Raw genomic sequence first — 143,496 nt, 5'->3', positions numbered from 1 at the left:
CACACGCAAAACCTACCTTTAGTTATGAGGGAGGAGTAGTACATTGCATGTAAGTAATAATGTCTCATATCTCACACAAGGGACGAATGCATGTACTGAATTGTTTTGGAATGTAAATGTTGCTTTAGCATGTGTGTTTCTCATCTTTCCATATCATGTATCTGTTTTTATCCCATGTCCAAAGATAGAACTATTTCCTTCTCTCTCTCTCTCTTACGCATTCGTTTTTCTTCTACCCATCACATGACTGAAAAACCAGTCAAATCTAACTTTGATCATGAGATGAAAATGAAACGCAATTGAGGAATAACGAATTAGTCAGGAGCGAACGTGATTGTAAGTCTGTATTGGTGTAGGGTCCAATTGTAAAAACTAAAAACCTACCCCCACGGTTATCTTGCTTTGTGAGGTGCAACCGACGTAACTTTTTTCGCAACAAATTTCACAATTGTCGAGTTGATCGATCGTGAGTGATGAAGAAAAATTGATTAGCTTATGAAATATTAGTTGTGTCCATCACTCTTCACTTATAGTCGATTAATTTAATAATTGTGAAATTTATTGTGAAAAAAGTCACATCTAGATTTATCAAAAAGACTTGCTTGTACAAGTTGTAAGGATCTTTGTGTCATTTGCTACCCCCGCAATCTCATTCCCAATTTCCCATCCATTCCAAGTGAAATGGTACATTGGTAATTTGGAGCACAAAAAGGCACATATGGCTCACCCGCTACCAAAAAGATTTGCAAATGGGCGATCAAGTTGCTAGAGAAGCATTAAGATAAGGATTTACACTCATTTTATTATGGTTAGACTGAATTGAAGGAAGAAAAATTGGACCAATTCCCTTTCTTTTCTATACATTTTATTTAATTAATTTGTTCTTTTGAAAGTTAGCCAGCGTTTACTCTTACTTCCATGCCCCGCCAAATCAGCCGTGTTTCTATAACAATTTGCTTTCTTTAATTTATAACCTTTCGCTAGCTTTAACGTGACTCACTTTTTCCTGGTCCAAGCACTGAGGGTCAGGGCTAAAAAACTTGGACCCTCAAACCCTGTAGCACATGATGCACAACATGGGCATAGTTCATGCTTGCAGTCTGAGGTCTGGGTCCTACTGATGTATACCTGGATGATATGGACGTTGATGGAGCCATCAAAATGTTCATGCATGACTTCCTTGATCTATGAGTACTCCTTCAAATTCACATTTGTAGTGGACTCAAATGAAAATGATACTATTCTAATTACAATAATTCATAATTGTAAATAGGAAAAAGAATAATGAAAAAAAAAATTACATAATTAACGATACTTTTAAAACTTTTGAAAGTTTAAGATAAGACTTCCGTCCAATGCTATAATGCACTTAGAAGATATCTTATCCATAAAAAATATGCATCCTCCTTTTAACTGAACGTGAGTTTCACACAATTGTAATGGTAAAGCCAATAGACTGTACAAGAACGGACATTTGAGACCAAAAGGTAATAATCTTTAGACATTTATCCTGTCTATGTCACGTATTCCCAAAGTTTTACCCACTCGATAATTTTTTTCTATTTCTTTTCTTTATTTTTTTACCTTGAAACTTCACCCACTTCTTTCAGCTAGATTTGATTCTCTTTTTTTTTTAAAAAACTCCTTATTGTCACCGGCTTCCTTCCACTTGACATTTTAAAAATCTATGACCATAGTGGGGAATTAACAAAACCAATTCAAGGTCTTCCATAGAGCAAACCTTAAATAATCAAGTTGTACTTCAAAAAAACCTTAAACAATCATGCAACTTGCCCGCCGCTTTTGGATTGTTAGCAATATTTTATAATGTCTTTCTTGTTAATTAACAATTAGGATTTCTTATACCCAAAGGTAATCTCCAATAGTAAGCTACTTTTCCTCTCAAAAAAAAAAAAAAAAAAAATAGTAAGCTACTTTTAGCAAGAGTTTAGATCATTTTCATGATTTTCTGTTTCTTTGTTTGTGTTTCAACTCGTGGGGTTGGTATCAAATTTATGGATAGCTATTGTGTTTTCAATATATAAGATGAGAAACAACGTGGGAATCATTTCAGTTTCATCAGACAACAACATAAGGTGAAATTCAAAAGACGTGCATCTATATATGAACACGATGCTAAGCTTTCTAGCTCTGGGTTGTGACGGCAGGGTGTCATTTTCATAAATCGTATAATGGAAAATTACGAGGTAAAAATCTTAACGAAATTGCCTATTGCCCTAGGAGAAAAGCTCGTACAAAGGTTTGATGCAGTTAAAATTAAAGGACAAGAAAGTATTAAGATAGTATCTGCTTATGTGAAAAGGATAAAAAAGGTAGTAAAAGATACATTTTTTTTTTTCGTTTTATGTGAATGCTTGTGTAAATTTCACATCCATTACAAAATGTAAAGAAAGTGAGTAGTTGGTTCAATTCATGTGTTTCGTAATGAATAAATATGATTATAAGTATTTCATGATAGAGTTAGTTGGAAACTCTAAAAAAAATATTAAACCTTGATATGATATATAGTTTTTAAAAAAAAATTGTAAACGATAGTTTTATTAAAATTACTGAATATCAGAAAGTACATGAGTAACAATATCATTAGGGAATATTTTATCTAACCAAACATAGACCTTAACCTATTATTAGAGACATAGCTAAAGCATAAGTAGATAAATTACAATAGTGAGGTACGCTATATAGTGAAAGTGAATTTAGAACCCAATTGATTTATTTTAAGTCCATTAACCAACTTGATTAGTAAATTTAATTATGCAATGGGTTCCAATTCAATTAATCATGCGCACAACTATATAAAAAATAATAAAATATTGCGAAGTGAAAACTCTATTATTGCGTCGTTGCACGGCTGGTGACGTGTAGCACATTAGATGGTAAAAGATATGGCCTGGGTAATGTACTTGGTGGCTTACAGATTTGACATTTGGCATAAACTATGTGGTGAGGCGTTATCCCTCCAATTCCCTCTAATTTTAATAATGTGTCAGTACCTTCGTCTAAATATAGGAAGAAATTGGATGAGATCATTTCCCGGGTTATTGGAATGGGAAAACTTGTGAGGCATGCATGTGGAGACGATAAGAGGGGCCGGCATGGCTCGTGAGTGCTCCTAATCCTATAGCTAGCTAGCGACAAGTGGTAGCGTACTAGCATGTGGGCTAGTTTGTCAGAACACTTTGGCTGCACATGTGAAGGAATTTTAGGATAAGTTTCACAACATTTTGTAGCTCGGACCTCAGATCTTTCAAGTTATGTGATTAATAAGTAGTCTCACGAAGAGATTCGGAAGGTTAACATCTAATACATACAAACCATAGCTCTCGGTTTAGAGGAGAGTTCTTAAACACCACTTTATTTCTATGCAGGGAGATTTGGGTTGTGGCAAGTGAGTTTATGTTCTGTACCGCTCGAACTAGACTGATTAAAGGTGGAATAAACCTGAAATTAGATGGGTTAAAGTTGAATACGGATGGGTCCTCTTTAGGCAATTTGGGTTTGGCTAGTGGAGGGGGCCTTATCCGAGACCATAATAGGGCTTGGATAAAAGACTTCACTTGATCTATTGGGATCTCTATCAGTGTTGATGCAAAGCTATAGGCTCTAAGGGAAGGGTTTATAATGTATACAAATTTGAATTTAGAGGTAGTGGAAATTGAATTAGATGTTAAAATTGTGTTTGGTTGGGTAGCTGAGGAGTATAGTAGCAGTTTATATCATGTTTCTTTTATCTTGGATTGCAGGACTCTCATTAATTAGATTCCTTAAGTGAAAATGAGTCATTACTTCTATGAAGCAAACAAGTGTGCTGATGCCTCGGCCAGAAAAGGTCCAGCTCTAGATCAAGATATTATATATTTTGATAGTCCGTCTGTAGATTTATATTTGCTTTTGTTTTATAACAATATAGGTCTATATTATGAAAGGCGTAGTCATCCAATTTTATTGTTGTTGATTTTGTTCGTTAATGCTATTCTGATTTACCAACCAAAAAAAAAAAAAAAAACATACAAACCATGCTAAACCAGTAGTAAATGCATTGTTATTGGAGGAAGACGCTATTAAAGTAGAACACTAGAAAAGATAAAAGGAATGCAAAAGAGAGCAGGGTCTCATTCATAATCTTAACTCTGATATCATGTAATCAAAAATCAATATTTTATTCTGTATTGCACTCTTAAACTGTACAAAAGGGGTATTTATATACTATAGTACAATAATACGGAAAGTACAATAATATAGATACGTTGTAGACACTAACATTGATATTTCGGATAGACGTTATCTTTGCTATATTCAAGCATTGAAGTACATAACCCAATCAAATGCATTAAGCTAGCTAGCTAGAAAGGCATATATGCTTTCGTGGCTCAAGAGAAACTCAAAAAAGTAAAAAAGAGAGTAAAATATATATGCTGATGCTCCTGTACCAACTACCTAGTGATTCAGCGAACACTATACATTACGTTATCCAATGACTGTGGCAATGTGCAGATATATATGCATGCCTTTGATTCAATGGACTCAGATGCTTCCCCAGATATTACTGGACAGTGTCGTATTCTTGGACCATAGAAACTGATCTTAGAGTCCTCTCCTCTAGTCGATACAGTTGTATATAGGTTGTTTGGTATATATGGCTAAGATTCCAAAACCGTACTGGTTGTTTTCTTTAATTTCTTTCCCATATATGATTATGAATATATGGACACTGACCAATGAAATGACCTCTCATGCAAGCACGGGAAGGCTGTTTAAGCAAAGAATGGACTTATGTTTGCTTTTGTTTTATGACACTGTAGGTTTGTATTATCGGAAGTGTAGGTAAGTAGTTTTCTGAATGTTGTTGTTGTTGATTCTGTTAATATTATCCGGATTTACTAAAAAAAAAGAAAGAATGGATGGCTTAAATAAAAGGATAGATTTTTTCTCAAAATAATAATCCATGTGTGTTAACTGTTAACTATTATATAAACCACATGATTTATTAAATTATTTAACATATCACATGATTATGTGCATAATATAATTTATTGAGTTGTCACTTAATGGATAAGAGGAAACATTGATGTCCTAAAAAAAAATGTTCTTCCCCTATTTCTCTCTCTTCTTTGTTCTACTTTCTAAAACACACGCGTGTTGTTAAGCTTTATTAGAACCACAACATACATTGGATTACATAAATTAATAAGGCATTTTACCTACTAATTAAAATCTCAATCCTGTGGAAGAGAACTCAGGCCTGGAATTCACAAACTATGAAAGAAATAACTCTCTTCTTCTTTTTTTTGTTTTTTTTGTTTTGTTTTGAGAATATAGATAGGAATTCTAGGAAGAATCTAATACCAAACAACTGTGCTTTTTTCAGACCAATACATATAATAGGGAATAGAAAAAAAAAACGTGACATTTTCTTCTAGGAACCTTCTTTTAGTTCCATCACAAAAATACTGTTTGTTTGAAACTTTCAATGTCTTTCGCATTTGATAATGGACGATTCTCTCTTTTTCAAAGCTGTGTTTGAACGTCTTTCATTACAAACCAATAGCTTTTAACCAAACCAAAGTTTTTGTTAATATATATATATATATATATATATAAACTAAAAAAGAAAAGCCTTATAAGATACCTGTGGGGTCCAATAATTGATGGGCCAGGCCCACTTACTGATGGAGAGTTCAAAGGCCTAAGCCGAAAAAGGTCATGGCCCGAGCTCAAGAATAATAAGGCCCAATTGGTCCGGAGAAGCAGCCGAGGACAGTGCAGTCCTCGGCTGACCCAAAGATCCACCAAGAAGAGGGGCAAAACGGTAAAGAGACATGCTTAAAGGGAAATCTAAAATATCTAGGAAAGGCTGTCTTTACCATCTTCCTCATGCATATCTCTGCGCCTAACAGAGCCTTATCCTTTAACTTTATTAACCACTCCCAACAACTTTGGGTTGGGATTGACAGGACAAGTATCAGTCTTGAAAATGTCGACCCTACACGTGGACGAAGGAAAATGAATGCAGACTAGTATAAAAGAAAAAATAAATAATATAGAGGGGGGGGCTGGGACGACTGGCCAAGGAAGAAAAGGCTCCCAGTCTACTTCCAGAGAAAAGGCTCCAAGGGTGAAAGCGCTTAAATCACATATGAACACCACCAGAACCACCACTGGGTAACTAAGGCCTAGCCTTTCGAATCCATTCTCTACAAATGATATTGTTTGGGCCCTTTCACGTGCGAACCCAACTCTACTGCGGTTCGTCGCGAAACGTGTCCCTACAATACCAATACAAAAATTGAAATGCTCCTTTTGGATGGTTTTGAATATTGTTTATAGAGCTTATCATCCTCTACTTTTTCTCTAGTTAATTAAATTAAGAGAGAGAAGCAAAATTAATCTTAAGAACACCACTTTTTCACTACTTATTAAAATGTTAAAGGTGTTTTTTTTTGGTAAATAAGTAAAGGGAGGAAGCGGGGTTCGAAACTTTGAATCTCAAACATCACACACCATAGAGGGCGTTGAAGCCTCTAGACTAATGCTTGAACTCCTTATTGAGATAGAACAAGATTCCTTTCAATTTCACTGGAAAAATAAGTGAGTTCATTTTATAATTAAGATTTTATTTATTAGATGTCCACGAAAATGAGAGAATTAATATCATAATTAAGATTTTATTTATCGAGTTTTCATGTCATTTAAAATTATAAATGATGTGCTATGAATATCACATTTTTTTATTCGTAATAATTGATCTAAACTATGAAATGCATCAATATCAAAAGGAGAAGAGCATTTTTTTTTCAATAGATGTGTTAATTAAATTTTTTTTTAATACATATGATATAAATTGAACCTATGACATTAATTTCATATGATTGCTTCATCTTCAAACCAAGACACTTAAATCGTTTGTTTTTTTTTTTTTAAAGAAATTATAAATGGATTTTTTTAATATAAATAAGATATGAACTTAGATATTTTATTTGAGGACAATAGACTTTAGGTTGAGATACTTAAAAATCTACATTATAAGGCTAAGTTGCTGTTAAGTTGCTTTTATACCGACTTGTCATTTAACTATTTTTATTATTCCCTAATTACAACGTATCATATTAATTCAACCATTATAAAAATAAAATAAAAATTGTATCTGTGGGGCCCAATAATTTATGGGCCAGGCCCACTTATTCATGGGGAGCCCTAAGGCCCAAGCCGAAGAAGGCTATAGTCCAAACTCAATAATGTAAAGCACAAAATGGCCCAGAGAAGCAGCCGAGGACAGTCCAGTCCTCGGCTGACCCAAAGCTCCACCGAGAAGAGGGGCAAAAACGATATAGGGACAAGCTTGAAAGAAAATCTAAAATATTTAGGAAAGACTGCCCTTACTATCTTCCCCATACACGGCTCTGCACCTAACAGAGCCGTATTCTTTAGCTTTATCAACCACTCCCAACGACTTTGGTCTTGGACTGACGGGACAAGTATCAGTCTTGGAAAGGTCGACCCTACACGTGGACAAAGGAAAGCGAATGCAGGCTAGTATAAAAGAAAAAATAAGTAATCTAGAGAAGAGATCGGAAAAAATGGCCAAAAAAGGAGAGCCTCCCAATCTAACTCTTGGAGACCGACTCCAAGGGCGAAGACACCCTAACCATGCATGAACACCATAAAGAACCCACCGCAGGGTACCCAAGGCCTAGCCTTTCAAACCCACTCTCTACAAATGATATTGTCTGGGCCCTTTCACGTGCGAGCCCAACACTGTTGTGGTTCGTTGCGGATCGTGTCCTAACAGTATCCTAAAATTTATTTAAGACAACAATAAAAACAAAACAAAACATCATCATCATAAAATTATTATTATTATTATTATTATTATTATTATTATTATCATTAAGTAGATAAGAGTTGCACCAAAAATTATATCCTCTTTCTCTCCCTTGTTGTAATAATTGAGTTAGTATTATTATGGAAAAAAAAAAAATTCGTGTTGGATAAATAGAAAAAAATGACAATTTCGACGTGGCATTATATGATTGGCCAAGACATTCATCATTTGGAAGAGAAAAACAAGCGGTGATAATTTCTGACCAGTCCGCGCAGAAAATACAACGACACGACCTCTCTCTCTCTCTCTCTCTAGAAATTTTCCTTCCCTCTTAAGCAAAAAAAAAAAGAGGAGAGAGAGAGAGATCAGAAAAATCGAGCAGCTCAAATCAACGCCATGGATCAGATATTGAACAAGGTCGGCTCGTACTGGTTCAGCCAGAGAGCTAACAAGGAGATCAACTCCGTCGGTGATGATATCAACGTGAGCTCTCTCTCTCTCTCTCTCTCTCTCTCTCTCTATGAATTGAATTTGTGATTTTGTTTTAAATTTCTGTTATAATATCGATCTGCTTGAAGAAATGTTAATTAAATTAGGGTTTTTAATGATTTCTGTATAGGGAAATGGTTTGGTAGTTTGAATTTGATACTTAACACTAGATTTTAATTTATGGGATAGTAATTCAAATAACCTAAATTTGTAGATCAATGTGATTTATCACATTTTTGGTAACCTCTATGCACAAATTGTTCAGTCTAGCTACATGTTTCTAACATTTAGGTCAATTTTTATACTAATGTAATATTGCTGGAAGATGGGTATTTTTTTTTTAATAATAAAAAAATTATAATTTTTATGTATTAAATTTTTAAATAAATAAGGAAATAAAAATTGGATTAAGATTCCATTCCATTCATTGTGAAATGAGTTGATTGGATTTTGCCACGTTGGCTGTAATAGATACCGAGGCAGTGTTAGTCAATGTTTGTTTAAATGCTGATGATGGGGCAAAATCTGATCCACTCGTTTCACGACGGAGATGGATAGGATTTCAAGAACGTCATGTTCTCGAGTTACCCTAAGAATGCTAGAGGATTTTAATCTGATGTCTACAGGTGTTTACTTGTAGCAATGGGATGTTGGATGAGGCATTAGTTGTGGGGTTTTTGTAAATGAGTGTTTACATTTACATAGTAGTTAAGATCCTGGGGTTTCTTTCCTTGTTTTGTTGTGCAATGTGCTTCGCCTTCGTGTACCACTTGGCAAAAGTTTCGAAATTAGGTGTGGGACTGAAATGAAGTGAATGAATCACTCTAATTTTATCGTTTCCTTTCATATTATATTGTTTTACGAGCAGTGCTCTGGTGATCTTCTTGGTGCACCATTGGCTGATGAAGGTCCCAGTCAGATGCATCCATGTGCTTAGGAATGCAATGTGCTTAATTCTTTTTCATTTTCATATAGACAAATACAGCTTTGTTTCTATATATGAAATTCATTCTGGATATGATCATTGCTTGTTTTCTTGAGAAATTAAAAAATAAATCAGTTTGTGAAAATAATAGAGAATGACTATAATGCACCAAACATGAGAAGTAAAAGATACAGAAGTTTCCATGAGCCAAGGTTGAGCTTCAATCTTTCTGTGTCTCTCTCGGTTCAATCTAAGCTTTTATTTCTAAGTTTCAATTAAACATACTGATGAAAAAAAGTTTCAGTTAAACAAAATTTCATATCCATGGGCGATGCCAGCATCAACTTTGGTAAAATGTTTAACTGGATTAGCTTGAAAAAAGATTTGTTTACATGCACCAATGATGCATGTTAAGACATGGCCAAGCACATACAGCTTCTTATTTTGCACCCTACTGTTGTTGCTTGATTTATTTGAGGTATACTTCTTACTGACATTTTTTCTACTGCCATCAGTCTCTGTCGACCAGTATTGAAGGAGGTACAAAATGGTTGGTTAATAAACTCAAAGGTTTGTGCTCTGTACATCATTTGCACTCTTTTATTCCTTTGTATGTAAAAGATATATACTTTTCTTATTCTATAAATTTACTCTATGAATATTGTTGATTTTGCTACAACATGAAGATTGGTGTTTCAGTTGTCACTTACAACATGATTTATTTTGTGTCTAAGCCAAGGCTTTCATATTCTCTAATTCTTTTAAAGTCTCCGTAGACAAACTAGATTCCCTTTCTTGGTAATTCTTAATGTTTTTAGAACATCAAAGAAGAGCAGTGTGATATCAGATTTGATGTTGATGAAATTCAGGAGGTAAGATTAGGATTTAGGATATACGAGAATGCATTCTTCACTGCTGTGCTAGGGACTTTATAAAACAGAATTTTTACTTCCTAAAACCCACTCTGCATTTAACATTGCCATACATTCCTCTAATCTGTTGTCAATATTTTCTGTGCAGGAAAAATGCAAAAGCCATTGCCAGAACTGTTAAAGGAGTATGACATGGCTGTAGGGATCTTCCCTCGTGATGCTACAAACTATGAGTTCACTGAAGCAACAGGGAAGCTTATAGTCTACATACCTGCGGTCTGTGAAGTGGGCTACAAAGACTCATCTGTGTTACGTTTTTCCACCATCGTTTCCGGGTATCTGGAAAAAGGAAAGCTAACAGACATAGATGGGATTAAGACAAAGGTGATGATATGGGTAAAAGTGACCGCTATTTCATCTGATGGATCAAAGCTACATTTCACAGCCGGTATGAAGAAAAGCAGGAGTAGAGAGGCTTATGAGGTTCTTAGAGATGGTGTAACTATAGATAAGTTCTAAAGCAGAACATGCTTGTGTGTAATATGTTCATATGCTGTGGCTGTATTTCATGCCTCTCTCATTGTAAGGACGAAGACCTGTTGAATCAAACCATAAATGTTTCCTCCTGTGGTAGTTGAATGGCTGTGATGCAGTGGATATTTTATTTATTGTGTAAAATGTAGTGTGCGTTTGGATACCGTTTATTTTACTGAAAACTGAAAACTGAAAACAATAAAAAATCATTTTTTGGTTACTATTCACTTTTAAAATTACTGTTCACATGCCTATTTGTACTGTTCATGGTGCAATAGACGCTGGTTTAAAAAAAAAAAAAAATGCCTGAAAAGCGGACGCGCAAAATAAACAAACACAAATTTTATGTTTTCTTTGTGCGTTTTTATTCTGTGAGACAAGGCTAATTCAGAATAGGTCAAGGCAGTGAGGGGGTAGCATTTCTTTTAAGCACTAGGTGAAAGGTGATGGTCTTTTCAACCCCTGCAAGACTGCCACCAATATGAACTTGAACCCGATGAACAGCACGAGCTACATTTGACAAACATTTTTTGGTTTGGGTAGTGATTATTACACACTTGTTAATGCATATTCATTATACACACATGGTCACGGCTGAAATCGTGTATTGAAAACATGATTTCAAAGAGTGTATACATAGTGTGTAATATCGAGTGTGTAACAAGATTTTCTCATATTATTTTTTTTTGTGACTTGTGACGATTTTAATTGTAATTTGGACTTTTTATTTATTCTTTATATTCTTTTTCTTCTAGTTTTCCTTTTGGGTCCATTGGTGGACTAGCATTAAAAATTCATATAATCTATATCTATATATATATATATATATATATATCTAAAAGTTGAGATATAAAATTTAATGTTGTTGTACTCCTATTGAGCCACCTCATCAGCCACCTCATACTTAAAAAAAAAATTCTTTATGATTTTCCTTTATGATTTTTCTATTTTATTTTATATAAAATAATTGGATATAGTTAATGGAAAAACCTGTTAATGCACTCCCTTACTATTCAACATGTTACTATTCATTTGTTTTAAATGCAAATATTTGATTATTCAGCTACTCAAATTGATTTCAACTTTTTATTTTCTTCTTTCTAATTTTAAGTAATTGTTAAAATTGAATAATTCATTATCATTTTAGTGGATATATGCACATGTTTAATATTCATTACAAATGTTAATACATAATTTTTTTTTTTAAAAAAAATAGAAATTTGAGTTTATATTAAAACAAAATATATGTGGCTACGAATTTGAATGTGCCTACCAATGGCCTTTTACTGAACAGAGATGTATTTATAATGTTTTTAGCTTCATATACTTCTTTGGTAATGTGAATTTGAGAAATAGGAAATGGTAGACAAAGGATGTATGGTCTTTCATAATCCCCTATGTCTTGAAGAAACTTGGGGGCCTATTAGTCTCCCTTCTACTAAAATTTTGTATAGAAAGCCTTTTGCTATAAATTCCTTGACTTTTTTTGCTATAAGTTTCTTGACTTTTTGTTATTTTGTAATCGCTCTATAGTCTATACTGTGTCAAAAAGTGAATAATTTTTTTTATTTTATTTGTAGAGTATCAAAAAAGTAAAAAAAATTAAGTGTAGTAATTTTGTATTGTTTCAGCCCATGTGTTTGGTAAAATTTCTTTTAGGAATCTTATGTGTTTTTCTCAAATTTATTTGTTATTTGTTATTTTGGTAATTTTATTACAAATAATTAGCATCTCCACCATCAAATTTTTAGTTAATCTGAACTTTTTTTGGTAAGCTTATACTTTGCTTAGTTGATCATTTTTATCGAAAATGACAAAAATAAAATAGGATAAAATATAATTTACTTTATAGCATCATTATGCTATTAATGTTTTTATGTATAGATACTTAAGGAACTTTTTCTTTTTGCATTTTATTTTATTTTATATTTCCACTTTATGATATATGATTTATTGATAATGATCTATTGCATAGTTATCTTTATTTACTTTTTCACTTAGTTTCAATTGTGAGGAAGATAGAGACGTGGATCTATGTTTTGAAGAAAAATAGGGTAAAATGCAAAATTGACCCTCTAAATTTCTTCAAATTTTATTTCAGTCCTCTAATTTTGCCTTTGTTCATTTCAGTCCTAGAACTTTTAAGTTTATTCAATTAAGGCTTTTCCATCAACTTTTGTTATATATTGTGGTTAATTTTTCAATTTTATAAATTTTTCTTCAAATTTTTTAAATTAAAAAAATTCAATTAATGATTGAAAAATATCTTCTAGATTTTTTTTTTTCAAAAAATTTTAACAAAAGTTAAAGAAAATTGTAAGGACTAGATTTGGTTCCTTAGCCCAAAAGGTGAATGGATTTTGGCCCAAAAAGCCCAAAACAATGAATTTGTAGAGAATGAGTTAGAAAACTGGTTTTTAATGAATCAGACAAATGTTGTGAAATTTTAAAATACTCGCAAGTGTACGAACTGTACCAAAGTATAGTTGGACAAGAACGAGGGCAAACCCACAAGGACTTGTATGAATGTAGGAAAATTGATTAAACCTTTACCAAACTAATCCTAATCTAGTTTAATAAAAACTGTTTTTTTTTTTTTTGCAATTAAATATACTAAACAAATAATAAAGTTAAGCAAATAGTTAAACTAAGCAAAAGATATAAAACAAGAAAAAGATGTAAACAATCAAGAGAAAGGAATTAAGGTTTTGGAATCCGCCTTGTAAATCATATCAGCATATATTTATGATCATTAATTTTTCCCAACCACTGCATGATAATCTAGAAATCAATCTTGTTATCATGGAAAATATCATCATTAAAATCCTTATTTTTAAAAATCAAAAGCATGTTCTTCTTCGCTTCTTAAGTAGAAAATCAAATCATCAATTGTATCTGTAGCCAAACAAATCACAAGATATATCAAATTCTAAAAATCAAATCATAAATTGTATCCATTGACAGACAAATCACAAGTGATATCCAATTTTATAATCAAGAATTAATAAACCAAGCATTCAATTAATTAAGAAAAATCCTAAATCATGAGAAAAACATGATTGAACTCATATCTGGAATTCCATCTTAGTCAATTGATATAAAGCAAGAACAATTTAAATCATTAAAGAACAACTATTGTGGGAAAAATCAAATCACATAAATATTATTGATAATCGTTAACAAGGTTTCATCCTCAACCCTAATTATAAATTTAGCTACTCATAGTAATTGAAAGAAAACACAAAAATAAAATACTAAACATTAAATTAGACAAATAAAATAAAACTAACTGTTATAGAAGAAAACCAAAGAAGTAGCCGCACTCTCTATACATTCAGCCTCCCTGAATTTTGCCCTAAAGAGCCCTTAAATAGGTCAAGTAATCCTATTATAAGTTGAATTCCCGTTTGGAGAAAATCCCAGATTTTTAGGCTTCACTTAACCGACAGTTTTGGCCCATTTAACGTCATAATTTGGACTTTTGGTAAACTACAAAGTTATAGCCCTTTAAGTTATCGTTCCAGCCCAACTTTAATCATCTCGATTGGACATCTGAGCCGAAAGTTATGCCAAAAATACTAACTGATGTGCAGTCTGGAATCCTAATCCGAATTGGACTTGGATTTGGCGCAAATTTCCTTTGATTCCTTACTCCAATTGGACTTAAATTTAATTGGGTTGGTCTTTTCTTGAATTCATGCATGGCTGGATGTAAGTTGGCTTGATTCAATTGGCCTAGCCCCACTTTGCATGTAAAACCCTTGTTACCTACAACACAAACATATTATATAATCAGTCACAAAATAACATAAAAGTAAGGCTAAATATGTAGATATGTGAGTACTTTATTGTATATATTTCATGCACATCAACAAACATTAAAGTAGATCCAGATGACAAGTGAATGAAATTAGACAGATTTATGCTGAAAAAAATCGTCATCGGCACAGTCCGAGGAGATCAGTTCTTATATATTTCTTTTAGGTTTGATTACAAAGTTAGTTCTTGATTGCTATAGTGTTTCTCTCTTGATTTCTCGATCTGCTTTTTTGTTTGCTCCCCCTTCTTTTATACCCTTTTCCCTTTTCATCTCTACCCTCCACATGCAGGCCAGATTAGTTGATCTTGATACTTATCCCATTAGCCCCTTCCCAAAGTTTTTAAGTAGTAACTGTAAGGCTGAAGGCTACTGTTCAGGTATCACCTCCACATAAATGCGGCCAGAGAGTTAGTTACAGAGCATTTAATGCGGTGGTAGCAGCTTTCTCCTTAAATATTTTATGACTACTTCTTGTCTGATGTCTCTGCAATGCTTATCCGTCCCAACAGAATTTCCTGGAAAATTACCCTAGTCGATAGACTACCTCTTAGGACCTTGGCTTTGTCTAGCCAAGGATGCATTTATCCTCAGCCCACCTTCTTAAGCCATTATGACCAAAACTAACCTTTTTATTTAGTAACACAGTCTCTTCTGACAAAGATTTCTCCTCCTCGGACAAACCCTTGTCCTTGACTTGGGCCCTGGGCCCAATATAAAAATAGATAATGAACTCTTGAGCCAAAGATCCCTACAATAGTCCCTCGAGATTCTCCTATCTGGCTCCTCTGGAAGAAAGGAGGATTTCAATGTCACTATATTAGCTTTGTGCTCATTTTGTCCTACCTTTGCTTATGAAGACGCCTTTTTAACTGCCCAAGACACGCCTTTGGTGCTGCAGCATTTGAGACGCGTCTTCATTAAATTCTTACGACTCCCTGTCTCCCACGTTCTACGGCGTGATGCAAATCTAACGATTGAGGGCTTCGTTAGGAATCGAGCGAGAATTTTCCTGCTCTCAACTCTTTCCTTGGTATAAATACCTCTCAAATCAATCATTCACCTTATTTTAACATTCATTTCGTTCTTACGCACATACACTGAATTTGCAGACCTTCCCAACTTACTCGTGCCTCTACAAATACCAAAAAGTCTGTCTGAGGACACTTTCCTTATTTCTGTAAGTCTTCATAAGTCTTTACGCTTTTCTTTTCCATATATTTTTTCTATTCTTGGTACTTGTGCTCTCCTCGGCTCTATTTTCTCCTCTCAATCCTTTTAGTTTTCTTCAAACACCTCTAGAAATGGGTAGATTTAAGAGTTTGTAGACTCTGAGGAGAGGATAGAGAACATTAGGGCTCAGTATAGGATCCCTCCAAGAGTAGGCATTAGGTACTGTAAGGAGGGATAGTGGCATGAAGATAGACAAGAGGGAAAGGTAGTGATCCCAATGATTGCCTTTATAGAAAAAGGGATGAAAATCCCCATGGGTGGAGTCACTAAAGACTACCTTAGAGCTCATAGGTTGGCTCCTACTCAATGTGCCCCTAATATGTTTAGGATCTTAGGTTCTATAGATGCCTTTAATGAAAAAATGGGTTTAGGTTTAACCCACCACGATGTCAACTGGGTCTATAACCTTCACAAGTTAAAAGGGCATGGGTACTACTTGAAATCAAGGCACCCTGAGGTTAGGCTTATCCAATGCCATCCCGAATCCAACAAGGGGCTGAAAAAAGATTTTTTGATTATGTCAGGGGAGTGGCATGATGGCCTCCCCTGCCCGACGAAAGAGGGGCAACCAGGTGGGGCTTTAGGCGTAGGAAGATTATTTTAATTAACTTGTTCCCTTTCATTTGTACCGTTCTTGATTCTAACAGCTTTTTATTTCTTTGATGATTTTGCAAATAGACATGCTACCGAGCCGAACTTCAACCCGGTTAACAAGGATAACCTAGACAAAATCCTTAAAGCTGAGGTGTTTGTGAACAAAGACGGTCAATTACGAGCGGCTCACTTGATCCTAGGATACACGCCGATCTCGTCCAGTTTTTAGGCACCTAAATGCGTCATAAAGGCTAAAGACTCTCGTCTTTATCGAATAAGTGTAGTTGTCCTTGGTTTTCTCCTCCCTGAAGGTGTTCCTGTTCCAGAAGGCACCCTCACCACTCAACACATGTCTGGTGAAGTTGCTTCCTCTCAACCTTCCAGTAAGGAAGAAGACGAGGAAGAAGACGAGGAAGAAGAAAGGCAGAAGGAGGTAGTGGACATCTCAGACTTAGACGACCTTTACGAGTTTTTTAACCAGCCCTTGTCCCTTGAGACATCAACTGGTGACCTCGGCCAGTTTTTTCAGCCTCAATCTAGTCACCTCAAAGGAGTTACACTCTTATCAAATGAGATGGGGATCTAAAGGAAGCAGAGGTCAACTTTCCAAGAGTTATTAGTGTCTCAGCCAGGGAGAGATGCTCCTGGGAAAGCTCCTCAGACTAGGCTCCCCATTCCTCCATCCGTTTAACCCTTCCAAGTTGATCCAACCGACCACAAAAGGAAAAGGGAGGAGAAAGGGAAAGAGGTGGTAGAGGTTGGGAAGAACTAACCTCCCCAGGAGACTGAGCCCCAAAGGGGGGCCAAGCAGCCTAGGGTGATGCAGACAAGGTCAACCACTGAGGGAGACAAAAGGGTTGACCACTGAGATGCAGTCCCTGTCTGGGCCCCACATATGGAGTTGGATGGAGCTCCCCTTCTTAATAATGCCTCCATCCAAGATTTCCAGCGGGGCACAGCTGGGTACGTAGCAAATGCGGTGGAACAATCCCTGCTACTGCCCAGAGATATGGCTGATCTCAGATCAATGAGGCAGCACGAAGTCTTTCTCGGACTGAAGAGGGATTTGGCCATGGTAAGCTTTTTAAGTTAAGTCTTTTTCTTTTTTCTTTTTGTAATTTTTTTTTATCTAACTATACTCTTCTTCCTTTCCAGGCCATCCAAGCCACCTTCAAGGCCGAGGAGATAGTGAACTACTCCCATCCTAAAATGAAAGAGAAAGAAGGGAGGAGGATAGCAACCGTGGATGCCTTCCACGTGGCTGAAAAAAGCAGCAAAGAGCTGAAGAGCAAGCTACTGGAAGAGGAGAAAGAAAGAAAAAGTGCCACTGCTGCTCTAGATAATGTGGAACGGCAAGCCGAGGGCCAAAGGGTACTTCTTCGAAACATTGAGGACTAGCTGGCTGCCTTCAAGGAGCAAATCATTGCCCTGAAGAAAAAACTGGAGGAGGTCGAAAAGGCCAAGGATGAAGTTGAGAAGGCCAAAGAGGAGGCAGAGAAGGCTCGAGAGGAGGCAGAGCAGCACAAATATGACGTTGGAGTGGCTGACACTGAGGAAGCCCTTAGGGCTGAGGTCCTAGGGGTATGTAGGATTTACTGTGCTTAGGTATGGGATGAAGCCCTCAACCAAGTTGGGGTTGAGGCTTCTTTTGTACTTAGGAAGGCAGAAAGTATCTACTACCCCCCAGCCATACGCCCTTCAGGCTCTTCGGGTTCTAAGGCTGACTTGGTGTGCCCAGATGCAGGTGAAAGTTAAGGTAACCCACCCAAAGCCCCTCTTGCTATCAATACTTCTTCCAAGGAGGCAGAGCAGGCCGAGGACACTGCAAAGTTAGGGGATATCAATGAAGGAGTAGTCCAAGGTGCTGACCTACCTCCAGTTGCCCCAAAAGACCTCTCCAAGGAAAAAGAAGCTTCTCAAGGCATGGAATTAGTGTTGGTCACTCTCCCCATACCCTAGAAAGAGGACCCCAAAGCCAAGACCCAAGTGTCCACCACGGCAACAACTGCCCAACCTCTCAAGAATCCAAAAGATAAACTTATAATAAAAATGAAGTAATAGGTTGTCTCTTTTTTTTTTCTTTTTCTTTTTTTTTTTGAGTTTTGTACTTATGTCAAGCTTTTGTAGTCTCCTTGCCTTTTTCAGAGGCCCAATATTAATGAAAATTGCAAATCTTTCCTTTATGATTTTGATGTTGATACTGACCCAAGTTTAACCTTTGCTTGCTTTAACATTTGAGAAAAAAGGTAATAATAAGGCATATCTTGAATTACTGATCTGCATAAGTGGCAGTATAATTCTCATATACCGCACGATTAGTAGCCAAACATGTTCAATTTACAAAGTTCTCCATCTCAGTAAAGTATGATTTTAACTTCGAGGAAACACACAGTAATATAATCTGCATTCAGGTTTAAACTTACTTTACTCCCTACATATTAGTAAGTTTTAAAATAGCAAAGGGACAATAAATTCTTAAACAAATACAGGTAAGCCTGTAAATGCTTTAAGTGATGCTCGTAAACATCCACTTAAATTTGTTGCTACAATAGAGATCTTTGCTGTTGGGAGTAGCTGATCATATTTGACATTTAAGTAATCAATAAGAAGTACTTATTTTACTTTAAGTATGTAATACACAAAGTCTGAGATAAACTAAGGTTTTGCCTTGTCACTAGTAAAAAATGATAGGAAGTGTCAATGATTAAAGGACATCAATTTACCCAAGATATGTGGTCCGAGGATCCAGGCATGACCAAGGTTCTATTTGATACTTAGATAGATGTCAGGGTGTATTAATTTATCCAAAGTATGTGGTCCAAGGAGCCAAGCATAGCTAAGGTTCTGTTTAATACTTAGAACAATGATTAAAAGATATCAATTTATCCAAAGTATGTGGTCCGAGGAGCCAGACATGACCAATGTTCTGTTTGATACTTAAATAGATGTCAAGGAGTATTAATTTCCCCAAAGTATGTGGCCCGAGGAGCCAGGCATAGCTGAGATTCTGTTTAATACTTAATACAATGATTAAAAGATATCAATTTACCTAAGGTATGTGGTTCGAGGAGTCAGGCATGACCAAGATTCTGTTCGATACTTAGATAGACGTGAAGGAGTATTAATTTTCCCAAAGTATGTGGCCCGAGGAGCCAAGCATAACTGAGGTTCTATTTAATACTTAATACAATGATTAAAATATATCAATTTATCCAAAGTATGTGGCCCAAGGAGTCAAACATGACCAAGATTTTGTTTGATACTTAGATAGATGTCAAGGAATATTAATTTTCCCAAAGCATATGGTCCAAGAAGCCAGGCATAGCTAAGGTTCTGTTTAATACTTAGTACTATGATTAAAATATATCAATTTACCCAAGGTATGTGGTCCAAGGAGCCAGGCATGACCAAGAATCTATTTGATACTTAGATAGATGTCAAAGAGTATTAATTTCCCCAAAGCATGTAATTCAAGGAGTCAGACATAGTTGAGGTTCTATTTGATACTCAGTACAATGATAGTAAAAACTCATGACACGCAATATAACAAACCCAAATAGGGTGAAGAAAGCCTTCATTAATAATAATATCTTCTAAGGTTATGTACATTCTAGGGGCGTGGTACAGCCCTTTCCTCTAGATCTTCCAGATAATATGCACCTATTTCAGCTACCGATGTTATACGATATAGTCCTTCCCAGTTGGGTCTCAATTTTCCCTATGTTAGGTTCTTAGCAGTTCCTAAAACCTTTCTTAAGACCAAGTTTCCAAGTACCAGTGGCCTTAGCTTTATGTTGGCATCATACCCTTACTTGAGCTTATGTTGATAGTAAGCCAATTGGACCATGACATTTTCTCTCCGTTCTTCAATTAAGTCTAAGCTCTTCTCTAATAGCCCATCGTTGCTGCTTGAAGTGAAGGAACTCGTTTTCAGCGTGGGGAACCCAGTCTCTAGAGGAACGACAGCCTTGGCCCCATAAGTCATTGAAAATGGGGTCTCCCCAGTGGATTTACGAGGAGTAATCCGATAAGTCCAAAGGACATATGTCAACTCTTCCACCCATTTTCCCTTTGCGGCGTCCAATCTCTTTTTAAGTCCACTCACTATGACCTTATTAATGGCCTTGGTCTGTCTGTTCCCTTGTGGATAAACCGGGGTAGAATATCTATTTGTTATGCCCAGGTCACAGCAATACCTCCTGAAGGTCTTGCCATCGAATTGTAATTCGTTATCCAAGATGAAGGTATGAGAGATTCCAAATTGAGTGACAATATTCTTCCAAACAAACTTTTTAGCATCCACATCCCTGATATTTGCCAATGGTTCTGCTTCAACCCACTTGATAAAGTAATCTGTGCCGACCAATAAATATCTTTTATTCCCTGCTGCCCTAGGAAAAGACCCTACAATATCCAAGACCCATTGAGCAAAAGGCCAGGGACTGGACAAGGGATTAAGAACCCCTCCAAGTTGGTGAATGTTTGGGGCAAATCTCTAGCATTGGTCACATTTTTTCACTTGGTCTTGTGCTTCTTTTTGCATATTTGGCCACCAATAGCCTTATGTGAGGGCCCTGTGAGATAAAGATCCACCCCCCGTGTGGCTTCCACAGATTCCTTCATGTAATTCTTCAAGGAGTAGTTCAACTGCTTCAGGGTGTATGCATAGCAGGTATGGGCCAGAAAAGAACCTCTTATACAACTTTTGGTCCTCGGACAACCAAAATTGAGGAGCCTTCCTTTGTACCTTGTCAGCCTCGGACTTATTCTTAGGCAAAACATCTTCCTTAAGGAATAATACAATAGAGTCTATCTAGCTAGGACCCACCCTTATTTGATGAACATGAACCATATTTGCTTTTACCTCAATAGGTTTACATAAGTCCTCCACTAGAATTACTTGAGGTAAACTTTGTGCTGAGGAGGTTGCTAGTATGGCAAGGGAGTCCGCATATGTATTTCTATTTCTAGGAACTTGTGATAATTTAAAAGACTTAAACCCAGACTGTAAATGTATAACCTGGCTTAAGTATTCCTGCATCCTGGGATCTTTAGCTTCTAACTCTCCCTGAACTTGGCTCATAACTAGCCTCGAATTAGAGAATACTTCCACTGCTTTTCCACCCATTTTCTGAACCATGGTCATCCCTACCAACAGAGCTTTATACTCAGCTTCATTGTTTATGGCCGAGAAGCCTAATCTCAAGGATTTCTCAATTGTGATCCTCTCCGGGGATACCATCACTAGCCCCACTCTGGATCCTTTATGATTTGCTACACTATCAACATAGACCTTCCAGGACAGAGGTTCTTGTGGGGAGATTGCACCAACCGATTTTTCATCCATGTTTTGTTCCTCTATTTTCTCTTCTAATGGAGTTTCAGCAAACTCGGTTACCAGGTCAGCGAGGACCTGACCCTTGACAAAGGTGCGAGGCATGTATTTAATATCAAAGGCCCCTAGGATCGTACCCAACTTTGCAATTCTCCCTGTATAGTCAGTGCTCCGAAGTAGAGATTTGAGTGGGAGCTAGGTTAGAACAACAATCGTGTGTGATTGGAAATAGTGGGGGAGTTTACGTGTAGCATGCACCATTGTCAGAATGGCCTTTTCCAATGGTAAGTAACGAACCTTGGCCTCATGTAGTGACTTGCTCACATAATAAATCGACATTTGCACACCGCTGTCAACCCTTATCAGCATTAAGCTTACTGCATGGGGAGCCACGGTAATATAGGCAAACAAAACCTCGTCCATCTCGGGTCTGGACATAATGAGTGGCCAAGATAAATACTCCTTCAATTGCTAGAATGCCAAAACACACTCCTCGGTCCACTCAAATCCTTTCCACTTGTTCAACAATTGAAAGAAAGGTCTACACCTGTCTGCTGATCGAGAGATGAATCGGTTTAGAGCAGCGATCATCCTTGTTAGCCTCTGGACCTCTTTGGGATTCCGAAGTGGTTGCAAATTGTTAATTAATTTGATTTGGTCAAGGTTAACTTCAATTCTGTGGTGTGTAACCATGTACCCTAAGAACTTTCCTAATCCAACACCAAAGGAGCACTTCGAAGCATTAAGGTGCAGCTTGTGTTTCTTCAAGATCTCGAAGATGTTCCCAAGATCATTAATGTGCTCGAACTATACCTTACTTTTTACCACCATATCGTCTATATAAATCTCAATATTTTTCCCCAATTAAGGCTCGAACATCCTGGTCATCATCCTCTAGTAGGTAGTCCCTGCGTTCTTCAAACCAAAGGGCATCACTTTGTAATGGTAATTTCTAAAAGGAGAGAAAAAATTTGTCCTCTCTTGATTGTCCAAAGCTAAAGGTATCTGATGATACCCTTGAAAGGCATTCAAGAAGCTCATTTAAGGGAGACCCACAGTTGCGTCCACCAGTTGATCAATCCGAGGCATGGGGAAAGGGTCCTTTGGGTAGGCTTTGTTCAAGTCTATAAAATATACACAAACATGCCACTTCCCAGTCTTCTTCTTTACCACCACTATATTAGCCAGCCATTCAAGGTAGAACACCTCCTTAATAGCCCCAACTTGCTTAAGCTTCATCACCTTATCTTTGACAGCGTCAGAATGATCCTTGGATGAGCGCCGAGGTGGTTGTTTCCTGGGAGTGACAGATGGATTAACGTTTAAACGATGACAAATGATGCTTAGATCAACCTCTTGAGCCTCGTAGGCATTCCAAGCGAACACATCAACGTTCCTCTTGAGAAACTCCACCAGTTCTTCCTTCTCTCAAGGTGGTTGTTTCCTGGGAGTGACAGATGGATTAACGTTTAAACGATGACAAATGATGCTTAGATCGACCCCCTGAGCCTCGTAGACATTCCAAGCGAACACATTGATGTTCCTCTTAAGAAACTCCACCAGTTCTTCCTTCTCTCAAGGTGGTAGCTAAACCCTAACCTGAAAAAACTTTTCAGGGTCATCACCCACAATAAATTTCTCCAAATCCTCACATTTCACATCCTTGGCTTGCTTATCCACAGGTGCAGCAAAGATGACATTGATCGTGCCTATTGGGGGCCTTGAAGAAGCATTCCCCTGAGTCCCAGACCTCAATTGGTCTCCCTGCTCGTTGTGTCACTACAAAAACTGCTATAACCTTCATTCCCTAATCAGTTGCTCTAGATGGTTCCAAAGAATCCTGCAGTTTTCAGTGGTATGCCCCCGCTTCTGATAGTACTGGTAATGAAGACTTTGGTTGCGCCTCAAAGGGTCTCCACTTATCTTGTTCGGTCATTTAAAGTATGGATCATTCTTGATCTTCTCCAAAACTTGATACACCGGTTCTTGGAACATGGTGTTAACCACTTGAGGAACTACGGGCCTAGAATGCCTAGAAAAATCCCTCTGAGGTCTGTTATTGTTATAGCGATCCGACCTGAAATCTCTCCTCTCTTAGGAGATGAATTTACCCTTTCCCTTGCTTTTTTGTTGGTTCTCCTCGACCCTCTTATACTTATCAATCTGATCCATGAGCTGACGTACACTGGTAATGGGCTTCCCAGTCAAAGATTTCCTCAAGCCATACTCAGCAGGTAGGCTGACCTTGAAAGTCCTGATGGCTACATCATCAAAGTCACCATCTATCTCATTGAACATCTCCCAATATCTGTTCGAATATGTTTTTAGGGTCTCATCCTCTCTCATGGACAGGGATAGAAAGGAATCTAACGGCTGAGGAACCCTGCTGCACGTGATGAAGCAGGATCCAAACGCTTGAGTGAGTTCCTTATAGGAACCAATGGAACCTGCACCCAGACCATCATACCACCTCATCGCCACAGGTCCTAAGCTGGATGGGAATACCTTGCACATCAAGGCTTCGTCCTTGGAGTGCACAACCATTCTTTGATTGAAATGGCTAACATGCTTCACAGGGTCCGTTTGACTATTGTACATGGTGAACATGGGTTGAGTGAACTGCCGAGGAAGTCTTCCTCCCTCAATCTTGCGTGTGAAAGGTGATTTGGAAATTTGGTTGAATGCTCTACTCATAGCATCATTTCTCAGGCCTTTCGAAAATGAATTTCTATTTCTTCACTTGTGATGGTAGTCCTCATCATAAGAGAAAGACTCACAGGGGGGAGTCCTTGATCTGCATCTATAGCTACCATCCTCTTCACCATCAAAAGAGAAGTCAAAAATGGAGGGAACTCTCTTTCGCCGTTCATGACGTGGGCTTCTCCTTTAGGGATCAATCTCTAGCTACATGACTTTGGTATTTTTCTTATGAGAGAGATGGCTACCACCTCGAGAATAGCTCCTACTAATATGGCTAGTATGCACACTCCCCTCCCGGTCTCTCCTTTGCTCAAAATCACGGAAGTGATCTCGACATTGAGACCCCATGAATTCTGCCTAATTTGAACCTGAACCTACCATTGCTAAAATTCAGACTCACTATCACACCAATATTCCCCACAAACAGCGCCAATTGTAAGGACTAGATTTGTTTCCTTAGCCCAAAAGGTGAACGGACTTCGGCCCCAAAAAGCCCAAAATAATGAATTTATAGAGAATGAGTTAGAAAACTGGATTTTAATGAATCAAACAAACATTAAAGTAGATCCAGATGACAAGTGAATGAAATTAGACAGGTTTATGCTGAAGGAAATCGTCCTTGGCACAGTCTAAGGAGATCAGTTCTTGTATATTTCTTTCAGGTTTGATTACAAAGTTAGTTCTTGATTACTACAGTGTTTCTCTCTTGATTTCTCGATTTGCTTTTCTATTTGCTCTCCCTTCTTTTATACCCTTTTCCCTTTTCATCTCTACCCTCCACATGCAGGCCAGATTAGTTGATCTTGATACTTGTCCCATCAGCCGCTTCCCAAAGTCTTTAAGTAGTAGCTATAAAGCTGAAAGCTACTGTTTAGGTATTGTCTTCACATTAATGCGGTCAAAAAGTTAGTTGCAGAGCATTTAATGCGGTGGTAGTAGCTTTCTCCTTAGATATTTTAGGACTCCTCCTTGTCTGATGTCTTTGCAATGCTTATCCACCTCAACAAAATTTTCTAGAACATTACCCTAGTCGACAGACTACCTCTTAGGACCTCGGCTTTGTCTAGCCGAGGATGCATTTATCCTCGGCCCACCCTGTTGAGGCATTATGACCAAAACTAACCTCTTTATTCACTAACACAGTTTCTTCTGACAAAGATTTCTCCTCCTCGGACAAAACCTTGTCCTCGGCTTGGGCCCCAAGCCCAATATACAAATAGATAATGAACTCCTGGGCCCAAGACCCCTACAGGCTTTAGTTGAATAAATATGAAATTTAGAGGACTGAAATGAATGAAAACAAAGTTAAAGGACTGAAATGAAATTTGAAGAAAGTTAAAGGGTCAGTTTTGCATTTTAGCCAAAAATATATCTATAAGAGTTAAATTGCATACATTTGTATACTAAAAAACAAAGTATACATAGTTACAACTTGGTCTGATAGTTCTCACACTGTCATTTTTTTTTAAAGATAAAATAAAATTATTACATTGTGTTTTCATACATATCTCACTATATATAATATTTGACTACAAAATATATTTTGTTACACTACAAAAAACATCTAATTTAAAACATAATTTCAAATGACACATATTGAATTTTTAAAAATATACAAGCTAATATATTAATTCAATAATTATCCAATAAAAAATAATCATATCATATTTGCGCGGGTTTGCGATTAGTAATAACTTAAAATTAATGTATAACATTTATTGTATTGTTGTTGAATGTAAAACATATTGCAAGACATATTATATGTTCCATTACATAAAACTTATAAAAATAAAAAAAGGTGAAAAGCACATTTTAGTCCCTACATTTTCAAGCGATTCCCATTTTAGTCTCTACATTTTATTTTTACTGCTTTTAGTCCCTATCTTGAAAAACGCTTTCCGTTTTGGTTCCTGCCGTTACATCAGAGACGAAAAATGCACACGTGGCAAACGGCAGAATTAAAAAATATTAAAAAAATATTATTTTATTTTAAAATAAAATAAAATTTTAGTTATCAATAATTTTAAAATAAAAATATTAAAAATTTTAGTTAAAAATATTTGTCCTTCCCCCAAGAACATGATTGCCCAGAAATTCAAGATATTCTTCTCTTTTATTTCATTTTATTAGCATCCAAACAAGCAAAAACATATACAAAACCAGATCAAACTCAGATGCTATGACACAATCAACTAACAAAACCCAAAACACTTAAGCAGTCCCACATATTATTATCGACCCGTTAGCGAAATGAGGACATTGAGACAGACATCGGTGAGGACTAGAGCAACGATGGTGATGATGGAGAGCAATTCAATAAAATACACCAAAACACAATTATGAGAAATCGGCTATCTCGGCGGTGCAGATCTGATCGCAGAGAGAGGGAGAGTGAGTGACTGACTGAAAAAGACACGAAACGATGCCGTCGCACGCGGATGATCTGGACTGTCGGATCAAGCTTCTGATGGAGTGCAAGCCGTTGCAGGAGGAGAAGGTGAAAACGCTTTGCGATCAGGCGAGGGCGATTCAGATCCGCTTCAGATCCGGCGAGGGTGATTTAGATCCGGAGGTGAAAACGCTTTGTGACAGTGAATGAACCCACAAGCAGCTCCTCATTTCTGTGTGTCATCGGTGAATGAACCCAGATCGAGCTATCTCGGTGTGATGTTTCAAATCTGGCCACCAACGAAACAGATAGTTGAACTGGGTGTGGATTTGGTGAATCGGGATGGGTTTGTGTCTGAATTTGGCCCAAGTACCGTTTGGATTTGGATGTTCATGGTTGAAGTGGATCTGTTTTTGAGTTTGGTGGGTGGGTGATATAGAAGGAGGCTTGTGTCATTCAAATGAATTGGGTTTCTGGAATTTTTTGTGTTCATGGTTTAGTGTGAAGTGATTTGGGAGTTTATGGTGTGGATTTTGGAAGCTAATTTTTTTTTTTTTTCGTTGAGCAATATTGATATGCATTTGGCTGATGGCGTTGTCAGTTGTTCTTCTTTTTTTTTTTTTTCTTTTTTTTTGGATCGTTGTTAGTTGATTGTGTCAGAGTATCTAAGTTTGATCATGGTTTTGTATATGTTTTTGCTTGTTTGGATGCTAAGAAAATGAAATAAAAGGAAAGAAAATCTTGAATTTCTGGGCAATCATGTTCTTGGGGAAGAACATGAAGAACAAATATTTTTAACTAAAATTTTTAATATTTTTATTTTAAAATTATTGATAACTAAAATTTTATTTTATTTTAAAATAAAATAAAATATTTTTAATATTTTTTAATTCTGCCGTTTGTCATGTGTGCATTTTCCGTCTCTAATGTAATGGCAGGGACCAAAACAGGAAGCGTTTTTCAGAATAGGGACTAAAAGCGGTAAAAATAAAATGTAGGGACTAAAATAAGAATCGCCTAAAAATGTAGGAACTAAAATATGCTTTTCGCCAATAAAAAATTATTTCTAAATAACATATACGCAATTTAATTTACAAATTTTATAATATATTATTATATAAGTATATTGCAAAAGAAAATAAAGGTTACACCATAGGAGTTAATCCTATCCATTTGGAAATATTGACTAAAATTATCTTATTCATTTAACTTGTAGAGTAGCTCAGTCTGGAATCAAGATTTACAGATATATGTCTAGCTCAAAACTCTTTACTCTTATTAAAAACAAAACAAAAACAAATGAATCCTGTGGACATAGATGGTCGAGGATAGCCCATATTCCAAATTGCAGTTGATCGTTAAAATTTGCCAAAAAAGTAAAAAATACGTTGCACCAGCCGGGAATCGAACCCGGGTCTGTACCGTGGCAGGGTACTATTCTACCACTAGACCACTGGTGCTTCGTGAGAGAGATATTGAACTAGAATATACTGGATAGATTGGTAGATTCTCTTCGAATTATGCTGTTCTTGATTCTTTTACTCTCTACTGATGCTTGACCCATATTGAACGTTACCTATTGGGAATTGCTTCAATAGCTACAGCATATTATCAGAAACTCACAATATAACAAAAATTTAGGGACAACATTATGTAAATTTGGCCATTCTTTTTCCTCTAAGACTATAAATTCCGTTGAATTTGTATACAGTTTGGAGGATTTTCAATTGGAAAAAAATGAGAAAAGAAAGTGGTAGTTTCCTACATTCCAGAAATAGAATTTAGAACTAACATCTATTCGAGGGAAATATCATTTTACCCACTAATTTGGAAAACAAAGAACCGTGCTTATGAGTTCGAATCAATGTATGCTAATTCTAGAAACAATGCGTTTCATTCTACTTTGCTGAATAGACACCAATAGGCTTCTCTTTTGTTACAAGGGAGACTTGAAACTAAATTTGTTATTCAATAATAAAAACTTTTAAGATTCCTTAAGCAGTCCAAATTTTATCTTGATGACAATTGTTTCTTCTACTTCTCCTAACATATTTCAATAAAAATATTGTGATTAGTGGGATTACCGTATCTTAACAATAATTATCTTATGCATTCGACATGTGTAACATTTCTCTCATAACAAGTGAACCCCACAATTATAAAGAACTTACAAGCTTCGAGAGAGACGCTATATATACTGGATGCATGAGATACTTTCTCGTGTCATATGCAAAAAAATTTCTTTTCCATGAAAAATGTTTAAGAAGGAAAGACTAGCAATAATATCATAATCAATTGAAAAAGTAAAGTAGAATTAAAAACAGTGGAACTTTCTACATTCATAAAATTCCAGGTAGAATTAAAAAGTACATGATAAAATTCTACACCCAGTATGACCCAACAACATGTCAACCTCCAAAATTAACGGCATCACTGGGGCAATATGGTTTAGAAGTTCCACATCTGATGGCAAAGAGCCAAATACACAATTGGAAAATACAGTAAAAAGTGTTTGATCTGGGCTCAACCATCTGTAGCATATATATTCATATGTAACCAATCCCTTTTGTGAATACCAGCACCACCAATATGAACAGTAGCTGGGTTTGAGGAATTGATGATGTGTAACTCAATCGCCTCTTGAGACCCGTAAAAGTGGGAGTTCTATGCACCAGTATACTTTTATGCTTATGTGCAAGTCAAAATACAGTAGCTATATACAGGTGGAGCAATTTCTTTCAGGTAATCACCTAATAGAGCTGTCTGCAGATATTACAGTGATTTTGCCCCCCCACCCACATAATTAGTACTTATTGGGTTGTTGAAAAAAGCTTTTTGATGCTTCATAAGTAGACCAGCAGATTGCAGCAGCAGGTGCATGGAAGAGCATCCTGGGGACCCAACCTCTCATAAGCCCATGATATCCATCCTTTCTAACAATGCTGTTTATAACATCCCTAATCGAACAATTAGAAAATCTATCACAACCACAGACGCCCTGTGCAATCAGAAGAGGACCTCGAGAATCAATAACGGTATGATATGCATATCAAATCTTATCCACCCCCAAGAAAAAGTCAAGTAAAATGCTCGTGAATGAACAAGACAAGAACTACTACAGCCAGCACAGATTAATTAGAACATGCAAGGTGCAACAAGACATATTTAGAAAAGTGAAAATGTAAGTTGAGACTTGAGATTTGGGAAAGAAATTTATATTGGCAAAGACAGCATGTCACAGAGCCTTGTTTAATGCAATGGGAGAGAGCCTAATTCACCTGACTAAAAATTTATCTATGTATGCTGCCTGAGCTAAGTTTGCTCCAGGGATCTAACCTTGCATTTGAAAACCTGAACACAAGCTCTCTCTCTCTCTCTCTCTTCTCTTAGGGCCTGTTTGGATTGAGGGGAGGAAACAGGAGTAGAGTAGAATTGGCTGAAAATAAACTAATTTTGAACCAACTCTACTGTACTCTCTCTCGATCCAAACGGACTATTAGTATTTGATAATTTTTTTTATTGATAAACAATACATGCATCTAGTGAGTCTTGAATTTATAAACTCTCCACCCCTTTACCATGAAAGAAAAGTGTCAGTTGTTTGGCAGTACTTGATAATGCATTTTTTTTATAGGTATACTTGATAATGCATTTTAGTTTAAGAACTTGGACATATCGGTATTGATGGACAAAATCTTATCGAAAAACCAATGGATAAGTTATCATGAGACAATTATTTGAACATTGTTGGCCACCCCATCACCTTTCTCGCTTTTAAAAAAGTGGTAACTTGTTGGAAAGGGATCTACAAACCCACTAACTAGAATATAAGTCGGTCAGTGCTCTATAATTACTGCAACATCATCTAGGGGTGAATACAACACCAACTTGACATAAAATTCCACTCTTATCTCACATGAGTCATGACTCACATCTATATCATAGCCTTTTTTATTATTATTATTATTTTTTGAGATAGTTAACTTTTCAATTCAAACTCATTTCTCCCTAGATCCTCAAACATTTAGTGCATGGAGATGTGCCAATTAAACTATAAGAGATTAATAACAATTGAAATATGATATTATAACTAATATTTGGGATTTGGGGCATGTGTATCGTTTTTGCAGTCTATATTCACATAATCAAGGTAACATTAAGGGAACAATTGGACCATTAGATTAGGCTTTGAAGCCAAGAAAATGAGAACCAAAATAAAAATAATAGTTAGCTTATACAAAAAAACAAGTACATATTACGTGGAACCTTAAGGGGTTAGTTTAGTGGTTTTAAGGTTTAATTGTCATTTATAACATAAGGTCCTAAATTTTCCTATGTAATTATTCGAAGATACGGAACATGATATTACACTTAACCAATGATTAGTCAATTACTCTAAAAAGTTTTCAATACGTAAGTTTAGGAGAAAAAAACATAAGATGCATGTCGGAACAAATTATCTATAGGGTATTGATTCTCACATCGTCCGTGCATATTACTTATTTCACTTTTTAAAATATAGATATCAATTAAAAAAAAAAAAAAAAAAGTGAATATCATGCTTGAAATGATGAACGTTGTGTGTACAAACTACAAAGTGCATACTAATGGTTATAAATATACCTGGCACTGCAACTGAGTTTTGACAACATCAAGTGGGGTTGTAACAGCAGCAGCCAAAGCTCCAGCAGCAGCACCTGCCGTGGCATGAACTACCAACCTCTCATCTTCAGCACTTTCCGGCGAAATCTCCACCAACCCTTTTTTCGCCGCCTCATACGTCGCGAAATGAACCGCCGTAAACGGCGCGTTCATCACCACCGTAGTCCGGTACGACGCGTAGAAAGCTCCAAAACCTTCCTCCGTCAACACCCTCTTCACACAATCAACCACACCCTTATAAGGACTACTCTTTAGCTGTAACCTCTGCTTCACCACATCCATTGGTGTGATCACAGCATCACTAGCAACAGTGGCGAAAACACCCGAAACTGCATGTGCAGCCGAGTTATTCCGATTCTCATCCGATAACACCTCTTTGCACCACTCGTAAACCGAAAAATACACTGCGTGTGCCGGTCCTGCACCGAGACCCATTGCCCCGATACCCCGGTAGAGTCCGGCAAGGCCTTCGAGCTTCAAAATGGAGCCGAGAGCTTGTCGGACTCCGATATGTTGAACCGGAAATGACCCACCGGCACCAATGGCTTGCATCCGAGTTTTTAGTGTGTCAACTGGGAACATAGCCATGTGCTCGACCATGCCGGCGATGGAACCGGCGATCATGAATTGCCAGAACTCGAGGCCGTCGTGGGTTGGTGGTGAAACCGATATTTCGGTGTGGAATTCTGGGGATTTCGGGACGGTCCGAAATTTCGGGGAGGCGTCTGTGGCCATAGTATCGGGCTTGTGGTGGTGATGATGCGAATGGAGAGTGGTGTATTTAGAGAGAGTGAATGATTGAGGTTTGGGAATCGCTTTCGGGTTGAATAGAATAGAATTGTCGCCATTTATTTGTGAAAAGAGTTTTAGAGATATGGGCAAGGAGCCTTCATGGTTTTTGTTTTTGTTTTTATTTTTATTTTATCAATTTTTTATTTATTTAAAGAAAGATTAAAAAAAAAAAAAAAGAATTATAGGAAGGTTTATAACATGTTAGGAAGTTAAGAAATGAATGGAATACATAAAATGAGCAAACGAATGTGTCATTTTATTATTTTGTCTATCATATATTATTTTTGTGTTTCAATAAAAGTGTAATCTCACACAATTAATGAGGAATGAATCGTTTTACAAAGTTTTGAAGAATATTATATACTTACTAGTTAGGAACCGTGTAAAGCATTAAAAAAAATTTATTTTATCTTTGAAAAATGATTTTTTTTTCTTCTAGTCTTTTATATGGTATATACATATAAAATTTGATAATTATGATAATTTTTTTTTGATAGACATGTATTATAATTATGTTTGTATATTTATAAATAAATAAAAAATGATTGTGTTTGTATAGAAAATGTGGGGACACGTTTTGAAACCCAAATCCAAAATGTAAAGGGATATTGGTCCAGTAAGCCAAGTACAATAAATTTGTAGAAAATGGGTTAGAAAACTAGGCCCTAATGAGTTGGACAACGGATCGAATGGGTTTGAAAGATAATCAAACAAAAGTAAGAAGGATTGATCCAAATAAATTCACTCTCAACACGGTCCGAGGAGGTAAGTTCTAATATAAATCAATTGAACAGATTACTAATACAATTTTGATTGCTACAGTTTTTTTTCTCCTTCTTTTCCCTCCCCTTTCCTTTGGGGTCTCCACTCTCCTTTATACTACGTCTCTTCTTTCATCTTTATCCTACACGTGGACAGCTGATGGCTTATACTGATCCTTGTCCCATCAGCCTCCTCCAAAAGTCTTTGGGGGTGGTTGTAAGGTTGAAAAAGTACTGTTCAGAGATCACTTCCTCATTAATGCGGCCAGAAAGTTAGTTACAGAGCATTCAATGCGGTAGTAGCAACTTTCCCTTAGATATTTTTGAGTTCCTATCCTTCTTATACATTTATGAGGCACGTCCCTATCATTGGAACTTCCTGGAAGGTCACCTTATTTATTAGGATACACACTTGAGCTGTATTTAGCTTATCTGAGGAGATATTCCTCCTTAGACCACCTTTCCATTCGTACCTCACTCATGAGATTCTAAGCTTGACCCAGCCACTACCATTTATTTGTCCTCAGATCACCACGCTCTTGGCCAAAGCCTAAGGTCCAATATATGAGTTGGGCCCTTAACCCTACAGAAAATATTAAATGTCAAATTTGATAATTATAGTAATTATTAATAGTATTTATAAGAATATTAACGTTTAAAATTGTGAGTACTGAAAAGTTTATATGGCAAAATATCATGAAGTCAATCAAAAGTCAAACATTGTAGATTATGGATTTAAACATTTTATGTTTTCTTACTAATCTCTCAAACAATATAATATACAAAATATTTCCTAAAATTTCATTCCAATCAAATCCTTTCATCAAGTCGGAACAATGTTGTCTAACAAAACTGGAATTTTTTTTAATGAATGACATTAAGCAATCGATTAGTAGATAAAATCGTACAAACACTTTTGGTTTTTGTTTCTCTTTTTCACATTTAAGTTGTAATAGTTTGTCAAGAGTCTTGTAGTTTAATTGACTTCACTTTGTATTTCTAACTTAGACATCTAAGTTTCAAATTCTCCCACCCCAACTATCAAATTATGGGGAAAAAAAAGTTGTTATGGTTCAACCCAAGCATGAGCAAGGTTTGTTAAAGGGAAAGAGACTCTTGTCTAATTAAAAAGTGTCATCTCTTTTTTCTTTCCCATTGAATATAAAGGTATTCAATAAAATTTATTTATCGATTTGCCCATAAGAAAATGTTAGCTTGAAACACATCTTTTTGGTATATTTTGGTTTGTAATTTTTATTTAAGTCATTATATTTTTAAATATGTTGTCATTTTGGCTCTGTTGTTATTTCTTTTCTTTTTTTTTTATGGAAAACTCTTACGTGAATAATGGATTGATTGCACTGCTAGTTTAAAAATAGTATTTTGGTAACTTGGCTATAAGAAGGAAGAAAAGGAAAGTAAGTATATGCTATAAAAAGAACCAGAATTGACCATTTGAGGGTCCATATTTTTTATTTTTCTGTTGTTGTGCATTTGTGATACCTTAGGATTAAATTTTGAGGCTAGAATAGGACTTTAAGACTTTAAGATCTTTTAGGTGAGCTTAATTACCTTTAAGAAAGAAAGAAAAAAGCGTGCACACAACACTTGGTTGACATCGCATCAAGGGTTCTACATGAAGCCAAAGAATCCTCAACCATATTATCGTTCACAGCCACTACAATTGGTTGACACGGTGATGATCCTGAATATAGCAAATTATCTGGATGTGGCACACTTTTTAATATTCCAATGCTTACGATATTTTTCAAGATTGGCGATGGGAATATTGGTAAGAACTAAGATAATAAACCATATCAAAAGCAATTAAATTAAATTCAACAAAAAAAAAAAAAAAAGCAATTAAATTAAAGACGGCTGCTTTTACATTCCTAAATGAGTTATCTTGAACACCATGAGTTTTGGTTTAGTGGTAGGAGTTCTCGTATTACTTTACTTAATGCTCGGTAGAAATTAATTGGTTCGAGTAGTGGTTCTTCAATGAATATGTTGTGTCCACGATGATAGCATCAAGACCCCAGTAATACACTAGATAAGTCTACACTTAAGAGTTAAGACCCCATTTAAAAAAAAAAAGAGTTAGCTTGAATTTTTCTCCATAGATCTTACAGAACAAACTCTTTCATAGCAAAAGACATTTCCAATATGCTCAACTATTCATGGTTTGAAAGGCCGTGTGCTATCCACAAGTCTTATAGCGCATGCGGTGTCGATATGATGAGGTTAATTCCCAATGTTCCATCACTATCACAATCTCAACTCTTCAATTCAACACAAAAGCAAAATAATATCTGAGTTGATGAGGATGCCTACTCAATCTCATGTGGACACATGGAAGCATGGTGACCACAAGTCCCATACAGATACAGGAGCATCTAATTGGTTTTTTTTGCTTTTATTGTTTCGACATCATAGAAAGAGAGGCTTGGTTCATTGCTTATCAGCAAGTAATTGATAATGAGAGCACTGTCTTGATGTATAAAATGAAGGGTCCTCCATCAACTTTGTTTGATATCAAGACAAAATAAGATCGACTTCAAGCACACACTACCCTCGTAATGCGTTAGATTCCTTGCGTAATGGGTTTTACAGTCCTGCTAGTGATATATCTTCTTCTTCTTCTTCTTTTTTTTTTTTTGGTAAACGATATATCTTCTTCACTTGCTTTCTGATGTTGCCGTAAGGTCAGGCCTTTTTAATTGCATTCTGGACCAAAGTTATTAGTCACTAATACTATGAAAGAATACCTTCATATATGGTTCAAAACACATTACCCTTTGCATATGGAAAAATATCTTATAAATAGAACACGAATGTAAAATATCATGTGAAAGGAAAAAGATGGAATTTAAAGTGGTTCGACAATGTGCCTACGTCCACAGAGTTCAAAGGCTATATGAGACTCCTCTTCAATTCTCTTCACTATAGTTTTTATACATATACAATGTTTTGGGTCTCCTTGTAAATAAGAGATAAAAGGGAGAAAAAGGTGAGAGTTTGTAGATATTAGAGACAATTCGGAATATTTAATTGAGTACTATTATATGAAAAAAATAACAATAATAACGTTACTTTGGGAATTTGAACCCTAGATGTTTTTATTAGAGATACTAAGGATGAGTTTGGTTCAGTTTTTTCAAATTATGCTTGTACGGATCGGATTTGAGTTCCTAGCCCAAAAGATGGATGGACTCAGGTCCAAAAAGCCCAAAACAATGAATTTGTAGAGAGTGAGTGGGAAAACTGGGCCAAAATGAGTTGGACAACAAATAAAATGGGTTCAAATGACAAGAAAATGAAGATAGACAAGTTTAAACTAAAGAAAATCGTCCTCGGCACAGTTCGAGGAGATTAGTTTTTATATATTTCTCTCAAGTTTGATTACAAATTTGGTTCCTGATTGCTACAATGTTTCTCTCTTGATTTCTCGATCCCTTTTTCTCAGAGTCCCTTTTCCATTTTATACTATCTTCCCCTTTCATTTCCACCTTCCACGTGTAGATCATATTGTAGGTGTTAATTCTTGTCCCATTAGCACCTTCCTAAAGTCTTTAGGTAGTAGCTGTAAGGCTGAAAGTTACTGTTCAGGTATCACTTCCTCGTCAATGTAGTTGGAAAGTTAGCTGCAGAGCATTTAATATGGTGGTAGCAGCCTTCCCTTGAGATATTTCATGACCATTCTCTATTATGTTCCTTCCTAATACTTATCCTCACTCATGGAACGATCCAGAATGTTACTCTTGATGGCAGACCATATCCTCTGACCTCGACTCTGCTCAGTTAAGGAGGAATTCTCCCTCAGACCACCCTCTAGACGATCGTAACCATATTTCACCTCTTCACTTACTAACACAGTTCCTCATGAAAGTTTTTACCCATCCTCGGATCATTTAATGTCCTCGAATTGGGCCCTTGACCTAATATATGCATAAATATGGGCTCCAGGCCCTAACACCCCTACAATGCTTTTTGAAAAAATAGTAGTTTCAAAAAGTGTGGTATGAAATTGGGTTTTTTTTATAATGATAAAAAAAAGCATAGTGTTTGGTAAAATTATCAAAAAGTGCTTTTGAAAAAAGCTGAGTGTTTGGCTAATACTTATAAAAGTGGCAATTTGAGTTGTAAATTATCAAAAAGGACAAAATATATATAAAGATAATTTTTTGTTTTAATTTCTCTCTTAATGCAAGTTATGGACACAATATTTTCACAAATATTTCACAATAAAGTCTATATGACAAGTTGTTAATGGTAGGAAAAAAAAATAATGTCACTAATAGGTCTAGATGAGAACCAATAACAACTTACTATGTAAACTTTATTATAAAATTGTTATAAAAATATTCTGTCAATAGCACTGTAAGGACCAGATTTGAGTCCCTAGCCCTAACGATGGATGGACCTAGGTCCAAAAAGCCCAAAATAATGAATTTGTAGAGAGTGGGTTGGAAAACTGAGTTAAAATGAGTTGGACAACAAATAAAGTGAACTCAATTGACAAGAACAGGAAAGTAGATTGAATTAATCCAAAGAAAATCGTCATCGGTACGGTCCGAGAAAGTCAGTTCTTATGTATTTCTTACAAGTTTGATTACAAAGTTGGTTCTTGATTGCTACAGTGTTCCTCTCTTGTAATCAAACTTGTAAGAAATACATAAGAACTAACTTTTTCGGACCGTGTCGAAGACGATTTTCTTTGGATTAATTCAATCTACTTTCCTGTTCTTGTCAATTGAGTTCACTTTATTTGTTGTCCAACTCATTTTAACCTAGTTTTCCAACCCACTCTCTACAAATTCATTATTTTGGGCTTTTTGGACCTAGGTCCATCCATCGTTAGGGCTAGGGACTCAAATCTGGTCCTTACAAGCACTATTTTTTTTCTAAAGAAAAATAGTACTAATTTAAAAAGTTTAGAAATATAACAAAATGTCACAATATTTTCACAACACTCTTTGTTTTTAGTTGTGGTCAATCCTAGTCTAATATTTTATTAATTTATTTAATTTATTTTGACATATGAAAAATTTGGTACCTTAACTATTGTGAAAATTTGTTGTGTTTTAACACAATTGTAATTTTTATTTAGTAAATTTCTTTACATGATATACACGTGTCCCACTCATACCTTTATTTATTTATTTTTTCCTTCACTTTTTTTCTCATCCACCCGTTTCTTCCCCTATTCCTGTCATATCTTTTCTTTTCCTCCACTCACCATCTTGTCTCTTCATTAGGTCTTCTTCCTCACCCAAAATACAATTCTTCTTCTTCACCCAAAAGGCAAGAAGAAAGAAATATATTACAAAAAAAAATAATAATAATGATGAGAGAAGAAGAAGCCGCAATTGCAGAAGAAGAATCACGTAGTAGAAGAAGACGTCTGCAGCAATAGTGGGTTTATGGGTTTATGTTGGAATTGAAGAAGAATCAAGCAGTAGAAGAAGAAGCCTGCAACAGTTCTTCTTCTTCATGACGGTTTTTTTTTTTTTTTTTTTAATAGAGATCTTGGTAAATTTGGGATTTCAAAATAAAAATAAGGGTAGTTTAGGGATAATGCTAAAAATGACCAACAATAACATTTCAAACTTATTTGCGTTTTTGGCAAAGCAGCTCCAAGATCCATTTTCAAAATGCGATAGTCCTTCGTATTTGGAAAAGCTACTTTTTGATAACGCGCAATGCCAATAATTTACCAAACACACATTTTAGATTTTGGGGTTGGAAATGCGCGTTTTGGGCTCTAAAAGTGTAAACAAAGGCACACTAAGAGGTGTTAACTAAATAATTGAGTTACAAAACTTTTGACAAATTAAAAAGAGATATTCTATGAGTCTCCCAATAACATAGGAAGCACATTTGAATATTACAATTCATTTTTAATTTTCACAATTACACTACTGGTGGCTAACTCCTCCTCAAGATGAACTTCAACATATGTTGGACAACCCTCAAACCACATATAGCAAGAGAAATAAGATGTAAAATAAAGTTTCAACCAAAATCTATACATTCATTTCTATTGTATTATACACAGTGTCTTCCTAACCAATACAAGTAAATTATTGTAGATTTGTAGGTTTCATAGCTATGCAGACTCTTTAAATTTAGAAATTGATAAGAAGTAGGTTTCATCACTATAAGGGACTCGTAAATTTAGAAATTGATAAGAAATCATTTCTTTTTATTGATGGGGAAGAATCACATGGTTGTTTTCCCATAAGAGTGAATAATTTGTCAGTTTAATAACACGAGAACAGGTCCAAATTCCAATTGACTTCAAATTGGGACAAATCAAGTTAGCCATCTTGTTTCTCTTATTTCTCTTTGGGCTAGCTTAACCTGGCCCGGACTGGGCCCAATCGTTTCAAATTTTGGGTGGATGGACAAATAAAGAGCCCATTTGTTTGGAATTCTCTAGAAAGGAGGACTAGCAAAACTTCTAGTCAACTAAGGCGGCAGGGAGAATGTGGACCTAAACGAAAGTGTAATTTTCAGTGTGTTTAGTCTCATTAAAGACAAAAATTAATGTTCTAATTCAAGCTTATCTGGCAGATAGTGATATAGGAAGACAAAAAGACTTGGCCTTTATTCAAATTTACATGCAGAGTGTGTGATTTAGAAACCTACTCGCCCAAATATACTCGGTGATAAATCATAAAGCATATGCCTTTGAGAAGAATATCCTTTTTCTTTTTTTTGAGAAAAAGTCTTACACTTATAAAGCCTATATGAATGTAATTGATTTGATATACATTAAAATTAAATGAATCCTATTAATATTGTTATGACACAAAATTTTTATCCTATAATTCTAAGCATTACATTAGAATTGTAGGAAATTAAGTAAATTCAATTTATGCTAATAGATATGAATGCCGAGTGCCTACCTTAACGTACGTCAAAAACAATTTGTATTTTATATTCATGTAAACATAATTAAGCTATCTGAATAAGTAATAATTTTTTTTTTTTTTATATAGATAATGAAACAGAAGAACTTCCTAAGAAATCTTCCATTTTAATATTTCTCTCATCAAATCAAGTTTTTTTTTTCTTTGGTTATTGTGGATATTGGGAACTTTTCAAACACCCAACTACTCTCATCTAGACAATCTTAATGATGAAACAAATAACCATATCATAATATAGAAAGTAGAAGTAAGATTTAAGAAAAAAGAACAATATTTCTTGATCTTTTTATCATATGGTTTTTTTTTTTTTTTTTTGGGTTGAAAATTTATCATATGGTTTTCCTAAATACTGCAAGACAAAAAGGCTTTATTTAAAAGTTATGAAGTTGGATTCTATCTTTTACCAAAAATTAAATATAAAAAATAAAAAATAAAAAATTGGTTGTAAATCATCAACAAACTAATTAACTTAGTTTACATTGTTTATGAAAAAAATAAATAAATAAAGTTTGTTACATTATTTTTCCAAGCATGCTCTATGAGAAAGAAAAAAAAAAGACTTTTTCTCCCTAAATAACAAAGCCAGCCAGACTTTGATTTGATAAGTTAGAAGATTTTACAACGTGGACCGGATATTTTGCAAGAGTTTCAGACTTTAACGGATAGACCACGAGTTAACCACACGCCCTTATGCGTGTTCATCCTCTGACCACCCACGTGTCATTGATCCGACGGTCCACAAGAAGCCCCCATCCAACTGGAACTCCTTTTAAGTCTCATCCCACACAAACAAATCCTCACACACTCAATTCTTGATTCATCTTATTGTTCTTCATTTTCTTCTCAGTTCTTAAGCTTTGTGTTTGGTGTTAACAATGTCTGTGACACCCATTTCAGCCATTTTTCTCTCACCCATGAGAGGGAATTTCCATAGTCATAGTCATAATAATAAAAGCCCATTTACGTGTACTACTACAACTGCCTTATCATCATATTCTTCTACCTTGAACCAATCTTTCTCTTCTCAAAGAAAGGGTGACCAAAAATTCACTGTTTTTGCATCCAATGAGATAGTTAATGCACCTAAAAGTGGAGTGGTGTTTGAGCCATTTGAAGAGCTCAAGAATAATGCTTTTGTTGTCCCAGTTGCCCCTCACGTCTCTCTCGCTCGCCAGAGGTATTCAGATGAGTGTGAAACCGCGATCAATGACCAAATCAAGTGCGTATGCTCTTTATTTTTATTCTTTCTTTATGTATCTTTATATGGTTTTTCGTATTGTATGTCTCGTTTTCTTTGTTTCTTTTTATGATTAAATTTCGTTCTATGATGATTGCCCCTCTAGGTACCATATTTTCTTTATAGTTTTCCATACTCTGTGTGCTTTCCTTTTTTCCCTTATAATAATCATGGTTTTGAAACCCAGGTAGTTTATTGAACCGTAAAAGGAAAAAGTTTAAGGTTTTTGAGGTTGAACTAAGGTTAAATCGGAGTCGAACCGTGATGATGTCATAATTAATTTAATAATTAATTAAAGCCTAAATATAGATATTAAATTTATAAAACTAGCAAAATTGACTAATATATCTATATATGTGAGAGAAATTTAATGATTTTCAAGTATATATTTAATAATTAAATAAGAAAGTTAATAAAATAAAATAATAATCATGAAAACATTAAAATTTATGATAATTTTTGAAGTAAAGTTGAATATCTTTGAAGGATTTTAATTATAATTTTTTTTTTATTCCTTGTAAGAGATGGATAATTTAATTAAGTGGAATAAAATTGTGTTAAATTGTTTTTATAAATTAAAAAAAATTGCTTAGGGGTTGGACCGCACGATTCTTACCACCGGTTTTGCATGAACTGTGCGGTCCAACCCCGGTTTTAGGGGTTCATAGAATTTCCACATATGCCCAGTTCTCTATGCTTAAAAAACCGGATTTCAATCTGATTCCCGGTTTTCACGGTTCGATCTCCCGGTCCAGTCCGAGTCTGAAAACAATGATAATAATATCTGTTCTATGATAATTGCTCTTCTCGTACTTTATGTTTTTCTTTTTTGCTTTCTTTCTCTCTTTCTTTAAAGATATGATAAGATTTGTATTATTGTAGTGACTCTATGATAATTACTCTTTTAGATGTTATAGCAAGAAACACTTATACGGATACAGGATAGGTATAGGTTACAAGATTAATAGAGCAACACGCTTTTTTGTATTGAAAATTTATGATATGATATGATATGGATACTTTAATAAGGGAAGATTATTTAAAAAAGATTCCATATTTTAGATTAGAATTATTAGATCCTAAGTTTCTAATTTGTCAAATAAAGTTCTAAGTTTAAGAGTGTATTTGGATACCGTTTATTTGCTGAAAAACACTGTAGCAAAATAATTTTTAAACGTGTGAATAGTGTTGTGAAACCCAAATTTACCTATTTTGCTGAGTTTGGTGGTTCGTGAACAATACCCATAGGACCCACTAAAAAAAGCAAAACGCATGTATTGAGCAAAATGCCCCATCCAAACTCACGCTAAATAATTATTCCAATTTGATACCTTTGTCCATTTCTATTGTTGTTTCTATTTTTGTGGTCAGTAATGAAACAGAGAAAATGTATAAATAATTAAACTGAACATTTCTTGTTTTTCTCTACTTTGTTCAGTAGAAAATAAATGTGTAAAAATAAAAACAATAATAAAAGGGTATAAAATATGTAAAATTAATTAATCCAATTATGAAGCTATTAAATTTATAGAGGAATGTGAGAAAAATGTTTAAAAATCAAAATAAAAATGTGGTATTTAATAGTGAGAATCCCGTATGAGTTTGTGATATCTGTGTTTCCCAATTTCGTTATCATTAGTAGTTTCTTTTCTTCCTTATTCTTTAATGAAATTCATTTTTCAAATTACTCATTTTCTCACATCCTTTGTGTTCCTTTGTCTTGCAGTGTGGAATACAATGTGTCTTATGTGTACCATGCCATGTTTGCGTACTTCGACAGGGACAACATTGCTCTCAAAGGCCTTGCCAAGTAACCAAACAAAAACCTATGTCCTACCTGAACTTAATTAAGATTTATTGTTACCATTAGTAATACTAATTAACGTATGGTTATGTTGCAATCAGGTTTTTCAAGGAGTCTAGTGAAGAAGAAAGAGAGCATGCTGAAAAACTGATGAAATTTCAGGTTTTTCCCAAATGTCTTTTAGTTCTCATCAAAAAGAAATACTTTTAATTTTCTATGTGATTTTGTATTTGGTTGAAATGTTTCTAATAGTACTCCAATTATAATTAGAACATACGAGGAGGACATGTAAAACTACACTCCATAATTTTTCCCCCATCAGAGTTTGAACATGCACAGAAGGGAGATGCATTGTATGGTAAGTTTCTTCTCATCTCTATGTTGTTTTAGTCCTAGAGAATGAAGGCATTATGGCAATCTCATGAGTGTAGTGATCACATATATATTGATTGTTTGAAGATGGAATTGAATGGCTTTATCATCCCACGTTGATCTTATATAGATAAATAAGTATACACGCCTTCATGTTGTCTCGGACCACAACACATCACCAAAAAATAGAACCATATTATGAAGCAAACCTTTCTTTATAGGGGGAAATGATGTACATGAGGGTGCACTAAGTTATGGTGTGATCACTCTCGTTTACTTAAATGATGTCCTGCCAACATCTCTATAATTTTGACAAGTTATGACTTTTGCAGTATAGGTAGATTAATACGAAGATAGATGTGTAAGAAATAAGGTTTTAGCAATGCAATTTGGTGCAGTATCTTGTTTACATTATAGGGCTTCAGTATCTTGGTTGAATAAAATAAATGTATGTGGCTGCCCAATCTTTTGTGTACTTTCTTCGGCCAATTCCTGAAGAACTTTCCAAACCAGCTTCTTCTTTTTTAGCTTTCATTTGTTTGTTCAACTTTGTGTTGCATAGAGGTGTAAAGCTGTGTTTATATTCCAAGCAATACATAACTTATTCGTGGCTTCTTGGTTCTTGGTTCAGCTATGGAATTAGCATTGTCTTTAGAGAAGCTAACGAACGAGAAACTGCTAAGCTTGCACAGTGTAAATACATCTTTTCCTTCAAACTTCTGAGTCATGTTAATACCCCTGCTTAATGTTAACTCGGGGTTGTTTACACTTGTGATTTGGTCTTTCTAGTTCCTATGCAATATACTCACTCTGTTCTTTGATGAACAACAGGTGGCAGAACATAACAATGATCCTCAAATGGCAGACTTCATTGAGAGCGAGTTTTTAACAGAACAGGTGAACCTCAACTTCATGTTTTTAATCCTTTACATACATGTAATTTCCATTTTAATTATTAGCATGGGGAGGTTTGTATTAAGAAGCAAATAGACTTTTTTTAAATGGTGACTTTTAGGAACATGCATGTCCAATAGAACAGGAAAACACAAACTCCTTTATCTTTGATTTATATTTTCTGTTTTTGGAAAAATTTAGATACAGTTCCTTAGATGTTGCATCCTAGGTTTCCCCAATTAAATTCAACCGATGTTATCATTTCCAAGGACAATTAAATTCAATTATGTGACTTATTGGCCAATGTAAACTCATTGTTGAATCTAATTAGAGAATCTACCTACAGAATGATACCTAAAGTTTTGCCGCTTTTTTGTTTTGATTTCCTTTTCTTTTTCGGCCAAAAAAAGATTTGTATGATTGTATCTTGTCTTGTACAATTAAAACAACAATACACAAACAAATAAAAAACAAAAAGGAGGAAGAAAAGCATCTTTATATACACTTGGAACAAGTACTTGCTGGTGGGATTTTTTTAAATGTAGCTTAATTAATTACTAATTGACTAAGTTACTCTTACAGGTTGAAGCCATTAAGAAGATTGCAGAATATGTTGCTCAATTAAGGATGGTCGGTAAAGGCCACGGTATGATTCAGATTTCAGAAATTGACTATCATTGTCAAGTTGTTGTTGTTGTTTTTAACCTTTACCGCTACCTTTTGGGCTTAAGTGTTGCTTGTTAATTGGTGGCTTGCAGGAGTGTGGCACTTTGATCAGATGCTCCTCCATGAAGGTGATGCTGCTTTATGAAGAATTGTGGTGTTGTTTTAGTTCTAGGTTCTAGTCTGCTCTTTGCTGTTGAAGTTCTGGGGTGGTTTTATTTGCAGAAAAAATGTTTGGCTACTTAGGTTAAGATGATTAGAGTTCCAAAACAGAGAGAATAAGAATTTGTTACATGTACAAGACTTGAAACTTACTAAGATATAGAAGAATGTGACCTGTCTTATATTCACATAATGGAATAAATTTCTTCTCAGCCCAATATTTTTTAATTTTTTTACTTTGGTATAAGAAAAAAAATTCCCACCATAACTATGAAGCCTAAATTGCCTTTTCCTATTGCAACAGTGTCCTTGTTGGACTTGACTTCTGAATCCTGATCTCCTCATGGTGGGACATAGGAAATGCCATTAAACCTATATATATGTCATTGGCGTTTTGCCTAATGATTAAACTTTTAATAATGACATACAAGGATGTCAATTCCAAAATGGCATTTATAATTTTTTAAGTCTTTGTTACCCTTTGGATCATATTTAATATTGTATACTAATGTATTAGTTGCAAACTGTGTAATCTTTTGAACTAGATATTTTAACAGGGTCATATTTCATATTTAGGAATTGTATTTCACTTTCTTTAATCTAAGGCATTTTAGAAGACTTGGAATGTACATGATGGAGAATTAAGCAGTTTGTTCTAACAATGTAAGCCGAGAGAAAATTATAGTCTATACTCAAATGCTGGTATTTACATAAGTCACATAATAATGGGATGGATTTTCTTGTCCTGTAATTTTCAATTTCCTTCAAAGAGAGAAAGCTTAACCTCTAGGATCTAGATGAAGCGGTAATGAAACAAAAGGACTTTTCAATCAAATTCACCTCAAGACTAGTTTTCTAAAAAATAATGACATAGTTCAAGTTGGCCGAAAACAGAAGCTCCAATAAGACCTCTTGCTTCTCTTGGTCTTGCAAGCATTTGCAGGACAAGAAGAGTGAAGCATCTCCCACATCACTTGTATATCTTCATACCCCCCACAAGACTCCATGTCTTTGTAGAGACTTACAAGCCCTTGCCTATTCACTGCCATTATTACCATGCGAGACACAGTTTAATTGGGGAAAAAAAAAAACACACGACATATTGCAGTTTGTGAAACATAAAATAGAACACTTAAAAGTGGGACATATGACTTTTCTAGTATACGAGATGACAAACTTTTTGTACTTAAGCTTCAATGAAGCACTCAAAACTAAATAGATTTTAATTCCTTTCAAGAAATGTAGTATTTGTTAGGTAGCTTTTATAAACATCAACAACAACAGCATAAAGTGAGATCACCTTGAAGATCTCACATAACCCAACTTGTTCTTTTTAATTATCTTGTATGTGTGTGTTCTAGTTAACTCAATCAAAAAAGTTATTGTTATGTGTGAGTGTGTAACTCTAATAAGGGATTTGAGATCAAATCCCGCAACAAACCTATTGATGTCTTGAATTAATGGAAACTAATGATTGAATAAGTTCAAATCCTATCGTTTATTAAAATAAAAAAGTTATCTTGTATGTGTCTTACCTCTGGCTTTGTGTCTAAGGAGTGAAGTGACTTTCAGAAGTATACACTTAGTTGGGAAGAGAAGTGAGCACTTGGAACATAGCCACTCCCTCCAGTTTGCCATCTTTACAAAGTTGCTTCTCTTTTTCTTCCACTTTTCCATTATATATCTTCATTTTTTTACTAGTATACTTCAACTTCCCCAACCAATAAACTAATGCTAAAAGCAAAACAACAAAATGAATCCTCCATGGAGCAAAGCAACATTTGTAAGGACAGTGAGCCTCGTGTAGTCAAATGATAGGACAAAATAAACTAAGTTTATAGTAGAATTAAAAGAGCTTATTAGTTAGAAATGGACATTGAGTAGGAAAGGTCATTTGGACTTAGTCTCTTAGCCTTTCCCAATTATCCCCTTCAACAAAAGATTCTCATTTTTTAAGCATTAAGGGTAGGAGTTATGGGGCCCCTAGTCAAACGGTTGGTTGCTTTTTCTTTCAATACCTTCTTGATTGTCTGTACCTCTTTCCCTTTGTCCATTGGTAATAGTATAAATTCAAATTGAATTAAATTGGTAATGTTTACTCAAAATCATTAATCTAAGGATACAATTTTTTTTCAAGAATCTTGTTGAGGTGGCATATTTTGATTGGTGCTAATAAAAATGGTGGTGTCACTAATGAGCTAATACAAAAGTTATGTTACTTCAATAACAACATAAACCTCAGCTCAATGATTATGAAAATGATTATTAAAAATTTTGTGTTTCTAACATTACTTTATATAAAATTGTATTTTCATCAAATCAAAAAGAAAGACATAGATAGTAACTGGATTCTCTTGGTATCATTTTCAATTCCAAAGCATGCTTAATAATCATTTGACCACCACATCTAAACAAGGAGCATTGAAGCATGCGCTAACACAACTGCTTCTGGTGAAATCGTCAACTGCTTCCAATGACATCTCACCAGCTCTAAGTTCTTCCAACCCCAACTCGTTATTTTGTATGTTATACACAACAGTGCACTTACTGCTGCTAGTTATATTACTGTGATTTCACATGTTAGTTTCCATTATTGAACTTGAATAAACAACATGTGTGGTTAACTATGACCCAAATTTGGGAATTCTGGTTGGATTTTCTCATCTTTGCCAGTGTACCATATAATATATGACTAAAATATTTTTAAGGACATAATGACATGTAAGAGTTGGAGACAGCTACTGGATATTTATAAAGGAAAATAACAAATGCTACTTACTTTTTATAGATTATGGATAAATACATTGTTTCCAAAACTACCATATTCTCCAAAAGATTTAACAAAATAGCCCATTTAATGGTATATCATGTCATGTCTCGCAACCCACTATCGCCACATTTTACTGACACTCTTAACTCCATTTCATCGTTCAAAATAAAATATTATAAATCTAAAGATGTATTATGGATAAATACATTGTTTCCAAGACTACCAGATTCTCCAAAAGATTCAGCAAAATAGCCTATTTAATTTGATATCACGTCATGTCTTGCAACCCACTAGGGCCACATTTTACTGACACTCTTAACTCCATTTCATCGTTCAAAATAAAATATTATAAATCTAAAGATGTATTAAGTACTATATTATTTGAATTGTATGTACATATATAGTCACATATTGGATATAAAATCTTAATTGTGTCCTAGGAAACTAGGATATTTGAACTAGCAATCCTCACTTCATGAGGCTTGGTCCTTAAGATAATTGTGTTATCCTATATTATCTATTGGTCTAAATTCGTTTAAAATACTCATCCCATTGAAGTTTCCCAGCTATGGGTACTAATACCTTCAAGCAGAGATGCCCAAAAACATCACACAAATTTACAATATATAGGAATCAATGAATCGCCTAATTGTAACAAAACTTCCATTCTCTAGAACTAATCCTATTGCATCTGAATGATTACCAACTAATATTTTTCCAACATAAGAAAATCTAATAGTAAAATTGTACGGTACCAAGATTCCAAAGCCCATACTGGCCTTGGGCCCAGACCCATCTAGGCCCCGGGCCCAAGCCCATACCGGCTTTGGGCGCAGGCCCAGCAGAAAGGTCCAGTACCTTATGCCCTTCTTGAAACTGTCTTATAGTAAAAACAAGTTTCGGGCATTGAGTTCCCAAAGTTGACCGGTCAAGCTTTCCCGGTCGAGCGTATGAGTCATGCCCGGGAAAATCATGATATGCACGGGAAATTGAGTTGCCGAACATAATCAGTCAAAATGGAACCAAGTTCCAAGATCATAAATGCTGCACCGCCCTTTCACCTAAACACCCACTTTAACCAGATAATACTGGACCTTCAGTAGCACTAACGGTGACTGTAATCATAATCTCCCCACTAACCTTGGCTATAAATAGAAGAAAGTTGGGAGAAGAAGGGGTTCAGAAAAATTGAGAGAAAACAGTCAAGGAGAGAGTATCAACTGAGTGTTGTTTTGAGTCTCTCTGTCGAGAACGACCCATTGTAGGAAATCCTTAAACCCACTACAAATAAATAGTGAGCCCAAGTGATCTAAGGCCCAGAAGGCTTATACTTGGTTCTTACAATTGGCGCCCACCGTGGGGCTCTCCTACGAAGCCGTGGTTCGACTGAGACTCAAACGATAGGAATGTCTGAGGAGCGTTCAGGAGGGCATGTTCCGAGCAATTCCATAGGATCTTCTCGGGGATCGACGTAGAGGGAGAGAAGGCAGAAACGGCGGGAGGATAGGGAGCATCCAAGAGGAGAGGAAAGGTCCGGATTGGGAGAAGGATCGGCCCAGACACACCGGACGATTTCAGGCGTCTCAGCACATCGGCAATATGATGATAGAGACCGAGAGCTGGAGCGGTTACGCAGATTGGTAATGGACTTGGAGCTGGAAGCAAGGGATCGGCGCCACGAAAGGAACCGCAACCCCCAACCAAGGAGAAACCGGGGCGAGGAGGGTTCCAACCGATCTGTTACGCAACAATACCGAGACTGATCACGCTCTCAAGAGTCACATCGACACTCCCGGGAGACACGTCATAGGCGGGACCGTTCCCGATCGCATGGGTATGATGACCAAGGATCAAAGTCGCCAGATGAGCGGCGGCACCACAACGCCGCAATGGACGCCATGAGCAGAGCCTTGCAGATGGCAGCCCGGTCTCCATTCTCCGATGAGATTGAACGGGCACCCATGCCGAGCAGATTCACGCGGCCACCATTCAATTCCTATGAGAGGAGGACAACCCCGTGGAGCATGTCAGTCATTACATCCACATGATGTCTTTGCATGCGCACAACGATGCATTGATGTGTAAAGTATTCCCCTCTAGTCTCGGCTCTACCGCACTGAGATGGTTCAATGGGTTGCGGAAAGGTTCTATACACAGCTTCGCCGAGCTGATTCAGGAATTCGGCAGCAGGTTCGTAACATGCAGCCGAGTGCAACAGCCGGTCGACGCATTGCTTTCCATGAAAATGAGGGTCGGGGAAACCCTTCGGAGTTATGCCAGCCGATACTGGGAACTCTACAACGAAATTGGTGGAGGAAACGAGAAAATTACGGCAAGCACCTTCAGGATGGGGCTCCCCGAAGATTCTGAATTGCGGGAGTCGCTGACGAGAAGACCCCCGGAGGACATGAGGCAACTGATGAAACGTATAGAGGAGTACAAACGCCTGGAGGATGACCGGCTACAAAGCAGAGGGAAAGCTCCTTTTGCGGGGAGATCTCGGCAAAGCATTTTGCCGCCAAAGCCGAAAAGAGACTTCAGAATGCAGGAACCAGAGGTGCAAATCGAAGGGGTTAATGTGGTGTTTAAAGAGCCCGTGCACAAAATCTTGGAATGGATTAGGAACGAGCCATTCTTCAGATGGCCGAACAAAATGGGGGGCGACCCACCTCGGAGGAACCAAAGCCTATACTGCACCTATCACAGAGACAAGGGGCACACCACCGAGCAGTGTAGGGTATTGAAAAACCATCTCGGACAGCTAGTGAAGGCAGGGCACCTGAAAGAGTTTGTAGCAGATTCCATTGACCGAGAACCCGGGCAGGGGGCCCAACAGAAAAGGAACCCCCTTCCACCACCCTTGGGGGTAATCGACGTCATTCATGCCGCACCAAGAAGAGCAGCAGCGGAAAAAAAGGGTAATGACAGTGGCTTGCGCGGAGGGAGAATCATCCAAGAAGAAAAAGAAAGTTGGACGGCTGGCCATCTCGTTCGGAGAAGATGATTTGGAAGGGACGATCCAACCTCACGACGATGCTTTAGTGGTGACAGCCCGGATAGGCGGATTCTTGGTGAAGAGGGTGATGATTGATCAAGGTAGCGGGGCTGACGTCATGTACCCGGACCTCTTCGAAGGGCTCGGGTTAAAGACCTAGGATTTGGCGAAGTATGACACGCCATTAGTCTCGTTTGACGGGAGAGTTGTGATTCCCGAGGGACAAATCTCTCTCCCAGTGGACATGGAAGGCAAGGGAGTTGTAGTTACATTCATAATAGTCCGATCATTCGCACCTTACACCGCAATCCTGGGAAGGCCGTGGATTCACGCCATGGGGGCTGTTCCGTCCACCCTTCACGTGAAAGTAAAATTTCCTACTGAGTATGGAGTTGCAGAGGTAAGGGGGAACCAACAGGTGGCGAAGCAATGCCTTGTAGCCGCGATCAGGTGGGAAAAGGAACAGCTCGGTCAAGCTGAGCACGCCGAGAAAGAGACTGCATAGCAATTATAGAAACCCCGGGAAACTGGGGCGGACGTTGCCGAGGAGGTACTGAAGGTAAGAATTCTTCCAGATAGTGACAGATATTTCCAGATAGGTACAAGCATGAATGACCGGGAAAAGGTAGAGATGTTGTTGTTCCTGTTGCAGAACATAGATGTCTTCGCATGGAACCCGTATGAAGTGCCCGGAGTAGACCCCGAGTTCATCGTTCACAAACTCAACGTGGACCCATCATTTCCCCCGAAGAAGCAGAAACCGAGAAGAGCATCAAAGGAACACGTCGATGCAGTAAACCTAGAGGTCCAGCGACTGAAGGAAGCCGGGGTCATAAAAGAAATATTCTTCCCGAGATGGCTAGCAAACACTGTCGTAGTGAAGAAGAAGAACAGTAAATGGAGAGTTTGTGTGGACTTCACAGATTTGAACAGAGCGTGTCCCAAGGACCCATTCCCGATGCCCAAGATTGATCAGCTAGTGGATGCCACGTACGGGCACCCGAGGATGAGCTTCCTTGACGCCTTCCAAGGCTACCACCAGATTGCCTTGGCGCCCGAGGACCGAGAAAAGACAGCATTTATATCCCCGAACGCAAACTATCACTACGAGGTCATGCCGTTCGGATTGAAGAATGCCGGGGCCACCTACCAGCGTATGATGACAAGGATGTTCCGAGAAAAAATTGGATGCACGGTTGAAGTTTATATCGACGACATAGTGGTAAAAAGCAGAAAAGAGTCGCGGCATACTGAAGACCTTCGGGGAGTATTCGAGATACTACGCCGGCACAAATTGCGCCTGAATGCCGAGAAGTGCACTTTCGGAGTGGGGGCTGGCAAGTTTCTGGGTTATCTGATCTCCACTCGGGGGATAGAGGCTAACCCCGACCAAATAGAAGCCGTCAATCGCCTCAAACCACCGAGCAATCCTAAGGAGGTGCAAGTGCTCACTGGGATGTTAGCCGCCCTGAACCGATTCATTTCCAAGTTTGCCGATCGCTGCCGGCCATTCTATCAACTTCTGAAGAAGTGGAAGGGGTTTCGTTGGGACGAAGGATGTGACGAGGCTTTCCGAGAGCTGAAGGAATACTTGGCAAAGGCGCCGAGGTTGACAGCCCCAGAGCCCGGGGAGGATTTGTTTATGTACCTCTCAGTTACCGAACATGCCGTAAGTGCTGTGTTACTAAGGGACCGGGGAGTGCAAATGCCGGTGTATTACGTGAGCAAAACCTTGGTCGATGCTGAGACAAGGTACCTGCCTCTTGAAAAGTTAGTTTTTGCCCTGGTGCACGCCACGAGGAAGTTACCACATTACTTCCAGGCACACACAGTTTCGTCCTCACCGAGTATCTATTGCAGTCACTGTTGAAGAGATCCGACTTCACAGGACGGATTGCCAAATGGGGGACACGGTTGGGATCGTTTGACATAAGATACCGACCTAGAAGCTCGGTGAAGGGACAGGTTCTCGTCGATTTCATCGCAGAATTTACACCCAAGAATGAAGGCAAGGTAATCTGTAGTGCGGAGATTCGCCCGTGGAGGTTATTTGTGGACGGCGCATCAAATGCTATGGGGGCCGGGGCTGGTATTGTCATAATCACCCCTGAGGGTATACGACTGGAACACTCCTTCAGATTGGGGTTCAAAGCCTCGAACAACGAAGCCGAATATGAAGCCCTACTGGCCGGGTTGAGGGCAATATTGCATCTGGGCACAAAGGACGTGGAGATCTACTCGGACTCTCGGCTGTTGTTTATCAGATCACTGGGGACTTCGAGGCTCGGGACCCCCGAATGAAAGCTTATCTAAGTACGGCAAAGCAGATTATCGGTCACTTTGGAACGGTAAAGATATCCCAGGTAGCCCGGTCACAAAACAAGCACGCTGACTCTCTTGTCACGTTAGCCTCATCGGCTACCGAGGACACGCCAAGGCTTATCACGATAGAACTTATAAGGGAGCCAAACATCTGTGTGAAGAGTGTTCTCGACGAAGCCGGAGTAGAGGTTGCGCAGGTGGCGGTGGCCGGTCCATGTTGGATGAACCCGATCATAGACTTCCTTTCCGAAGATAAAGTTCCAGAGGATGAGGCCGAGGCCAACAAGATTCGACGAATGGCTCCCAGGTACTGGCTGTCTTCGGACCGAAAGTTGTACCGAAGGTCCTTCGCGGGCCCTTACCTCTTGTGCCTGCATCCCGAAAGAGTCAAGGAGCTTCTGACCGAGTTGCATGAGGGAGTGTGCGGCGGGCATGCTGGGGGACGATCTTTAGCCCACAGAGCAATGACACAGGGGTTTTGGTGGCCACAGATGCAGAAGGATGCCGCCGAATACGTTCGGAGTTGCGAACAATGTCAAAAGCACGCCCCAATGATCCATCAGCCGGCAGGACGTCTAAATCCTGTCAGCAGCCCGTGGCCATTTGCACAATGGGGGCTTGACATCCTCAGGCCATTCCCCCGAGCAACGGGGAACCGCCGTTTTGTATTGGTGGCTGTAGATTACTTCACAAAGTGGGCTGAAGCTGAAGTCTTGGCCAATATCCGGGATACTGACGTGAAAAAATTTGTATGGAAAAACATAGTTACAAGGTTTGGGGTGTCAAATTCGCTAGTGACAGACAATGGGCTACAGTTCGACAGCAACACTTTTCGGACCTTTTGCAGCGAGCTCGGCATCAAGAACAAGTATTCAACCCCGGCATACCCACAAAGCAACGGCCAAGCTGAAGCAGTAAACAAGACTATTTTGAACGGGCTCAAGAGGAGGTTGGATGGAGCGAAAGGAAGATGGGCAGAAGAGCTACCCGGTGTTTTATGAGCCTACCGCACGACCCCCAGGAGATCCACGGGGGAAACCCCGTTTTCTCTAACATACGGAGCAGAGGCAGTGATACCAACCGAGGTGAGCTTATGCAGTGCACGGGTCGCCGGGTTTGACCCCGTACAGAACGCCGACCTGATGATGGAGCATTTGGATTGGCTAGAAGAATGCAGGGAGGCCGCGACCGTACGTCTTGCCGAGTATCAGCAGAAGCTGGCCCAAAGGTACAACCGAAATGTAAAGGCCAGGGAATTCCGTGCCGGGGAACTAGTGTTAAGAAGGGTAGTGGGGAACATGCGGGACATGGCTGCAGGGAAGCTTGCTCAGAGTTGGGAGGGACCATACAGAGTCACAGCCATCGCGGGTGCAGGGGCCTACTACTTGGAAGACCTTGACGAGAGGCCGCTCCCCCGACCATGGAACGCCAACAATTTGAAGAAATTCTACGCATAATCATCACTGTAAGCCAGAACTTGTATTCCATTAAAATTAAGAGCATGATGAACTTTTTTGTATATGCTGTTTTTGACTCCGTAACCGCACACCAAGAGAATCGCCAATAAATCTCTAAGGACAGAAACCTGACCCTCGGCTCGATCAATATCGCCGAGCAGGTGGAAACCTTACAAATAAATCTCTAAGGACAGAAACCTGACCCTCGGCTCGATCAATATCGCCGAGCAGGTGGAAACCTTACAAATAAGTCTCTAAGGACAGAAGCCTGACCCTCGGCTCGATCAATATCGCCGAGCAGGTGGAAACCTTACAAACAAATCTCTAAGGACAGAAACCTGACCCTCGGCTCGATCAATATCGCCAAGCAGGTGGAAACCTTACAAACAAATCTCTAAGGACAGAAACCTGACCCTCGGCTCGACCACAATCGCCGAGCAGGTGGAAACCTTACAAACAAATCTCTAAGGACAGAAACTTGATTCTCGGTTAAACCCAAATCTCCGAACAAGTGGAAACCTTACAAGCGAATACTCTAAGGACAAAAAAAAGATTCTCGGTTAAACCAAAGCCTGATGAAAACCTAACCCTTTTACAAATACTAAGTCCATTAGCGCTCTCAAATTACCCACAGCGCCGCACAACAGGTTTTCGGGGGTACCATTCTATTAAGCGGCCATAGCACTGGCATGATTCAAGCAAAATACATAAATAGATATAAATTCATTCAACAAATTGAAACGGAAAAAGAAAACGGACTACTAATTAAACAAATAAAGGCAATTGTTTAATCACCACACCCCGATGACATGGGCAAATAAAACCAATAAAATTAAGGCAATTGTTCAGTCACCACATCCCGGTGACATAGGCAAATAAAACCAACAAAATAAAAATAAGCTAGTAAATAAAAGTAAAATCAGCTGGGAGGTTGGGTTGGCGGTGTCACTTCCTGCTGGACGGTCAGGGGAAAAGGCGGGTCCTCACCGAGAAGCTCCTGCACAATCGGGATACTGGTGGCTTCCATTTCCTCGGGCTCGGCGTGAGCATCGATTTGTTCAACCAGCTCCCTCATACTGGCCGTCTCCTCCTCGTCAATAGCAACCGGGGCATCTTGGGCGGCAGGTGCAGGGCTCGGGAATGGAATTTGGTCGGGGTCTCTCAGAGGCGAATCCTCGGGAACTCCCATTGCTTGGAGAGCGGCAAACCACCCGGCCTCAAAACCCATATTCCGGGCCCGAGCCACTACCGGTTCTGCGGAATTTTCGGCATCGGCAAAACCGACATCGTACCATTTCTGCTCCGCGGCCGCCAAGCCTGCCCTGAGATCAGCAATCTCCTCGGCGTTGGAGGTATTAAGGCTGATGGCTTGGGCTAGCTTGACCTCCATCTCATTCTGCTGAGTCAGGAGCTCCACGTAACTCTTCTCGGCCAATGCTCGGTTCTTCTCCGCAACAGCAGCCTTTTTCTCAGCAGACTCAGCAGCCTTCAGCTTTTCCTTAGCCGTTTTCACCGCTGACTCCTGCGCCTCCTTCGCGCGCTCGTTTTCCTCGGCAAGCTCCCGGGCCCGGGCAGCCACAATGTGAGCCATTTGAGCGGCCTAGCAAGCACAAAGGTTAGAAAGGAAGCAAAAGGAAATCTATATGAAGGAGTAGATAGACAAAAGAGTTACCACAATGGCGTGCCACTCTAACCGGCGCCCCACAGACTCCTCCGATCCATCCTCAAAAGCGTGCACGTCCTCGAAAAGTTGGAGAGCTTCGGCCAAAGTTTGGGCAATACGGCCGCCCTCGCCCTTATCCCACATCCGAACACAGGCGGTTGAGGGCAATGGCTTGCCGTCCAGAAGGAAATTTGGCTCCCACGCTGCAGCCACTTGGGAGAAGGACGCTCCCCCCGTGCCAGCCTCGGTTGGCGGCTCGCGGATAACGATTCCACCTGTTGGTCGGGGAGGAGTCTGGATAGCGGCATCCCCCGGGCCCGTGGAAGGTTGCTCGGTTACTTTCTGCTTCTTACGGGCCCGTCCGGACTGCGAAGGGGGTGGAGGCTGAGACGCTTGACCCCGACCCTGAGTAGGCGGGGGCTGATTGGGCTGCCGGGCACCGGGCACAAACCGGTCGATGGTCATAACTCTCCTTGCCACCATTCTTGCACCGGGTTGGATCGCTTCAGCTAGCAAGGCAGCCGCTTCTATCACTTGCTGTTGAGGTTCGGCGGGTGGATTCTCGGGATTGGGCTGCTCTTGGGCTTGGTCTCCTTGCTGTATGGCTTCGTGGGCTCTCTCTCTAAGGCGCTGAGATACCCATTCCGCGGACTCGTCTCGCAGGGGAGCTAGTTCGTCCGAGGCAGTGAACCGCCGACCAAATTCCCTTGCCTCCCCGGTTGTAAGTTTCGGAGGCAAAAAGTTTGCTTACCGGACGTCTATATACGATAGTAGGGGGCTGTCAACTAGTAGTGCCTGCTTGAAGGTTTGCCAAGTAGAGTAGACTGGCTCTACCCCAAGGATTAAGTGCGAGGCCCGGAGTTGTCCGTCCCAATGCACGTATATCTCGGAACGGAGGACGAAGTTCAGATCCTTGACGTGGACGGGTCTGAGGTCCGGAACGAACACCTTGCCGTCTGCAAAAGATCAAGTATCGCATTAGTATCTAGCAATAAGAAGAAAAAGAGAAGCAGAGGAAAGCAATTAAATTAAGGGAATAATACGAACCCACTTCACGCCGTGAAAGGGGGCAAGGGACGTCCCCGGCAAACCAATTGCCGCGCACCCTTACAAACTCCCCGGCGGAGTTCCTGTTCGAATCAGGTAGGCATGATATCAACCGTACCCGATTGTCTCTCGTCTTTAAGTAATAGTTGGTGGATTTGTTCCCACAGAGGCTATACATGTGGTTAATGTCATGATGGTTTAACTGTAAGTTAAAGGTATGGTTCAACTTACTGACACAGCTAACTACCCGGTAAAAGTTGGGGGGAAGCTGGTCGGGACACAGCCCATAGTATGTGAGTGCGTTTATCAACAGAGGATCCACGGGGAACCTAACCCCTCCTTCTAAAATGGACATCAAAGGGAAAAAGGCTGTGCCCCGCCCTCGGTGGAGTTCAATATCACTCTCATGGCAGTAGGCCACATCCACGTCATCGGGAACATTAAATTTACTCCTAAAGGTGGCTAAAGCCGGGGATTCTAGAAGGTAAGAGTAACCCATCTACAGTGACTAAAACTACAAAAGGGGAACTTGAAGAAATAAAGCTGAAGGAACAGGAAGGGGAAGAAAAACTTACTTTGGGTTCTAAGGAGGAAAGGAACACTGGGCAAGCGAGTAAGCGCACAGTGATTTGGTCGGCAGAAAGTAAACGCAAGAAATCAGAGGCAAAGGAAAAATGAAAGGGTGTTCAGAGGGGGACTATTTATAGAGCCACAAGGAAAGGCGGGAGAAGAAACGCTTAATCAAGCAATAAATATACACAGTTTACGAGCGACCCAGCGAATACCAAGCGTAACCGATTCGCGCGCCGCTTCGGTTCACGAACCGTCAGGCAATAATGACGACTGCGCCTGACGCCGCGAAACGGCGCATCTTTTGAGATGAATATTAATAAGAAGTGACAGTCAGAAGTCCCAGGCTAGAAGATTCCCGAGGTCAAAAAGCCCGGGCAGCTCCTTAATTCTTCTCAGCGACCGAGTATGAATCAAGGGGGGGCTATTGTACGGTACCGAGATTCCAAAGCCCATACTGGCCTTGGGCCCAGACCCATCTAGGCCCCGGGCCCAAGCCCATACCGGCTTTGGGCGCAGGCCCAGTAGAAAGGTCCAGTACCTTATGCCCTTCTTGAAACTGTCTTATAGTAAAAACAAGTTTCGGGCATTGAGTTCCCAAAGTTAACCGGTCAAGCTTTCCCGGTCGAGCGTATGAGTCATGCCCAGGAAAATCATGATATGCACGGGAAATTGAGTTGCCGAACATAATCGGTCAAAATGGAACCAAGTTCCAAGATCATAAATGCTGCACCGCCCTTTCACCTAAACACCCACTTTTACCAGATAATACTGGACCTTCAGTAGCACTAACGGTGACTGTAATCATAATCTCCCCACTAACCTTGGCTATAAATAGAAGAAAGTTGGGAGAAGAAGGGGTTTAGAAAAATTGAGAGAAAACAGTCAAGGAGATAGTATCAACTGAGTGTTGCTTTGAGTCTCTCTGCCGAGAACGACCCATTGTAGGAAATCCTTAAACCCACTACAAATAAAAAGTGAGCCCAAGTGATCTAAGGCCCAGAAGGCTTATACTTGGTTCTTACAAAAATAAATTCAGAATGTTCATCACAAGGTTTACACAGTTGCAGCAGCTTGGGTTGCAAGCCTTTTCTTTGCCTTGTTGATGATAAACAACTTGATTCTACCCTAGGAATAAACCCACTGCTTTGTCCCTTTTCCAGTGGTGGAGACATTTCTAAGGCCAGTTAAAAACTCATGACCATTCTATCATTTCGGTCAAAAAAAAAAAAAAAAAAAAAACTCATGACCAAAGGGCATATTGAACGTGGAAAGTCTCAAAGCTTGTGCATCTCCAAGTTCTATCATAAAATTTATGCAGTTGCAGCAGCTTGACCGGCAAGTCTCTTCCTTGCCTCCTTTATAATAGAATAGAGATTACATTAGGGTGGGTTATTAAATTTATTATCCGAGTATAGAGGTACAAAATATTTCAAACAACTGAGATCTCTTTGGTCAACCCAACTTTCCCAAATCAGAGATATTAGAGATATCATGACTCAAAGATGTTCAAATTCATTGTAGGTCATTACCTAATTACTTGTAAAGCAAGCAAAGTAACCATAATCCTATTTGTAGGGTAAGTTGCATAATCTTGGGATTAGCTAATATATATATATATATATCCTACATTGGACCCATTTAAACACAACAGTTTAATATTAAGGACATAATTGCCAAAGGCTCTTTGCTGTAGAAGTAGACCATCAAACTAAGTCACATTTATTCTTACTTATGTTTACTCTCTTTTCTTAATCATTCTCAATCTCACAACAACAAATCTAACAATAGTCATTCAATAAAGTGAAGAACAACTACACCAATTTAGCATCCTATGATAGAGTTTGTCTTTAGGATTTGGCTGAGTCACTTAGATAGAATAAACTAATTCACAAAAAGGTCATAGAGAAATGGTTGAAATGCACATAGTATACCCATGAAACTAGAAGGATATATTTAATCAATCCTAGCCTTCCCATCGACAAGAACTTGTCGCTGCATCAAGATGTCAAATACTTCACAATAAGTGAGAACATATTTTAACCTGTTTCGAAGGATAAGGATCAATGCAACCATTTTCTGGATTTATGGGGCCCGGATGATGGCTTTTGGAGCCTACACATCAAAACATTAACAAGACATAATTAGAGCAAGCACAGACCAAGTTTGTCAACATACAATGTTTGCCAAGCATCCAATGTTTGTCAACATTTATTTTTGGTGGTAAATAATGTTTGTCAACATTAAACTTAGTAGGGATACAAATTGAATTAGCTTAAATTCAAAAGTAATGTGACTGCTTACATGGTTGGGTGTGATTGGTACAACATCACTTTTATGTGGATCTACCATTGATACCACCTTTATTATTTACCAATCACGATAAAGTATGTGATCAGTTGTGAAAAATAATATTTCTAGAATTATTGAAATGCAAAAGCTTGTCAAGTTTATTGAAATACAAAAGCTCATCTAGTGTTTCTTCAATCCTTTATTTATCTGTAGAAAAATATAGAATGTGAATAAACAACAACAATCAAGTTTTAGTCTCAAAACTTTAAGGTTAGCTATGAACCTCAATTGATTAATCAAAATCAGTTACATTCTTTTGATCCATCAAGTCCAACTAATAACATAATAAAACATGAAAAACAACTGGCAACAGTGTCTGCTATCATTATAAGTAACATTAGGGTCTAATATATTGAATTTCATAGACTTTATTGTTCTTCAATCACGCATCACTTTCTTATGAAATGATGGTAAAAATAAATTTATAACGTGACACAAGATAGCATAGTTACATAGGCAAATGCAAAGGATATCCAGTACCCAGAACGATGACAAACAAAAATACCAACATTATGACATTCTCTTTTCACTAATTTAAACAAGTCTATCCAGATTAAAACTTTGGAAGTGACACAAAAAATCAAATATATTACATATTGTTTGATGGGTTTCTCCCATTAAAATTTCTACTCATAGCCTTGCACGATGGGCGGAAAAATTTAACAATTTGTGCTTTTGTTAAATGAAAAATGAAAATAGTATATGAGACTTAGAAGAGTTAGTTTCAAACCATTCATATAATATAATATAATATAATATAATATATATTGAAATTATTTTCTAACAAAGTATAGTTGATAAAATATACTAAATTTTCTAAATTAAGCTATCTATATTTGTTATTTGAAAGTGTTTTAAATTTTGTAAGTGTTTTTTTTTAAGAAACATAATACATTATACATTCAATTATTATATAAGGCGAGATACTTTGTAAATAATGTAATGTGTGATTAAAATTTGTTTCTAATGCTTCTTACAAATGTCATCCTCTAAAACAGACTGAATGGACTTAAATGGACTGAAGTAGACTGGAATGGACCGAAATGCACCGAATGGAATGAAGTAGACCTAAATTGACTGCAATAGACCGAAATGCTAAGCTGATGTGGTTGTGCTAGGCTAACCCCTTTTTCTTTTTGATACTAGGGTAGCCCTAATTTTGTAGAGAAATACTGAGGCAAAAAACATATAAGCAAATTAAGTATGATTAAGGAGAAAAGGAAACTCTAGCTAATTGTATACACGGAGTGAGTGAGTGATTAACTTGGCGGTTAGAATAACAATGGGATAGTCCTAGTAGTTATTATTTTTAGAATTAAACACATAAATGGCCCAATTCCAAGCAAGTCCCAGCTAAAGGGCTCGATTTGAACTGTGAGTTTGGTACTCCAATTTATAAGATAGCAACTCTTGCAAGTTGAATTTCAAAATATGCACATTTAAAAGGACAAGTACCAAAGCCATTGCTAAACATAATGCCTCTTTGATGCTGAATATTATAGGTTCTTTTTAAGTTTGTGATTTTCATATGATCATTATGCAAGCGAAATATGTGTGTGGATAGTATTTTAGGATTCATCACTGACTCAATTTGGACAGTAATTTATTTTCAAGCATATGTTACATGTTTATTTTTGGCTAAAATGCAAAATTCACCCTCTAAATCCAATTAAAATTCCCATACCATTGAAGTTCCCCAGCTATGGGTACTAATAGTCTAATACCTTCAAGCAGAGATGCCCAAAAGAATCATCACATAAATTTACTAGTATATAGGGTTATATGAATGTCCTAATTGAAACAAAACTTCCACTCTCTAGAACCAATCCTATTGCATCTGAATGATTACCAACCTCATTCTCAAAAAAAAAAAAAAAAAAAAAAAAGAATGATTACCAACCCATATTTTACCAACAGAATATACATCCAAAATGTTCATCCCAAAAAATAATAATAATAATAAATAAGTAAAATTGGGTATGGACCGCCTCCTACTATGAGCGATTGTTCAAATTGTTGGTAGTTAATTTATCACTAACAGCACACAAAAAAAGGACTTGTTGGAAAATGGTAATTGGACGGACTTAAAAGCACAAATATTGGGGAACCTCCACATTCCCACTTTTACAATTTTGTCTAAGTTTTGCACTTAGCATTAGTGTGAAGCACAAATGTTGGGTTATTATGGCTTCTTGGTTGGTGCATAAAATTGACAATGCAACTCGTGAAAAACAAAAGTTTTTTTTTCTTAAATACCAGTCCATTGGTTGAATTATATTTTCAGAAGTTTACCATTGAAGCATTTGTAAGTCTATAACTGGCTAACTGCCCCCTTCATCTTCTTCTTCTTCTTCTTCATTTAGGAGACTTGAAAAAAAAAAAAGTGCTACATCTTCTTACAATCCATTCATTCCATTCTACACTTTTGGTTGACGAGTGGTAGTATTAGGTCCACTAACACTTTTAACACAGCTTAAAAAGGATCATGTTAATGAGTCTTTCACCATCAACCTACCACTAATTTAAGTAATTTCATTAGTTTTAAAACCCCTTAAAATTCTTTACCATATTAGTATTGTTTCATTTTACAGCCTACAATGAGAATTTCGCTCCTTTCATGGCTTTCCTTGATACCCTTATGCTCACTTTTTCTCAACTTCCTTGTCTTTGCGGTGTCTGGACAATGTCTAGGCAAGCAGCAATCATTGTTGCTTGATTTGAAGAACAGTCTCAAATTCAACAGTACTTTGTCCACAAAACTGGTGTATTGGAATGAAAGTACTGATTGCTGTTCATGGGAAGGTGTAACCTGCAGTGAGGGACATATTGTTCGTCTCAACCTAGACAGTGAATCAATCTATGGCGGCCTTGACAATTCAAGTAGCCTTTTTCGTCTCCAATATCTCCAGAACTTGAGGTTGGCTTCAAAAAACTTCAACCATTCTCAGATTCACCCGAATTTGGAAATCTGACGAATTTGAGTTACTTAAACCTATCAAATTCTAGCTTTTCAGGCTCAGTTCCCACTCAGATTTCACGCCTCACAAGGTTGGTTACTCTTGATTTGTCTACCCTCTTGAGTATTTCTTTGCTGCGCCTTGAGAGCTCAAATTTTGCTACTCTAGTTCAGAACCTTTCAACCTTACAGAACTTTATCTTGATGGTGTATTTATATCAGTGCCAGGGATTGAGTGGTGTAAGGCCTTATCATCTTCATTGCCAAATCTAAGAGTGTTGAGCATGTCATATTGTTTCTTTCAGGGCCTCTTCATTCTTCCTTACAGAAGCTTTGGTCTCTCTCAGTTATTCATCTTAACAATAATCGTTTTTATGCTACGATTCCAGAATTTTTTGCAAATTTCACAAATTTGTCTTCCTTGAAACTCAGTTCTTCCAGATTGATTAAAACATTACCAAGAAAGATCCTCCAAATTCCAACACTACAGTTGCTTGATTTATCAAAGAATGAACTTAACGATTCTCTGCCAGAATTTCATCCAAATAGTGCTCTTCAATTACTACTGCTTACTCATTTGATTCATTTGGACATGTTGTTCAATAACTTCAGCGGACCAGTTCCATCATTCATCATGGCAAAGAATCTCACAGACATAAACATTTCAAATAATAATTTAACAGGTCAGATCACTTTCAATTACTGGAAAGAGCTTCGAAGTCTAGTGAATCTTGATTTGCGTTACAATTCACTTGAGGGAAGTATTCCAATGTCCCTTTTTTCCCTTCCATTATTGCTAAAATTGTAACTTTCCTACAACCATTTTTCTGGTCAACTCCCTGAATTTTTCAATGTTTCTTTTTACCAACTAGATACTCTTGATTTGAGTAGCAACAACCTTGAAGGGCCAATACCCATGTCTATCTTTGAACTTAGAGGCCTCTAGAATCTCCTACTTTCTTCAAACAATTTTAGCGGTTCCTGGCAGCTTAATGCATTTCAGCAATTGAGAAATCTTTCAAATCTTGGTCTTTCACATAATAGCTTGTTAATTGAATATAATGGAGCTAATTCTTTGTCCTTTCCCAAAATTGAGTCATTGGGCTTGGCTTCTACCAAGTTGAAAACAGTTCCTGATTTCTTAAGAAACCAATCCAATTTAGTCATTCTAGACCTTTCAGATAACCAAATTCATGGAGAGATACCCAACTGGATTTGGAAATTTACTCATCTTCTTTACCTAAATCTCTCTCATAACTATCTAGAAGGACCTTTACTCAATCTGAATTTTTCTACAAAGACTACAATGATAGTCCTAAACCTTTCCTCCAACCAACTCCAGGGACAACTATCTACTCCCTTACCATCTGTTATGCATTTGGATTTGTCAAGGAATAATTTCAACTCTGTTATACCAGCTAGCATTGGTAGCTCCATTATTTCCGCCAGCTTCTTATCCCTTTCAAGCAATAAATTCCATGGGCAAAATCCCTGAATCAATATGCAATGCTAAATCTCTTCAAGTTCTAGATTTGTCTCATAATTCCTTGAGTGGCACACTTCCCCAATGCTTCTCTACACTGAGTAGAACTCTAGGGGTTCTCAATCTAAGAAGAAACAACCTCATTGGCACAATATTTGATAAGTTTTCAAAGTATTGTCGCTTACAAACTCTGAATCTCAACGAAAACCTACTTGAAGGAGTGATACCAATGCCTCTTGCCAATTGCACAAATTTTGAGGTATTTGACATTGGGAACAACCAGATACATGATGCCTTCCCATGTCACTTGAAGAAAATATCCAATTTGCGCATCCTTGTCTTGAGATCTAACAAATTTTATGGATCTATTGGTTGTGAGGGACCAAATGATACTTGGCCAATGCTTCAAATTGTAGACCTAGCTTCAAACAACTTTAGTGGTAGGCTATCAATAAAAACCTTGGCTAACTCAAAGACAATGATGGCTGATAATAAGGTTTATTTAGAGCTCAAATACCTCCATTATAATGCTGGACTAGGTTTTCCTTCTTATTATCAAGATACAATAACTGTTGTCAGCAAAGGTCTGCAGATCGAGTTAGTGAAGATTCTGACTCTTTTCACCTCAATTGATCTTTCATGCAACAATCTTGACGGGCCAATACCAAAAGATTTAGGTGTACTCAAAGCATCGTATATTCTCAACTTATCATTCAATGCTTTCACAGACCCAATCCCACCATCTTTGGGAAAATTGAGTGAACTTAAGTCACTAGACCTATCAAGCAACAAGCTTAACAGTGAGATCCCTATGCAACTTGCAGATGGACTTACTTTCTTGTCAGTGCTAAACCTATCGTTTAATCAATTGGTTGGGCCGATTCCATTTGTCAAGCAATTTGCTACATTTTTGGAAGCTTCTTATAAAGGGAACAAAGGATTATGTGGCCCCCATTTGAAGACAAAATGTAGATCTGTTGAGCCACATTCACCATTTCCAACATTTGAAGATACTCATTCGACTTCTAGGCCTTTGATTGGTTGGAAATTCCTAAGTGCAGAATTGGGATTTGCTTTTGGATTTGGGATGGTGATTATGCCTCTTATGCTTTTCAAGAGGTGGAGGATATGGTATTACAAACACATTGATGAAATATTTTTCAAGATCTTTCCTCAATTGTACCTTGGGGGGAAAAAAATACCGACAAGTCCAAGCACATAGGAATCTGATGCAAAGGCACTAATGGTTGTTATGAAGAGCAATACAACAATTAGATACGAGATTTTTCAGGTAAGATATTCGTAACTATTTCACATTCTTGCTAAACATTATCGTAACTTTGTAAGATTATAAAAAATGAAGTTATTTTTGTACACAATTAGCTTTAAATTTTATTCAGCTAAAAAAAGAAAAGATAAATATATATATATATATATATATATATATATATATATGAGTGGTGTAGTTGTTAAGTAGTGAAGTCGTCCAACATTAGATACCAATAAGAAGACTGAGTAGTTAATATAGCATAATAAACCTCAATTCATTAAATTTATTAACTTTCTCTTAACTTGTTTTTTGATATTGATGTTTCTTTGTAAGTTCACAACTTTTAATATCTTACAAAAGTTTAAATTTTTTTTTTTTTTTGAAGGTTTTATCAGTAATATCATACCTCAAACATGTGGAGAAAATTGAACTTTTTTATTTTTTGATAATATAATCAATATATAAATAAAAGCAGAGATTTCAAAGGAGGCCTATATAAAAGCAAAGATCTCATGGAAGGGCATGAGATCCTGTTGGTGCATTCTATGACATTCTAAGCTTCCACCTCATTAAAGTTTAGCATTTATGTAAAAGTATTAATTAATGACAAATACATTTTATTTCAATGTATTCATAAGGTTCAAAGTATTTGTATCTCTCTATAATTGTAAGGTCTAATTGCAATCTATTACAAGACATCAGCTAGTTGTTACAATAGGGGGAGGAGGGTTTGAATTCTGATTGTCTTTATTGTAAACACCACAATCTCTTTAAAATTTTATCCTTATTTAATCACCGTATGTAATTGCCAATTACTATAAATTTTTCCTTGACAAACGCTAATGAAACTCTTGAATACAACAAAGCGTGTACTTTGCTGAACAATTGAAAAGCAAATGGCACCACTGCACACCCTTAGTGCGATGATCACTCTACAAGTATAAGTGCTTGTGGAGTGTGGGGGGAAAGGACCGGAGTTCAAGTCTCCAGGAGGGAGCTTTACATACATATACACTTAGATTTGGCTAGAGTAGAATTCTATCTTATATCCAAAAAAAAAAAAAAAAAGCAAATGGCAAATGTGATTTTTTTTTTTTAATTGTTTCGTACGTACGCATACTATACACGTGTATATATATGTTACGCGTAAAAAGTAAAAACCAACTTGGTGAATCTTATTAATAGAATTTGAATAATAGTACTGTTAAACTATAATGGATTATAAATTTTTTTTTTTTTTGGGTAAGTTAGCATTACTCTTTTATAATTTGTGGTTTAGTGGTTGTCATATGACCATTTTGTAAGTGAAAGATGCGTAGATATAAGTTTTCCTAGAGAACATATCGATCACAATTCTTCTAGCTAGAAAGTATTGTCAAATTCCACAAGTATTTGTCAAAAACATTAGATATAGAAGAAGTACCATAACTGTCAATAACAGGTATCTCAAACTCTCAAGCGCCATTTACACTAACAAGTAACAACAAATAAAGGGAAAAAGATCCCTCAGAAATTCAAAATGACTTTCAAACAAGTAACATTTAAAATAAGAACTCAACAAACCAAACAATTGAAAAAGAAATCACATCGAATGGCCATACTCTAGCCTCTCTATTTTGCACTTCTTTCTTACAATCAATGACACAAAACACAATGTAATTCTCTTAGTCATGAATGATGGAGTGTATTAGCAAGGAGGCCTCGTCAGCCGTGGGAGCCGCATTATCTGGTCAAGAAGAGTGATATCACAATGTCAATCTATGCGCAAAACCCATTCGATTATGCTTGACGCAAAAATTACATACACCCAAAGAAATTCCCTAATGTACTCATGATTTCTCAAGTCTCAGACAAAGATCAAAACCATTCCCAAGTCTCAGACAAAGGCTAACTGCTATTATCTCCCTGATCAATTTTCATATGTGACAATCCTATAACAGTATTGAAATAGTAAGTCATAAATGGTTACCACTAAAAAGTTTTGGTTCCCTAATTAAACTAAATCATTTAGTTGCATGTGCCATAATTTTAAAAAAAAAAATATATATATATATATATATATATATAAAATAAAAATATAAAAAATAAAAAAAAATAAAATAAAAAAAAAACCCTTTTTTATTATGCAATGGTTGATACTTAAAACACTCACAGTCGAATGAATTTATTGGAGAAACAAATATAGCACTTAAGTTTTGTCTTTTTTATGGTTTCTCAAAAAAAAAAAAAGTTGTCTTTTCTCAAAATAGTAAACTTTGCCTACAATGCTTGAAGGGCTAAAGAAATTTACCTTTTAGTGATGCAGGCAAGTGGGAAACAAGGTTGTCAATGATACCTCCTCCACCATGACCACCACCACCCTCCTCCTCTTCTATCTTCCCTTGCTTAAGCTGGCCACCATTTCTGCCACCACCTACATCTTCCTCCACTTTAGAGCTCCCACCATTTTCAACTTCAAAATCATCCACTCTTTTTCCAGTAAATTTCCCTGCTTTTGGACTTCGGGGAGAGACCAAGTTAGATATATAACGGCTTATAAGCCCAACTCCCTTATCTTCAGATTTATCCTCACCAAAACTACCTCTCCTATCTTCATCATGCTCTTTTTCTTCCTCAGCTTCCCCTCCGGGCACTAAATTAGAGAGAAGATTGTTTATGAATCCAGTTTGCCTTTCTTCTCCTCCTTTAGCTTCGTGATCTTTCTTATCATCTTCTTCTTCTTCATGATCTTCTCTCACTTTGGAACCTCCCTTTGGACTGAGATTCATGGGATGCACCAAGTTTTCAGTTTCTATAACACTATCTTCCATCTCTCTTTTGGATTTCTTTTCCTTTTTTAGCAAGTTCAGTCTCTCTCTTTTGGGTTCTAGAATTTTTTTCTCTTTGCCGCTTGCTTTCTATGCATTTATCTCATTTGTCAAAGCAAATAACACACGTCCTCGTCCAGAGAGATATTTCACAGGGAAGCTGTGATTGTAACACGTATTTCGTAGCTGCTGTCTCATGTCAGTCTTTTTGCCTATTAGAAGGTGACACGTGACACAAATTAAATTAAGTAAGAGTATTCGAGTACAAAGTCGGTCGAAATGTCTCCTAGGAACAGCTTTTGAGTTTCAACTTTCCGGTAACATGGTTCAAATTGGGCACATGATTAGCCAGTTGAAAAAGCTGTTGGCATTTCATTGGTTCTGTAACCAAAAGCAATGACTGGAAAAAGAGAACCCAAGAGATTGGTTTAATGTTTTTCAGGGCTGATATGATTCTTGAGATTTTGGATTAAGTTTTCAACCCAAAACCTTAAAACCACCTTCAAGGATTCCTCTTATAATTACCCAGAAATTTATTAGATATAGGACCCATCCCTCATGTGAAATGAAGGAGCAATGCTGCCGAACTACTCAATAACTACTCTAATTAGCCGATGTGTCTCTAAAACTTTGATGTTACTATTCGTATAATAGACCACCTGAATGGACCATGCTTGGAAATCTTCTGCACCACCAGTTGGCTCCTATGGAACCATAGAAACGAGACATGCGTGGGACTTCAAAGATCGAACTGTGTTCTTCCCTAGATGCTTGGCTTGAAAAGCAATCTATTTTGCATTCCAATTTTTGGAGCTTCATGATAGCAATAGGATTGAGAGGAAAAATTGTGTGAAAAGTATTTATTTTTAGGGCTTCGCATGGTTTGGTAATTGTTGCCACAAGGGTTGCAACTAGTCTATATCGATTGGAGGAAACCTCTCCATGTTTTCTTAGCATTTGCTTGCCCAAGTTATACAAACATTATAGCTATCTTTCCTCAATATATACATATGAAGAGAAGAAGAAGAGACAATGGTCTTTGATTTCTTTAACCCCCCCCCCCCCCCCCTTTTTTTTTTTGAGAAACTCTTTACCTATTATTGATACTCTTGAAACTGTTGAAGGCCATTAATTCGGGCAAGGTATAGCAGTAGATAGCATGAAATATCTATTATTGATACTCCTGGGAGAGCTCATTTTCAGGTGATTTGGATTGTGTGTAATTTTTTAAAAAAATTTCTTTTTAATAGGTGCAACTAATTTTTGTCTAGCTTATTTTTTAAGCCCAATAAATCAATGAAAAAAAAAAAAAAACTCTCCCAAACTAGCATGCAACATAATCATAATCATCAAAAGAAAGCGAATGCACCCACCTCTTTTTCCAAAGCAAATGAAATGCAATCTATTTCATTAACCCTCTTACCTTCTCTTTTCAGCTTTCTTAAAAACAGACAAGAAAATGAAAATTGCGCCCTCATTAAGGTAAAAAAAGGGGGAAAAATCATTTAGCTTTTTCCTTCAGTTTTTAGCTTTTATGTACAGTTTTTCAAAACTTCATTTTTTTTTTCAAAGTACAAATATAATTTAGCACACTTTCAGCAAAAAGCTAAATAAGCTAATACCAAACACACACGTGTGACATAGACATTATCCCATGCAAAACAGAAGTATAACCTTGAATTAACATCATCAGCAGTCCAAGTGTCCCACATGAAGTACATTAAACACATCTATTTTGAAGAGACAAAACATTATTTTTACAGCAAAAAGAAGATTGGTCAGTACGTAAGTTGCCAAATGAAGGGCAGGTGGGATTGTAAGGGCATTACCATAAAATCTGCAGAATTATGAGATCATCATGATGCTATGGGAACCGAGGTCGACTGTACAAGTCCATCTTCTCAGCTTGCTTCTGTGCCTCCCTCCTCTCTTTTCTTTTGGCTTGCCTCGCATCAACATCAGCTTGGACCTTCTCCATTACTTTATCGAAACCAGGAATTGTCTCCTCCAATTTGCTGTACACTTCGTTGCTAAGGTCGGAGAAAATCTTAAACAACCTCTGTAAGAAAGAAACCATAAATGAATATATAGATGATAGAGGAATATGCACTAACTAGACACATAGTTTTATATAGAGAACCTTATGTGAAAGGATTTACTTAAATTCCAAAAAGTTCAGCAACTAACATACAAATATTACATATTGGACAGGACGTTATACAAAACATGTACCCTTTTCTCTTTTCTTCTTGTTTCTCCCTAAGAGAATATTTCGGTTATAACTTATAATTACCATTTACCATGACCTACATTATCGTACATGAATGAAAATTTTGCAAAGGGGAGAAGCCTACAAAGATACAAATCAGGTGGTCCATTAAGCAAGCAGAAATCATCAATGTAATGAACTAAAATTTTGTTTTGTTTCAAGAGTTGAACATAGCCATAGAGCTCAAGGAAGCTAAGAAAAATAATCCAAAACCTGAAGTAGGAAGCAGTATTTACCTTGACGTCCTTATTCCAATGCCTGATGTATGGTGGACCGGTTGTGTATGAACCAAGAGGTTCACGATACCACTCCCCACCATATGTAATCTGATCCATTGCTTGTTCTATGCTTAAAACCTCCCAAGGCCTTAACCCAGGGATAATTTGTTGCAATTGTTTTCTGCTCACATACACAAACAAAATATTAGTTTGACTGCCAGTTCTTGACATGCAATGACATCCCCAATGGACACATGTGATAAAGATGAAAGGGAATTAACAAAACAGTGATCCTCGGCAATGGGAAGACATCATTATCATAATAAAAAATTTTAGTTAAAAAAAAAAAAACATATTTGCAATTTTTTTCTTCTAACTTCAATCCCTAATTAATAAAGCATTAATGCCTATATCTCCAATCTGCCTATCTTTCCTTCTAACAGAAGATGATAGAATCCTTTTCTAGGACAGAATGTGAACCTTGACATATAACCTCCAGAAGTTGCTTCCTCTTTGCAACAATGCATACCATTAAATTTCTATCAATCAGATGTAAAAGAGACAAGAAAGGTAATATACCAGCTGCATAAACATACCTAACATCTTTTGGTATGTATTTGTTTGGCATGTGGTCATCCTCTTCCAAAATTGTAGTCAGTTCAGAGCCACTAGCCCAAAGAAATAGGGCATGACTAGGAATTCTAACCCCTGGCCAAACACCGTCATTAGCTTCCAGTACTGCTAAATCACGTCTCTTGCTCTCTACAGCCTCTTGTTGGAGCTGCTTATAAGTTTTCTTCTCATGCCCTTTTAGTGGAACCCATGGAGGTATCCCTTTCTGTAGTTTGTGAATAAAAGCTGTTGCAGCAGCACCGAGTCTAACTGAAGATCACCAAATAGTAAACCAAGAATCAATTAAGATCAAATAAATACAACATATGATAAATGTTAACAACATCAAGGGTTGGACCATCCAAATAACTTCTAGTAGCCTAATTAGGTGGCACAACTAAAGTAGTTACACTGGTTATGATAAACTTTTTCTCTACCTCCAAAAATGTACCCATCACAGAAAAGAAGCAGGTATCTGCATTTTTCCCTTATGACTCTTAATATAATTTTAATAACATCTCCAAGGAAATCATGGAGTAACTTGATATTAATCAGGAGAGTTTAACAAAAGGTAATTGTCCGCTATAAATTGTATTTGAAAGAATCATTACCTCTTCCTTCCATGACCATTTTCTAATTCTGGACATATAGTCTAAGCATATTTTCATCTAATCAAGATCACAAGATCATTGCCAGTATCAAACCTTGCCAGCCACCATTTCTTAACAAATTGGCAATTATAACATCATTGCCACTACCAAGTGATCAAGAAAGTAAGAAACTACTAAAAGATAACAGACATGGAAAAAGTTTTAAGTTCAACAACAAACCTTCCCAAGTGGCAATTGCACGTTCCAAGCCATAAACCATGTGAATTGGTGCCCACTCATCCATGTCGTCACCCCAAATGAAAGTGTGCTTATCAATAATCCCACCACCCCATGCCGTTTTAAGTTGTATTAACTCACACGGTCCCCGTGTCCGCCCCAAACGATCCTTGTACCACCATCCTCCACTCCTCATGATAACTTCATCAACCAACAACAACAACATAAATGAAAAACATATAGAACCAAAAGATCCAAAATAATTTTGCCATGAATCCATGATCATTCCCCTCTCTTTGATACAAAGAGAGTCCAACAATTCATTTCTTTATAAAGATTTAGTCTTCACATGGGGTACATAATGCCACATCATCTAAAATTCCATTCCACCAAATAAGGAACAGCAAGTCCAGTGCAACAAAAAATTCCACTAGTTTTGTCTACAATAAGAATGAAGCAATACAATATTTACAACATTTTTCACAACTTTTAAGTTGGCAAATTGTTATAGATTCTCATATGTATCCGCCACTACAACCACTTTATTTTCTACTAATAACAATTTGCCACCTTAGATATTATAAAAAGACTTAATGATTAAAAATGGTGTCATTAATAGCGATGTTCCATCACAACTCGTTGTGATCCGTGCATAATAAAAGTGATATCAATAAGTTACAGGTCATGTCGGCAGTTGTGAAAAATATCTTGTGTTGAATTCAATGTATGAACTACAATACTAAATAAAAAATTCAAACACTTACAATCATAGTAACGCTTCTCAAGCCTCTTATACCCAACAGCCTGAGCAACATCAATGGGCCGACCCGGTGGGTAAGGCCTTTGTCTAAAACCCCAAAGCCCAAAAAAGAACTGTCTAGCAAAATCCCAAAACTTGTCATCTGATTCCTTCTTCGTCTTAATAGCTTTCCTCACCATAGGCCTCCCATCCAAACCTATCACGTGCGGTACCGCTTGCCAAAGCTTCTTATCCTCTTTCCTATACGGCGTGTCGTTTTCCTTCAACTCCATCTCGTTTATCTTGTCGGCTATCTCTTCCGCTCGGGCTAAGAATTGGACCACCGGGCTGGCCCGGAACCGAGCCCAGAACTCCTCGTTTTCTCGGATCTCTTCCGGGGTCGGGTTTTCTTTGTGTTCGAAAATCGGGTCGGAGTTTAGGATCTTTTCGACTTCTGGGGTGTGACGGTAATCGGGGATATTTTCGCATTCCCACAAGAATTGGTCCACCATTTGGCGCATTGGGCCGGGTTCGTCCGGGTTTCGGGGTTGGGGTTTGGGTTTTTTGGATTTGAAGGGGTTTGAGATGGAAGCGAAGTTTGGAGGGGTTTGTTTGGGTGAGATTGATTGGGTGAGTGAGAGGAGGTTGATTGGAGAGATTGGGTTTTGGGGTTTGTTGAACCAGTTTTCGAAGGGGTTGTTGAAGTTGATCGATGCCATTTTCAGAGAGAGAAAGAGAGGGTTTTAGGAGAGAAATGAGAGGGTTTAGAATTGAGAGAGAGAGAGAGAGAGAGAGAAATGGAGGAGTGAAGTGAAGAGGACTGAGCTGACTGAGCTGAGCTTACTAGGGAACTCAAAGTGGATAGTATCATAGAGAGTTGTTGGGCCGTATGATGTTTGGACCGATGGAATTCAATTATCGGCCTGTGGACCCATTGGGCTAAAATCGAAAAAGAGAGTGGTTACCGGATAACACTGTCATAAATAATTTAATTAATAATTTTGAAATTATAAAAAGTAAAAAATTGCCTATTAATTACGTGCATACCTTTAATAATATTAACAAGTGTTTATATATTTTTGTTAATGTTAATAATTTTTTACGCATAACTTAAATAACAATTGGTTTTAAATATTCTTCTGAAAAAATAGTATTAAATATAAAAGGGAGTCTACACTTTATATTATCCATTTATATATTCCCAAACAGTATTGTGGGGAATCTACACGAATAGATTGTATACTTGGTCACTCGATGCTATGAAGGGTCCCACTCTGATATCTGCTATATTATTAAAAAAATTAAAGATATAGATTAAGTAAGTTCAAGGGTACAACTAGGACACAATAGGGATACCATTACTTGTGCCCACATTTTATACCAAGCTAGCTAGCTCAAGCCAAATGCCGAAGTAGCTAACAACACAAAGTTGCAAGAGCGGAGACTCGAACCTTTGAGCAAATTGGGCTTTTGAGGGTTTCTTACCGTTAAAGCACACTCGGTGGTGGGTCGCATTAAAGTTTAAACTACATAAATGTTGTGAAACCTAATATAAAATACTCCTTATGTCCTACTTTGTTTGTCCTTTATTCCATATTGAGATGTCCCAAAATATTGTCCTATTTCTAAAAATAAAAGTTATTAGTTTCCTAATGTTCCTTTTATACCCCTAAACCTCATTAAGAATAACTCTTTTTAAAAAAGGCTGATACATTTATTTATGGGTAGTTTTGTAAACTTATACATTTTTATAAGGCAAACAAGACAATAAATGATGTTCCCTTAAAATATTTGACTTTTCAAACAGGACAAACAAAGTGAGACGGAGGGAGTAATTAATTTCCACCATTGTGCACCTTTGCCATGATGGTCACTCCTTGAATTTAAGTACTTATGGGGTGTGAAGGGAACAAAAGTTGGGGTTCAAGTTTTCAGGAGGAAACTTCACACACATACATTTATGGTGTGTTTATTTGAAAGTGAAATAGGGTGGATGAAAAATTTTAGAGAGAAAATAGGTTTGTGTATTGTTTGGTTGGGAAGAGTGGAAAGAAAATTTTAATGTGAGGTCCAGACATTTTTCACCCGAGTCCACACAAAGTTTGTCTCTCCAAAATGAAGAGAAAACTGGGTGAGAGGAGTTTGATGGTGAAATGACAAAATTGCTTACGTGCAGTGCACATGGGAAAAGTCGAGTTCCATTTTTTTTTTTTTTTTTTCCTTATGGTTCCCAATGCAACTAGCCTCCTTTATTTTATTTATTTTTGGTTTCCTAGGGGTGGTGTTTTGTTTTTTTCTGTTTTTTGTTCTTCTTATGGATTCTTGGGCAACATTGCCTCCTTTTTTTTCTTTTTTTCTTTTGACTTCCTAGGCGTGGTGCTTTTTTTTCTTTTTTCTTTTTTTTTTTTAACTAGAAATGAATTTTTTTTTGGAAATGATTTTTTGTAATAAATTTGGGTGATTGTTTTTTTTTTTTGTTGCTTATCACTTTTTTGTTTTAATTGGGCATCATTTTTTAACAAGAGTATATGAGTAAATTTAAACAAATTCATTTTTTCCAATCCTTCCACTTTTTCACTCCCAACCAAACAAAAAGGAGGAAAATTGAAATATTTCTATCCTCCCACTTTTCCACCCCTCCAACCAAACACACCATTAGATTAGACTAAAGTAAAATTTCTATCTTGTATAAAAAAAAAAAAAAAAAATTCCATGAATATAAAATATTTGTGATTTCCTAATAAATAAGTTTGAAGCCTACTTTTTCATTAGTACCTTTGATTGCATTAATGTAATCGTATTAATGAGCCAATTTTCCAAAACTGTAAAGATACTCAATGTTGTCGAGTCATCCCGCATCAGTAAAGTGTGATATTGAAAAGGGGTTTATCACTTACTCCGCGACATTAACTGTTACATGTAGTTTTGGTGTTGGCGTGTGGGTGTATTCCCTTATCTCATCCCCTTCCCCCATATATGTGTGTGTGTTTCTCAAATTTAAAAAATATAAAAAAAAATAAAAACTAAATTTTTTGTATTACACAAAATTATAATAAAAAATCAGTCTAACCTATTTGGCTCCCGGTTTAACCGGTTGAAATAGCAATTTTTTTATTTTTTTCACTTTTTATTTATAGTTTTCAGTTTTTAAAGATAATTGGACTAAATTTAGGCTCAATTCATTATCAAACTAATTGAACCAACCGATCCAATTTTTAAAACCATGCCATTAGGCTAAAATATGGGGTTGCTCATTCAAATTTTTGGGGTTAGGTTTAAATTTTCTTTTTAATTAGCAGAGATAACAAAAAGACTTTACCAGTTAAGTTAAATAAAACCTACGATTAGCTTTAGATTTTTGGTTAAGTTTCTTAACACTACAATTTATAGGGTAACTCCAATATATTGTTTCTAAAATTTGAGAATTATAAAATGCATAATGTAGGGCTATAATTGAGCTGATTTTCTATTTTTTCCAATAATGTATGAGCTCAAGCTCGAATTGGCTCAATTTGATTCATTAGTCAAGTCGAGGTTGAGCTCATTATCAAGCTCTTGAGTTCAAGATTCAACATAAGTACATTATCAAGTCAATTTTAAGCATATCATCAAGCCCATTTGATTTGGATGAGTGGTTCAAACTCCCAATTAATTAAAGGCATAGTATGATATGAATTTATTTTTCAAGCCCATATAAAAGCTTATTACAAAGTTTAAAAACGGGCCCTAGGCTCGATTTTTTTTTTTTTTTTTTTATCAAACCCTATCATTTATGAATTTGTTCATGAACGATTTTTTTTTTTTTTTTACTTGGGTTCAACTCGTTTATTAAACAAACCTAAAACTAAGGTTCAAACTTGGCTTGTTTACAAATAAACCAACATGAATGAGCTTTTTATTGAGCTGGGCCCAAATTGTTTATAAATAACTTAGTTCATTTACAACCTTAGGTGCACTTATAGAGTCCATCGATCCACTCATTCAATTACATAATTTAAGAGGTGCCAAGGCTCTTCAAAATAAAGTTGTATAAACAAATTAAAACCTTAGAAAATTAGACATAAGTTAAATAAGCTAAATAAACAGCTTAATTTCACTCCAATACTCACTTGAGAAAATATTTGTATTAAAAAAAAAAAAAAAAAGTTCTTATACTCCAGGGTAAGGTAACCATGATGATTATAACTAACCATGTTCTTTAGAGCATAAACACAAGTTCTGACAAAGAAAAAGAAGCTGAAAAAGAAAAAGTCCATAACTCAATCAGAGCCTAAAGTTAATAAAGATAAGGAATTGAAGTCACACTGACGCTCACTTGCCCATATTAAAAACTACCAGTTACTCTCACACTTTATTGTAATTTCACTGCAAATAAATAGAGTATTCAGTATTCTAATCGATCCACCGTCACTTTCACAAACAGGTACACACAGTAAAGCCCATAACCAAATATAACCACACAAAATCCACACCGACTGAAGTGAGCTTCATCGTTTTTATTTTTATGTTTTTGCGGCCACAAATGGGATCTCGCCAAATACTCACCATTTTGATTCTCACAAACACATTGCTCTCTTTCATTACCCCGACTCACTGTTCTTCTTCTTCTAAGTCACAGAATGTTACTGTGTCGCTGTACTATGAAACTCTGTGTCCTTACTGTGCGAATTTCATAGTGAACTATCTGGTGAAGATCTTCCAGAACGGTCTTATCTCCATTGTCAATCTCAGGATGGTCCCATGGGGCAACGCTTGGATCAACAAATCGGACGCCTCCTTCATTTGCCAGGTCACTTCTCCAGCTTCTTCAACTTTCTTTCTTTCTTTTTCTTATTTTTTATTTCATAACAATCTTTTTCAAAACTAATGGCACGGAAAATTGTGATGGAAATATCACTTTTACGTAGATCCACCATTAATATCACAATGTATAACATCAGCTCTCTCGCTCCACCTAGAAAACCGGTGATTTTAAGCATGAGAGACAATAGTACTTAAACCAGTGGGTCATGCACGGTGCACCTACTATTCAAACTTGAGTTTCCCATTTGGGTTTTGTTTATTTACGCATTTTTTAGTAGTAGTCTGTAGTCCTATAATTAACTGGTAGAAGAACAAATTAAGATAATTGATAATTGATAATTGATAGAAGTGGGAAATGAAAGTCAACAGATTTTTTTTTCCCCTTGTGTTGAAGAGTAATGAGGATTTAGTTGTTACTTTTAGTTTTTGGTCACCTTTCATTTCCTAGTGTCAAAATCTTTTCAAGTCACTTGTAGGGGTGTGCATCAAACGGACCATCCGACAAAACCAATTCAATCCAACCTGCTTTGCGTTTCCAGTTGATTTTCATGAGTTAGTGGGTTAGGTTGGGTTGGGGTGGGTTCAAATTGATAATTGTTTCAACCCATATAACCTATAACTTAAACCCACCACATATGAAAGTTTATTTATTTTATAATTTTATGAATTAATGTTGATAAGTCTGAAAATTTACAATATAAGTTAAGCATATTATGTGGGTTGTAATAATTTATAAAAAATTAAATAATTAATAAAAGTTCAATTTATATAAGGTATGAGAGATGTAAGCCCAGCCCATTTGGTTAAGTTAGTTTCCACACATATAATAAATAGGGTTTAGTTAGGAATTTCACAACCTGACAAGTTTGAGTTTTTTTTTTTTTTTTTTTTTTTTTTGGAGCAAAAACAAGTTTGAGTTTTGAGTTGAAAATCCCTTTTAAAAATAATAATAATGAAAAATAAGACTAGGGATTGAAAAATAAGCCTATCCAACGAGTTTAATGAAAATTTTCAGTTGTCGACTAACAATAACAATGATAATAAATAATAAATACATGCACTGAGTGCATGGTGGGCCAGTCTATAAAGAGGCCTTAAGCTGTTAGGTCCGTGGGAGCCGATTTTAGTAAATACTCTGGGCCGGGCGGGATCTTTGTTGTGATTTGTCCACGCGTGCAAGAATTTCCAAGTAAGGCCCTGATGATTTAAAATATAAAATATAAAAAATGTATGTAAGCCATGAAATTAGATTTATTGTATATATTATAGAGTAATGCTACAGTTACAAATTATTTTATAATATTTTTACAAACTGCTAATATAGCTTAGCATTTACCAGATAATTTATTGGTAAATAAAAATGTGATATTAATGATGGCCTAGATTAAAACTAGTAAGAATTTGCCACATCAATAATTTGTAAAAATGTTGTAAAATAATTTGTACCTATAGCATTACTCTATATTATAACCCTTAAAGTAGAATTGTTTTAACTAATCTTCATTTTACCATATTTGCAGCATGGGTCAGATGAATGCTTGCTGAACACTATTGAAGCCTGCACTATTATTGTCTACCCTGATGTGGTAAGGCCCCCAATTTCTTTATTATAAAAAAATAAAAATAAAAACACTTGATTATATCATGGTGAGCATATCGGGCTTGTGATACTAATTTTCTTGTTTGCAAAGTGAAGGAATGGGTTAATTGATATATGCAATTGTGAGAGATTGTGTTTTCTTAATTTTTTGTAGTGAACTTTGCTTATTTGCAATTTTGACCTATGTTTAGATTAACTTTTTGCTTGTACACTTTATTATACATAAAAATTGTGAGATTTTAAAAAACTGTATATAGGGTCCATTTGGATTGAGCTTATTGTTGCTGAAACTGAAAACTGAAACTGAAAATACTGTAACAAAATAATTTTTAAATATGTAAATAGTGTCGCGGGACCTATTTTTAATGAAAAAGTTGTTAAAAATTGAAATTTATGGGTACATGAACAGTGCACAAATGCACTGTTCACGGAAGACTGAGTCAAATGTTGCGGCTGAATCAAAAAAAAAAAAAGGGCAAAATGTGAAAGGTAAAACGCGCTGCAACTTTCAGTGCTCTCCAAACGGGCACATAAGCAAATAAGTAAAAAAAAAAAACTTGTGATTATGGTTTAAAATATTATACAAAACATGTTTTTTTCTTAAGAGAGCAAAGTGGAAGAGAATGATTCGAATCTTTTTTTATTTTTTTAAAATCTATGGTGTCCACTCCTGGAATTGTTTTTTTTATCATTAGGATTCGAATATAAATTCTCCTGAAATCATAAGAAAATTAGATAATATTATTGAATTATAAGACTCGTGTCATCGTGTCATGAAAGCATGTTGCTGACCTGAAAATATTGTACAATTTGAGTCTGATTCAGGTCCGGCATTTTAGATTTATCCACTGTGTTGAGCGTCTCACCTTGGAAGGCAAGCATACGGAGTGGATCAATTGCTTTCAAAAGTCAGGATTGGGTACTGTACCCATCGATTGCTACAGTAGTGGTTATGGAAATGTGGTTAGTTTCACTTGCTAGTTCTTTGATTGGTCCAGTACCATGTACACTCTTCTTTATTACTTTTGGTTACTTTATTGTTCAAATTCATGAACTTTCTTCATTAGTTAAATTCCATATTCATATTTGATACACAGATTGAACAAAAATATGCCAAGGAAACAGCTCAGCTCAATCCACCACATAGATTTGTACCATGGGTGGTTGTGAATAATCAACCAATCCAAGAGGTTGGTCCCTTTTTCCTTTTTGATGAATATTCAATCACACAAAAAATGATCTCATCATGCAACATTCTTTTTATGAGAGGTGATGTTGCATGTAACCGTTACATAAGATACCAAACCCTTTGGTCCGACATTAGTCTTTAGGCTTTTCCTTCATTTATTTTCTTAACAAAATCTTTCTTGATGTAGGACTACGGAAATTTTGTGGCCTATATTTGTAAGGCTTACAAAGGTCCTAAACCTGAGGCCTGTAGATCACTTTCACCTATGGTTGACTCAATTGAGAAATCAAATTCTATCCAGCCAGTATGCTATGTGGATGAAGAAAGAACTTGACATCATTAACAACGGCAAATAAGATCCCAAGTTTGGTGAAAGATTCTCTGACAAACCATGGATGAAGGAGGAGCTTTCAGTGTGACTCTGAGACACGATTTATATAATTCTTCATCAATACAAAACTTTACAGCATCATGGTGTATTTCACTAATGTTAATATGATGGTAATTTATTGGCTGATTGGCATGCTATGTAAAACAAGTAACCTGGTTGTAGTACTCTCTTTTTTTCCCTTCTTGATTTAGGTTATTTATGTGTCCTAACATGTATTTTTGTTTATAACTTTGGTTTCTAGAAAACAGCCTAAAGTTATCAAGAGCCTTGTAGCTCATTAGCATTGCTTGGTACTTGGTTATCCCATAGCGTAGAACTTGGCTTTAAAGATTTCCTCTCCTTGTGAGCATTTTAAAAATATAGAAATAAATAAATAAAAAAGCCTAAAGTTTGAATACCAACATAGGACTATTGATGATTAAGCTTTTTGAAGACTGATTCATGACTCTCCAAATTGATATTTAGCAAAGTTGTTTCAAATTGGCATGATCCCTGCATAAAGAATGAGACAAAAAGATGAAGAATGATAAAAAAAGACCTATCTTTTGTCAGCTGTCAGTTGTCATCTTTAGTAAAGGGGCAATGACTGTAAAGGATTAGGTGATGAATTTTTATGCATGTGACTACTAATGAGTGGTCTGCAAGAATCTCGGTCTAAAGACTCATATAAGGTTGAAAACCTTACTTGGCACAGCCTAGAACATAAGTCACACTTGGTTGGAGGCAATTACCAACCCAATTGCAATCAGAAGGATTTGATCTGGCCTCTCTCTTAACTTTTATTATGTGTAATTTGAGAAGGAAATTTTAAATTTTTTTTTAAATATACTAAGATTTTGAGCTATGGTGTCCACTTTATGGTAATTATTCTTTATCATCAAATCAGGATACTAATAGGTTTTTATTTGGTATGTGGGATTCAATCTTAATACTTTATTTGATGACAAGATACTTTACCAATTGGGCTAATTGAAACCCACTATAAAGTTTTATTTTATTTTATTTTTTTACTATTATCTAATAGATAAGAGGCATGGAATATTAATTTCCTCTTGAATTTTCTATGGTATATACCATGACTCTTAGTATGATTATGTCCATTGAACATAAATGCAGAGAATGTTTCATTCATTATGAGGAAAATGAAAAGTTGTGGCATTGATGAATTCTTTGTAATGTTTGTCATCACACATCTTAATTCAGTAAAAATAATATCAAGTTTAGCTAAAAAAAAAAAAAAAAAAAAGGTTTGAACTATCTTCCAAAAAGGTATAACATTAATAGAAAATTTTGATCTAACGTGTCACTCCTGTAAGTTTTGTCTGCAAGGAATTAAAGTCCATACCTAAGCCTGCAAATCTTTTCTTTTTGTTGAAGCATTTAAAAGAAGCACTCACCATCAATCCTTCTGTCATATATGTACATAGGAATAGAAGTTTCCTCAACTCACACTCCTCTTAATTCTTATGTTGGACCACATTGAACGAGTTCACATGAATGGTAATAGATTGTCACTCTAGAATGGCTGCAAAATTCAGTATGACCAAAGTAGTTCATGGCTGAGATCATTTCACATGTGGTGTTGAAACTACAAACTGGACTTAACATTTTAAAGAGACCAATTAATAAGATTTACAAGCTGTACATGTAGAATGTATAGGATAAGTATCATTTAAGGATGTAAACGATAAGGATCATTAAACGCAGAGCTGACTTGAGCTGGAGAATTATAGTGGAAAGGGACAAATCTGCAAAATGAATAGTGTAATTGTTAAAGAAACTGACCAAAAATCAAATTGTTAAGCTATTGCAGTCAGTTTCTGCTGGCCTTTTAGTCGTTGAATATGAAAATAAAGTCATTGATGTCATATTACGCATTCAAAAGCAACAACTTGCGCAAATTATATATACCCACACGTACCCTTCTAGAGACGATATTACTATGGTCTCAAAACAAAATGGCTTCTACCAAATTAATTTTCACGTTTGTAATAGCTTTCTTGTTGTCCTTGTTCATATCCCCTTCTCATTCCTTTTGGTCTTATCCTCCAAATGATGATGGTCTCAAGGTCTCTGCCATTGATTCTCCAAAGGTTAATCTGTCTCTCTATTATGATACTTTGTGTCAAAATTGCTCTACTTTCATCGTGACAAATCTCACAGAAGTCTTCAACAATGATCTCATCACTATCATCAATCTCAGACTAGTCCCTTGGGCCAATGCTTACATTAATAAAACTAACAATGCCATTGTTTGTCAGGTAACATTTTCATCTCCATCTGGTTTTTTGTTATTTTTACAAGCATTTTTGTGATACGTGCAGGGCCATTTTACCACAATGTAGTCATATTTGATTCCATGAACCTAGTAGATTTGACTTGGCATTAGTTGGAGGTTGGAGGTTCAAAATTTTGACTTCCATTTGGTTCTGAAAAGTCTGTAAGAATAAAATTTATAAAAATAGAGACTTGAACCTTTACATGTTATAGTGTTATAATCAGTTGAATGGATTCTCAGCAAATCAAACTGAGAAAACTGGTTCATGAAGCTCCAATCTGAAGTCTCTTACACAAAGTTCCATACTTTATTCATTAGCAATATATGGGCCCTCCTTTTTTTTTTGTTAATTAACCTTTGGAATGTAATTCATTTCTGCTTATGACAAAATTTTGGAATCATATAATTCCAGCCAGGCAGATGCCACCATGCCCCACATAGTGATTGTGGCATGGCGCCTCTATCAATCAAAAATTTCCATTTTACATGGACTAAATCTTGTTCAATTTTTCAACATGATTGTTGTTCGTCTGTCTCGACTTTTAACAAAAAAAATTGCAGCATGGACCTGATGAATGCTTACTAAATACTTTGGAAGCTTGTGCTATCAACGTGTGGCCCAATGTGGTAAGACTGCTTTTTACCCCTAATTACACATAAGTAAATCCTAGTACAACCTTTTGATGAATTGAAAAGACAAATTTTCAAGTGAAACCTAATGTTCATATTAGTACCAATGTGGAGTACAGTTACAAAGTGTCTGTAGAGCATGTAACCAAATTTAAAGATGGTAAATATTGTTTTGCAGAACAAACATTATGCTGTGATTTACTGCTTTCAGTTTCTGGCCATTGAGAGAAAACACAAAGACTGGAAAAGTTGTTTTGACACGCTGGGGTTGAATAAGACATCCGTTTTGGACTGCTATATCAGTGGCAATGGAACAAAGGTAAATTTCATCTCTTTCATTCCTTATGGTTGTTTTTATTATCTATGCTTCTAAATGCTGATTTTACTTATTTGTCAGCATTATTACTATGACCACTACTTGAATTGTATTTATTAGCTTTAGAATAAGAAATCAATGATATGACCCACAGAGTTATTCTCTAAATAGTGAAAGGACCCCCGTGATTCACTTCAATTGTCTCTTTATTAGACTCCAAAAACATGTAAATCGCTGTTCATCTTTAAAGTGCTCTTCTTCTTTTCTTTTCTTTTTTCTTGGCTTCTGGTGCTTGTAACTTGATTTTTGGATATTTGTAAATTTTATCTTTCATTATTGAATAAATATACATTAGGCCATGAGATATACTGCTTTCCAATGCAGCTTCTACAAAAGTATGCTGATGAAACTGGCCATTTAAGTCCACCTCATAGATTTGTGCCATGGGTGGTTGTCAATAATCAACCACTCCAAGAGGTAGTCCTATCTAAATTTGTTAGCATTCCCCATCTCTTTCTCTCCCTCATTGATTTATGGCTGTTCTTAATGCAGGACTATAAAAATTTTGCTACCTATGTCTGCAAGGCATTCAAAGGCAGTGGAGCACCTCAGGCCTGCAAATCACTTGTACATAAGAAGATCAACTAGTTAGATTAGAGGGCATATCCTATTAATTAACTTTGCCTTAAATGTAAAATAAGAATAGCAGTTGTTCTTAACAGTTTCTAAAGGCAACAAAAAATATCATGTGTAAACCTTTGTGATGGACGCTTCAAAATGATTTCCAATATTAATATGCAAGAAAAATCCAGAGGCTGACCAAGAGGAATAACCTAATCATCAAATTATAATTTACTCATATTTCATTTTGATCAGAATAGTTTACTAAGTTCAAATGTTATAATTGACTAGTGACTATACTTCATCAAGAAGAAGTTAGTTGTTTGAGTATCCATCTCTTTTAGTTCTGTGCCACTCCCTCCCTCATCTAACATAGCCACTTAACATAATTCCAATTGAACCTGTTAGTTCCTGTCACACTTTTCTTTTCTTTTACTACACCCACAGTTGTGCCAGACACTTACCTTTCAAGAAAGATGTTAGCTATAAAGTTACAATAGTAATTCCATGGCTAAAGATAAACCTGCTTACTAAAAGATTAAAACTTGATCCCGGAAGTGGTGGCATAAGGGCAAGATTAAGGTAGTAAATTAAAATAACATTGTCATCAAATGGACTTTCACCAAAAAAAAAAGTTTCTGCAAATGGAATTCACAAAAATAAACAAAAGCTATGTCCTCAAATTTTGGTGAAAAAAATAAATACGAAATAAAAGGAAAAAATATGTAAATTACTTTATAGCATCCTTTTTTTGAGGACTTTAAGAGCATGAAATTTTAGCTTTATAAATTTGATCTTACCGTTAAGACTTTATAATTTAATAATTTATAGAGGCAATTTCTTCTACTCTATGAGAGAGAGAGAGAGAGAGAGAGAGAGAGAGGACAAAATGGATTGAAGTGGACCAAACTAGGTTGAATGGACCAAAGTGAACCAAACGGACAGAATTGGATCAAAATTGACTGAAGTGGACTGAAGTCACTGAATGGACTGAAATGGACCGGAATTGACTGAAATGCTACACTATCGTGACTTAACAGAAGCGCACCCTATCAATTGAAATTGCAGAGAGATAATATTTCATGAGAAACAATAGGCGGTCTAAAGCATAACATTCCGGAATAGAATTGCATTAGTGCATTAGTTGTTTGGTAAACTGATTTGGTTAGTGCATTAGTTGTCTGGCAACCTCATAATTAATGAAGGGGTTAATTCATTTTTGACGTGCATTTGCACCCTTTGCTTTAATTAAGGTAGTAGAAGTAGATGGATCATGGACAACTATTCAAATATATGCTACATTATTACCGAGCCCCAACCATAAACTCAAAAATTACCAACTAAAACAATAAATAGAGAGCATCACTATTAGTCATCACTCACAACCACATATTATAATTTTATAAATTTTTTTTATGGATATAATTTTATAACTTGATTAGCTCAATTAAATTGTGAAAAAGTGGTAGGCACTTTCATAATTAAGAGGAATTATAACATAAGTGGGTACTTCAAGCTGCTATATATATGTCCATGACACATGAGAGCTAGGCATAAATGTGCTAGGCTCTCCAAAATGGCTCATCTTAAAATTTTCTCCTTCATTGTTCTAACTTCTCTGCTGTTCATGTCAATTCCTCCATTCTGTTGTGCTGACGCTATCATAGCAACAGAGATCGAGCTCCACTGCAACCTTCAAATGCTAAGTTGTCTCTAAGCAAAACTCCAAAACTCAATCTGACTTTGTACTATGATTCACTGTGTCCATCTAGCAGGGATTTCATCATAAGGGATCTAGTGAAAGTATTTATGGAGGACCTAATCAGCATTGTCAACCTCCGGCTTGTCCAATGGGGCAATGCTCTTATTGTAGAACCCAACGAGAACATAATTTGCCAGGTCACATTTTGATCTTCGTTTTCATTCATTCATTTTTTTTTTTTTCCCTCATGCATTTAATAATGTACTTAAGATTAATGATTAGGACACTTTCTCAAGCATTTAAGCCTATGTGTTTTTGGTATTAATGTTTTGCAGCATGGCCCAGATGATACAACCTGAATGCTATAGAGGCCTGTGCCATTAACATCTGGCCAGATGTGGGAAAACCTGCTCTCTTCCAGTCTTCCTCAAATCTCTTAAAAATACATCATACAATCTATAGTTGCACTGTTATCAAGTTTTAGTTAATAAATTGCTAGCATAACATGTACAACTAGCCTAAACTGTTGCAAATAATATGAACTACTAAGATACAATGAATTGTAACTCTAATGCAGAAGCAACATTTCAAATTTCATCTAGTGTGTTGAGAGTCAAGCCTCTGAAGGAAGGCAAATAGGGGAAAACACATGGAAATCTTGTTGTCAAAAACTGAGTGAGTCCAAGGCCTGTTTCAGATTGCTACAATAGTGGCCTTGGGAGAGAGGTAAAGTATCATCAGGTTATCAGATTATGTTATGGTTTTTTGAATTAGATTCATTAGTGAGAAACCTCTAATCTATTTGTGTAATGAATCGATATGCAGATTTTACTACGTCATACTGATGAAACAAATCATCTTAATCCGCCTCATACATTTGTATCATGGTTGATCTTGGATAACCAACCACTGTACAAGGTTAGCTTTTAATCTCTCTCTGTCACACATGCGTGCACATTCATGCTAATTCTTTACTTCTGGATGCAGGACTTCAAAAACTTTGTCACCTATGTTTGCAAGGCTTACAAAGGCCACCTTCAAATAAAGGCTTGCAAATCACTTCCAAAAGAGATCAACTTAGATGAGAATGCCAATTCAATCCAACCGCTGTGTAATGCTAGTGAAGCAAAGAAAATGCATGGGTCACCAACAGCTTCATGGATGCGACATATGAAGATGGAACCTCCGGTCTATTTCAGATATCGTTCTACATCACCTTCTGCTCTGTCAATCATGGCTGGTCTACTACTATTATAATAATACCTTGCCAGCTTGTTTATGGTGTTTAGATGGATATATAGCAAGCTTATGAGAAGAGGGAACTACTGTTTGTATGTCATAGTGGATATACTTATGGCTCAACTAGAAATTTATGTGGGTTATATGTAACTTTGATAAGCCTTTAGAATCTCCCCGCACTAATTGATAGTTATAATATAATCTTCAGTTACAGAACTCACTAAATTGAAACTATAAATCTAGGAACAATTTTTCACATGACCTATTATAATTGATGCACAATAAATTGATATCAAATATATATCTATGTGAAAATGATATTGCTCTAGTCACAACTTACTACCTTAAAAATTGTAAGAAAGTTGTCACCCTAACATTACTCAAATTTAAATTACATGCCTGACTCCAAATGAGGGGAACACTAATTAATAAATTAAAAGACATACCCTACAAACCAAAGACATCAAACAATAAATGTTTTTTACAAACATTTCATCAAGCCATTTATATCTTTGCTATCTCGCTATGTCATTTGAACACCTTGCTCAGAGAATTCTAGCAAGTTTGCAACAAATCTTGTCAGTCATAGCATATTGAACACATTATTGTCGTAATAAGATCCTTTAAAATTCTTAGGATGACTCCACCATAGAGTTCTTAAAATCCTATCCATTAGTTTGGAAATAAATGTATTAGATGTTATCATGTCTTCAACATTTAAGAAAACATCAACCATCACCATTTTAGTTTCTATTTAAATTATTGATGATGTGACAAAATCCAATCCTATGTTTTCAAGATAAATGGATAAAATTTTAAGAACTCCATAGTAGAGTTGCCCTAATAGTAATAACTCTAGAGAATACTAATTCATTCTCATCCAATCACAATACAATAGAGATGCCAGCAATGTTTATCATGGGATTGTAATGATGTAACTAGACAATGCTTGTTGTTGTGGAAATTATAAGTGACAACCTTAACACCAAAGAATTGTGTATCATAAGTATGGCTAATCTCACTTTATTTTATTCTTAATCAAAATTGTCTGTAGCGCTTAAAACTAGAATGATACATTTCCACAAAACATGACCACGTTTCTTCAACAAAATACAAGTGGAAACTGAAACTAAAATTCCTCCTGCAGGCACCAGAACCATTCTAGAATAAACACTGGAAAATATGGCTCTACAATAACTTATTACAAACACAAACCTAACTAAAGATTAAAGATTTGAAATTTGCAAAATGCAGTCCCTAAAAATACCAGACAAAAAGTTCTAAAGGTAGTTAGCACACTATATTACACATACTGTCTGAAAGGAAGAATGTCCCATATTTATCACGAACTTATCATTTTCCAAATGCCATTACATGCATCAACAGGATCTATCTTTGTCAGGTCAAATTCAAACCTCTCAACCACCTTTTTCTCCCTATCCACAATATCTGCAATTAATAAGGTTTAAGGAGAACACAGTTGTTACAATATTAGGCAGCCTTGAATCTGAAAATAGGCCATGCAAAAGAAAGTCTATCAAATGAAAAAATAATGCCAAACCACAATAGAAGGATACGGCCTGAAATTTTAGACTGATCATCTAAGTTTGGAATAATGTTTGTGACAGAAGCATACAATGAAAGCATCCTCCTGCAAGACAACACAAAAATGTTACATTTTTTGGATTTATGGAACTCAACTGTTAGTCTCTTATTCGCACAGAGAGAGAGAGAGAGAGATCATCAAATAATGCAACAAAAGATTCAGGACAGTATTTTTCATGGGCAATGTGATACAACCCTCAAGTTTGTTTTATAAGAATAATAGCTTGTTGAGTGCTGCAAAAGATCGCAATATTCCTCAACCTGAAAACTTCTAAGGGCATGCCAGTGGTACTAAGTAACACCAGGCCAGCTGTCTTCTAGCATTGTCAAATACTAGAGAACATCTAGGCTGTGCTACATCTTTCATATGAGTTAATTTGAGCAATATTTTGTGAATCTGAAACATCTCCTAGTGGGATAAACTTAGCCTGTCAAGACTCACACAAAAAAAGTTCCTAAAAAGATATTTAAATGAAAAGTGTGCCTTGGAAATTTTCTTTTCTTTTCTTTTTTTTTTCTTTTTTTTTCATGTGAATTGGGTTTTGAAAAAGCCTTTTCTATTCCATCGCAATTGCTCTTTTGCTTGCATTGATCATTCAAGCACCAAAATGTTTTCTAAATATGAACAGATGTCATATCTAAAAATAAACATAAAAAGACAGAACAAAACCATTGGCTTAAACATGAAGATTCATGAAACTAACACAAACATAACTAGTACAGGCTTATAATTATGACTAGAAGTTATCACTTTCTTTCTAAAAGACAATAAAATCCAACTGCACAAAAACCCAATAGCCAACTCCTGTGTGGTCTTGTTGTAAGAGCATGGACTGCCTTGAACCAAATCTATAAAATGCTGGACAAAACTATTATAACATATTTGAAAAATAAAGTTCATGAACCTAAATTATGGCGTACAATAAAAAATTCATAAAGACAAGAATATCCCACAAACTTAATTCACTTTATAAGGTTTTTATATTTGTCAAGCTTACAGTAGTTAAATCAGCCTCGCCGACTTGTTATGTTAGTGTGTTTGGATGAGTTTATCTGTTTATTTTGTTCCGTTTGCAAAAGCACAGTTGTGCATTGAAAAAGGCAATGCTTTAAAAGGCTATGCAGTTTGTTTTAAGAGTGAAAACAAGCTCATCCAAACAAATGCTTACACATAAAGATGTGACGGCAATTGTTAGCGATTCAAAAGGCCATAGCAATGGTGGACTACAGAACTTGACACTGATAAATGAACACAATTTCTTTCTCAAGACATTAATGTTAGATACTTAAACAAATAAGCACTCAAGAATTACTTATTTTAATTTTAATTTTAATTTTTGCTAGATTCTCACTGTTACTCTTACCATTCTGAGTAAGAATACATACATGTATGAAATTCTCATGATGCCATAAACTAAGAAACATATACTTACTCTGCCCTCATCTCATCCTGCTCAAGTTTCTTCAGAGCTTGCCTTCGTTCTTGAAGGGGAATACTTTGGAGTTCCAGATCATTAATCTCATTGTTTATCCTTGTGTTGTATGGAAAACAAAGACTTGACAATCAACACCATCAAAATAAAACCAATTATCTGAAAAAACTCACAGTTAAAATTGACAATATACTTATCTAAGCTCATCCATAAGCAAATGTTCTTTCTCCATTTCCACTTCCAATTCTTTCTGAAGGAGGTCAATTTCTGCATCTGCAGCAACCTCAGATTTTGCCTCCTCTGTCTTCTTATTACATACATCTATCTTTTTCTGATAATCTGCTTCATATAAGAAAAGGTAAACTGTATGATATAGCAACAACAGGATCCAGATTCGAATGAACAAGACTTGTATACAAGCAATTGAGATCCATCCTGTTAGCTAGAGTGAAAACCTATACCTCAGCGCATGATGTTGACTAGCATGGAAACAAAACAATTGTCAAAATGCTTATTGCTTGAAAGCCCATCATATTTTCAACTTATTCATCTTAAAAATAATTTTTAAAGCAAACTAAACTACACACTAACATCTTATACTCAACTACATCTTTACAAAACCCCCGGATCAAAGTTAAAAATATACATGCCCAAGTTGAACCATTCATTACAATTTCCAATTATGTCAAGTCAGAACAAAGGGTATCTTTATCTATATTCTCAAATCCCAATTAATATACTCAAAACAACACCCCCACTCTTAACAATCAAAAATATTTACAAGCTCTAGAGGTTAGGATGAAAACTTTTAAGAGAAAAGATATAGAACATAGTGGAGGGTGTCCCAACAGGTGTGTGTGTGACTCACCGATCGAGAAAAGATAATGAGAAACATATATAATAGAAGATCTTCAATAAAATAAGAAAAGAGTAGCTTAACTAGCAATTGTAGTGTACTAGGCAAGCCCAAATTCCTTCCATTTTTTTGGGCGATAATTCGATATTTACAATTTTTTTTTTTGGGGGGGGGGGGGGGGGAACCATTGACGTCTCCATTGAAATCGCTAAGAGGTGTCAATTAAGCTATAACGCTCTTAGGCCTTGACTAACATTACTTTCATGTGGACCCATTAACACTGCTTTCATTAGCACCAATCCCTTCATGACACCTCAGCATTTATGAAAATTATTGTTTAACCTATACTTATTATCGATTTCTAAAATATAATCACAAAGGAAAAACAGAATACAAAACGACATTTTTCATTTAAAAAAATAATAAAATGAAAATTGAAGAACCGGACCTTGGAGTGAGCTCTGGAGCTGATTGAAATCAGAGTCACAAGAAGAGCGAAGGGACTTGGAATGTTCTAGACACTGCGTGAAGCTGTTGATGTCTCTCTTGTCCTTCAGAACTCGAACGAGGTCGTCACTGAACGCTATCAGCTGCTCCACGTCCACGTTTTTTGAAGAATCACCCATTTTTCCTAAGAATGTGATTGCCTAGGGTTTCAGATTTTTCTTTTTCCGAGTTGTAATTGAATTTCAAAGAAAAAAGAGAGGTAAAGGTTATTGGGTTTTTGTTCGAGTAAAGTGAGAAAAAATGGGTTTGCTTTTTTTTCGGATTTGGATTTCGGGGCGGAAATTGAAATCGTTTTTTTGCGGGAAAGCGAGGAAATGGGAGGGAAGGAATTTTTTTTTTTTTTTGAGTGGAAAATGATTTGAATGAAAAAAATAAAATGGAATATTAATTGCGAACGAAAATGATGATAAGTATGATTTAAAATGAAGCCGTTTTGGTTTGGTTTAAGGTTAGATTATTTAAGTTGTTTACTTTCTTCGCCAGGGTCGATATGTCCGAGTGGTTAAGGAGACAGACTCGAAATCTGTTGGGCTATGCCTGCGCAGGTTCGAATCCTGCTGTCGACGTATCTGCTATTTTTTTGCTTTGCTTCGTTTTATCTGCAAATTTTTAGTGCAACATTGGCATTAATGCTTTTCCTTCTTTTTTTTTTTTGGTAATTTGTAAAAATAAATAAACTATAACCATCATCTGATGTCTAATTGTTTATCCTTCAAGTGTATTTCTCATCTTTCTCATACTTGCATTACATTTTATTCAAATTTATCTCTATGATATATTTGTTGATTGATTGATTTTATCTCTCTTGTTTTACTAATTGGATGAAAGAAACTGTATGGGCTAAAGATTTGAGGCTCAAAAGATAGTTGAGCTTGGGTCAAGGCCCATCACAATTAATTTATAAAGATGAGTGTTCAAACCAACAATTGGATTGCTCTATGATAATCCTAACTTAAATAAGAAAATATGGCAAGAGATTAACATACAAATTGTTTATTAAGGATAAAAATATCCAACTTATAGTCCTAAGAATGGCCGATGAAACCTTTTACACTAAAGAAGATACAAATGTGAGTATTATGTTTTCTAATATCTGGGATCTGATCCCTGTTCACTGGGGATCTCTTCCCTCTTATAGTGCTCTTACTTCAATCTTGACCCTCCACATGTAAGGTTGTTGATTCTCCATCAATAAACTTGTAGCATCCCTCATTTTAAGGCCATGCTGAGTAAGTTATAGGATGTGCTAGCACTATTCAAATGTCATTCAATCATAAATGCAGTTGGCATGGTTGGTGTAGTGTATTCAATGTGGAGGTGATGATTACTTTTCTGAGAAGTTTCCTCTTCTTCTTATCTACATTGGCTAACACTACCTTCCTCAGATCACAGCCTTTGCCCTCGTGTCGATTTTCTCTAACTTTCATATGGCTACTATCGTCCAAGCACCTTCCTCAGGCAAACTACTTCCTTGGCCACATATCTCTTTTTGGGTTTTCTTAGGCCCACTTGGAATTGAGGGGTTGATGGTTGGGTTTTTGAACTCCTCAGATCAAGCCCAATAGGGCTAATCTTTCTAGCCTCCCACATAAATAATAAGAGATTAAATTTAATAAGAATGTGGTGTAAAATATCCTACTTACACTCTTTAATAAAACATTGATATGTTATATTTTTTCAAATGATGACAGCCTAGTGACCAAGACACATAATAACAACCCATTAAAAACTAATAGTCTAAAGCATGATTTTAAAAACTAGACTAGTCAAATAACCAAAAAGAGGCTGGTTCCCAATTTAACCCAGTTCTTGACCAATTTTTCTTGGTTTGTTTTACCAGTTTTCAAGGTTTTGACTGGACCGATTCTCAATCTAGTTCCCAATTGGTCTGGTTCGATTTTACAACAGTGATCTAAGGTATAAACAAATATTGTATTAATGTTATGTTTGTTTCAATATTAACATTTTATAGAAAATGATTTTTTAAAAAAACATTTTCTAAAAAACTACCTTGTTTTCTTATGTCTAGTAGCTACCTTAAAATGAGCTGAAAAACTATTTATTGACTTCCCCTATTTAACTTTACACGAGATAGAATTGTTTTTTTTTTATTTAGCTTAGCATGAGATATAATTGTTTCTCATAAAATTTTAGTTAAAAACAATTTTATCTTATGTCTAACTAAATAAAAGAAGTTAAGAAATAGATAAATAGTTTTTATTTGACTTTTTTTTTGTACTACCAAATATAGGAAAATACAAAAAACTAATTCACATCAGATTTTCTATTGAAACAAGAGTAGGATAAGAAAACAAACAAACCAATAAAATAAAAATACTGCCGAACCCCTGCTCCAAACTCAACCGCTGTAGACTCCACTTTTTCTCATCCACGAGAGCCTCATCAAAACTAGAATCACATTGTTCCTCTCAGTAGCATTCTTCAACACCCCATAACTTCCAAGTTCCCAAGAATCACACTATTCATAATCACGTTTATTTTATTTTATTTATTTTTTCTATCATTTCATTCATTTGCTGCGAATCCCCTTTCTCTCTAGTCAACCTCAACCTCTCATGTCATGTCCCAAGCGACAGTTGTGGCCTTGTGGGGGGTTTTAGGTGGGCAAAAGTAATTCAATCAGCGTGCACAATGGTCGAGACTATTGGGTTTGTTTTATGGTAGGGTATGGTGGAGTGTGGTCAGTGATAGTTGTTGCCTTGTTGGAAACTGGTACAGATTGGGTGAGGTTTTATTTTATTTTGTCGACATCGCTAGTTCGAACACTTTTTCCCTAGCTCCTAAGCACTTGTGTATAAAAAAGTGCTAATTTAGTTGCAATGTATTTGGCGATTGGGTGAGGTTGATAATAGTATTGTGACTGTTACGATGTGGTATGTGACTAATTAAAATTTGATTCGAGGGTTTTAATGAGGTTTGGATTGTTTGTAACGAGGCTTATGCTTGTTACTGCACAAAATGGATGTGGCATCGCTTGATTTTTTTTTTTTTTTTTTTTTTTTGAGAAACAACATTGCTTGATTAGATGGTGTATACTGTATACCATGAATTTTACATAATATCCTTATTAAATTCAAACTCAAATAATAAATAGGGTTTACAAGTATTACTCCAAATTTATCTCAAATTAAATACTCTTGTTCATTCCTATTTGTGACATAGACATTTAAGTGTTTATAATTGTGAATGTATAAATTCATGTTAGATAATCATTTATATATATAATACAATTTAGTGTGCATTTGGATATAAATTATTTCTACACGCGTCCGCGTTTCTAGCATTTCAGTAGTTTCATGCCTCCTTTTTTTTTTTCTTTGTTTTTTTCACTTTTCAGCTTTAGGGGACAACTACCACTATTCATGCATTATTAAGCATTATCCATGTACTGTTCACGGGATCCATAATTACTTTATTTAAAATAAAAAAATTTAAAAATGGGTCCCATAGCACTATTCATACATTTAAAAATTATTTTACTACAGTGTTTTTAGTTTTCAACAAAATAAGCTGTATCCAAGCGGACCCTTAAGCATTATTCATATACTGTTCACGGGATCCACAACTACTTTATTTTAAAAAAAAAATTAAAAATGGGTCCCACAACACTATTCATACATTTAAAAATTATTTTACTACGGTGTTTTTAATTTTCAGCAAAATAAGCTGTATCTAAGCGGACCCTTAAGTGATAAATAATCTTATTTAATTTATAATAAATATGAAGAGTTGTCAATTGACGCAAATGTCATTGGCACTAGCCAATTGTGTTTAGCTGTTTACTTACTTATTTTATTGATTCAGTTCAACTAATTTGAAATATATGCCATTTTATAAGAAGAAGGGGAGGGATGAGGTATTTGGTTCAAAATCCACTGGATGCAAATATTATTTACAAATAACAAAAAAAGCAAAATCTCAATATGTTATGAACATGTACATTACATCTTAATGTACATCAAAATGAGTATCCTTTTCTTTTGTACTCCATAGGTTCTAACTATGATTGATTTCACGAGGAAGAAAGAAATAGAAAATGAAAGAGGAATAGGAAGAAAGAAACTTTTTTTTTTCTTTTAAGATAATTGTTTGGAGGAAATCATAGCCAAAAAAAAAAAAATCTTCATGGTGGGCTTTACAGCATTCAAAAAGTAAAAAACCTAAACACAATTATTACCTCTAATCATTATTCAACTTGCTCTTAGCTTCTGTTTGGGTAAAAATGAAAAATTAAAATTATTTTACTATTCAGCTTATTTTTGTTACTATTTATGAGTCCCACAACACTTTTTGACACTATTCATGGGTCTCACTATACTATTTTAACTAATTTTTACCTTTATTCACAGTACTTTTTGCAATAATTTTTTAGTTTCAACAAAATAAGTGGTATCCAAATACATCCTTAATCTAAGACGAAACAAAACAGTGAACCTAGAGGAAAAATGACTACCACACTCTTCAAGTTTTTATCCAACAAGTAAAAGGAAGATGTCAATTGTCCCTCCTCCTTTTCCTCGGACCCAAACACAATGTTAGGAAAATGTCCCCATCGAATTAAGAAAAAGATAGGTTAATATTGAGCATTGACATCAATTTTTCAAGAAGAAGAAAGTTAAGTTAAATAGTAAGTAACCAAGTTTTTTTTTTTTTTAATAAAAGTATCTTACAAAAAGAAAATTAAATTAAATAGCAAGTAACTCAGTTATCTAATTATACTTTTGTTCAATTGAATTATCTTGATTTCAAATTGATTCAATTTAGACATTTTTTCCAATTCTATAAAAAAAATTATCACTAAGTATATAATTAACTAATAAAAAAATTTGAAAAAAAAATTCTCACATAAGAAAAACTATAAAATATTTATATTAATTTTATAGAGTTTTTTTAACTGAAAAACTATTTTCTTAATAGTAATTTTATAATGAAATTGATTTGAATCAAATAAATTTGAAACCTTTTTTTTAGAAAAAATAGATTTGAAATTTAAAATACTAAATTAAATAAAAGTAAAATTAGAAGGCTGAAATAAATTTCAATTAAAATTAAAATGTGTAATTTGTATTTTAGTCTTAAAAGAAAAAAAAAAACGAAAAATAACACACTAAACCCCATCCACAACTAGACTGAAATGCTCCAAACAACGAATATCATCACTTTCTTTTTTCACGCCCCCACTTAACTCTCTCTCTCTTATATATCTCAAACTTTCTCTTCTCTCACACCAAAGAGAAATGAAAACGGAACTGAACAACATCATCGCATCTTAGCTCAGAATCTAGAGAGCCGTGAAACCCTAACCAAAACCAAAATCCAACACTGCACGCAAAAGAATCCCTCAACGATCGCTTCCTCACAGTCCACTAGGTATCTTCTTTGCTTCCTTCTCTATCTTTTCTTCTTCTATTATTTATTTATTTATTTTTTTCAAAAAAAAAATGTTTATATAGTTTTTAACGTGTTTGGCTATTAGATCAAGGTTCTGTGTTTATTTTCCGAGAAAAATCGACGATTTTCCCGAGAAAATTTGATTTGCTTTTGTTATAATGAATATGAATTTGTGTGCGGGCAGTTCAAACTATATGCTTCCTAGAAAGAGAGGTGTGGGAGGAGAGGTCGAAACGAAGCAAGAAGGAGAAGGAGAAGGAGTTGAAACGACGACGTCGCATCAGATCATTTCCATCGAGACGACCTTGACGAAGAAGCATTGCGCTGTTGCGGCGACCACCACCACCACCACCACCACCACCACAGAGAGGAACAACACTAAGGGAAACGACGACGACAACAACAACAACAACAACAAAGCGATCAACGAAAGCGGCGACACATCGGCATCGGCTCCTGACGAACCTTCCATCATGGCTTTAGGCAATGGAGCTTCGACTGATATCGATGAGGATCTCCACAGTCGGCAGCTCGCGGTTTATGGACGCGAGACGATGCGGCGGCTATTTGCATCTAATGTTCTTGTTTCCGGCATGCAGGGCCTCGGCGCCGAGATTGGTATGTAAAAGTTAACGGATTATAGTTTAATCTCAATGTTTGAATTCAATGGTTGCTAGTGCTTTGTAGTGTTAGTATTAGGCTATGTTATTCATGGTTGCCAGTGCTTATTAGTTGTGTTAATATTAGGCTATGTTAGATTTACATAAACTATCATGAAAACTGAGGTTTATGAATGTTGCAGCAAAGAAACTTGTTCTGGGATGCAGGGTCTCTGTGTCAAGATTGGTACGTAAAATTGACGGAGTTTAGTTTAATATTGATCTTTAAATTCATTGTCGCTGATGCTTTGTGTTAGTGTTAGGCTATTTTACAATGACATAAAGTATATTTGATTGGCATGCAACGACAGTGATGGTTGTGATATTATGTGGTCATCATAAAAACGAAATTTGTTTTTTGGGAGGGATGCAGGGTCTTGATGCTGAGATTGGCATGTAAAATTAACAAATTTTAGTTTAAAATCCATCTTTAAATATGCGGTAGCTGATATTTTTGGTAGTGTTCTATATATTTGAATGACATACAATGATACTAATTCCAAGAGCCTTGTAGCTCAATTGATGGGCATCTCCTTATGTTTTCAATGGTAACATTCAGGGTTCAAATCCCTCTCCCCAAACTATCAAATTATCAAAATGGCATACAATGATAATAACGGTTGTGATATTGCACGTTTGTCATAAAAATGGGGTTTATGAATGTTGCAGCAAAGAACTTTGTTTTCCAGGATGCAGGGTCTCCGTGCTGAGATTGGTATGTAAAAGAACGGGGTTTAGTTTACTCTCAATCTTCGAGTTCACGGTCGAGGATGCTTATTAGTAGTTTTAGTTTTTGACTATGTTACAATGATGTAAAGTTGTAAACTATATATATTTAAATGAAAATAATAGTTATGATATTGCGTGGGCATTATAAAAATTGGGGTTCATGAATGTTGCAGCGAAGAACCTTGTTCTTGCTGGTGTGAAGTCTGTGACGTTGCATGATGATGGCGTTGTGGAGTTGTGGGATTTGTCTGGAAATTTCATTTTTTCTGAGGATGACGTGGGGAAGAATCGTGCCCTTGCTTCTGTCCAGAAATTGCAAGAGTTGAATAACGCAGTGGTCATTTCTACTTTGACAAGTGAATTGACTAAGGAACAACTTTCAGATTTTCAGGTAATGCATTTGAGTTATTTAAACACTTGTTGGTTAAGGAAATTGTGTATGAATGGATGCTTAGCTTTCATTGCTAGTACCTCATGTCTGGAACATTATAAAAAATGGTTTAGTGGTATGCGTTGATGCAGTAAAGAAAATTAAGTTAATATGTTAAGAAACAAGAAAATTATAATTAAAATTGTAGCATTGATTAATAAAAAAATCATGCCAAGAGAATTCACACCACATGATATGCTAACATTACAGAGTATGAAACTTGGTAAGACATTTGATTCATTATGGTCATAGCTTATTTCTCTTAATATTATTCCATCCTTAGAGAGGTTGGACCTAAGTGTGATGGCAAGTGCCCTCTGTTCAATTGATGTATTGTGGGTACCTAAAAGCCACGTTTCCTAGATCCTGCAGAAGCAAGAACATTGAGCACTGGGTACAAATTCTTTTATTGTTCCATCCTTGGGTTGGTAACTTTAAAAAATTAAAGCCATTCCTTACAGAATTATATGTGCATGTAGATGGATGGATGGTAGAAAGAGAGTTCAGCTAACATCGATAGGAATTAACCATTTTTTGACATATCCATCTTTCAGTCTTTGTTGTTTCATTTTTCAATATGTATTATCTGTAACATAAGTCAACATAAAGTGTCTTGAAAATAAGGTCAATGAATTCAAAGAGGATTATAAACAAATAGAGTCAGTGACTTAATAGGCACTACTAAACTTGACCCAGCCCTGGTGAGGAAAATAACTTCTCTTGGACATATCTTTCTAGTTATGAGATGCAAACAGCAAGGGCAGGAGAGTTCAAACCAATTACACAGACATCATATGTATGAAACTACTACCACTAAGCTGCAAGTGGTAATGGCTTCAACAACAACAACAAAGCTTTAGTCCCAAATTTTTAGGGTTGGTTATGGATCCTCAACAAATTAGTTAGGGTTGGGCACGTGGATAAATAGATTTAAAATTCTCCAATAAATAACTTTCATTGAATAAATGTTTAGAATACATGAACCATAGGCCAAACAATTGACTAGAACTGGTCAGGTATTTCCTTGGTCCTTGTCCAAGGTGATGTCTAGTCTGGTTTTAAAAACTATAAGTTAAATGATTCTTGGAGTCAATTACGTTGGAAATGACAGACCACAGTTAAAGAGGGGGAAATGTGGACATGTCAAGTAGTGTTTCAGCTCTTTCTAGATATTTATATCAGCCAGATAAATGTTCTAGCTTGTAAAATTTGCTTGTTATCTGTAGCATCTGAGATTATTCTTTCATCAGGTTAGTGCTACTTGTAATAGTTGTGTTAGTGTGTTTGCTTATGAGTATGTGAAATGAATTTATGTTTGTTCTTTAACTCCTAGATGGACGTAGTAGCTGCATGTTTTTTTTTTTTCAACATTATTTTCACAAAAAGTAATTCGAATCTTAAGAGAGATGTATGTGCTTTGATTCTGACAAATACTATGCCTGTCTTTGGCATTTGAATTTCTACAGGTGGTAGTTTTTACAGATATTAGCTTGAAGAAAGCAATTGAGTTTGATGATTACTGCCGTAATCATCAACCTCCAATTTCCTTTATAAAATCTGAAGTACGAGGCCTTTTTGGTAGCGTGTTTTGTGACTTTGGCCCTGAGTTTACGGTATTTGATGTGGATGGTGAGGATCCACATACAGGCATAATTGCGTCTATTAGCAATGACAACCCCGCTCTTGTATCCTGTGTTGATGATGAGAGGCTTGAGTTTCAGGATGGGGACCTGGTTGTGTTCTCTGAAGTCAATGGAATGACAGAACTAAATGATGGAAAGCCAAGGAAGGTTAAGAATGCAAGACCCTACTCGTTTGCCATTGAGGAGGACACCACACAGTATGCTGCATATGTGAGAGGTGGCATTGTCACACAGGTGAAGCAACCTAAGGTGTTAAACTTTAAGCCGTTGCAAGAAGCACTAAGGGATCCTGGTGATTTCCTTCTAAGTGACTTCTCCAAGTTTGATCGTCCACCCCTCCTTCACCTGGCATTTCAAGCTCTTGATAAATTTATATTGGAGTTTGGACGCTTTCCAGTTGCTGGATCAGAGGATGATGCTCAGAAGTTCATTTCTCTGGTCATTGGCATCAATGATACCTTATCAGATGGGAGGCTTGAGGCAATTGACCAAAACCTTCTTCGTCATTTTGCATCTGGTGCTAGGGCTGTGCTGAATCCCATGGCTGCAATGTTTGGTGGTATTGTTGGACAGGAAGTTGTGAAGGCTTGCTCTGGGAAGTTTCATCCTCTTTTCCAGGTCAGTCACATTAGTTGGGGATTGGTTCTGAGTGGATCTGGAAACTTGATAGATTGATAATTTGGTCTAGTTGAAGCTTAGCTTTGTCTAGACTATGGATTGGGGTGCTCAACTGATTGAGTGAACTCCAGTGTTTTTTCTGCTGTCTTGAGTTTTCCATCAACTCAAATATTATGAAATTTTATCCAATGTTGTTGAAGTTCTGATATTTTATGTTTCTTTTTTGGCACAGTTTTTCTACTTCGACTCAGTTGAGTCCCTTCCCACGGAACCCTTGCATCCTAGTGATCTGAAACCCTTAAACAGTCGTTATGATGCACAAATTTCAGTGTTTGGATCCAAACTCCAGAAGAAACTTGAGGATGCAAAAGTATTTATTGTGGGATCTGGTGCACTGGGGTGTGAGTTCTTGAAGAATTTAGCGCTGATGGGGGTTTCTTGTAATAAACAAGGGAAATTAACAATTACAGATGATGATGTTATTGAGAAAAGTAACCTCAGCAGGCAGTTTCTCTTCAGGGACTGGAACATTGGGCAGGCTAAGTCAACAGTCGCTGCTTCAGCTGCTGGTTTGATAAACCCTCGCCTCAACATTGAAGCACTGCAGAACCGCGCAGCCCCTGAGACAGAGAATGTATTTGATGACACATTCTGGGAAAACCTGAATGTTGTAATCAATGCTCTGGACAATGTGAATGCTAGGCTTTACATTGATCAGAGATGCTTATATTTCCAGAAGCCATTATTGGAATCAGGGACCCTAGGTACCAAGTGCAACACTCAGATGGTTATTCCTCACCTTACCGAAAATTATGGTGCCTCTCGAGATCCACCTGAAAAGCAAGCACCCATGTGCACAGTTCATTCATTCCCTCACAATATTGACCACTGCTTGACATGGGCTCGATCTGAGTTTGAGGGTTTGCTTGAGAAGACACCAGCTGAAGTGAATGCTTATCTAATCAACCCAAATGAATACACATCTGCAATGAAGAATGCTGGCGATGCTCAGGCCAGGGACAACTTGGAACGTGTTCTTGAATGCCTTGACAAGGAGAAATGTGAAGCATTCCAAGATTGCATAGAATGGGCTCGTCTGAAGTACTTATTTTATTTAATAATTACATTTATTTAGTTTACAATATAGGATCACATCTTTAACTCAGTGTCTAATGGCTTGTATTAACGGAACCAGGTTCGAAGATTACTTTGCCAACCGTGTGAAGCAGTTAACATACACTTTTCCCGAGGATGCTACAACCAGTAATGGGACACCATTCTGGTCTGCTCCCAAGCGCTTCCCTCGCCCACTGCAGTTCTCAGTTGATGATCTCAGTCACCTCTATTTTATTATGGCAGCATCGGTACTACGTGCAGAGACATTTGGCATCCCAATTCCTGATTGGGTCAAGTCCCCTAGCAAGATGGCTGATGCTGTTAACAAAGTGATAGTCCCTGATTTCCAGCCCAGGAAAGGTGTTAAAATTGAGACAGATGAAAAAGCTAACACCCTTTCCGCTTCATCAATTGATGATGCTGCTGTTATTGATGAGTTGATCATGAAGTTAGAAGACTGCCAGAATCAGTTGCCCCAAGGTTTCAAGATGAATCCAATTCAGTTTGAGAAGGTTAGTCTCCTGTTTTCTCTTCTTATTCTCTCATCTGTACTCTTTCCCTTTTCCCTCCTGGAGGTGTTTGGAATGCTGATTTGTAGTAAATCGTTTTGGACTTTACTATCATGTGTTACAATTCTTATATATATATATATATATATATAGTCATTTGTTACAGTTAGCTCTAAATAATTGATTTTTATGTTGTGGCTTTTTCACCTTCTTCTGGAGGTTCATTTTTATGGTGGGTTGGATCATTTGTTTGGTTATGGATGAAAAGAGGTAGCTTTTACCTTTCAAATCTTCACAAATTTAGGTCAAGGTCTTTTGAGTGTTCTTTAAAATTGTATCCATGAGTGGCCTATGAGAAGATTGTGCACCAAGCAAGGTGCTGGTTCACATGATGATAGGGGCCTTTTGCCAAACCATTTTTAAAGATCTCCAAAATCAGGAAATGGACTTTTACATTCTTCAACATTGTTCATAAATAGGTCGCTATGTTTAGACTTGTTCATCCCACACTAGTGTTGCTTCTGAAATCGTACGACACTGACACCATGGTTATTCTTATAGAATTCACTCCATACATGAGACAATCTCATTTCAGTATGTGTTTCATTTGGAATTTCAAATACTGAATTCTGTTAATTGGTGTTAAGTTGGATTCTATGTTAGAATCATGCATCTACCATTTTTATAACTATTGGCCTGAAGGGGAGGGAGAAGTTTTTAGTGCACTTAAACATATTTTCTAGATGGCCGACCATGACTAGTCTGTTAAGGATCCATAGCCGATTCCAAATTTTTGGGACTAAGGCTTTTTTTTAACATATTTTCTTTATGCCCAGGATGATGACACAAACTATCATATGGACCTAATAGCTGGACTTGCGAACATGAGGGCAAGGAATTATGGTATCCCTGAAGTTGATAAGCTTAAGGCCAAGTTCATTGCAGGGAGGATCATCCCGGCAATTGCAACCGCCACTGCCATGGCGACAGGTCTTGTCTGCTTGGAGCTGTACAAGGTTATAGATGGAGGGCATAAATTAGAGGATTACCGAAACACCTTTGCGAACCTAGCTCTCCCTCTTTTCTCAATAGCTGAGCCAGTTCCTCCTAAATTGATTAAGCACAAGGACTTGAACTGGACTGTGTGGGACAGATGGATTTTGAAGGACAATCCAACATTGAGGGAGCTTCTTCAATGGCTGAAAGACAAGGACTTGAATGCTTACAGCATCTCTTATGGGAGTTGCCTACTTTATAATAGCATCTTCCCAAAGCATCGAGAGCGCATGGATAAGAAGTTAGTGGATTTGGCTAGGGAAGTGGCCAAGGCAGATCTACCTCCATATCGACATCACCTTGATGTGGTAGTGGCTTGTGAGGATGACGATGACAATGATATCGATATCCCTCAGGTTTCGGTTTACTTCAGGTAGGCATTTTGACAGTAAAAAAAAGAAAAGAAAAGAGAATGCTGTCTTAGGATGGGACCCTATCTTAATTAGAACTCCAGTTTAACGCATGGGATGTATGTTATAGTAACTCCTTTTCTGCATATATACCGATGGTGTTAAGTATCGATTATTGTTCAATACCAATATTACCAATATTGGCGTTGCTTTGCTTTTTAGGTTGAGCCATGGTTTTGTGGTTGATTCCTTGTGTCATTAATCTAACTGGAAAGATTGATTTTCGAGAGGAAGGTAGACCAGAAAACGAGTTTGAGTAATAGTTTTCTAAATGCATTAGTGGGACATTCTTTCTAATCTTGTGGTTGGGTGTCTGGATTGTTACAGTTAATTAGACGCCATGTACTGGGCCAATGGCATGGCAACCGATCTAGAAAAACAAGGGCAGGAAAAAACAACATAAAGAAAAAACAAATTGCAAATTTGATCTGGGATCTCATTCAAATTAGCGACTTTCATGAGATAGAAAAATAATTGCAATTTCTCTCTGATATCCAATCAAATTGGCGAGTTTCATGAGATGCATGGTGCTTTCAAAGAATAATGGGATGGACTAGTCATGGCCTCATGGGATTGGAAGTGATACTTTCTGCTCTGGAGGTCATGTTTTATGCCAATTAGGGATTGACCTGGGGAATTTAATTCCTTAGTTATTGTTAGAATCTTGGTTAAATGATTAAATTCATAATTTTCTAATATTTTAAACTTTTGGGACAATCAGTAATTCAACAAGGTATTAGAGCATTTAAAATGTTAAATTTCCCACTTATTGAGTCTCACTTATTAAAGGGAGTTTGGGCTCATACATGAGGGAGAACATTAAAATTGTTGAGTGTTAGAATTGTGATTAAATAATAATTATAACATTTCTACGTGAATGTGATTCCTGTTTTTATTGCTTTATCTTGTTCTTGACTATGTTTACCGCTTGGTACGAATTCTCTCAAGACTGCCTTATCCAATTACTTATTAGTATCAAGCATTTGGGGCAGAATACTTGCCCCATTTCTGGATTTATTTTTTGCTCAGAAAACATTTGTACAAGAGCTCATGCTTGAAATGTGATCCCATTTAAGCCGCGATAATGACCATTTTCTCTTCTTTAATCATTTCATATTCCATAAATATTGCACTATGATAACAATGAACCAAATAGAGACAATGGTTGAATGATTATAAAAGACTATTCATAGGGGTGGTGGCAATCAACTTATTGGTCGCTCGCCAGCCAATCTCTCAATGGAGGCAAGTTAAATCAGTGGGTTCCTGAATTAAATTCTTGCTATTGGAACCAATATAAATTCATGTGCAAGTAATGCAAAGTGGGAGCAATGTTACTTGACTTCTAAGTTTTAAGACAATGACTTAGGAGTTGGGACAACTAAGTAAAACATAATAGTGATAGCAACTGCTATGTAATGCAACTCTCGGAACATGGTATAATATTAATATGTCAGTTAACCAATATTCTTTTTTTGCTGTATTGGCTTAAATAATCTTATACAATTACAATTATACAGACTGGAGGAAAAAAAAAGGACTGCCTTTAAGTGTCTTCTCCTTAGCTATGGTTTGTCCAGGTTGAAACTCTTACTATTGTATTTCGTTTCCATTCGAAGACAATCTCATTTCCAATCTGCCCCTCAATCCTTATCCCATATTTATTTTCCCCTTCTTCCACCATTTCTCTTGCTTCCATGAATATTTCTTTGCTCAGTCGCCTACCCACCAGCCTGAGTCCCGCGTCAAGATGACAACCCCCCCTTATCTCCTTCCATCTTTGGAACCAAGCAAGAGAAGAGATATAAGGTGCCACAAAGAGGCATTCCAGGGCTATTCTTGCTTCTGTAAAATGAAGTGGCAAATTCATTTCCAAAGATTCTAACAAGGCTTTGTAATGCACCAAATATCCCTCAAAGAATGACCCAAAATCTGAGCAATTTTTCAGTTTTTCATAAGCGTCTCCATCACCAAAGGTTATAATACCCTTGTGAATAGTACTACAATTGACAGAATTAGCTATCAATTCCTTAGCCAACCTTAGAAACTACATGACAAGGCTTCTACTTCTACCCCTCCACACGTGTGGAAGCCCGACCATGCAATTAAACACCAACCATTCTCTCCTTCCACCCTTTTCGTCTTTAGTTCACTTACTAAATCATCAATTCCCATCTCTTCCACTTTCAACTTTAGGCCAAAAGCTCTTGCTTGATCATAGAGCCGCCTTTTCGTCTCCTCAAACCTCCACATTGGAGCACCATTACAAGCCTCCTCTTCCCATCTCATTGATGTCAATTTTAATGTTTTGTGCTGGTGTGCAATGGCCTCAATCATTGGAGGCCATTGAACACCTTCTCCCATGTCAAAGTCCACTATGTGTATTGTCTCTGCATCATCTGGAATAGCTTCAAGAATTGCAGAGTTTGCTGCAAAGTGAGTAAACTTCCCATCAGGTAAGGCTTGGTAGAGTGCCTGAAATGCAGCCTCGAAGTTCTTCAAGGACTCTTGTTTCAAATTCTGACCTTGATTAATCTCACTGTCTTAAGATAAATAGAAAGCAAGGCGCTCCAATGTTTTGCCAACTGGGCTACCTTTCTCACTGGTGCGTCTCAAAATAACTTGCCTAAGCTCTCTTTGATCCTTCTCCAAGGCTACCCCATAAGCCTTAAGTAGATGAAAAAGGCCCAATTGGTTATCTATTTCCATGTCTTCTCCTAGCAATTTTAGAGATGATTGAACAGACACTACATCTGTTAATACTGATTCAGAATTCATGGACTGGCTAGGACTGAAACTACCTTCTCCTTCACTAGGCAAGGGTTGCAAAGGGAAAATTCCTCCATTAAAATAAGGGTCTTGTCCAGGGAACAAAATTCCCACTTCCGTGGGGAAAATGTCTTCCAAACCTCCATACATACTCTCTATCTCATCATTCAAAAAGATTTACTGGGAAACATCATAAATGGGACATGGGATTGAAGAAAATTCAGATTCCTCAGTTGTGGTGACAAAGTCATCACTTGGGAACCTGGGTGGTGAAAATTGGAGTGAAGGAAGCTCCGAATTGTCCTCTGTTGTGGTGAAGAGTGTAGGGAACTGATCAAAGTCACAGCAATCAACAAGAGCATCCATGTTGAAGTCATGGTGTTCAATCTGGTCAAAGATTGAATCCATGGTTAGCTCAGGCTGAAACATCTTTTTGATGATTTCTACAGGCTAATTAAGGGAACTTTGTGCTGGGAGTGGTTTAGTTTTATGGCAAGCCTAAACATATAAATGTATATATATAGAAGTTGAACGATGTGTAGACTATAGATAGGTAAATATATTCTCAAAAAAGAAAAGAAAGATAGGTTAATATAAAATAATTGGTGAAAACAGAATATAAAAAGGTACCAAATGGTCCTAACCCCTATGATTCTTTTCTTGGCAGCTTCTTGGTTGGAGCTGGCTTATGTTGCCTCATGCATAAAATCACTATTTTCAGCCATATCTTATTCATGAGATTCATTGAATAAATTAAAATTTCACGTCATTTCATTGTAATTACCTTTCATTCCCTAAGAAATTTAACATTAAATGAATATATTAAAAATTTACAAATTTTATTGTAAAAAATTTATAAATTACCGTGGTAATTAACGTGATTGGTACTTTATCAATTATATTATTATAAATAAGTTTAGTAATTTTTTTTTATATGTTGCATTTTTTAAAAGATGTTATATTTATTTGTAAAATCTATACATCGAAATTTATAATATCCCTAATATATTTTCTATTTTATTTATTTTAAAAATGATATGTCTATCAATTTGGTCTTCTACAAAAGTTTTCAATGGTAGAAAAAGACTAACCCCTCGCGACCCGTTAATTCAATTACACTTGGCTGTATAAATATTATTTAAAAAATAAAAATAATTCAAACAAAATTGACCTCTAGTTAGCTGGTTTGGTGGTCAAAAGCAATATTTTCTATTTAGAAAGGGACAAACATAAAGAGTTCATAAACTTTCATGAAACTTCATTGTTAAGATTGGTGTGATGGTCATAAATCATAATACCCGTAGATTAGTATTCGAATTTTCGAATTTTCCTATTGATGAAAAGTTAAACTTAGCACAAACTTGGGAGAATACCTTTTTAATGATATAGTACTCCCCAAAATTTTAATAATTAATACATGTGTTAGAAATTTGGCCCCAAAAAATGGAGCTCCCCCCAAAAAAAAAGTTGTCCCCCGGACCCCAATTTAGAGATACGTAGTAATCTGTATTGCCTATGGCCAAATAGTCAATAAAGTAGAAAATTTAGTAATTCATATGAACAAAAGTTGCTAGGAATTTCATTATTGAGGTGATAATTAAATTTTACTCCATGAAAAATGATTGTTCAGTATAACTTTGATAGAAAATATTAAGTTTTTTTTTTTTGCACACTGAGTGTTATATATATATATATATATATATATATATATATATCTCTTGTAAATGTATCAGTACCATAATTTGTCCTCCAAAATAAAAATTGATGGTTTTACTTCACTGATCAAAAACTCCGTTTCGTTGAGTTGTAAACATTAGTTGCTTGTGAAAATTATTAAAACAAAACTATATATGTACTTAATAAAATTGATATTTGCTTTTAAGGACATCTACGGAATTATTACCAACTAACCAATTTATCTTTTTGAGAGATAGGAGGTTTTCCATTAAATACATTAAACAGTGTTAATCGAGTTACAAGTATTTTGACGAGGTATTGTCGCTTAAATTAATAGCCTCATCCATCTATTGGACATGTAGGCTTGTAGCTTGTACATATATGCTTGTCGGAAGTTTTCGTTGGGGATTATTAGCCATTAGTTGTTTGAGAACTATAATAAAATATTAATAAGTCTAGTGACACAGTAAATTTTACAATATTATTCATAATTTTTGAAATTATAGGCTGTGATTAGTGTACAATAAACCTAATGTCCATGATAATAGCAATAAAAATAATATTGTATTAATCATAAATTGTTATTTATCACCTCAATAAGTTGTGAAAAAAAAAAAAGTTGTCAAATTTGTTGCGTAGCTGTAGGAACGATTGTAATATATATATGCTTGAACATATACGCTTAATAGTGGATAGATAAAATATAGAGATTGAAAGCAAAGAGTTTGACGTACGCAACTTCATGCAAAAACTTTGTGTTATTTATTGTCCACGTAATGCAAAAGTATTACTTTTTACTTATTTGGATAAGGACTGCCAATTAATTAAATTACACCTTATCTAAATCTTTAGATTTTGCACACAAGGTATATTTGTATTAGTATTAAATTCTTCCCATTGTTAATTAATTAGCATTTTTTTAAAGGACCACAATGTATAGTAATATTAAACCCTCTCCATTGTTATGTTCCAATAACAACGAGACAGTTTACTCCAAAAAAAAAAAAAAAAAAACAACGAGACAGCAATCGATTACTTGTATTGTGTGGTATTAGTCTATTAGATTATTAATAATCTATTATTATATATGTTGTATCATTAATATATTATATCCATTGTACATGTATTGATTACAGTTTATTATATACTCCAATATATATCTTGACAATCTTTCCTATTCCGAGCTACATGACTCATCTTTTTGCCAACCTTTTGTGAAACACGTAAAGAGCTAACTGATAAAAGAAATAGAATAAGAAAAATCTATAACCCTGCATATGTGAAAGGGTTGTGATGTAAAGTTTATGTGTCTTTTGATTAACCAGTGGGAAAATAGCTAAGACATGTAGGTCTCTTCCAGTTGATGAATTTTTTTTTTTTTTTTTTTGATCAACCAGATAATGAAAAAAATTAGCCTTCTAACAATTGTCACAAATGATATGATGATATATATTACTGTGTCATCAATTTGCAATGTGATACCATTTTATGATGTCTAATCTTTGGTATATATCGTACTCAATTCCTTCAGATATACCTATTAGTTCATAAACTCGAAAAGTCAAATTAACAATAGACAATTGGAGGCAAAAACATAGAAAGATTTGATATAGTTTTCCTTTATATTGTTAGATACTCTCTGCGCAGGTTAATGCATGATCAATGCATTTGAATTAAACAGTAATGAATAAAACAAATGGTGCTTATTTCTTATTCTTTATCTCCTCACAGAACCTAAAAAAAAACAAGCCAGTGCTTTTAAGGCTTCTCATGTGGAAATTTAAATAGATCTATTTCATTGTTCAAATTAAATATTATAAATCTAAAGGTGTATAAATAAAAAAACACTCTATATACTATTACATTGAAGAGGACCAAAAAGTAAAATTCTAATTGTGAAATAATTTTTTCTCAATTTTCCATTTCCAATGAAATGGAAAAGATCCATTTCCTATGAGGTGTCACCCCTCAGATTATATTATTACAAATATCGTTGGTCCTTTATTTAAACTTCCCATCCAAAAGGGTTGGAATATATCTTGAAATTTGGATTTGATAGCATGCTATTAGAAGACAAAATTTCAACAACATAATTATATTTTTATTAAGTTGTGGATACCTTTCATTCAATGAACTTTTCCCATTGTTTTTTACTCTTCTGATATTATTAATTGTTCTTAAAATAATCCTACCTAACAAACTATATTGAGTAATGTCTTGTCGTGATGGATCGTAATTTTACCCTAAAATTTATAATCAAGAACAAGATGGTCATTCTCATTTTGAATTATATGTATTAATGCTGAGTTCGGTTTGTACCATAAAGTTTTGTAGACAAGTGAGCAATAGAAAATGATCGTGTTTGAAACAGTAACGCTACATACCTAATAAATTTCATCATTTTTCTAACACTTTATTTAAGTGAATATTGCTTTCATATGAACTCAGCTTGTACAAGTTTTATTGTACACTAATCATAACATGTGTTATGCAAACTTAAAAATTATGGAAAAAAATGGTAACATGTATCGTGTAATTAGATTTATTGTGTTTGAAAACATTTGCATGTAAGCAAAATTATTTCTCAATAATTTTTTTAACATCTGAAGACATAAACCATGTCGTATTTGGAACATAATAAAAGTGATAAAGGATTGGTATTAATGAGTTAGAATTCCTTTCCACACCAAATATATAAAACATACATTGGGATGGATATTTGACTATATCCTTTCCTTTATGCTTCAAGAAAAGGTTTTAAGGAGGAATATAGAGTCATAGCTTTGGTCTTTACATTTTTCAGTCATTCACTCATTCACCCTAGCTCTACACAATCATTTCATGATCTGTTTTAGTTTTTTTTTGTTAAGAAAAAAATTATGCAGGTTCAAATCTATCGTATTTATCAAAAAAAAGATTATACAGCCTAAACTTTCTCAGCTTGTATGCCTATTATTTGACAAAATAGATCTATTGGACGATGAAGGTGACAACCACCACGTGATGTTAATTAGACTACCTAAATAGTCGATCCTATCTCCTTATGAACAATTGAAAATTGACATTTCAGAAAAAAGAAAAAAAAAATTGACAAGTGATAGTTTTTTATTTAGCAGATGAAAATGGTAGAAATTTTGGCATTTGGACATACTTAAACAATGGTGAAAATGGCCAAATACTACCTGTGGGGGTAAAAGTTCGCCAGTCAACGTTGGGCCATAGTTCCTGTACTAGGCCCAACCACAATAAGAAGCGAAGATACGGGCGGAGGACCCCCCAGCCCAATCATGTTGGGCCAGGCTTGCTTAGGGGCGTCCGAGGAGGAGTACCTCCTCGGACGCACCAAATGGGAGACCGATTCACTCCCTTTACATGGCGAAAGGTCATCCAATATCAAGGAAGAGTGCATGACGTTCCGGGGGGGGGGGGGGCAACCACAACTGCCGCATTAAATGCCAAGGAGCAACTTTTCCAGCCGCATTAATGTGGAAAGGACAGGAGAACAGGATTATCTTGGCCAGTGCAACTCACAGAAAAGAAGGAAGATGTCCTATGGGACAGGCACTCAAGTAGAGGCCCAGATGATTAACAAGTGTAGGGTCATTATCGTAGAAAGGATGCTATATAAGAGAAGAAAATCCCCATGGTCAAGGGATCGCAAGGAAGAGGAAGAAAAATAGAGAAAAGGAGAAAGGAGTTGGAGAAAAAAAACAGAAGATACAGCCCCACGGACTGTTATCCCAAAAGCTTAGAGGAATATCCCCACGTCTAACTGGTTGCATGGCTTGTTCGTAACTACGTTCACCCTGTCAAGACCTAGTTCTGTAACCTACTCTCTACAAATTCATTGTTGAGGGACTTTTGGGCCAGAATCGCTCGCCTGTTGGGCCTGAGCTCCAAAAACCGCCCTTACACTACCATTTTCAGAAATTTGTAGCAAAAAAGCACTGTTTCGGAACTAAATGGGAATCTACCATTTTTTATATACTCGAGCTCACTAAACTCGAGTTCTAAACAGTACTTAAGTTTAGTAAACTCGAGTTTCTAGTTTCATTCTACTGTGGCGCTACTGACCTGGAATTTGTGCAATAAAAAAAATAATGTGGTACTTGAGCTTGGTAAACTCGAGTTCCTTGTAATATGGAACTCGATCATACCAAGCTCGAGTTCTTTGTCAATAAAATGCTCGGTATTGTTTTTCTAAGGTACTCGAGCTCATTGAGCTCGAGTTCCGTACAAATTTTTTTTTTTTTTTTTTGGATAATCAACAAATAAACATAAATATAAAAATAAGTAATATGGAACTCGAGCTTGGTAAACTCGAGTTCCTTATAATTTTTTTTTTTTGGATAATCGACAAATAAACATAAACATAAAAATAAGTAGCATAAAATTATTTCTAGCATTTTGCATAAAATAATTTTCTATTCAGCATTATTTAAAAAATCGTTCACTCTCTTTTTTACATAAATTATTTTCTGTTCACAATTTTAAAAATTGTTCGCTGTTTTCTCATCAAACACCTAGTGAAATCGTAAGACACTTATAGTTCACAAACACTTATACTCTTAGAGTTGGAAATACTTGTAGTAAGAGTCTATAAGATTTAAGTTAGGGTGTGCAAAATATTTTTAAGAATAAATTAAAGTATTAAACTAACAAAAAAAAAATATAAATATATATATCTATATATATATATATATTGAAGTCATGGGGTTCATTTGAACCTCTGAACAAAGGATAGAGCTGCCCCTGGTCAAAATAGCCAAATATAGGAACAACTATTTCCTCTCACATCTTGATGTCATAAAATATTCAAATAGAATCCCAAAGAGGCCTATCTTTTTAAAAAAAAAATAATAATAATATATTCAAATGTTGATAGAATAAATTTCATGTCTTCTAATGTTTGTATTTTTACAAAACAAAGATATTCATGAGTACAAAATTATTCTCATGTTTCTATATATGTTTATGTTAATGTTTATTTTGTTTCTAAAAAAATGTTCATTTTTATTTTTGTTAATTTAAATGTTGTCTTCAAAATAATAATTTTATATGTGATATACCTATAACTTTTTTATAGGCTTTTTTAATTAATATATGGAAAAAAACACTACATTTTTCTAGTGATTTATTTTAGCTATATACATTACGTAATTCCAAATGCGTCTAGTTTGAAGAAACCATTTTATTAGAAGGGCAGAGGTGGAAAAAAGGAAAAAGATAAATTATTTATACATACATACATACACGGAAAATTATTGAATGCTTCGGGAGTATGCACATTATGTTTACTGTATATTCGAATCTGCTTACTGCATTTATAAAATCTGTTTTCAACATTAACTAAAACTGTTCATTGTTTTCTTATAAAAATTGTTCATTGTTTTCTACATAAACTATTTCTAGCATTCTGTATAAAATTATTTTCTGTTTAGCATCATTTAAAAAATTGTTCACTCTCTTTTTTGCATAAATTATTTTCTATTCACTATTTAAAAAATTGTTCACTGCTTTCTCATAAAACACCTAGTGAAATCATGTTTTCTAAATTTAAAAGCCAAATTTGAATGCTTTTTCATGTTTTAATTTCACAATAATTGAATCAATTTTTTTGCATTGATAAAATCTGTTTCTACATTAATAAAATTTGCTCTTTGCACATCATGTTTACTGTATATTCAAATTTGCTTATTGCATTCATAAAATCTGTTTTCTAATTAAAACTATTTATTGTTTTCTCATAAAAATTGTTCACTGTTTTTTGTATAAACTGTTTCTAGGATTTTGCGTAAAATTATTTTATGTTCAACATTATTTAAAAAATTGTTCACTCTCTTTTCTGCATAAATTATTCTCTGTTCACTGCATAAATTGTTTACTGTTTTCTCATAAAACACCTAGTGAAATCGTGTTTTCTAAATTTAAATGCCAAATCTGAATGCTTTTTCGTGTTTGAATGTCACAATAATCTAATCTATTTTTCTGCATTGACATACACAACTTCATGCAAGAACTTTGTCCTATTTATTGTTCACATAATGCAAAAGTATTAATTCTTATTTAGATAAGGACTGCCAATTAATTAAATAACACCTTACCTATATATATTTTTTTAGAAAGAATTTAAGTACTTTTATTAATGTAAATGAGTTAAATTCGAATGCAAAAACGAAACAATATAGGAGGGTATATCTTCCATCCATACTTGTAAATCTGGTATACTTATAGCATGTTTTGTCAGACTATGAGCTACACTATTGCCATTTCTCTTTAAATGAGAATACAAAACTCGTAGAAAATGATTCGAGTAAACTTTCACATCCTCCACCAGTAGACCCAATAGGCATAGGTTCTGCTCTTGTGACATTAAAGCTTGAATCAAACCAAGAGCATCACCTTCTAGTATTACACTTTGGAACCCCAACTCATGAGCGAACATCAAGGCTTTCCTAGCAACCAATGCTTCTGTCTCCTCTACCTTATACGCTTAAGACATCTTCTCTGAACATGAAGCTAAAACAGCCCCATTGTTGTTCCTTATTACAACTCCAACACCTAACTTATTTAATTCACCAAAGACCGCTCCATCGAAGTTCACTTTCACAAAACTAGCTTGCGGTGCTTGCCATCTGTTTCCTCCAGTTCCGTTGCTTCTCACCTACATACCTGAAGCTTCTATGTTGGCTTTGAATTGCGCCAACAATTCGGTTGACTGTGCAGCAACTTGGTGCAGTGGACTAGCTTGAAGATTGGACCTCACCTTGTTCCTTTGATTCCAAACAGTGCAGGCCATATATGGTAGCAGCTCTAGTGATTTTCCTTCCTCTATCATCCATGACAATAGCTCCTTTATACATGTGAAATCAATTTCACCCCTGAACCCCCATTTTTCCTGATCAGCCCACACAACATCCAGCTCCGGACATGACCATAAAGCATGCATCGAATCCTCTACTACCATTTTACACCTTTCACAGATTGAGTCCTCTAAAATTTTCCTTCACATCAATGCTTGTTTGGTTGGAAGCACATTACGACAGGCTCTCCAAAGAAATTTTTTTATCTTTGGTGGGGCTTGCATCTGCCATACTTCCTTCCAAACACACTTATAACAGATTGGAGGGGTTTGAGCATTCAATTGCAGCTCCTCTTCTTCTTTAAGGAACCTATATTAATTCGGACTTACATGAGTAATTTCCTGAAGTAGAGTAAGGCCAAAACAAGGTGTCTTTTGTCACGTGTCAACTGAGGGGAATTTTCTTGATCAACTTAGCATCCTCTTCCACAAATAATCCATCCACCATCTGTTCCTTCCAACTTCTTGTGCTTGGGTCAATAAGTGAGTCAACATTGATTTTTGAAACTCTCCAATGGGCAAATAGGCTGAAGCGTTGGGTGGTTTCTTGGCAGCCAATGATGTTGCCAACTATTTATTTTTTCTCCACTTCCTACCCTCCATAAGGCCCCACTTTGAATGATGTCTTGTCCTCTAAGTATACTCTTTCGTGCATAAGACCCCATCTTTGAGTCGATAGCCTCCAAAAGTGATGAATTGGGGAAGAAACGAGCTTTAAACACTTGGTAGAAGAGTGAGGTTTTATTATTCAAGAGCCACCATGCTTACTTTGCTAGAAGGGAATCATTGAACATAGTAAGGTCTCGAAAGCCCATACCTCCAAAGTCTTAGATTTTGTCATCTCTTCCCATTTAACCCAATGGATTTTCCTACGATCGCCTCTTTGGCCCCACCAAAATCTTATGATTAGAGCCTCAATTTCATTGCATAAACTCACTGGCAATTTGAAACATTCCATAGTGTAAGTGGTGATGGCTTGTATGACCACCTTTAAGAGCACTTCCTTTCTGGCTTGTGAAAGTAATTTTGCTTCCCACCCTAACACCTTATCTAAATCTTTAGATTTTGCACGCAAGAGTATATATATATATATATATATATTGGTATTTTTTTTAGAGGACCACAAGGTATATTAGCATTAAATCCTCTCCATTGTTATGTTCCAATAATAACGAGACAGGGATAGATTACTTGTATTAGATTATTAATCTATTATTATATATGTTGTATATATCAGAAATATATTATATCCATTGTACATGTATTTATTACAGTTTATTATATATATCTTGACAATATTCCTATTCCAAGCTTCATGAGTACTCATCTTTTTGCCAACTTTTTGTGAAACACGTAAAGAGCTAACTGGTCAAAAAATAGAATATGAAAAATCTATAACCCTGCATATGCGAAGGGGATTGTAATGAAATCATGTAAAGTTTTTGTGTGTTTTGATTAACCAGTGGGAAAATAATTAAGACATGAAAAAAAATTTAATTATGTTAATGAAAAATTTTGTTTTTTGATTAACCAGTTAATGAAAAAAATTAGCCTTCTAACAATTTGCAATGTGATACCATTACATGATGTCTAATCTTTGGTATATATTGTGATAAATTCCTTCAGATACCTATTAATTCACAAAATCGAAAAGCCAAATTAACAATAGACAATTGGAGGCAAAAGCATGAAAGATTTGATATAGTTGTCCTTCGTATTGTCATGTAGTCTCTGGTTGATGCTTCAGCAATGCATTTCAATTAAACAGTAATGAATAAAACAATTTTAACATTTCAAAACCTTGCTTATTTCATATTCTTTTCTCCTCTCAGAACTTTAAAAAAAAAAAAAAAAAAACTAGTGCTTTAAGGCGAAAGAAACCCTTCAATTCAAATAGATCTATTTCGTTGTTTAAATTAAATATTATAAATCTAAAGACATATTAATGTTAATGACGAAACACACTATATATTATTAAATCCAAGACAACTAATTAGTAAATTTTAACTGTGAAATAAGTTTTCTCAATTTTCCATTTCCAATGAAATGGAAAAGATTTCCTATATATGAGGTGTCACCCTTCAAATTATATTATTACAAATATCGTTGGTCTATATTCAACTTCGCCGTCCAAAAGGTTTGGAATATATCTTAAAATTTGGATTTGATAGCATTCTATTACAAGACAAAATTTCAACAACATAATTAAATTTTTATTAAATTGTCATTACCTTTCATTCAATGAACTTTTCTCCTTATTCTTTACTCTTTTGAAATTATTACTTGTTCTTAAGATAATCCTACCTAATACGATATTGAGTAATGTCTTGTTGTGATGGATTGTAATCTTAACCTAAAATTTATAATCAAGAACAAGATGGTCATTCTCATACTAAATAATGTGTGTCAATACAAAGTTCGGTTTATAACATAAAGTTTCATAGATAAACGAGCAATACAAAATGCCAAATCCATGGTTTTGTAACTTGGATCGTTCAATGAACCGTAAAAGGTTCGAGGTTCGAGGTTTTTAAAGTTGGACGGGAGTCAAACTGAGATCGAACCGTGATAACGTCATAATTAATTTAATAATTATTTAAATTATAAATAAATATATTAAATTAATAAAAATTGAAAATTTAACTAAAATAATCCAAAACAAATATAGATAGTATTTTTTATAACATAACTTTCATAATACAAATAAGAATTATTAAATCCTAAAAAAACATAAATAGCTATTGAGTTTCTAAATTTAAGTCATGACAAAGCACACTTTAGTACCCAATAATTTTTATTTTATAAAACCCAATAAAATAGTTAAGAGCCGAATTAGTTTATTTGCTCATGGCCAAGCCCATTTGACTACCGTTCTTTTTTTTTTTCCAAGCCCATTTTAATAGTTACTGTTCACCATTTATTATGAATTAAAAAAAAAAAAATCAAAAGCTAGATCTGAAGATGTCCATGCTTAAATAAAGAACAAAACCCAAGAAGGAAGTGCTTGACAGCAGGCAAGCATTATACGTTAGTAGTTGACAACAAAGCAAATATAAGTGGTTGACACCACAGTAGCAAAGAAGAAGACTGCAAAAGCAGCAAAGAAGAAGACTAAATAGTTCAGAGTTCAAAGGCCCAAAATGCAGAAACAACATCGACAAAAATGAAAAATGCAAAGAGAGAAAGAGAGCAAGCGAGACAAAGAATAAGAACAGAAAGATGGGGAGTAATCTCATTTGATAGCATCTCACGTGGTTTAAGCTTCAGCCTTCAACAATGGCTGTAAACCTATAAGTATCCAAAAAAAAACCTTTAACAATCTGACCTGTGAAAACCGTTTACAGTTTTCAAACCCGAAAGGTTCAACCGCGGTTGGAACAGTTCACTAACTTTCTCACACAGGCTGGTTTTTGGGGTTTAAAGAACTGTGTTGCTGAACGGTTTTCGGTTAACCCGGTCAGACCGTACGGTCCGATTTGGGTTTCAAAACCATGCATGAATCAACACATCAAGATAATCGTCGAGTTTGAAACAGTAATGCTACTTACCCAATAAATTTCATTATTTTTTTGACATTTTATTTAAGGTATAAATTATGATTAATTGTTGCAACATTACTTTCTCATGAATTCACCTTGTACAAGTTTTATTGTATGCTAATCTTAACATGTCAACTTAACAATCATGAAAAAAAATGGTAAAATTATTGTGCTTATTAGACTTATCGTGTTTGAAAACATCTGCATGAAAGCAAAATTATTTCTCAATAAATTTTTTAACATCAGAAGACATAAACCATGTTGATATTTGGAATAGGATAACACTGATATGATAGTGGTATTAATGACTTAGAATTCCTTTCCACACCAAATATAAAACAGACATTGCCACACCAATATAGATTCTTTACATTTTTCAGTCAATCAAATATAGACGCTTATTATACTCCAAAGAAACTATCACCCTAGCTAACTTTGTTCAAATCTATTGTATCTATCAAAGAAAAGATTATACAACCTAAGCTTTCTCAGCCTGTATGCCCATATTATTCGACAAGATAATCTATTGGTCGATGAAGGTGACAACTCCCACGTGATGTTAATCAGGCTACCTAAATAGTCAATCCTATCCAGGGATGGACCAAGGTAGTGGCGATGCCACATTATGGTCAGGGTGTTCCCAGGAACACCCTGACTTGAAAAAAAAAAATTTATATATAATAATTAAATTTTTTTTATTTATTTTCCCTTAGAAAAAAAAAAAAAAAGGAACACCCTCAAATTAAAAAAAAAAAAAAAAAGAAGCCCAAAAAAAAATTTCAACTAAAATCTGAAGAAAAAAAAATTGCAACAGAGCAAAACAACGGACGGCCAGCCCAAAATCAAGCCCAACAGATTGCAGAGAAGCAAAACCATGGATTAAAAGGAAAAAAAAAAAAAAAAAACCCCAATACAGATTAAATCACTAAATTAGAAACCTCAAATCCATACATCGAAAATCACTAAAGCTAAAACAAACCTAAAAACAGAGCAAGTGAGCAACGCCTCCCCTTAGAAGTTAGATCAGTCCAGTCACATTGTTGCAGTCCAGACTCCAGAGCACATCGTCGCCCCTTATCGGAGATCGATCCAGTCGCAGTCCAGAGCACATCGTCGCTTATCAGAGATCGCTCGTCGGAGATCGCTTGCACATTGTCGCACATCGCTCGACGGTCACTGCCTCAACCTCAGCGGAGATCGCTCGCACATCGCTTGATGGTCACTGCCTCAGCCTCAACCTTCACTCTTCTGGCCTCCTTGCTCGGCTGCTCCGGTGCTCCCTCAAGGTATTTCTCTCACTTTTTCTCTCTGACTCTCATTCTCTCTATCTAAAGTCTGAAATGAAATGAATCTCTATCTTTCTATCTCTCTCTGTCTCTCTCTTTATTCTTTAAGAGTAACTTTAAGTCTTTATTTAAACTGTGAAGGGTAATTTTATCTAAACTGTGATTGGCTGAAGCATGGAAGCTTTTAACTTTATTAATATTTTGCCTATTTTTTTGACTCTTTAAATTTGGCTTTATCTTATGATTCTTATCTGTTGGTTGGTGTGTGTTGGTGAGTTGGTTAGATATTGTTTTTTAGTGTAATGTTATTGTGATTTATGATTGTGAAATTTTCTGATTGGCAGCTGGCTCATGATCCTAATAATTAATAATTTAATTAATCAATACTTTATAAAAGACAAACAAATTAAATTATGTTAGGCTAAATAACAATTAATAATTTTATAATTAATGAAATAAAAATATAACAAATTATAGTTTATAAAAGACAAACAAATTAATAAAACAACTAAACAATAATAATTAATAATTTTATTAATATTTCAAATGAACTTATAGTTTATTGTACAGCTACCTTTGTTTATTTATTTTCTTTTCATTTTTTTTTCCTTTTGAGATTTTTCAGTGTACAAAATACAATTTTTTTTTGGTTTTAAGAACATTTTTTTTAAGCACAAACTTCATGCTGGCCAAATCTTGAATTTCGGTCGGTATTTACCGAAACGTACCGAAACACTCGAAATAGACTGAAATAACCTGAAATTTTTTCAAAGTGAAATAGGAATACCTTGGACAAAATTCTTGGAGTTGCCACTGGACCTAGGTAGGGCGCAGGGGGCTTGACCCCCTTGGTACGTCTTAAAAAAAAAAATATATATATATATATATATAAGTATATTTTTTAAAATTTTATATTTGGATCCATTCTTTCAAAAATTTTAGGTCCCCTCTTTTACAATTTTCATTGATTTTTTTGTAATAGCAATTAAATCAGTTGTAAAATAGCATAAAGCCCAAAATTTGTCCAATCACCCACATTAGTCTATGTACATGTGTAAAAATATATTTGTGCTACAGTAACTGTGTAAATTTATACAATTACTGTAGCACAAATGTATTTTTGCAAACATAATTACTATATAGCACAAATGTATTTTTGTACAATGATACATAGACTGATACGAGTATATTTTGGGTTGATTGGGAAAATTTACATAATTACTATTGCTATGCAAATGAATGTTTTAGAAATTATTTAAATTGAAGGCAATGGTTTTTGGTTAAGGAAGAGAGAGATGATTTGAGATAATAACAAAAAATTGATTAGGAAATAGTATTATAATGAAATGTAGTATAAAATAAATAATCTGATATAGGGTATTTTGAAAAGTGAACATATGTAAGACAAAAAAAAAAGTAAGTTATTATGCTAAAATAGACAAAAATTTTTGTATGAGATAATGCAAATGCTCTAATGTAGTAAAAAACAATTGTGTTTTGTGTCTTTATCTTTATTAATAGATGATTGCATTATAATGTATTACGAAACAATGATTTTGTGTATTATCCTTATCGATAGTTTGCTAATACTAAATAGATGCTCATTTGAAATTTCATGATTTTGCTTTTACTTATACCCTGATCCCCTTAACTTGAATTCCTAAGTCCGTCCCTTGATCCTATCCCCTTACCTAAAATTAAAAAGTGACATTTCAAAGAAGAAGGAAAAAAAAAAAAATGAAAAGTGATAATTTTTTTATTTAACAAATGAAAAAAATGCCAGAAATTTAGCATTTGGACAGACCTCAGATCCAAAAGAGTTGGCATCTCCTGTCTAGCCCTCCCAATGATGCGGGGCCCACACATGGAGCCCACATGTTGCCCACATGTTGCATGTAGAAAATGTTCACATCCTCCAACTTAAAAAAATAAAAAATAAATAAAAATTAAACATGTTTTGACTGCATACAACATGTTAGAGCAACCGCATCAGTATGTCTAAAAGATTCCGTCTATTTTACACAAAAGACTTACTTTTTTTATTTTACACCATCACTTTTACAAAACATCCACATCAGTTTATTTATTATACACATTTTTTTATTAAAATAATATTTTTCCTCACTTTTTCTATTATTTCCCACCTAACCCCCAAAGTCTCTGCCTCTCACTTTCCCCTAACCCTCAAACTCTCCGCCTCACTTTCCCCTAACCCATAGAGTCTCTGCCTCTCTCTCATCCCTCAAAGTCTTTGCATCTCTTTTTTTTTTTTACGGTTCGAAAGCTACAAGGAAGATAGAAGATGATGATGAAGAAGATGAAGATGATTGAAACATAAGAAAATCCCTCATCTCTCTCCTTAATTCTCAGATCCCTTAAGTCTCTACCACCATTGTGTGTTTGTATTTGATTTTGATTTTGTATTTGGATTATGGGTTTTCAGTTAATGGTTTAATTTTGAGTTGATTTTCTGTAGATTTTTGGGTTTCCGTTGTTTTAACGAGTTTTGGTGGTGGTGGTTGTTTTAACGAGTGATGGAGGTGGATGGTTGGACGGTGTGGGGTGGATGGTGGGATCTATGCTTTGGTGGTGGTGCTCTTTCAGGTTTTGTGAGATAGTGAGAGATGGTGGGTTTTGGGTTTTGTGCGTCTTTGTGTTGGTTTGTCTATGTAGGTGTGTTTGCATGTATTAGAGGAAGAAGAAGATGATGAGGGAGAGAAGAAGTATGAGTTGGTTTTGCAGATGGAGAAGAGAGAGAAAAAAGGGAGCGAAATGGGAAATTAATAAAATAATAGAATACACAGCTACAGTAATAGTATGCACAATTACTATAGCAAATGTGTAAATATGCACAGTTTTAGAAAGACTGATGTGAAAGATTTTTAGGGTAAAATGTGTAAAATTGGTTGCTTATTGTATTTTGCAAATGTTTACATCCACTAACTTGGATGCTCTTAGTATATAAAAATTTCTTAAAAAAACTTATAACTCAATAAGTAGGGTTCAAATATTCCCCTCTTTATTAGTTTAGTGTAATTATTGAATTATAAAAAAAGTTGTCCTCTTCATATATCTATTAACTATATAAAAAGAACCAATAGCTCATAAATAATGTCTTTGGTTTATTCAATTGTTGAGCTGTGCTTTTTTTTTTTTTTTTTTTTTTTTTTTTTTTAAGGATATTTTTGCTAGAAAAAGGGTCTTTATATGTTTACTTTGTAAGCTTATGTTGTAGACATACAAAAAGTGGTAAATATTATACATAATTACAACAAAAGAAAGATAAATCTATATATAAAAAGTGTGAATGGGAAAAGCTATAGTAGCTTCGCTATAGTAAATTTGGTTTTATTCAATTTTCACTATTTCGTTGGCAGCTTCTTCTTTTTTTCTTTTTTCTTTTTTCTTTTCTTGTGAATGTGTAAAGTTGCAGTAGATTTGCTACATTATTTTTGGTTTGTCCAATTCACACTGTTTCACATTGTAATAAAATATTAGCACAACAAATTGGCACAATATTTTCACAATTGTTGAGGTGTTATTTCCTTATAAGTCAAAATAAAATAATAAAATATTATACTGGAACCAACCACAACTAAAAATAAAGGTATTGTGAAAAAAGATGTACTACATCCACAGTATTTTTCACAACACTTTTATAACAAATCATACGTAGTAAATTGTTATTAGTTCTAATTTTAAACTTACCAATAGAACTACTTTTTTGCCTACCAATAACAACCTGTAACAACTTACTACTTATGATTTGTTGTAAAAATGTCGTGGACATAACTTTTTTTTGTGAAAATGTTAAGACATCTTGTTGTCGTCACAATATTTTCAAAACTGCTAAGTTGTCAATTTGTTACAAGTCAAAATAAAATATAACAAAATTATAATGGTATTATGAAAATGTTGTGTCATTCTATTGTGTTTTTATAAATTTTTTTTTTTTTGGTTTAGTAAGTTTTGTTGAGTAAAAATTCACTGTTTTACATATAATTTTCTTGTGTTAACTTTTTGGTATTTTGTTTTTTGCACACCATTTTAAGTAAAAATACATAGTTTTACACACAAAAACAAAAACAAAAACTTAGGATAAAAACACTTTTCATCCTTTATGTTTGGGGTAGTTTACAATTCCTCCTTAAACTATAAAATCAAGCAATTTTTCCCTTAATATTTTGAAAAAGAGCAAATATGTCTTATTGTTATTCTCTCATTAAACCCCTAATAAAAACTTAGGATTCTTAAAATATTTTATTATGTAATGTCTAAAATACTCTCACTAAATTTTAACATTTCAGAAATTTTCTTCACGTATTTTGAGTTTTAGATGGTAGTAATTCTTGGAAAGTTGGAATAATGATATAAGGTATTTTATTTGTTATATAAAGAACATTGATTTTCTACGTTTAAATTTTTGAAACTTATAATTTATCTAATGGAAATTTGATAACACATGCCATTTTTTTTTTATCTTTTTTATTTATTTTTTTAAAATTTTCCTAGCAAAACTTAGTTGTTTATCATTGGAAGATAATAATATTCGTTATCATTCTTATAAGTTTTTAGTGAGTGGATATATTGCTTTTAGCAAATAAGTACTAAAAAACTATTATAGTAAAATGGATTTTTTTTTTCAAAATAGCAACCAATTTCAAACAATTTTGTTAGTTAGCACCGTTTCCAAACTATTTAGAAAACTAACATCTCAAGTCTTTTAGACTTGAGTTCACTATAGCAAATCGAGTCTCAGAGATTCGATTTCCATGAGGTGCGTAGTTGAGGTGGATAAAAAAATTCACGTGGAACTCGACACAGACCAATGCAGAAACCCAGAACAACACAGAATAGCAACCCAAAACATCAACCCAGAAAACACAAACCTACAACAAAAAATATTCCATCGGAGACAGACCAACCTAGAAAAAACAAAAAAGGAATTAGAGACAAACCAAACCAGAAAACACAAAAAACGAACCTTTGGTGCCGAGATCAACAAACCCAAGCTGCTCCAGTGTCGAGATCGTGAAACTCATGGTGCTTCGGTGCCGAGATTGTGAATTTTGGGTTTGGGTTTTTGCTTCAATTTTGAGATCGTGATTTTTGGGTTTGGGATTTTGAGAAAAGGGTTTCGATGTATGAGGAAGGAGAAGAAGAAGAAGGAAGAACTGTCTTGGGACGGCAGATGGAGAAAAAAAAAGGAGAAAAAGAACGAAGGAAGGAAGAAGATGGTCTACAGGAACTTGAGTCTTAGTTCCACGTGGATTTTTGGCCCACCTCAGCTTTGCCAGCACACAGAAATTAAGTCTCTTAGACTTGAGTTGCTAGTTTCCTAAATAGTTTGGAAACGTTGCTAACTAACAAAATTGTTAGCAAAATGGTGTTATTTTGAAAAAAAAAAATCCTAGTAAAATTGATATTTATATGTTAAATAGCTATCATAACTTTGTGGTTGATCAAAATTCTTACATGAATGAGATTAACCTTTTATGACATAATTATAAAAATTCTTAAAATTAATGTCTCTTTTGATTAATGTAAATCTCCATATAATTTAAAAATCAAATGATTTATATCTTTGTTTTGTGATACAAATAAAATCTATAATTGACCTTAATTACTATTCTTTTTATATGGCAAGCATGTGCCTTACATGTGCTGCTCCAACTAGTAATATAAAATTTCATAAACTTGGAATTATTGGTTTCTTGTTGTGAACAAACCATGTAACATTTCGTCTCCTTAGTCATTGTTTCATTTGCATTTTTTTTTTCTCCCCGTTATGTTTGCACTCGATATTCCCTTAGTGGTTAGTACTGCTAGCTATTATTCAGTATTTCAGATAAAACCCTAATATTTGATATGTGCATGATATTTTGTATATAGGAAAAATATATGTACACTTCTTTAGTTGTTTAACATTAAATTCTTTAATATATAGTAAAATTTTATTATCATTTTTAAAGACAATTAAATTCGGCAATGTAATTTATTGATTAAAGCAATCACATGATTATATTTAATTAAATAACTTAAAGTTTAGTGCAAAAGCTTTACCATTTATCTTTTATCAATTAAGTTTTATTACATTACATTGATTAATGTTTTATTTTTTATTTTTTATACAATATAGAAATTCTACTCTAGTCTAATCTAATTGTATATGTATATAAAACTTCCTTTTGGAAATTTGAACCCAAGGGAGTGAATACCGTACCATGATGGCTAGTATGACCAGAATTCATTGTTCTAGCGAGCTAACCGGTATAGAAATTGGCGATGGCAATTTTGTCCCGCCCCGCTTAACCTACCCCTCCCCACTTCGCCTTGCGCGGGTTTTCCCCGTCCCGCAAAGGTGGTGGGGCAAGATTTTAGCCTTGAACCATGGGCAGGGTAGGAATGGGTTTAAACTTTTTAGACCCACCCTGCCCCGTCCCTCCCCACGTTATTGAGGGTTATAATTGTAAATTTTTCATATTTTAAAACCCTACTATTTAAATAAACATATCAATATTAACTTATTTTATTCTACCTAATATGGTTCTCTACCTTTATTTTGTTATGTGTTATACAATGAGATTTTTTTTTTGATTTTCTTGTTAAACACTTGGATATATTATTCAAATTTTTCTAAAAATTGGTTTGATTTGATGGGATAAATTTAGTTGTAATTTCAAATATATTTTTATTAATGAAATAAGTTTCATTTAAAAAATTGTACTGGTTGTAGGGTAAATTAACAAAAAGTAAAATTTTACAGGGTGGAGTAAGGTTCCGCGGGGTCCCAAGGGGTGGAGATGGGGTGAGAAAGTTTTCCCCGTCGTGTGGGGTAAGTCGGGGATGGGGTAAGATAAAACCATGCAGAATGGGGATGAAGACCCCATCCTTCGCCCCACCCCGTCCCATTGCCTTCCCTAATAAAAATCCATTTGATTTGTACCGCTCAAAGTACCGACCTATACTGGACAATACTAGATGTATTGGCAAATATCAGGCATCTTGGCGGGAAAACATGAATCGGCTAGTACAGAAAACAATAAGAAAAAAGAAGAAAAAGTAGTGACAGACAGCCCACTTTGCTCCTTTGCTACAACCTCTAGATCGCTGGTCATCTCCCCTTCTCCTCCTGGTCATTTTTTCTATTTTGTTTTTACATCTCTTTGATTTTGCCGCTGTTGCTTTGTCTTCCTCTTCTATCCTGTGGTCTCATATCTATTTTTCTTTACCTTCTTTTTGTCTCTTTGTTTCTTGTGTTTTCAAGACTCTAACTGCTAATGTGAACAAAGTGTTTGAAATTCAAAGCATTTAGGGTTTGTTTTGATACTATTTATTTTGCTGAAATTGAAACTTATTATTGAAAATACTGTAGATAAAGGTAAAAGTTAGTTGAAATAGTATAGCGGGACTTATGAATAATACCAAAAAGTGTAGTAGAACCCATGAATAGTAGAAAAAATAAGCTGAATAGTAAAATAATTTTAATTTGGATGTTGTTAACGGGTGCTGTACAACACCCGTTAATGTGATAAAATTTAAAATAAACTATTCACATTTTTTTAAGGGATTTGGAAAAAACTGAATATGTATTAAATGTGTGTCAGTTTAGATGGAGAAAGTCAAATCATTTTGCAAAATCACAATTGAAAAGTAAAATTTTGCCAATTTTCCATATAGGTGGGATTTGTGATAAATCATAAAATGAACCACAGCTGGTTCATTAACAGGTGCTAGCTGACACCTGTTAACAAAGTCCTTTTAATTTTCATTAGTATCCACACACACACACTTACTTTAATGTTTGGTTTGCTGTTGTCAACAAAAGTAACTTTTGTGTGTTTTTTATATTATTATTATTAATTGAGGGCCCGTTTGGTAATGTTGTTCTAGAAACATTGTTTAAATATTGTGAAAATACATATGAGTAAAAAAGTGTTGTGGAAATACATGTTATGTTGTTTAAACAATAAAAATTGTTGTTTAAACAATACAACCAAACAGACCCTAATTAAGTTGTACAACACGCCAGCAACTTTGAGTTATTAAGCTAATACATATATATATAGTGGTAAACCCGAAACGGTACACCAGTATTGATCGGTATCGAAATATATCGTTCCACTAGCCAAACTGGTACTGCCTCCAGTACAAAATTGACTATCTTACTTGAACCCCAACCCTTACCCCTCTCACACCTTACATAAACTTTGTACTTGTGGAATGACTATCATATCATAATATTTTTCTTAAAGATGTAGGAACTCCACGGTACATTTTATTAAGTCAATATTATTAAGTCAATAGACGAACTGTCAATATTATTAAGTCGACTTTTTATAGCGTGTACATTTTAATTGTTTTTGAACATGAAAATTATGTATAGCATGATGCTGATCCATTATTATTCATTCCCAAAAGGTTCTGTACGTTTTAAGTCATAAATATCCATAAGAATGTCGCCTTTATAGCTAATTTGAATATATATATAAAATAAAGTAAAAACCTTTTTTGGCCTTTTGAAATTCTCTGTGTATCTCAAATTTCTATATGCATACAGGCTACAAGCACAAATTTGGTATTGTTTTCACCTAAGATAACGCATCCCTAAACATGCTTCAAACCTTTTTTTTTCTAACACTGCAGGCTTCAAACCTGAGGCTCAAAAACGTCCTAGTCCTTTTTCTATAAAAAAAAATAAAATAATAATAATAGTAATAATATTGCAAAATTTTTAATCTCGTCCCATTAAAGGCCCAATTATTCTTGCTAATTTCAATATTGACTTAAATGATGGGGCAGCCAAAGGCCCAGAAGTTTGTTTTCCTTTTTTTAATTTCAATATTAAATAATGCTTTTGTTTTTTCTTCTTAATTTCAATATTGACTTACACGAATGACTATTATGTTAACTTAATTGTTGTGGGAATTGAAATAATGATCATTAAACAGGTTCTATGAACATCATTTTTATAGGCAAAACTCCAACAATGAAACTATGAAGTATAAGAGAATTTATATGGAAGTTGAGGAAAAAAGGATATAGGCAGGCAACCATTACTCCATTAGTATTATTGAATTGAGAGGATCAAACTATAAAACATTAAAACATTATGTTAACTTAATTATTGTGGGAATTGAAATAATGATCATTAAACAGGTTCTATGAACATCATTTTTATAGGCAAAACTCCAACAATGAAACTATGAAGTATAAGAGAATTTATATGGAAGTTGAGGAAAAAAGGATATAGGCAGGCAACCATTACTCCATTAGTATTATTGAATTGAGAGGATCAAACTATAAAACATTGACATACAGACAGAAAATAAAACCGCAAAATAAGTGACTTTTCATGTGTAGTATTATTTAATTTTCTTTGATTTTAGATATGGTAGAATGATATAGGCGTGCGATCGACTTTGATTAGTCTATCGAATTCATAATTGAATCCTAAATTAGTTATTGTTGTTGATTTTTTTTTTTAAATAATGTTGTTGTTGGTGTTATTTTTTATTATCAAATCATTAATTTCACAAAATTTTTAAATTAGCATACCAGAAATTTTAAATTAGAAGTTATGGTGAGTCTATGTATAAGTTGACATGATAATTTAAATATTGTGAAATTAATTTTGAAATTTTGTTGTGTCTCTCTCACATTACTTATTCTACGATTTGAGTTTCCTTACAAGACCTAATTGTAATTGATTGTTCTTTGGGTCAAAGTCAATAATGGCCAATAGATGATAAAAATAAGAAGGCTATATATATATATATATATATGATATATGTTATATATTGTGGGAGCCAGTCAATCACCAGAACTATTAAGGTCAAGATAATTGGGCCTATGGCCCATCCGAGGATGTAAATTTGTCTGAGGAGGCCCAGGTCAGGTTGTAGGGGTAACCACACAAGGGGAGTAGTCAATATCACGAAAGGAGAGTTCCGTGTTCGCCCGAGGACACCGTTCTCCTCAGCAGCATGTGTTCGAGAACGATCAGGACGTCGTCTTGTTACAATCGAACCTCAGAACTATGTCACCACTAAAGATGGGATAAGAGACCAAGGGTAAGAAAGAGAAGGCAAACAAATATCTACAACTACAGCTGCCTCCGCATTAATTACCTTTCAATCAACTCTCTGGCCGCATTAATGTGGAGGTGATACCTGAACAGTGACGAAGCAGCCTTGCAGCTACTCATAGGAGGTTCTAGGAGGTGTTAGATGGGACAGAAAGAAATCCCCCGAACCTAACCTACACGTGTGCGGTGAAGATGGAACGAAGGGAATAGTATATAACATGAAAGAATAACTTGCGCCAAGGGGGACAGAAGACAAAGAAAAAAAAAAAAAGAAAAAAAAAAAAAAAGAGAGAGACAAAAAAGAATACAGAGAAGATAGACAAAAAAAAAAAAAAAAAAAAAAAAAAAAATTAGAACGTCACTTGTTCAGAGAGAGACTCATACTGACCTCAGTTTTAATCCATCTATAAACGTGGGGTGAATCGTTTTTTCTTTTGAAGAGTTAATCTAGCCCTTACATACCCACGCTCTACAAATTATATTGTTTGGGCCATTTATGTACGAACCCAATACTCGTTTGGGGTTGTTGCAAATTGAGTCCATACGTGTATATATATATATATATATATATATATATATGTATATATCTTAACATAAAATGGTGGATAAAACCAAATAAAAATAAATTGGTCTCCCAGGCTTGTACTATTTTATTTATTGGGTATGGATTTTTTAAAATTTTCTTTAAAAAATTAAGTATACAGTATTTTTCAGAATTGATAACTATATGGATTGTAACTTCAGTTAAACGCAACCCCATGAGCACACGCACAAAAACAAAAGAAGAAGAAAAATCTAAAGATAGAATGGAACACCACGTTTGGATAGGGAAAGGGTAGATGATTGTGAACCAGAGCCAGCTCAATGGGTGAGCCAAATAGGCAACTGCCTAAGGCCCCCAATGAAAAAAGACACCTAAATTTTTACCAATAGAGATATTCTTGTACTAATAGAAGTATTAATTAAGTCCTAAATATTCATCAATAAATAAAAAGTAGTTATTTTTTTATCAAAGAAAAACGAGTTAAAGAAAAACGTTTTCATTGGATAGGTCAATTATTTAATCTCTCACACATAAATGTTAAAAGAACTCATCAATCTTACACTAGTAAATAAGTTTATACTCAAATTTTATTTAGACATATCAAATATATAATTTTATTAAAATTTTCAATCATAATTTTTTAGTATTTGGTTACTTCATTCAATAAATAGTGTTTATTTTAGTTGTATAGTCATTGAGTAATGCAATGAGTTCATTTTTATTTGTAATTTTTTTTTTCTAAAAAAATAGATTTTAAATGGAAAAAAAAAAAAAACCCAAAAGCTAAATAAATAGTATTAATATTTAAAGTATAAGAATAGAACTCACTTAAAGTAGTCGCCTTAAGCCCCTCAATACCTTGAGCCGGCCCTGTTGTGAACATAACCTTTTCACAAAGAAAATAAATTGCAAGAATGAAATAAATAGATCCAAAAGTTTGACTGCTATGTTGCACTCCCATGATGTTAAATGGAGTGATGTCATATGGAGTCTCGCAAAGTTCCACTTAGTTTAACTAATAACATATTTTATTGTCGAGACATGTGATCAATTTTTGTCTACATAAAAAAATTCTTATTGGTTTCTTCTTAATCTGATGGTAAACAACAATTATCTCGTTGTTTTGGCCTACTATTAGAAGTTTCCATGCTTGAACCTATGTAGCGAAAGATTTACTGCAAATTCGCCATGTTTTTTTCCATACAAATGGCCAAATGGCTCATTTATTTCCAAAGGTAGCCACCAATTAAGACCTTCTGATAAATTTTAAAAAATTATAATAATAAAATAAAATAAAATAATAAATAATAAATAAAAAAACAGCGGTCTTATAGGTACAGAAGTAATCATTCCACACGCAAAATTGGGGAGACTTGGGAAATTATTGTGGCTCTTGTCTCTTTGACAACATGATCAATTGGTCAATACCGAACCAACTATAGCTCTAAAAATGAACTGAAAATTCAAATTTCCTCTCCACCACGGCAATTAAGAAGATAATGAGGAGGAAAATGAAATAAATATCTCTTCCTTCGCTCTCATGGTCTTGCTGTAATGAATATGACATATATTAATATTAGACACAGGTCTTGGATTGTGACTCCCAACTCTCAAGGACCATTCGTTTAGGTCTTGCCCAGTTCTCTAAGGTGTTTTGGACTGACTAAGTCTACCATCTCAAATCACTCGGTTAAGAGCCCCTCAACTTTCTCTTATTAAAGCTCTTATCTTTGTTCTTGTTTGCGTTCCTCTTATTACAATTTGTCAACTCTCAAAAATCCCATAATGGTCTTAGCAATGTCTTTTGCTTTCCTTCTCTTCTTTCCTATTGTTGTTCAATCTCAAGCTACTGAATTCATTTTTAATGGATTCAATGGCAGTGAAATCACTGAAATGCCTCGCATCAGCCTAGAGGGAGCCTCTATTGTCAAGCCTAGTGGTGCACTTAAGCTCACTAATGCATCAAACAATGTTATTGGCCATGCGTTCTATACAAACCCCATTGATATGTACAGTAACTCTTCTTTGGACCCAAATGCTTCTTCTTTCAGCACATCATTTGTTTTTGCAATAAAACCATCAACCTCTAGCCCAGGTGGCTATGGCCTTGCTTTCACTTTGTCACCCTCCAAGCAATTCCCTGGAGCTCAGCCTGAGCATTACCTTGGAATTTTCAACTCCTCCAATGATGGAAATGCTTCAAACCATGTCTTTGCAGTTGAATTCGATACGGTCAAAGGGTACAAAGAGAACTCAGACAAAGAAGGAAACCATGTGGGAGTCAACAACAATAGCGTGGATTCAATTATATCTTGGGCTGCTGGTTATTATGAGTATGATAAGGACAATGATGCAAATTTCAATGAACTGACTTTAGAGAGCGGTGATCCTATTCGTGCCTGGATTGAATATGATGGTGTGAAAAAAGTTGTGAATGTTACAATATCTCCTTTCTTGGAAGAGGAACACAAACCAACTAAACCCCTCATTTCCCATCCCATAGACTTGACACCAGTTCTTAATAAGACTATGTATGTTGGCTTCTCTGCTGCAACAGGCCAAAAAACAAGCTTTCATTACATTTTAGGATGGAGTTTTTCAACGAATATAACTGCTCCTTCACTCAATATTTCTCAACTTCCTTTGCCACCTCCAATGGAGAATAGTTCATCGGCTTACAAACCCCAAGTGAAGGTTGTGATTGCCAGTCTATGTGCTATCACACTCATTCTGTTGGGGATTCTGTTCTTTTTTACATGTTTCAAAAAGATGGTGCAGCATCACAGTCTTGAGGACTGGGAGTTGGATTGTCCTCACAGGTTTCAATACAAGGATCTTTATGCAGCAACAAAGGGTTTCAAAGAGACTGGAGTTATTGGAGTTGGAGGCTTTGGTGCAGTCTACAAAGGTATGAATGAATTACTAATTTATTCCCTCTGTCCCAAATTGTTTGACCTAGTTAGAAAAACCCAATTATTTAGAGAAATATCATTAACTACCTTATCTCTTTGAAAAATGTTAGAAATTTCCTAAATTACCCTTAAACAAATTTGTTTTTCTTTGTTGAAGGTTTTTTTTTAATCTTTAAATTTGAATAAAGATGTCATGTATAGTGGTTTTCAAAATTTAGGTTTTTAATTTAAAAAAAAATGCTCCCACAAATAAATTAAGGGTATAAAGGGGATGTTAGTAAATTAATGGTGTTTGACTTTTCAAATAAAACATAATTTTGTGACATCCCAAAATAGAATACAGGCCAAACAATTTGGGACAAAAAAAGTATATAATATCTAATTGTTAAGCCTAATATTTATTATTGTTATAATCTTGTTGGGCCATATTAGCACAACATTTCCGTCAATTCAGTCCATTGCAGCCCACTTTTTTTCCATTTTGGTACACTTATGGTCCCTTTTAAGAAGGGTTTGGGATTAATACTTACAAAGTCTTATATACTATTTTCTTTTTTCACTATCACACTCTCCTTATGCGTGGATCTAGACTCTCGCTTAATAACTAGGACCCAACATGTGGGATTTTTTCAACTTTTTAAATGGGAGGAAGAGGGGAGACAAACATCAAACTCGATACCACCTACTCTTATATTATAATAAACTAGTAAGTTGCTCGTGCAATGCACGGATAATTTTATGATATTTTATGTAAAACAGTTTTGAATAATGTTGTACATAAATTATAAAGAAAAAGTAAATAAATTAGAGTAAAGAAAAATATGCATTTTGAGATATTAAAAATTGGTTTAGTAATTTCACTACATATTTGTAGCCTTCTTAGGGTAAGATTATTATTTTTTTAAATCATGAAACCAAAAATAAATGCAAAAGAGTAATGGGACCATGAAATAAACTAATTTGTGTTGTATTCACATATTTCATACTATGAAATAAAAGTAAACCCAACTCTCTAATTATCTTCCACTCATCGATAGTGCGACATTAAGACATGGTGTAGGCAAGTGTGTATGCATGTGTCTTATAAATGATTTAAAATTAAACCATGGTAGAATATGACTTTACATTGCGCACCAAATATTCCTTCTACTTATATACCCAAAACAAAAACTAACTAACCAAATTACCTAACCTAAATCATATTTAAGCCCCTAATTTATAAAGAAAAAAAGATTACCCGTAGCGGTTTTGGTGTCTTGATGGTGGTGGGAGGTTAGTATAACGGAGGTGGTGACCCCTTAGATTCCTCTTTCTCTCTCTTTCAAATGTTTTGTTAGTCTCAGGTATTTTATTTTGGTAATATATAGTGAAATAGTGTCTTTTATTTAACAATCCATAATATTTTTGTGTCTCTCTATCTCTCTTTAGAGTCTTATCTCGTTAGTTATTACTATTTGCTCTTACTTTTTTTTTTAAAATACTAAAACAGTGGGTATGCTAAAAGACATGAAGAATAATGAAAGGTGTGGTGTAAACTGAGGTAATTAATGAGATATTAATGAGATAACAGTAAAATAAGATAATGTGAACTTTTGGATAACAATAAAAAAAAATTAAAAAAAAATTAGTGAAAGAGGTAATAGTTAAAGTTGTTTCACTGCATATTTATAGCCTTCTCAAGGTAAGATTAATTTTTCACCCTTAAAATAAAAAATAAAAAAAGGTAAGATTATTATTTTTTTTTTAATCATGAAACAAAAAATAAATGTAAAACAGTAACAAGACCGTGAAAATCAAATAATTTGTGTTGTGTTCACATATTTAATACTATGAAATAAAAGTATGTCCAACTTTCTCACTGTCTTCCACTTATTGATAGTGTGACATTAAAACATGGTGTGGGCAAGTGTGTATGCACGTGTCTTATAGATGATTTAAAATCATGGTAGAATATGGTTTTACATTGCATACCAAATATTCTCTTTACTTATATACCCAAAACAAAAACTATCCAACCAAATTACCCAAACCTAAATCATATTTAATCTCCTAATTTAAAAAGAAAAAATAAATACTCGTAGGGGTTTCGGCGTCTTGATGGTGGTGGAAGGCTAATATGATGGAGGCAACGTCCCCTTAGATTTCTCTTTCTCTCTCTTTCAAATGTTTTGTCAGTCTCAAGTCTTTTTATAGTGAAACAATGTGTTTTGATTTTGTAGTAAAACAATGCGTTTTATTTAACAATCCACAACATTTTTATGTCTCTCTATCTCTCTACAAGGCTTTATCTGGTTAGTTATTACTATTAGTCTTTAATTATTATATTTTTGCTTTTTTTAAAGTATTAAAATGGTGGGTATGCTAAAAGACATGAAAAAGAGAGAAATGTGTGATGTAAGCTTAGGCAATTAATGAGAGACTAATGAAATAACAGTAAAATAAGTTAATGTAAACTTTTGGGTAACAGTAAAAAAATTTAATGAAAGAGGTAAAAAAATGTTAAATGCAAAATTAGAGCATCACTTGGCAAGACCTCACGCACTCTCGTATGCGATCTCTACTTTTATATATATATATATATATATATATATTGATGATTATTCCTTTATAACTTCTAATCACTAATCAACATGAGTCTCAAAAAACTTTGTGATAAAACTTTACCATTCGTATAAAATAAGTATAGATTTTTTTATCTCCTTTTTTTTTTTAAAGGATATTGCTATTGTGTTCATCCTTATAAGAATTTAAGCATAGATTAAATTTTCATTATTTTTGACAATTTTTCTTTGATTCCTTTATAATTTATATATTGTGTCGGTTTAAATGAATTTTTCTCAAGCTTTCAAAGGATGGACTTTAGATAAGATGTTCAACTTTTATATGCCAAGCATTGACTATAAGTCTTGTACATGGAACAAATAGAGATAAGAAATTAAGAATATGGTCCATTTTGGTTAGCCTTAGCTTGATTTGTCTAGACATCAATTTTTTCGGCATCTCATAATGATACGTTGTTGATAGGTGTCATCCAAGTCCAACATGATTGAAAGTTGTAATTGAGACTATGGCCCAAAAGTCCGACTTATTTTAGGTGAAAGTTTTCTTGATTATTACTTGTATACAAAATTCCAGGATCATTAAATTGGAATAGGACCCTTACTAACCTAACCAATTGGAATAGGATGAAATTTCTTCCCATCCACACTAAACGTTGTGTACACTCCAAATTTTTTCGGCATCTCATAATGATACGTTGTTGATAGGTGTCATCCAAGTCTAACATGATTGAAAGTTGTAATTGAGACTATGGCCCATAAGCTTTACTATTCAATACTTTGCAAGAAACATTAAACACTCATTTGATGTAACATGAGACAATGGAATTTGACATTGTATACACTGGGGTTTGTTCTTGATGTTGTGAAATTGTTGTAGGTACTAAGAAATCTAGTTTGATTAGTTGGCAAGTCATGTTCTTTAATCGTGAAAAGTCTACAATGGAAAACTTTTGTGTTCCTACAATAAATGTTTTGGAGAGAAAATTGTTAGCCCCCTCATCCCATTGGGACCCTTCTATTTATACAAAGGAAAAAGGGTCCAATATTCCTAAGTGTGACTTAGTTACATGGAATTTTTGAGCAAATGTGCCTAGATTTCTTTTAAAAATTTAATTATAATTTTAAACTCTAGTTTGGTGATTTTTATATGATTTCATGTGTTCTTAAATAATTTGAATGCTATTTCAGTTTGTGCAAATTATAGAACATAGAATTGGTAATTTAGCAACACAGGCATAAGAGAAGGCATGTAGTGGTTTAGGAAGAGTAGGCATTTAGTTATAAGGGAAGAGGAGTAGGCATAAACATAAGAAAACCTTTGGACGGAGGAATAAGGAAACAAAGAGTTTTTGATGATTAACATCCCTCTATCTTGTCCATTAGTCTTATTTATTACTAATTAAAATCTATTTAGTTTAGTAAATAACTAATGTGGCATCTCATAAGTGCAATAAATTAAGAATGATGTCTTTTATTTAAAAAAAAAAAAAAAAAACAATTATCTTTTCAAAGAGAGTGCAAAGGTCTCTGCTTATATATATATATATATATATATATTGATAATTACCAATTCTCCCAAAAATTTTATTTATTATAAATATGAATTTAATTATTTAATCATATTCTAACAGGTATTGTACCAGCCACTGGAAGCGAAGTTGCTGTAAAGAAGATAATGCATAACTCAATCCAAGGAATGAGAGAATTTGCAGCAGAGATAGAAAGCTTGGGAAGGTTAAGACACAAGAACCTGGTCAATCTCCAAGGATGGTGCAAGCGTAAAAATGATCTCCTTATAGTCTACGATTATATTCCAAATGGTAGCCTAGACTCTCTGATTTTCAAACCCAAAAACAACTTTGTGTTGACTTGGGACGCAAGGTACAATATCCTCAAAGGCATTGCTGCAGGATTACTGTATCTGCATGAAGAATGGGAGCAAGTTGTGATCCACAGAGACGTTAAGTCCAGCAATGTTTTGATAGATGCTGAACTGAATACAAGGCTAGGTGACTTTGGTCTTGCCAGGCTATTTGATCATGACAAATTGTCACACACCACCAATGTTGTTGGCACAATTGGATACATTGCCCCAGAATTGGCTCGCACGGGTAAGGTATCCACAAGTTCTGATGTGTTTGCTTATGGGATTTTGCTCCTTGAAGTGGCTACTGGGAGAAGACCAATTGGCTCGAGCAATTTCGTTTTGGTTGACTGGGTTATGGAATGTCATCAATTGGGTCAAATTCTAGATGCACTTGATCCAAAGTTGAACTCAAATTACATGGTTGATGAGGCCGAGTTGGTTTTGGAATTGGGTTTACTTTGTTCTCATCACAAACCAGAAGCTAGGCCTACCATGAGACAAGTGACTCGGTATCTTAGTGGGGATGACCCACTTCCTGCCGTGGTTGACTGGGGCTCAGTTGATTTTCGCAGTGGCAGTGAAATGAACTCGAGAAATTTAGAAGTAATTTCTGGTTATATGACCACAACTTCGTATCATTCATCGAGCATTGGAGACATCACTTCCAGTTCTATAGACGCTGGTAGATAGTGAGGAGCTTCAAAACTTTCCATTTTTTGAGGTATATCAGCTTGTACATCCTGGAGTAATCAAATCTTCCAGTCTGCTTATGTTCAAAATTTCCTATTTTCTAAGATAGGAAAATAGGAGAGACAAAATTTAAGTATAGTATCTTAAAGAAACCTAAAAAACAACACCTAAATACTATACTTAGTTTTGCTCTTAAAGTATCCCTTGCTCTTAAAGTATCCCTTGAACCCCAAGTTTGAAATTCATTTCTAACAAACTCATCATTCTACATTGACTATAGATTTTATTACATTAATCCCTCAGTTCAGTTGTCCCCAATTATTTAGACTAAGAACAGTACTTCTTGTTTCAGCATTATGCATGATGATAATCAAACAACTCCACAGAAATGCACTCCATTAGGTTAATTCTCAATTATTTGGACTAAGAACAGTAAAGTCTTGTCTCGGCTTCATGCATGATGATAGATATAATGGGAAACCGAAAACAACTTAACAGATTTGCACGACTTGATTAATCCCCCATTATTTGGACTAGGAACAGCAAAGTCTTGTCCTGGCTTTTGCATGATGATTATTATAATCATGAACTGAAAAATACTTCACAGAATTCCACCATACAGAATTCCACCATTAGATTCATTCATTACCCAAAAGACCATTTAAATTTTGAAGTAAATATATTCCTTTGACATTGGAAATTTTTTTATGCATCTGAAAGTACCCGTTTTGGTTGACAAGAAAATGTGACCGCAAAGATCAGCAATACATGCATATTATTCGTACCTCTAGTGTTTACCGTTCAGTCACCACTGATAACAAAATATTATCACGTCATAAAGTTGTGTAACGATGGAGATGTTATACCCTGTTTCGGGTGTATATGCCTTCTCTCTCACAGTGGGTGGGTGTGTGGGACCCACCTGTTGTGAGAGAGAAGGCATATACACCCCAACCAAGATATAATTTTTTGTAGAGATGACTCATGAGGCAGTTGAATGGGGTATTAGAAAAGCACTTTAAAAAAAAAGGATGGAATACATGAAAATAACTCAACAAACCACCGATCAGTGGACGCATTGAACTAAACCAACGTTCAATAACACAGTCGCAGGCCACCCATCTAGTATGGAATTGACAACGTTCCCTCCCTAACCCCACTAACAGCGGATTTTCGAAGTTTCTCACAATTCAAAAATCCGCAATACGCAGGGCACATTGATGAACTCAACTTCGTTCAAGTTCGCTTAAGCTTTACTTTACCCATGACTAGGGAAAAATAGACCCATTTAGAAGGAGAAATATTTAAAAACACTACTTAACAGACTACCTCTCTACTTGCAAACACGGCCGGCTTGGCTTCATCTCATGAAACCATGACACGTCCAATCATCCCCTGGGTCCAAGTTGCAGTCTCCTTGAGCTGTTCATCATCGGATTGAAGACACTCGCCCAAAAATTCAATATAGAATGCGCGATCTCTAAACAGGAGCTTTGTGTTCGGACCAAGTGCATCTGCAAGATCACCCATCACAGCAACTGCAGCCTTTGTCACACTCTCGTCTCTGCAAAATATGAAAGCAAAACTATGAGACTTTTAAAGAAACAAATGTAGGAAGAACAGAGACAAAAAGGAATGAAAAGAAAGAAATAATACCTGTGTCTGTCCAAGAAGACCAGTTCTATAAACTGCAAGAGATGTGCAGCATATGGCAACATCACCTCAGGCTTTGAGTTCTTAAAACCTTGGAGAATACCGGAGTAAGCTTCAAAGATGCTACGCCTGAGCTGGTTACCATACTCCATAAACTCTTCATCATTGAGATCAATCTGCGCACAGATTTGGGAAGCTTGCTGCATCGCTGTTACTGCATAAGAGACATATCTCTCAAAATGCTCTCCTATGGCAAGTGCAATGTCCCCAAAGCAAGAGAATATGGGAGGCTTGACAGACCGGTGCAGTTCATTACTGCCGAGATCATTAAGAAGGTGTTTCATGATCCCATCACAGAACTGCAAGACCTTGTCATCCAATGCACGACAAATGTCACCAACCACCCCAACAGTGATGGAGCAAACCTGGTATTCCTCAAAATTCTGCAGTCCCATCTCCAAATATGGGTAGAACTCACGCATATAGTTCTCGAAATTTGGTCCACAGGCATAAGCAAGCGCACCAATTGCAAGCATTGCTTCCTCATGCACTGTAGAGCTACGACAAGCAAACACCCTCAGGAACAATGTCATAATCTTATCTGCTTCCTGTAGTATTATGGACTTGGTTTCATCTGTACTGCTAAGTTTCTGGATAATGACCTGAAGAACACCACAAAGAGAAGCTTGCAAGTCACCTTGCTTTTCCCTATCATCTGTTGAGACAATCTGAAGCTGTAGTGTCTGCTCCAACTTATTCATAATGACAGGGAGCAGGTGTTCTATGATGCGAGATGTCTCTGCAACATTTGAACACCTGATCACTTCATTCAAGGTTTCATATGCAGATGACCTGAGCTTAGAGTCACCACCATCCGTACGATCAGCAGTCCTAATAAGGTAAGTGATGATCTCTGTAAGGAATGGTGTAAGAAGAGAGGAACTTGGTACAGCATCCTCATATCCCTGGGCAAGGTAATAAATTGCCCCACAGACCTTTTCTGCTACATTTGGAGTGTCATTAATACTTTCCATCAATACTGAAAGAACCTGTCTAATGTTCTCAGAAGAAATCACAGAAAATCCACTAGCTGGACAGTGTAATAACTCAAAAATACGACTGAGAGTCCAAGCAGTAGTGTCTCTGACATGGTTGTTTTCATCCTTCATTGCCTTAAGCATAAAATCCAGACCTGCATGGACCAAGGGAGTGAGCTTGTCAATGGTTGGGCCTTCAAGGATTGAGCCAAAGGCATATGTAGCTGCCTCACGACAATGCCAATCCGGCTTTGATATGTTAGCCTCGATAAAAGGCATCACAAGGGGCACAATAGCATCCCCAACAGTTCTTGCAACAAGACCAAGACAAGTCCCACCAGCCATGGATAAATTCCAAATGCTGTCATCCTGATCCTGGTCTTCTTCCTGCTTCAGTAAAGTTTCTAACAACATAGGAACTAAAGACGACAAAGCCTTCTCAATGAAATGGGAATTAGGAGGCTCGGAGTCCCCACTCTCAGGATTCTCATACTCTTGAAGCTCTATCTCTTCATCACAAATGGAACTCCAGAACTCGATTGCTTGGAGGGCTACAGCCTCTTCATCTCCTTTTACTGCATTGGATGTAAGCTCAAAGAGAGCCTGCATGTAAGGCTCAAGCTTCTCATAGTATGTTGATGCTATCGAAACAAGACACTCAAAAGCAACCTGCCGGATCTCCACCTCCTTGGAAATGGCCGTCTCACAGACCATTTTCATGATGTAACTCCGCTCCATATCATTTTCAAAGTTGGTCTGCGCAAAATCTAGAGCGTTATATAGAGCCTTTGTCGCTGCAAGACGGACTTCAGGACTGTGCTCAGCAAGGTTCATCCCTTGCACTACAGCAGTGAGCACAGAATTTACTTCATCTTGCACAAGATCCTCAT

General features: G+C 35.5%; 12 protein-coding genes, 1 long non-coding RNA gene, 2 other non-coding genes and 1 pseudogene across 15 annotated transcripts in view; 9 read left to right on the top strand and 7 right to left on the bottom strand.

Annotated features, from left to right (window-relative positions):
* Positions 1–8,089: 8,089 nt before the first annotated feature.
* Positions 8,090–10,762, top strand: LOC126692464 (uncharacterized protein At5g01610-like). The gene is made up of 3 exons (XM_050388073.1): positions 8,090–8,326; positions 9,773–9,827; positions 10,278–10,762. Exons 1-3 carry the CDS (start codon positions 8,240–8,242, stop codon positions 10,646–10,648), a joined length of 513 nt encoding a protein of 170 aa, XP_050244030.1. The 5' UTR covers positions 8,090–8,239; the 3' UTR covers positions 10,649–10,762.
* A 17,358-nt stretch (positions 10,763–28,120) lies between these two features.
* On the bottom strand, positions 28,121–28,191 carry TRNAG-GCC (transfer RNA glycine (anticodon GCC)). Its single transcript has one exon. It is a non-coding gene; the product is annotated as a tRNA-Gly (tRNA).
* Positions 28,192–29,040: 849 nt separating this feature from the next.
* LOC126692462 (uncharacterized) lies at positions 29,041–32,258 on the bottom strand. The gene is made up of 2 exons (XM_050388072.1): positions 31,355–32,258; positions 29,041–29,729 (listed from the first exon to the last, which is right to left on the bottom strand). The coding sequence occupies exons 1-2, from the start codon at positions 32,126–32,128 to the stop codon at positions 29,535–29,537; spliced, it is 969 nt and encodes a 322-aa protein (XP_050244029.1). The 5' UTR covers positions 32,129–32,258; the 3' UTR covers positions 29,041–29,534.
* Positions 32,259–40,672: 8,414 nt separating this feature from the next.
* Positions 40,673–45,231, top strand: LOC126692461 (ferritin, chloroplastic-like). The gene is made up of 8 exons (XM_050388071.1): positions 40,673–41,100; positions 42,845–42,928; positions 43,024–43,084; positions 43,193–43,280; positions 43,926–43,987; positions 44,126–44,191; positions 44,771–44,834; positions 44,947–45,231. Exons 1-8 carry the CDS (start codon positions 40,757–40,759, stop codon positions 44,997–44,999), a joined length of 822 nt encoding a protein of 273 aa, XP_050244028.1. The 5' UTR covers positions 40,673–40,756; the 3' UTR covers positions 45,000–45,231.
* Positions 45,232–64,623: 19,392 nt separating this feature from the next.
* On the top strand, positions 64,624–65,850 carry LOC126691064 (receptor-like protein 7). Its single transcript, XM_050386143.1, has one exon. It carries the CDS (start codon positions 64,624–64,626, stop codon positions 65,848–65,850), a length of 1,227 nt encoding a protein of 408 aa, XP_050242100.1.
* Positions 65,851–67,287: 1,437 nt separating this feature from the next.
* Positions 67,288–69,716, bottom strand: LOC126692460 (uncharacterized). Its single transcript, XM_050388070.1, has 2 exons — positions 68,189–69,716; positions 67,288–67,624 (listed from the first exon to the last, which is right to left on the bottom strand). The coding sequence occupies exons 1-2, from the start codon at positions 68,706–68,708 to the stop codon at positions 67,563–67,565; spliced, it is 582 nt and encodes a 193-aa protein (XP_050244027.1). The 5' UTR covers positions 68,709–69,716; the 3' UTR covers positions 67,288–67,562.
* Positions 69,717–70,360: 644 nt separating this feature from the next.
* LOC126692459 (protein TIC 56, chloroplastic) lies at positions 70,361–74,215 on the bottom strand. Its single transcript, XM_050388069.1, has 5 exons — positions 73,396–74,215; positions 72,635–72,832; positions 71,789–72,074; positions 71,211–71,373; positions 70,361–70,764 (listed from the first exon to the last, which is right to left on the bottom strand). Exons 1-5 carry the CDS (start codon positions 74,087–74,089, stop codon positions 70,570–70,572), a joined length of 1,536 nt encoding a protein of 511 aa, XP_050244026.1. The 5' UTR covers positions 74,090–74,215; the 3' UTR covers positions 70,361–70,569.
* Positions 74,216–77,763: 3,548 nt separating this feature from the next.
* On the top strand, positions 77,764–81,646 carry LOC126692458 (gamma-interferon-responsive lysosomal thiol protein-like). The gene is made up of 5 exons (XM_050388068.1): positions 77,764–78,159; positions 79,694–79,759; positions 80,599–80,736; positions 80,871–80,963; positions 81,150–81,646. Exons 1-5 carry the CDS (start codon positions 77,875–77,877, stop codon positions 81,294–81,296), a joined length of 729 nt encoding a protein of 242 aa, XP_050244025.1. The 5' UTR covers positions 77,764–77,874; the 3' UTR covers positions 81,297–81,646.
* A 1,611-nt stretch (positions 81,647–83,257) lies between these two features.
* Positions 83,258–85,447, top strand: LOC126692456 (gamma-interferon-responsive lysosomal thiol protein-like). Its single transcript, XM_050388067.1, has 5 exons — positions 83,258–83,614; positions 84,193–84,258; positions 84,473–84,580; positions 84,962–85,054; positions 85,130–85,447. Exons 1-5 carry the CDS (start codon positions 83,312–83,314, stop codon positions 85,223–85,225), a joined length of 666 nt encoding a protein of 221 aa, XP_050244024.1. The 5' UTR covers positions 83,258–83,311; the 3' UTR covers positions 85,226–85,447.
* Positions 85,448–86,775: 1,328 nt separating this feature from the next.
* Positions 86,776–88,295, top strand: LOC126692457 (uncharacterized). The gene is made up of 4 exons (XR_007645030.1): positions 86,776–87,097; positions 87,236–87,626; positions 87,726–87,818; positions 87,888–88,295. It is a non-coding gene; the product is annotated as an uncharacterized LOC126692457 (long non-coding RNA).
* Positions 88,296–89,132: 837 nt separating this feature from the next.
* LOC126692455 (kinetochore protein SPC24 homolog) lies at positions 89,133–92,915 on the bottom strand. Its single transcript, XM_050388065.1, has 5 exons — positions 92,482–92,915; positions 91,375–91,516; positions 91,178–91,279; positions 89,717–89,790; positions 89,133–89,588 (listed from the first exon to the last, which is right to left on the bottom strand). Exons 1-5 carry the CDS (start codon positions 92,657–92,659, stop codon positions 89,482–89,484), a joined length of 603 nt encoding a protein of 200 aa, XP_050244022.1. The 5' UTR covers positions 92,660–92,915; the 3' UTR covers positions 89,133–89,481.
* Positions 92,916–93,024: 109 nt separating this feature from the next.
* Positions 93,025–93,106, top strand: TRNAS-CGA (transfer RNA serine (anticodon CGA)). Its single transcript has one exon. It is a non-coding gene; the product is annotated as a tRNA-Ser (tRNA).
* A 4,603-nt stretch (positions 93,107–97,709) lies between these two features.
* Positions 97,710–105,232, top strand: LOC126692454 (ubiquitin-activating enzyme E1 1-like). Its single transcript, XM_050388064.1, has 7 exons — positions 97,710–97,931; positions 98,137–98,570; positions 99,514–99,731; positions 101,237–102,031; positions 102,264–103,132; positions 103,227–103,659; positions 104,493–105,232. Exons 2-7 carry the CDS (start codon positions 98,147–98,149, stop codon positions 105,087–105,089), a joined length of 3,336 nt encoding a protein of 1,111 aa, XP_050244021.1. The 5' UTR covers positions 97,710–97,931; positions 98,137–98,146; the 3' UTR covers positions 105,090–105,232.
* A 1,350-nt stretch (positions 105,233–106,582) lies between these two features.
* On the bottom strand, positions 106,583–108,443 carry LOC126692453 (protein NODULATION SIGNALING PATHWAY 2-like; annotated as a pseudogene).
* Positions 108,444–133,505: 25,062 nt separating this feature from the next.
* LOC126692450 (lectin-domain containing receptor kinase VI.3-like) lies at positions 133,506–140,323 on the top strand. The gene is made up of 2 exons (XM_050388063.1): positions 133,506–134,794; positions 138,991–140,323. Exons 1-2 carry the CDS (start codon positions 133,672–133,674, stop codon positions 139,914–139,916), a joined length of 2,049 nt encoding a protein of 682 aa, XP_050244020.1. The 5' UTR covers positions 133,506–133,671; the 3' UTR covers positions 139,917–140,323.
* A 640-nt stretch (positions 140,324–140,963) lies between these two features.
* LOC126692449 (importin subunit beta-1) overlaps positions 140,964–143,496 on the bottom strand; it is a 4,346-nt gene continuing 1,813 nt past the window's right edge. Inside the window, exons 2-3 of the mRNA XM_050388062.1 lie at positions 141,573–143,496; positions 140,964–141,480 (exon numbers count right to left, since the gene is read on the bottom strand). The exon at positions 141,573–143,496 is cut by the window's right edge and continues 497 nt beyond it. Of these exons, the coding sequence (XP_050244019.1) occupies positions 141,282–141,480; positions 141,573–143,496 (2,123 nt within the window). The 3' untranslated portion in view covers positions 140,964–141,281. The remainder of the gene's footprint in view (positions 141,481–141,572) is intronic.

The sequence above is a fragment of the Quercus robur genome, chromosome 7 (genome assembly GCF_932294415.1).
Source record: "Quercus robur chromosome 7, dhQueRobu3.1, whole genome shotgun sequence".
NCBI classification, from domain to species: domain Eukaryota; kingdom Viridiplantae; phylum Streptophyta; class Magnoliopsida; order Fagales; family Fagaceae; genus Quercus; species Quercus robur.
This window is presented reverse-complemented; position numbering and strand designations above follow the sequence as displayed.

What these genes read in the sequence shown, in the direction of transcription:
- LOC126692454 (XM_050388064.1), top strand. Translation starts at nt 98,147, where the DNA reads ATGCTTCCTAGAAAGAGAGGTGTGGGAGGAGAGGTCGAAACGAAGCAA. An exon ending in AACAACTTTCAGATTTTCAG is followed by an intron (nt 99,732 to 101,236) that starts GTAATGCATTTG and finishes GAATTTCTACAG; the next exon opens with GTGGTAGTTTTTACAGATAT. An exon ending in ATCCAATTCAGTTTGAGAAG is followed by an intron (nt 103,660 to 104,492) that starts GTTAGTCTCCTG and finishes CTTTATGCCCAG; the next exon opens with GATGATGACACAAACTATCA.
- LOC126691064 (XM_050386143.1), top strand. Translation starts at nt 64,624, where the DNA reads ATGGGCAAAATCCCTGAATCAATATGCAATGCTAAATCTCTTCAAGTT.
- LOC126692460 (XM_050388070.1), bottom strand. Translation starts at nt 68,708, where the DNA reads ATGGAAGATAGTGTTATAGAAACTGAAAACTTGGTGCATCCCATGAAT. An exon ending in CTTGCCTGCATCACTAAAAG is followed by an intron (nt 67,625 to 68,188) that starts GTAAATTTCTTT and finishes CTTCTTGACCAG; the next exon opens with ATAATGCGGCTCCCACGGCT.
- LOC126692462 (XM_050388072.1), bottom strand. Translation starts at nt 32,128, where the DNA reads ATGGCCACAGACGCCTCCCCGAAATTTCGGACCGTCCCGAAATCCCCA. An exon ending in AAACTCAGTTGCAGTGCCAG is followed by an intron (nt 29,730 to 31,354) that starts GTATATTTATAA and finishes CTGATTGCACAG; the next exon opens with GGCGTCTGTGGTTGTGATAG.
- LOC126692459 (XM_050388069.1), bottom strand. Translation starts at nt 74,089, where the DNA reads ATGGCATCGATCAACTTCAACAACCCCTTCGAAAACTGGTTCAACAAA. An exon ending in TGCAATTGCCACTTGGGAAG is followed by an intron (nt 72,075 to 72,634) that starts GTTTGTTGTTGA and finishes GGTGATCTTCAG; the next exon opens with TTAGACTCGGTGCTGCTGCA. An exon ending in TACATACCAAAAGATGTTAG is followed by an intron (nt 71,374 to 71,788) that starts GTATGTTTATGC and finishes GTATGTGAGCAG; the next exon opens with AAAACAATTGCAACAAATTA.
- LOC126692450 (XM_050388063.1), top strand. Translation starts at nt 133,672, where the DNA reads ATGGTCTTAGCAATGTCTTTTGCTTTCCTTCTCTTCTTTCCTATTGTT. An exon ending in CTTTGGTGCAGTCTACAAAG is followed by an intron (nt 134,795 to 138,990) that starts GTATGAATGAAT and finishes ATATTCTAACAG; the next exon opens with GTATTGTACCAGCCACTGGA.
- LOC126692461 (XM_050388071.1), top strand. Translation starts at nt 40,757, where the DNA reads ATGTCTGTGACACCCATTTCAGCCATTTTTCTCTCACCCATGAGAGGG. An exon ending in AAAAACTGATGAAATTTCAG is followed by an intron (nt 43,085 to 43,192) that starts GTTTTTCCCAAA and finishes AATTATAATTAG; the next exon opens with AACATACGAGGAGGACATGT. An exon ending in AACTGCTAAGCTTGCACAGT is followed by an intron (nt 43,988 to 44,125) that starts GTAAATACATCT and finishes GATGAACAACAG; the next exon opens with GTGGCAGAACATAACAATGA.
- LOC126692464 (XM_050388073.1), top strand. Translation starts at nt 8,240, where the DNA reads ATGGATCAGATATTGAACAAGGTCGGCTCGTACTGGTTCAGCCAGAGA. An exon ending in CCGTCGGTGATGATATCAAC is followed by an intron (nt 8,327 to 9,772) that starts GTGAGCTCTCTC and finishes TACTGCCATCAG; the next exon opens with TCTCTGTCGACCAGTATTGA. An exon ending in GTTGGTTAATAAACTCAAAG is followed by an intron (nt 9,828 to 10,277) that starts GTTTGTGCTCTG and finishes TTTTCTGTGCAG; the next exon opens with GAAAAATGCAAAAGCCATTG.
- LOC126692458 (XM_050388068.1), top strand. Translation starts at nt 77,875, where the DNA reads ATGTTTTTGCGGCCACAAATGGGATCTCGCCAAATACTCACCATTTTG. An exon ending in ACGCCTCCTTCATTTGCCAG is followed by an intron (nt 78,160 to 79,693) that starts GTCACTTCTCCA and finishes CCATATTTGCAG; the next exon opens with CATGGGTCAGATGAATGCTT. An exon ending in GTAGTGGTTATGGAAATGTG is followed by an intron (nt 80,737 to 80,870) that starts GTTAGTTTCACT and finishes TTTGATACACAG; the next exon opens with ATTGAACAAAAATATGCCAA.
- LOC126692456 (XM_050388067.1), top strand. Translation starts at nt 83,312, where the DNA reads ATGGCTTCTACCAAATTAATTTTCACGTTTGTAATAGCTTTCTTGTTG. An exon ending in ACAATGCCATTGTTTGTCAG is followed by an intron (nt 83,615 to 84,192) that starts GTAACATTTTCA and finishes AAAAAATTGCAG; the next exon opens with CATGGACCTGATGAATGCTT. An exon ending in TCAGTGGCAATGGAACAAAG is followed by an intron (nt 84,581 to 84,961) that starts GTAAATTTCATC and finishes TTTCCAATGCAG; the next exon opens with CTTCTACAAAAGTATGCTGA.
- LOC126692455 (XM_050388065.1), bottom strand. Translation starts at nt 92,659, where the DNA reads ATGGGTGATTCTTCAAAAAACGTGGACGTGGAGCAGCTGATAGCGTTC. An exon ending in TTGCTTATGGATGAGCTTAG is followed by an intron (nt 91,280 to 91,374) that starts ATAAGTATATTG and finishes TCCATACAACAC; the next exon opens with AAGGATAAACAATGAGATTA. An exon ending in CAGGATGAGATGAGGGCAGA is followed by an intron (nt 89,791 to 91,177) that starts GTAAGTATATGT and finishes GTTGTCTTGCAG; the next exon opens with GAGGATGCTTTCATTGTATG.